Here is a 144,179-nt window from a genome sequence, read left to right on the forward strand (position 1 = left end):
CCCAAAAAAAAATAGAATTAGTATTCTTCACCCCTCAAAAAAGACAAAAACACAAATGAATTTAACAGAGGACAATAACGATGTATGAATTAATTTTAGAGCATTGATAATGCCATCGTGCTATTTTTAATAGGCTTTCCCAGTTTTTAGCTAGAAAATGGACAAGATATAAATTTTACCTCTTCTCTTTCCCGATTCACTAGTTACTTATTCTATTTTAGATATTCTACCCTCCTGCTTTGTCGTTTTGCAGTAAGATCTATTTGTAATTTTCTCTGTAACTATGATGTAATTCTATTGATTAAAACGTTTTATGTCGCAGGGATTCACCTCAATTTTGTGGCTTGTGTTATTCTCCTCCGAACAGTACATTTTATCGTGAAGTACAATAGCTGTTTTCATGGATATATCTGTTTTTTCCGAATCCCTAACGCTACCTTAATAGATGATTACATGGACCGAAAAATATATAACTTTTTACTATGTCTTCTCAGTGCTTTTCTTCCTATTAAACCCAAATCAGGCTCTACCTTTTGATCATATTTCTGAAAAAAATTTAAAAACTTCAAATATTCATTATCACCTCTCACCCTGCGGTATGCTATAAAGTTGAAAGCCCAAGGTGCCCCAGTCTCTGTTCATAAGATAAAGATCTTATTTCACGTACTAATTTTGCAGGTCTCCGTTGGACATTTTCTAAAGCTAATACAAGTATTTATGTTGTTGTTTTTTTTTCAAATAAGGACTCCATACCGCATGGGCGTATTCTAAATGAGGTCTTACTAAAGCTTTAAATAACAGTAGAAAATTATCCTTATTTGTATAAACAAAATGTTCGTCTTTGTTTTGGATCTGTCGGAAAGCGCTGCATCATTGCTCTAAAGAGCCAGGTCGGTTTGCGCAACGCCATGCTGTGTAGGAAGGCATGACGAATCTTAAGGTTATCGCAGTAAGATATCAAAATATCTTTCGTATTGTACCTTCTACTTCAATAAAGCTGACAACAACGGCAATCAGCGTGTTTCTACAGAACCCCAAATTCCGGGTCTATCGGATTGTATCCGATAGAGGGGGCTGTAGAAACACACCAGTAACGGTTTCTTTCCGATGCAGATTCCGATACCGATTCCGCTTAACTTAACCGTCTAATGAGGTAGTTCTTTCCGGGGCAGTTTCCAGTGTCAGCGCTGTAGAAACACGCCAGGTTCAATAATCCGATACTGACCCGGAAGACAATCACCAGTTTGACAGACATGTGTACGGTAAATGTGGCCATGACTTTTATGTGCATGCATGTTGCAGCTATTTTATCTAACGTTGAATAATCCACTTTTACAGTAGTTGGGTGTCTCCAAAACGTCCGAGTATCAGGTTCTAACGTTACTAGTCACAATTTGCCTCAGATTTGACAAACTTGTAAAGAAAATACTCTGAATTTTAACATAAAGAAAAGACACACGAACAGGGGCAGGGGTGTTATTTTTACACAGTTGCGCTGTACCGTAATTTTAAAACCAAGGCAACTAACAGAACACTAGATCTAGTATAGTAACCGTTCTCATATAGTTAGGCCTAATACTTTTTAACGTTAGATTCGAGCTACTAGAACCTATAGTTCTACGAGTACGACTAACTCGTTACATTCTAATTGACAATACTTATACTAACTAGCGCTAACAATACGTGTGAGATGCACATAGAATCTAGTAGGGGTCTAAAACTAGATATTCTCTAGGCCTAATACTTTTTAGTTCGGAAAAGACAAACTCTAAAGTCTAGCATTAGCAAACTAACTGTTAGTGTTAGGGTTTGTTTTACGAACTTTTTGTCGTTATTCTAAAGGTTCGTTACTAGGGTCTAGTTTGTTAATCCGACAAAGAGTCAAATAGAAATATGGATCTTGGTAGGGCCTATAAAAATACGACGTTTCGTTAGTCCGAAAATGAAAGGAAATTCAAACATTCATTTACTGAGTATCGAAACATAATTGAAGCACATTTTGTCAATCCAAAAGTAGAATATGTCTAGACCTAGTTAACGTTAGATTTTAGAGGCAAGATGCCTACCTATTAAACAAACTTTACCGTACGTTAGAATTGACGCTATCTAACGTTAACCGTTAAGTGTTTTGTTAGGCATCCTAACAACAGCTGCTTCTGTTCTAAAATCTAACGTTGACTTGGAATATAACTAACAGTTCTTTAATGTTCCATAAACCCGAGTTTCTACCCGAATTACCCAGTAAATCCTACCTGCCCGAAGAAAGAGGTCTAACGCAGTTAACACAAACAGTCAACGTTAGCCCTCACGTTTAATACTAAAAAGGCCTTTGTTCTAACGTTACTTATAAATCCAATGACACACAGTCGATCCTTTTAGTTGTAACGTTAGGCCGTTTGTGTTTAAGACTCTGACAGTTAGACTAACGTTACTGAACTCTTTAACTTGTTAAGTTAGAGTGGTTCTCTAGGTCTAGCGCCTAATTTAAAGGGGCCCTGAAATTCAAATGCATGTTGATTTGTGTTGATTTAAAATACCCTCAAGTTCTCAATACCACTTTTGTGGTGAAACGGATATATGACACGATTAACGTTAGAAACATTCTATTTATTTTTAACGACTTTTTCTTTTTATTGTCCAGATTAACGTTAGACTCTAGCAGTTACTTGGGAACGCCCACAAAAAAAAAAGAAACCACCTTCCAAACTAACACGTTACAAGTTCTAAAGTTAGATCTAACTACTGTTAGAGTCTACTTTAAGACATTTCTAATCAATATTATTCCTCATCTGTCAGTCATTGGTAAAGACAGTAGATCTATGTAATGCAGTAGTAAAGACTAAAGTACGTCTACTGAAATATTTAACAAAACTATAAAAAAAAACACCTTCCAAACTAGTTCTAGATTGACTTTAATACATTTCTAATCAATATAATCAAAATAGAGCCTATAATATGGAATGTTTCTTAGAACCACCCTTATATTCCCAAAAGTGATGTTTTCAAATAAAATTGGATTTCAGGGCCCCTTTAAGAACGTTAGTAAAAGTAGGCCTAGATAGTAACGTTAGAATCTAACGTTAGGCCTAATGACAAGTAGAAATGTGGAAATCACTAACATGAATAGACGTAGTCTAACATTAGAGCTAACTTGTAGTAGTAGTATAAGTCGTAAGATAGTATCCAGTCGCAGTAGGCCCAACGACTTTTAACGCCTAAAACGTGTAACTGCTAACACTAGGCCCTAATCTAATCATTTTTTATCTTAACTTGTTAGCGTTAGAAATGTGCCTAACGTTGGGCCTAGCCCAACAGTTGAGTAGGAGGTTCTACTTCTACCCTAGAAACTAGTTAGAATTGATGATAGAACTTACAGAACTCAGTCAGATGCGACAGAAGCTGTGTCTCTGTGAACTGCTGTTGTCTCGTCACATGTGATAATCGAGTTATAAAAATCCAACCTTAAGATCCGTGAAAAATTGACGAACCAAAGAATTGGTAGAAAACAAAACTAGTTTCTAATCCATATAAACGTTGGAGCTAACGTTAGAGTAGGAGCCCTAACGTTAAGTTAGATGAAAACAAATTCGTCCAGCAGCCGGTCGTAACTTGTACCCACACTAGGCCGGGCCGGCCGGCCCAGGGCTAGGCTAGCTAGCTAGGCAGGCCCTGTGCTCAGTTTCGTTCAATCGGTGATTGCATCCGCATCATCAGTAGATGCTTGACCTTGACCCAGGCCCACAATGCACCAGCCAACTTTCCAGACATCCGGTCACACCTGCATTCAGGTGGAGAATCGGATTCAATCCGATTATGCGCTTTCTGTAGAAACAACCTGGTTCCGCGTTAGCGCACTGTTTGATTACGCGCTTGCAAATGCTAGGTCTATCGGATTCTCTGTAGAAACACGCTGAATGACATATCCCCACTGCAATATGACTGATATTCAGGGGAAGTCCCAAGGCAAGCAATATTAGAGCGTATAGCTACGCGTAATCAATAATGGGCACTGCGTATGAGCTCTGCTCGCGCCCGCGTGATTGACTTTGGTAACGACATGGCGCCTGTAGGTCACGGGACCAGCTTTTGACCAATCACAGGCTTCAAAACACATTAGCCGAAAACCGAGTTGGCCAGACTCTCTTAATATACGGCACTGTGTCGGTCTCGTGGGCCTTCTTTGCTTAGTGTCGGTCTCGTGAACCTCTTTTGCGTAATGTCGGTCTCGCGAGCCTTGTATGCGTAGCGTCGGTCTCGTGGACCTTTTAAGTGTAGTGTCGGTCTCGTGGGCTTTGTTTGCTTACTGTCGGTCTCATGAGCCTTTTGTGCGTAGTGTCGGTCTCGTGAGCTGTATAACTCCTGGGCTTATTTTACTTGATGTCGAACTCGTGGGCTTTATTTACTCAGTGTCGAACTCGTGGGCTGTATAACTGATGGGCTGTATGACTTGTGAGCTGTATGACTCGTGGGCTGTATGACTAACGTGAGCTGTATAACTAGTGGGCTGTATGACTCGTGGGTGTCGGTCTCGTGACGTGCACCCTTATAGTTGCCCGCCTTATTCTACGTTATATATATTACGTTAAATGCCAATACTTTTCTTTTCCTCGAGGCTGCCATCAAGATCGAGCATTTGTTGTGATGGCGGTCTGCTGCATTTTATGCTTTGTTATTGTTTCAGTTAACTTATTAATCAACTTATTTATTCATAACTTAGCTTCGCTTTATTATGAATAATTATGTCATCCCATTTTGCTTATTATGTACAATGTACTATGTACAAAACTGTATATGATTTGGAAAAAATGCAGAGATCAAATCAAATCAAATCAAAAATTTTATCTGTCATTTAATCCGTAAGAATTGCATATGATTTTAAATCACCCCCCCCCAAAAAAAAAAACCAACAACAAAACAAAACAAAAACAAAACTGGAAGTATTCCATTGAACGCCTAAAGGTGTGTCAGAGTGATAACATAATAAATTTATTATGAATGACCTCAATTCTCCATTGTATTACCGCAAATTTCATTAATACACAATCGGTAATTAAAGATCATTCTGTTTACCAATCAGATGAACCTCTTCAAAGATCTCCATTGTATTCAATAAATCCATGGCGAGGTCTGCAATTCTCGATCTGTGCGCATCGTTTTTCAATTTCTATCGATAAGTTCACAGAATCTTCAGAATCTCCCCGCATGTGAAATTTCTCTTCATTTATTCTTTGATTCAATTATTTCCAATCTATCAATTTTCTAATCTCTCTATTGCTTTCTCATTTCCCCCTCTTCCTATTCATTTTTTTTAGAGTTCTCTCTCAGCTATAGTCAGTACTTGTGGCTCAACGAATTTGCATGCTACTTTAGTCTGTACGTCTACTATCACATTACACCAACCTTTCCCTCCCTCTCCCTAGCTCTCTCGAACTGCGCCAGGATTTTGTTGGAAAATATACAATATATTCTACAATGATACTGTCGTAAGTTAAAACAAGAGACCCGGGGGTCACGCGCTCACCGGAGTATCGCAAGTTCACCTTCCATGCATTCTTGCAGACTCTTACCTGAGAACATTGGAAACTTGTGGTGGGGGTAACTTTGAGAATGGGGGCATGGTGTCCATTTACATATTTCATCACACTGGTAAAAATACTGCCAAGTACACTGTACTTTTTAGAATGTTGGATTATGCAGCTTAGGAATAAAGACTTTTCTTTCCCCCTAGGGATGCTACCTGCCAACTTTGGTGAAAATTCATAATGGCATTTTCAAGAAAAAGATGAAATTGAAAATGTACAATTTGGGCCCCATTAGGACCCCTCCCCACCCCCCTCCCCTGGGTCCCAAGGGGGGGGGGGGCACCCCTGATTCCGCCATGAAAAAATCTGAAACTACAGTCATCAATGTACTAATTCATAGTACGTATCAACTTAGCTCTATCACCTCTGGTTCTAGAGAAGAAGATTTTTAAAGATTCCTTAATTTTGGGAGGTTTGAGGTCCTATCCCCCTAGGGATGCTACCTGCCAAGTTTGGTGAAAATCGGTCAAGGGGTTCTCAAGAAGAAGATGAAAATGTAAAAGTTTACGCACGACGGACGCTGGACGACACACGACGGACGACGCACGACGGACGCCGGACGAAGAGCGATTGCAATACATGTAGCTCACTTGAGCCTTCGGCTCAGGTGAGCTAAAAAACAGTATTAAGGTAAGCCGAAACGTATCCTTTCTAGATTACTTTGTTCAAAAGAATACATATTAGAGGTAAATAAATAATGTTAAAGGACAAGTTCACCTTCATAGACATGTGGGTTGAGTGAATGCAGCAATATTAATAGAACACATCAGTGAGAGTTTGAAGTTTCTGATCAGTCACGGCTGGATGAAAAGACTACTATAGCTTGTGATGTCACATGAGTACAACGATATAAAGAAAGAGTAAAGAAAATTCAACATATTTCCATTTTTCTCGCATAACAAAAGAACGCTCGACTTCTCTCAGAAGGCAGGGGGAATAATCATCCCTTAACATACGTCAGTATAGCAAGTCGAAGAAATGTGCACTTTATTCAAAAAGTAAAGTTTTGTGAAATTCTCCTTTTATTTTCCTTATACAGTTGTACGCATGTGACATCATACACTGTAGTAGTCTTCTCTTCCAGCAGTGACTGCGCATATACTTAAAATATTCGTAATTTTTGAACGGATTGTCCAATTTTCCTCAAACTTTCACTGTGTTCTACTAATATTGCTGCATTCTCTCAATCCTTATGTATATGAAGGTGGACTTGTCCTTTAAGAAAAATCAGTGTCATTCAGTACACTTCAATCGCAGAAAATTGCAGAAAATAACACCTTTTTAAAGGTGCTACTTTTGACTTATTGTTCTTTTCTTATATATAAGAAAGTCCTTTCTTTAAGTGTTGTCTTCTAAATAATCAGGCTTTGACACTAAAACTTGCCCACTTGCCCGCTGGGGCAAGTAAAAATTCATGTTAGGCAAGTGAAAATAACAAAATGAAAACTAGAAATGTCGCTATGGCGACTGGTATGCCTCCGCCATAATGCATGATTTTCCTAACAGGTCTAGATAGTACATGTGGACAATGTGTGATTACATTTTCACAAAACTGGCAAAATATTGAAATGACAAGTTTGTCACAAATGTGTTGAATGTTCACCTTCCTTGACCTTGGTTTAATTGGATGAATAGGAGAGCATGTATTTGGGGATTTAAGGACTTTAACTTGACTTTGACCCATTCATACATTTATGCATTGAGTAATTTTCATGGTACCGGTATGGAGAAAAAGTGCAATTTCAGTACTGAATAGTAAATTGTTACCATGTTCATCTGGCCTTTGACCCTAAAATTCATAAGATACTAGTAATCACTTTCAGGTAGAACATGCATAAATATGCAGCAAGTTTCACGATAAATTGAGCCACTTTTGAGATATGGAGGAAAAGTTAGTTCAGCACTTTCACTTGATCTTTGACCTTTTGACCTTTGAGGCAAAAAAAAAAGAAAAAGAAAAAGAAAAAACTCTCCAGAGAATTTCTATTAGGTTACACATGCATACACCAAGTGTAAAAAAAAAATAATAATCCTGCTGGCATTGCATGAACATGAGGGAAATAGTAAAATTTTGAAGTGTTGCACTTGACCTTTGACCCCTGACCTTTGACCCCATGAACCCTACATTCTCTATATAATCACTGCCAGTCAGTAGATGTATATACTATGTTCCATGAAGATACCTTGAACAATTTTCCAATTTACAGAGAAAAAAAAGAAGTTTTAATACTTTTACTCGACCTTTTGACCTTTAACCTTTGACCTCATGACCCAAACTTTCACCAGAGAATCTAAATTGGGTAATACATGTATACACTAAGTTTCAAGAAAATATCTTCTGGCATTGCATAGATATGGTGGAAATAGTGAAATTTTATGTATTTGACCTTGACCTTTTGACCTTTGACCTTGAGCACGTGCACCCAAAAGTTGATAGGCACAACTTCACCCCCTAATACACATACATGCCAAGTTTCATTAGGATACCTCAACAGGTTTTGATAGTTACCTTGTCCACAAAATTCATTACGGACGGACGGAAGGACGGACGGACGGACGGACGGACGGACGGACGGACAACCCGAAAACATAATGCCTCCGGCACCACTTCGTGGCGGAGGCATAAAAAATGTACTTGCCAAACCGGGCAAGGTAAACTTTTAATAAAGTGGGGAAATCATTTGAAAATCTTTTGGTTTTTTAAATGCCTGATTATTAATAATTTTGCAAGCCATAAAATCAAAATCAACAACATTCCAAATTCAACAATATAAAGGGACTTTTATAATATGTGGTTAGAATTTTCAACAGGAAAAAAAATGTATTTTCTAATGTTTCAAACTTTTCAGGGCAAGTAAAAGATAAGGAAGTGACCAATTTACCCGCCCAAAGAGAAAGTTTTCAAAATGTTAGTGTAAAACCCTCTAAATATTTGTTTTAAGAGAGAATGATTCTTGAAAAATCATACATGTATTTCATTTCGTACTAATAAGTCCTACACTATTATTCATTTCAGGCTACCCAGTCAAACTTTGCTCTATCATGTCTGCAACCGAATTCAAAGCTCCAATAGTCTTGTTTACACTCACTCCACATACCATGTGCTTATATACCATACACAAAAGTCAGGGGACAAGGGGCGACTGCCCCCCCCCCCCCCCCCATGGTTTTTCAAGTAGTGATGAAATAAAGAAAAAGAGATAAAATTTGAAAGAGTGGAAGAAGAGAGAAGAAAGGGCAGTATCAAAAGAGGTGTCTGAGTTGTGTTATACTCGTTAAACCATGTTCTCCATGGCACCTGTACGTGGTCTTGCACCCACAATTAAATAAAATATTTTGGGGCCACTGTTGCACAAAATATCAAATCATCGTGCATTCATCACCATCACAATTCATGACGTTCCTGCAGACCAATATCCTCCGTGTTTATTCCAGTTAAATACACAGACAAATGGGAAGACAATTAATGAAAAATAGAATTCATATAGAAATACATTTATTGTTCGAAAACTTTTGACACTGAAACACCATGATAAAGATGGCAAGATGTTTGTACTGAAATGTAAGGATCATACAAGGTTATTTTGGGTAATATATGAACAGTTGTAATCTTTGGCAAATAAGCATATTATTGTTAATGGCAAGATACCACAATGTTAACATCTCTTGATATTTTCAGACGTACTACACTTGTATTTACATTGCATTTTGGCATCACTTGACCATGGAAGAGGCTTAAAAATTTCTCCAATTTACAGCTGAACTATATCAAAATACATGTATAAATAGTGCCTCATCAAAATGCTAAGAGAGTGTACCTGACCAATTAGAAAACTTTCAATACACAACTGTTGGATATACATCAACAATTTCTGTACAATTTCTTTTTACGCCAAGGCACACATGAAGTTACTACAGTTCATTGCACCAACACTATGCTATCTGTATTGTACATATAATTTGGCTGCCTTTGCGACCTAATAATGACTTAATAATAATGCTGTATGCTCCATTCTAAATGATACTCTTATACCTCCCTGATATTTAAGTTTCAACCATCTTACACAACACATAGAACATACAATGTACATGTAAATGTACCTAACATCGTCAAATATACAGGGAAACCCCGTTATAACGAGGTCGGATAAAGCGAGATACAGTTTTTAACAGAGATTTTACTGCTCCCATTTTCACTAATACACATATTAAAATGGAAAGAAGATGCATATGTTTATAACGAGGTACCGGTTGTAACGAGGAACAATAGGTGGTCCCGCCGACCTTGTTATAACCGGGTTTCCCTGTACTGTACTACGAAACGTGAATTCATGGATACAGAATTTCTGTCATGAATAACAAACGGCTCACATCGCCCTATAACAAATCCACTTGACAGATCTCACATTTATGAATGAATATTTTATGGTACATCGTAGACATCAAAGCATGCACAATATACATCTACATGTATACAAGTACACCTGCTTTGCAGAGATTCAGTTTTGGTTTCCAAAGTTGCTCAATGCAGATGGGGCAGAGCATGATATTTCATACTCATACTTGGTCCTGTCAGCTGCCGCAAACCATACGTTTCACACACTGACAGCGATCTTCAGCCACCAGCATGAAATGATGGCAGCAGACAAGGTCATACACACATTATATGAATATGAGTGAGTGTGTGTGTGTGTGTGTGTGTGTGATTGCGAGTGTTGAGAAAAATGGTGAAAACATGAGGTAGAAAAGAAGGAAATGGGAACAACTCATGGTACATTTGCAGAAAGGGTCTTAGATTGCACTTTTTGAAGTAATTGCCTAAATGTAGTTTTAGCTTATGATAATGCAAAAAGCGCATGTTCTGTGACTGAATAATTTGTAGGATATGATGATGATGATCACAAGGGTGTTCACAAAAGTAAATTGCTCTGCACTTAGTTATTTTTCTCCCTGAGTTGTTAAATTATCCAATACTCTTAAGGCAACATATTCTGAACAATCTGTTTCTTTAAATACACAAAGTTCACAAATCTACACATGCACTACATCAAACATTTATGTGGCAACACAGAACTATATGTACAAAGTTGCGTTCTGTAATAGTGAAATATAAAAGAACTAGAAATGTCGCTATGGCGACTGACTATGCCTCCGCCATAATGCATGATTCTCCTAATAGGTCTAGATAGTACATGTGGACAATGTGTGATTACATTTTCACAAAACTGGCAAAATACTGAAATGACAAGTTTGTCACAAATGTGTTGAATGTTCACCTTCCTTGACCTTGGTTTAATTGGATGAATAGGAGAGCATGTATTTGGGGATTTAAGGACTTTAACTTGACTTTGACCCATTCATACATTTATGCATTGAGTAATTTTCATGGTACCGGTATGGGGAGAAAAAGTGCAATTTCTGTACTGAATAGTAAATTGTTACCATGTTCATCTGGCCTTTGACCCTAAAATTCATAAGATAATCACTTTCAGGTAGAACGTGCATAAATATGCAGTAAGTTTCACGATAAATTGAGCCACTTCCGAGATATGGAGGAAAAAGTTAGTTCAGCACTTTCACTTGATCTTTGACCTTTTGACCTTTGAGGCAAAAAACAAAAGAAAAAAAAAACTTTCCAGAGAATCTCTATTAGGTTATACATGCATACACCTAGTGTAAAAAAAAGATAATAATCCTGCTGGCATTGCATAAACATGAAGGAAATAGTAAAATTTTGAAGTGTTGCCCTTGACCTTTGACCCCTGACCTTTGACCCAATGAACCCTACATTCTCTAGATAATCACTGCCAGTCAGTACATGTATATACTATGTTCCATGAAGATACCTTGAACAATTTTCCAATTTACAGAGAAAAAAAAGAAGTTGTAATACTTTTACTCGACCTTTTGACCTTTGACCTTTGACCTCATGACCCAAGCTTTCACCAGAAATTCTAAATTGGGTAATACATGTATACACTAAATTTCAAGAAAATATCTTCTGGCATTGCATAGATATGGTGGAAATAGTGAAATTTCATGTATTTGACCTTGACCTTTTGACCTTTGACCTTGAGCTAGTGCACCCAAAAGTTGATAGGCACAACTTCACCCCCTAATACACATACATGCCAAGTTTCATCAGGATACCTCAACAGCTTTTGATAGTTACCTTGTCCACAAACTTCATTACGGACGGACGGAAAGACGGACTGACGGAAGGACGGACGGACGGACGGAAGGACGGACGGACGGACGGACGGACAACCCGAAAACATAATGCCTCCGGCACCACTTCGTGGCGGAGGCATAAAAAGTGGTAAGCACTATACCTGTGATTATGTACATGTACCAACATTTACGGTATTCGGTGATAGTCAGACTCAACCAGAACAGACTTCTGATAGAGTGGAAACTCGATATAACGAGATGGTCGGGACCGAGTCATTTTCCTCGTTATAGCCGATATCTCGTTATATCAGTAGGCATAAAAGAAGGCATAAAATAAAGACATTAATTTGCACATGTGGGACTACCCATCATATTTCAATCAATACTGATAACTTGATATTGTGTGTGAGGGAATTACTCACCTTTATGGGTAAGAACATGTTTTTCGCCAAGGAAATCCAATATCAAGAATGTGTTTCTTATTAATAGTAGATGTTTGAATTTGTAAATTTATATAGCTTGCGATTGTATCAAGATCGTCTGTGGATTGGTATGTGGTTATCGTATGGGTGTGTGTTGTGTGGAAAGCTTGAAAATGGTCTGCACAATGCTGTGTGTGTATGTGACACATTCTGCATGTACATTATGACTGCGTGTGTGTGTGTGTGTGTGAAGACGGGGAATTCCCTAAGTAGAAGGCCAATCACAGCATCAGATTGCTTCACACCTGCTAAACGTCATGATGATGTCATGTATACATATGGCCGTCCCACCACATTTTCTGCATGTATCAGTGTGCGTGCACACACACACTTCACACGTACAACATGCAGTGCTAGCTGGAGTGCACTGAAGAAAATGATTATGTGTGTACAAGCCAGTTTTTGGCGCATCAAGCTTTACAATCTCTGAAGATGATAGCACAGGCGAAATAAAGCTTTACCGAAGGCATTTTGCTTTACCTCGCTATAGCAGGTTTGATTTACTATGTTTTTCTTTGTTTGGAAGTCACAAAATTTATCTCGTTATAGCAGTTATTTCGTTATAGCCGATCTCGCTATAAGAGTAGCATTTTTATACATAGACTTGTGTGGAAGGAAATTGGGACCGAGAAAATTTCCTCGTTATAACTGATATCTCGTTATAGCAGTGTTCGTTATACCGAGTTTCCCCTGTACCACCACTCGTCATGACGCTTCTGACCTTCACTAACTGAAAATAACATAGTCTTTAACAAAATTCCTGGCAAAAAAAGAATTGTACTAACATTGAATTTTTGCCTTTAATCTTGATCTTTTTGCAAAATTGAGGATATCTTTTGTTTCATATTAGTTCATTGTCAATAATGTGCGGATGTCAGATAGGTCTTGCTTGATGTTCATTCACTATTGTCTTCAATTAGCCGTAAACTTGGACTTAAATACTTCTATGAAGTTTTGCGACCTCCACTTAGAAGTCTTAGAACACTGTTGCCTGTGCAAAACATGAGAAAATGTAAGCACCTTTTTGTACACAAATTTAGCAGGGAATTAAATTTAGTTCTGTAAAATATACAGCATTAACTTGACTGAGTGCGTTAAGTTTTCCACTGAATGCTACACCAAGAGCTGAAAGGTTGTGTTGCTTAAGCAGTAAGTACTCTACTCCGAAGAGTGCACGTCGAAAACGTAAGTACTCTACTCCGAAGAGTGCACGTCGAAAACGTTCAGTAGCAGTATGTATTTGTTTAAGTACTAGAAGTTTGCAACATACACTGCTAGCCAATTCTATTGCATATGAGTCATGATCTTCAATGGACCAGAGTTATTTTTATTTTTTAAAGATTTGAAAAGAAAAAAATATGATTAAGCATGACATGATTTCATTTTACTATGTCTATACAAGGTGTAGCTTTGTGTTGGTGTTCTGGTTTAAATGTAGGCCTACATTCACCATCCGTGTTATTTGTTGATTAACAATCATTATACCGGTACATATAATATTTTTCATTTATAAATATAACTAAATAACGATCTAAATCTACCTGAATATAAATCAATATAACAAAACATGTACATATGGGTCAGTCCATGCGGTTGGGTCAACTTTTATGACATACCAGAACTAAGAAAATGTGCTTCAGTATTCAGTCAAGTAATCTTTATCAATACAATAATGGCTTAAAACGTACACGTACATAGCCAATTCTGTACGGACTCCTTTGATACGGTATATCAAAATTGCTTGTTGGAAATTGTGATAAATATTAATGCTTTATGAATGTAATGTCCATGTAATGTACAGGTAGGTAAAAATGACGGAAGTGTCAAAGCAAATATGACAAAGTTATTGAAACAAGCATGATTCTAGTAAAACACAAGTCGTACTTTCACTCCATTCAAAATTTTTTAAAAGTCACGTTTGTCATGAATGCGTAACAAGAATCTCATACATACACGTTACTTGGACATTGGTTCATTTTTGGACTCGAGTTAACCCAACCCATGGACAGACCCACGTACTACAAGGCCCAATTCATATTATGCTTCAATTCGTTTTTCATTTTGTGCTGCAAAAGAGGACACTCTGGAGTAAAGTCTAGATGAGTGCTTGAACTGTGCATGCATAACTTAGGAACATACAGGAGAATACAAATCTTTCACTGTTCAGATTAGGGCCCTGTTGAAGTAACATTATTGGTACTGTATGTACATAGGTGTCCTACATGAAGAAAACTAAGGAAACATAATATGCTAAACATCTATTAAAAACACATATTTGTCACGAAAGAGAAGCTAACTAAATAAACAATCACACAGAAACATGCAAATCAGCCAAGCCTTTTTAAACATGCCCCCCCCCCCATAAAAAAAAAAGGAACGAGGGTAAGGATGAGCATGGACCTACTACAAATGGACTAACAACGGAAGACTCTCTTTGATCTATCATAACTGCCGCCCCCTGATTATGTGCCTCTTGATGAGCACTTTCAGTTGCCGTGACAATGTCGATTGCGTAAGCATTTTAAGTCATTAATACAGTATATCCTTACCAAAATGCTTTAATTTGCTGACTTTCCACTTACAGTACGTCTCGGAATATACAAACCGAAAACAGAAGCAGAGTAGCTAAAATCTGACAATTTTAGTGATATGAAATTAATGATGACCGCAGTGGACATTGGTGGACACGAACATGAGCAGTCTAACAGTGAGATATACACTGTATGTATCATCTACCAGCACATTATCTTGTAAATCTGAAATAGCACGGGCATAATTGAAGGGATGTACTTGCTCAAAGTTTTCTAAAAATATCTCACATTTACAGTTACACCTAGTAAAGTGTAAACCGCACTAATTTTGCCTGTAAAAATGATTTATGATAAGATGCCATTGTACCACGAAACTGCACATTCATTTCTGATAATTTGAATAATACAATCTTTTGCGCATGTAGTTTGGTATAATTTCTAACAACTATCTTCAGTATCTTGCTTCTCTCCCACAATTTGGCAGTGGTCATAATAGGATCAAAGCGGAAAAGCATGTAAGCATGAGCAAAATGCTTAAATTGTAATGCTTTTCACCCTGACATGTGCATGAATACATTAACATATTGATGAATGTCCATTTGTAGTAGGTCCATGGGATGAGACATGCTTAAAGGAATATCTAAAGTCCACAGTATCAAGATAAATGTATAGAAATGTACAATATGTGCAAGATCATACATTTCTTGCACATATCTAATATGGCCTAAGGCATGACAAATTGAATCTACGAATTGAATACGATAACATTACTTAGAAAATTTCGCAAGTTAATGGATCAAGCATCAACTTTCCCATGATATGCACAGCGTAAATACACATAAAGGCATATAAGAAGGACCGTACATGTAATCAGGGCTTCCCTCTTGAAATCGTCACAAGTGGGTCTGCACCACTGAGACTAGCACACCTAATGTACGTTGCTTCCCCTAATACCTATCAAAATGTCATGATGCTGATTCCAAGTAGTGTGGGGTCAATGGTAATCAATGGGCAAGCATATTGTGAAAACAATATGAATCTTTTTAAAACTTCTGGTTGTTCTAATGGCTGCTTCATTTTTTTATTAAACTTGATTTTGTTACTAAAATGGCATGCCCTAACAATAAGATACATGTATAATAAAAGGGCAACATTTTATGTCTCTGTGATGACATGGCAACATCTCCGTGACCAATGGAGACTGGAACCATTGGAGACAAAGGTTGGTTACATACAATAATCAACAGTACCGTGATGAAATCGTACGTACAAATTGTACCTGTACTGACATTGATAGTACTAAAAGCCTACTTAATTGCACAGGAATTACGGAATCAATAATTCCTACAGAAACTATTCTAAAGAATATTACCAGGTGTTGTAGATCATTTTAGGAGTACCTTCATATTCAAATCTTGATGTCAGATTGTAATTCTGTATCATAACAAACCAACCAATAGATTTGTTGTTATACAGTATACAAGATCACATACGTTGAATTTTCAATGAATAGTGCATTTAAAATATATATTTATTCTTGGGTTCTCATCACAATTCCAAATAAGTGTTAAATATGAAAGAAACATTAATTTCTGTGAGGTAACTCAGTTGTCCACTTGTGTAGGTCTTACGTAACAGTGTAAACAGTCAAACACACACACTAATTAAAACATGGAAATATTTTCTCTTTGCACCTTTAAACAGATGAACTCCGGAAATGGTTCTGCATACCTTTCTAAAAGACATAGGTCAACTGCTCACATGATAATTAAGAAGTATAATTACAAAGAGAATATATGCTGCACTGTATTTAAAAATACATTTTTATTCAGTATGTACTTCTTGGTGTACTAGAATAGTTATGGTTCTTCCACAATTAGATGGCCAGCAAAATTTGTAACGGAGGGATTGTCAAGAAATGATTTTTACCACTCTCGCTGAGCTTTATGAACTACATGCTGCAAGAGAGATCTTTTACATTGATGAATCTGATGATTCTAAATTCAAATTGCCATGCGATGACTACAATAGACATGTAAGCAGATTAAATGTCTTGTTTAAGAGCTCATTGCATACTGGTGATTTAAGCAGGGTCCCCACACTTGCTGCAAGTATGGGGTCATTTTTCACAGGGCTTGCAGTAATCCAAGGTGAGAACAGATTGCCACGGGTGCCCAACTCAACTACTGCCTTGCAAATTCCCCTAATAATAGCACCTAAAGTGGTTCATAAGGGCTTTTTACACTTGTGTTTCTTAACCCCGGACTTTCTCTGACCCAGGACTATCGTTAGTCCCGTACCAATTTTTTCAGCTTTTTACACTCGCCAATTAGTCCCGTACTATCTCTTGTCCGGGGCTAAGGAGAAAACTGACCTTTTTACACTCGTATGTCTTAGCCCCGGACTTTCCAAACCACATGAATATTCATAATTACGCTGTGTACTGTACACGTACACGCACGCACCGGCAGCACTTGATTGCCTCGTTTCTGATTGGTCAGTGAGGGTCGGACTTCGTCTCCGTCGCTTAGCCCAGGATTATTTTTTCGTTCTGTTTACACTCACTTGCTTGGCACCGCAATTGCGGTGCTAGCACCGCAATTGCGGTGCTAACCCCTGCTATTTTGCAGGGCCAGATAGTACCGTACTATCGGTGGGGCTAGCCCACTTTGGCAAAAACGAGTGTAAACAGAAAGTGGGCTAAGGATAGTCCCGTACCAACGGTGGGGCTAAGGCCCCCCCTTAGCCCCACCGATAGTCCGGGGCTAAGCAAAAATTTACAAGTGTAAAAAGCCCTTAAGGCCACTAAATGGGGGGGGGGGGGGATACATTGCTTTCCTGTGGACTAGCGAGGGCTGACGTGTCATCAGTTCACCAACTTTTGCGTACACTGAACAATGATACATGTACTTCTGCCCACCTCCAACAAGTTTCTCTATTAGTCAACTTTTATCATCTTGAATACTTACAAACAAAAGGTCACGTCTTTAATGCGTATTCTTTAGGGTTTTCTATTATTTCAAGTCATTATAAGTCCACAATAACCATCTCCTTTGTTATGAGTCTCTGTGTATATAAAGTGACATAATACTATCACTACACTACCTCATTTTATTTTAATGTATGTGACAGGTGCCAAAAGTGATATTTTGTCACATTATGACCAAAACAAACATATTTCTAAATATGTTCATTATTTTCATGACCTTCATAACTGTACAAAAGTGTAAATTTTTAGCTTGATATTACATTATTACGTGCCCATTGATTATTCAAACTTGTGTCACACAAAATCAAGGATGAATAGTACATGTACACATTGTATATTAGCTTTAATTTTGTATACATTGTACCACATTCTTGGAGGTACATGTATTTGGGTGAGAATTTTGAACGATGTACAATTGCCAATTTTCGCACCTTATGACATTCTTTCCCTTAGAATACGCCAGCATGATCTAAGAAACCAGATCTTTTTCATGTCATCTCAAAGATTGGTAAATTTCCTTTAAGGAAATGTATGGTTTGGTTGACTTTTGCCTGATATTTTCATTTGACAAGGACTTAAAGCGTAAAAATACGGTAAAAACGCTATTTTCACAATAATTTTTGTTTTTCAAACTCATGATGTGCCATTTTTATGGTACGTGGCATCCAATACCTGACCATGTTCTGGATCTGACATATATTATCATGGGTATGTACCACAAAATTATAAGAACTTTATGAGCACGTATAAAATTACAGAGAACAATTGAAATATCAAAGCCCTAAACAGACGAACGTCCGTGATGCTTTTATTTCTATCGCTGCTGCAAATTCTACTTTGTTGTCCCAACTGTAATGTATGCGAAAATTTGGTGTTCCACCTAATGAACATATCCTGCAAAAATTGTACGTCTGCTGGCTGTACATGGGACGTAACATTCTTTTATGCAAAGTTATACTCAATTTTCGTCACGGACGTGCTTCCGCTATTTTCTAATAAAGATCGTTTAGCCCATTAAACGTTATTGGCAATATTGTTCTGAGTCGTAATCAACTAAGATCTAGCCACACGATAATTATGTTTGTTTTGAGTTTCTGTACATCCTTCGTCAAATAGGAACCAAAATTATATTTTTGGACGAACCTCCGAGAAAAAAAGAACGCCCGTGATGATTAAAACGTATTCGAGTGGGACACCATCTTGCTTTGATGGCGAAGGTACATTTGACCTTTGGCTCTCTAGCCGAGGAGCTGCATGCCATTTTTAGAGTGGACTGAGGCTCGTTCGCAGTTTTTGGACCATGCAATTCACCGAAAACCAAGCAAATAATTATATTTTCTCTGAAAATTCACCTCCTGATCCCCCTCTGAGCAATACATATGTTGTAAGGCTGTCAAATTTCTTATAATTTGCATTGACAATACCTTTTCAAAATTTTCAGAGTTAGGAAGGCTAGGTACTCTCTGCCGATTAGTTATCCGTCCTGGAACATGACCCTAGTAGTAAAACGAACGTCCGTGACAATTCCAGCGAACTCTCTAAAAAAATCGAGTGAAAATATTCACTCTTAAAGGAGTGAATACAAAAAAGAGTGAATTTAGAGTGAATTTCGAGTGAATTCTGAGTGAAAATGTTCATTTTCACTCGTTTTGGAGTGACGTCAGGGATCACTCCAAAATCTTCGAGTGATCCCTGAACATAATAGCACATGTATACCATGTGCAGTTTAATTTGAATAACTGGATATGCATTCCACACTTGCTACGCGACTCAAAAGTGTACTGTAGATGTGCCCTACCGTACTACAGAGATGCATCTCTACAACGTTTACTATGAGTTGCACACAGGATTGCATGAGAAAGGTAGCAGCTAAAATAAGAATGCATCTCATATGAGTAGTAACAATACACTTTTATCTCAGTTTCTTGTAGAAGGGAGAAGATATTTTGTTGTATCTCTTTAATTTCTCCCTATGAAGCATGCTTTCAATACATTCTCTCTCTTGCATTCCACATTGATCAAAAATATTCTTTCTCTGCTGAGGGCAAAACTTTTAACTCTTCACAGTACTTCTTAATCAGTTTACCCTGTTCTTGAAAAGGTACTCTAATATTTTCAAGGCATTCCTTCCTTTTCAAATGGGCATACAACACAGCTGGACTCACTGGGCAGGAAGTTCTGGGGACCTTAAGGCCTACTCTCTGTGTTCTTTTCTTCCTCAACAGAGATGCAACACTCTTTTTTTGACCAAAATGAATAGCATGTAGAGTTGGCTGCTGGCTTGTGTGACCCAGAGAGTCACGGAAATCTGCCTCATATGCCTTTGTAGGTATATATATGAAAGCCACGGTCAAGGCAGTCAAAAATGTACCTGTAGATAGTCAAGAAAAATGCATCTTCTATTATAGGCCTCATAGATTATATCTGGAACCTTTTTTGAGCACTTCATTCCTTCCTTATTTACTAAAAGGTAATAGACCTTTGTTGAGCGCCCCTTAGTCTTTCCAGGTAGCATTTTCCGCACTCGTCCTCCTAGAGAAATAATCTTTTCCCCTAAGCTCTCCTGGGTCCATTTCTTCCCGTGTGTTGGTACAACACCGGAAAGAATGAACGTTTTGCCATAAAATGATGGCAAATTTCAGGTAACTCCCTTAAAGGCATTCTGAAAATACTAGAGTGTGCACGTAAATCTTCCAAAACAGCATCATTCCTGTTGACCTCATCTTCATTTCTTGGCTTTGGACACCAGCCCTTTGGCTTTAACAGTTTTCTTAGTGAATAGTCCCTGAACAAGGCTTGTATTCTACAGGCAGACACGTGCTTCTTTTTATAAAGTGTGAAGTCTTCAACTGCCTGTCATCTTAATGTCGTATGAAAGCTTTCTGTACATTGCCAAGAGGAAGGCTAGCTGGGGGTCAACTCTATATTTACCCCCATGCCTAGTTGTATGCTTGAAATAATAACTACTGTGAATGTAGTTTATGTGTTCACCACCACCTGTTAGAAAACGGTTGAGGGGAAACTGCAAGTGGTTCATGAAATGCCGCGAGTAGTCTATAAACTTCACCATTATGGAGTTAGGTTTCACCAGGTAAATCGCACAAAAAATAATTTGTAATAGCGCTCTGCGAGATCTTTGTACTCTAATTTGGTATGTTCATTATATCCCCAGCTACATGTATAATCTTCTTCTTTGAGAGACCCTTCTGGTTTGCCATCCAGTAAAATTGGTCGAGGTTCCTCCTTCAAAATGTTGTACATAAGGAATATTGTGTTGTATATCTCTGTTGTAAGATCATATTCAGTGATGGCAGTCAGGCCATCATGCTGAAAGTATTCCTTTATTTGTTCTGAGTTTCAAAAGGTAACACTCGTTTTGGTACAACATCGTGCAAGACATGGGGATAATCATTGCTTCCATCATTTTTTATGATTCCGACAATATCAGAGCATGGCTTTTGTTCAGAGAGAAGGGCACTGGATTACCAGATTTATCAAAATGAATTTGGAAATTTCCCTGTCTTACACTTCTTTTATTGATATTTGTTGTCAAGTTTTCAAGAAGAACTTTCTTGGAACTCGCCCCTGATTTCTGTTCATTCTTATTACTTTCGTACAGTATCTTTCCCACTTCAAGGATGAGTAGTTTCTCAACTATTCGAGTAAAGCCATGCATTGGATCAAATATGATATTGCTCAATGGAATACAGGGGAGGAGGGATTCTGGGTGCTTCCTGTCAAGTAGGATTGGTCGATCAGTCCGGAGTCCATTCTCTGCTACTTGTGCTTTGTCTTCTTTTTCACATTCATGGTAGAAATTCCATCCCCTTTGGGATGTTGGACTAAGTACACCTGAACCATCCAAAATCGTGATCAGAAACATTTCATCCCCACTGAGATAAATATCTGAATCATCACAAACCCTCCTCAGTTTTTCACATATACAGTGGAAACTCGATATAACGAGATGGTCGGGACCGAGTCGTTTTCCTCGTTATAGCCGATATCTCGTTATATCAGTAGGCATAAAAGAAAGCATAACATAAAGACATTAATTTGCACATGTGGGACTACCCATCATCTTTCAATCAATACTGATAACTTGGTAATGTGTGTGAGGTAATTACTCACCTTTATGGGTAAGAAGATGTTTTTTCGCCAATGAAATCCGATATCAAGAATGTTTTTCTTATCAATTGTAGATGTTTGAATTTGTAAATCTAAACTGCTTGCGATTGTGTGAAGATCGTCTGTGGATTGGTGTGTGGTTACGGTATGGGTGTGTGTTGTGTGTGGAGAGCTTGAATATGGTCTGCACAATGCTGTGTGTGCAGTGTGTGTGTGTGTGTGTGTGTGACACATTTTGTATGTACATTATGACTGCGTGTGTGTGAAGATGGGGAATTCCCTACGTAGAAAGCCAATCACAGCATCAGATTGCCTTACACTTGCTAAACGTCATGATGATGTCATGTATACGGCCGTCCCACCACATTTTCTGCATGTATCAGTGCGCCCACACACACACATACACGTACAACATGCGGTGCTAGCTGTAGAGCGAACTGAAGAAAATATGTGTGTACAAGACAGTTTTTGGCGCATCGAGCTTTACAATCTCGGAACATGATAGCACAGGCGAAGTAAAGCTTTACCCGAAGACATTTTGCTTTACCTCGCTATATCAGGTTTGATTGGCTATGTTTTTCTTTGTTTGGAAATCACAAAATTTATCTCGTTATAGCAGTTATTTCGTTATAGCCGATCTCGCTATAAGAGTAGCATTTTACATAGACTTGTGTGGAAGGAAATTTGGGACCGGGAAAATTTCCTCGTAATAACCGATATCTCGTTATAGCAGTGTTCGTTATACCGAGTTTCCCCTGTATTGTACTTTGAAAGATTTCCTTCTAAATTTTCCCTTGAATCACTTTCATAAAATATTGAGAAGGGATAAATATGATCAGGGCTTTGGTATGGCACACTATGCAGATACAAATCGTGGTTCACAAGCGATAATGCCAAAGAGGTACTGTGTCTTCCACCTATCTCTCGTCCATCACCCCATAGCCTGATACACAATTTACCTTTGATATATGGGTATTTAAATGTCAAAACCTCAACACCCCATAGCCTGATACACAATTTACCTTTGATATATGGGTATTTAAATGTGAAAACCTCTAGCAAGCAAGATGGGTCTATAATCCATCCTGTTGAAGTGCACTGTGGTGAAAGGATACAAGAAAATTCTTCCTTGTACTTGTATTGCCTTTTTGCTACCATTTCTTCAGCATAACCGGGCAAAATACCAGGGATGGCTTTTCGTAGTTGGTTCATGAGCCTATAGTGCCACTGTAATTGTCTGCTATGTGCACCAGGTCTTCTCCTGACACAGAACGCAGAGATTTGTACATGGCACAAACTGCGGCATGACCTGGAAGTACTTGAACAGCTCCTGTTAATTTGTATGCAGTCCTCTTCACTGACATACTTTCACAAATTACAGGGTTTGGATTTTGCGCATTCCTTGATTTCTTGTCTATTGCTAGTTGAAGCAACAAGTAATTTGGCATTTTGATTTCTGTCTCCACGGCAGCTGCTAGCGAAGAATGACAGATGTCACATCTCATGTCTCTAGAAATGTATGCTATTGCACGATCTATGATGAATTCCAGACCAGAGTGCAGGCTACCCGGATGTGAACTATTCACACCATGGTCATAGTAATGGACTGGGTCAAGTCCAATGCTCACCCTACAAAAGTGTTTGCAAGAGGAACAATAGCTTCTCACACTGTGTTCTACAAGAAACTTGCTGGAGAGATCCTTAAAACAATCAAAGGCCTCCACAGTTTCTGCTGATGATGTTCCTCTAGGACTGAAGCCACGGACATGTAATGCTAAGTAGTTCCACAAATCTTCCCTCACTTCACACGACGGGCCGAAATCCTCCCTCATGCGACATAGATTGATAAGCTTGGCAAACAGTTCATTCTCTCCACTCACATTCCTTTGTCAATCATAGGGGTATACCCCATAGTAATAGAGTTCTGCTAATGTGTCAATACCACAAGTCGCCTTCATAACACCATGAAAGTGCTGACAACGAAGGGCATTTCGAAAGTGATATATATTAGTCTTTATTCAATTACATGTAATAAGCACAAAATACTCACTGTTGGGGAGCAAACAAAGCAAATAACCTAAATACATGATTTTTTAGATTTTTTTTTTTCATCCTATAAATATATATTTTTTTCTCTTTCCCTTTTATCAATACAATATGTAACACTCCCAGTTGCTCATCCTGTGGACATACATGTAGAGAAGACATCAATAAGTTGTTTCACTACTACATGTACATTTTATGTATTTTCATTCAAGTGTTGTGCAACTTTTGAGATAAAATTTGCAACACCCACATACGCAGTTCTAACCTTACAAAGTTATGGAACATTTAGTATGTGCATTGGGCATGTCAGACACCAAACTGCTCAAAAACATGATTTTATGTTCAAATCCAATACTGTATATAGCCAAAATTCATGTTTCACTGTTAACTTGTATCGATTCTAATGAATCAATTTTACATTCCGTATGCCACAATGTCCGTCAATAAATACAATAATAATTGCTATGTTGAAAAACAAAGACAAAACAAGAAATATTCCCAAAATATTTGGAAACATATTTTGATACCAATTTCATTTTTTCTTTTTTGGCATACATTTGATCAGAATAAAAAAGAGAGTCTCTAAACAAACAAGTGGATCAGTAAATTACATGGTGCATAATATAAGGTACATGTATGTCCCCGCCTAATGTGTAGATCTGTTGACTGGCATTGTTTGTAATTTTTGCTAATTTGTTGGAGCTACCCATATGAGAAATTCATTATTTAACTAGATTTGATTTGTGATTTCGACAAATCATAGGTGATATATATATATATAACACAGTGCTTATATAGCGCATATATGCAGAAATTGATATGAATATGACAGTGAAATCTGAAGTCATGAATTCAATATACTGAGATTTGGGTGGAAATGGATAAAAAATGGGTGGAATACATGTGACGTCCCACAAATATAACACGCAATTATGAAAAATTATGCATTGTCGCCTTCAATAAAAAATTTGACCATGATGACATCATCAAATTAAGATGGTTGTCATTGTTTTGAAAAGGAATTTTCTCATATAACACACTGAAATTTGGGAGAAATTGACCAAGGATAAGCGAGATATGCCCAAATGAATACCAAAATTTATGATGTAAAACATCAAAATCCAGATTTTTAAATTAGAACCCCAATATGATGACGTCATAATATCTGATCAGCCATTTTGACGCATAACATCATATTTACAACTTATATGCTTTCCACATGTGATAAACAGTATGGGTCTCCACGCATTCTGAGGAGCTAGGGCTCAATTTCCAGTATCATAATGCTTCACTACACTGTATATGTGCCTACTGTATAGGCACGTGTGCAGATTTTTAACTTTGACGCACGTGTATAACCTTATTATTGGTCGAGAGGGACTGGAAATGAATAGAAATGGGTAGGTATTGCATTGGGAACCCGAATCAAGAGAAAAACTGGCATTTCTAGCTTTTGTGCATGATGCGCGTGCGCGGAAATTTTCAAAAAACTCAAAATGGTCTGAAATGTGTAGTTAACATCAAGGTTTGGCATTTTGAGCCTCTAGGCGCTTGAAGCATTACAAGGAATAAATTCCTACCAGGTACCCATTTACTGCACCTGGGTCGAGAGAGACAAATGTGGACAAAATGCCTTGTCTAGCACTGTAGGGGCATAGGCACTGAGTGGGATTCGAACCCTGAACTTGCTGATTACAAGTCAGGAGTACAAACCACTGCACCAAAGAATGAAAACCCACAGGTGAGCTTACAAAAAAAAAAAACAGGGTAAAAAACCCAAAAAGTTCCAGTGTATGTATATAATATACACATATAAACATATGTAAAAACTGATAGAGAAATTGTTTCACTAAATTGCTTCTACATGCTAACATCTTTACAAATATATACAAGGCAACATCAAAACAATTTTGAAAATGCCTTGCAAAAAGTATGTACATGTATTTTCCCAATGACTTCTAGTTCACTAATCAGAATGCAACAAGAGCTCCATACAATTATTTACTTCCAAAAAGTCTCTTCTACATGTGTCCATGCTATAAGAAAGGTATGCAGAACCAGCACATACAGGTATCTTGATGCCCTCATGGAGCTACAAGTAACTTGTAATAAAATAAATTATCAAGATACACTGCAGGTATCTTGTGACATATAGTACACTGTACCTGTGAAGTACGTTTAACACCTGGGTTGAGAGGGATCAAATACTTTGTCCATTTGTCAAAGATCATTGTATTGATACAATGCCTTCAAGTCAAAAGATATGTGATAATGAGATATACATTACATTTACTACAGATGACTTTCCTACAGATGACAATGGTGCCAATTGGAACCATATTATACTACGTATAGCATTAAAGCATATCTCCAAAATAACAATCAACATTTGGGCATTGATTATTTGATTAATTGTTTTGGAATATGAAAACATTTTTTAGACTATGAAACCATACATTTCTCTACCAGCAAGTAAACACCAGTGTTACACGGTTCAAGGGTAAAAGAGAAATTAGTGTTTTTAAGTGTGTCAATAGCTCATCAAATCGAGATGACACAAACTGCGGCATGTGAAGGGTCTTTGTCAGGTTGTGATTGTGCTTGAGACAACTTGATATTTTGTAGGTTATCCCCAAATAGCTATTTGTTCTTTTCAGAGATATCACACTTTTGAAGATGTAATGTTTTGAGAAAGGTAGCTAACAGTCTATCCCTTTCAGCCCTCAACTCTGTCAGAACTTGTATCTTTCTCTGCTTGTCACCAACTCTGAACTTTTGTAGCAGTATTTCCAGTGCTGGAAAAGTTGTTCGACTTCTTTTCTTAGGATTATCAAATACAGATTGGGAGTCTATGCCATTTGCTTTGAGGCATCCATCAACAAACTTCCACCCTCTCTTCTTAATATGGGGCGTAAACCCAACATACTGAAATATCGCAGACACTTTAAGCCAGACACTTTCAGCTTGAAGATCGCATGGTACTTTCTTACCAAATAAGGAAAAATACTCCATCACATCTGAATCAAAAGTCAGGTCTTGTTCTTCAATTCTTTTTGTGTGTTCTTGGGATTCACTGGCTTTTGCGCATTGAACACTATTGGAGTCCTCCTTGTAATTAAGATCATGAGATTGCTCTTGCTTAGATTCCATATCCATCAATTCATGCAACAGAAGTGCTCTTCTCTTTTTGTTCCTCCTACTTTTACTTTGCCTAAGTACAGTCATCAGTGCATCTTTCAATACCCATGCTCTCTTTCTCCCCTGAAGCAAAAAAGCAGGATGCTCACCACGGTAATATTCAGACAAGATCTCATCAATTAGAGTGTATCCACGTTTGGGTATATTAACATAAATTCTGAAAATATCACAAGATATGTATTGCTCTCCAAATACATGTGCCGTGGCTACCCTATGCCCCAGAAAATCAAGGAATTTCATTTCCACAATTTCGTCAATATTTGTCACAAGGGTACTCTTGCATCTTTGTTGAGTATCTCCTTTTTTCACATTTAGAGGATTTCCTTGTTCAGAATTGCGATCTGCCTTCTTCCCTGGAATCAGCTCCCCCACACAATTTTCGCTCCTCCCACAATTTTCCTCATTTTTTTGCTGTGCAGTCTCCCCTTCTTCTACATGTTGAAGAGTCGCTTCTTCAAAATGGTGATCTGTTTTCTGCCCTTGAACTGATTCATCAACATTGATTTGGCTCTCCTCGAAAGTTTTCTCCAGTTTTACGTGTGGAGAGTCCTCTTCTGCATTTGGAGGATTTTCTTGTTGAGAATCATGACCCGCTTTTTCCTCTGGCATTGGTTGACCCACAATGTTTTGACTCTTTCCTTGTTCAGAATTGTGATCTGCCTTCTTCCCTGGAATCGTCTCTCCCACACAATTTTCGCTCCTCCCACAATTTTCCTCATTTTTTTGCTGTGCAGTCTCCCCTTCTTCTACATGTTGAAGAGTCGCTTCTTCAAAATGGTATTCTGTTTTCTGCCCTTGAACTGATTCATCAACATTGATTTGGCTCTCCTCGAAAGTTATCTCCAGTTTTATGTGTGGAGAGTCCTCTTCTGCATTTGGAGGATTTTCTTGTTGAGAATCATGACCTGCTTTTTCCTCTGGCATTGGTTGACCCACAATGTTTTGACTCTTTCCTTGTTCAGAATTGTGATCTGCCTTCTTCCCTGGAATCGGCTCTCCCACACAATTTTCGCTCCTCCCACAATTTTCCTCATTTTTTTGCTGTGCAGTCTCCCCTTCTTCTACATGTTGAAGAGTCGCTTCTTCAAAATGGTGATCTGTTTTCTGCCCTTGAACTGATTCATCAACATTGATTTGGCTCTCCTCGAAAGTTATCTCCAGTTTTACGTGTGGAGAGTCCTCTTCTGCATTTGGAGGATTTTCTTGATGAGAATCATGACCTGCTTTTTCCTCTGGCATTGGTTGACCCACAATGTTTTGACTCTTTCCTTGTTCAGAATTGTGATCTGCCTTCTTCCCTGGAATCGGCTCTCCCACACAATTTTCGCTCCTCCCACGATTTTCCTCATATTTTTGCTGTGCAGTCTCCCCTTCTTCTACATGTTGAAGATTCGCTTCTTCAAAATGGTGATCTGTTTTCTGCCCTTGAACTGATTCATCAACATTGATTTGGCTCTCCTCGAAAGTTATCTCCAGTTTTACGTGTGGAGAGTCCTCTTCTGCATTTGGAGGATTTTCTTGTTGAGAATCATGACCTGCTTTTTCCTCTGGCATTGGTTGACCCACAATGTTTTGACTCTTTCCTTGTTCAGAATTGTGATCTGCCTTCTTCCCTGGAATCGGCTCTCCCACACAATTTTCGCTCCTCCCACAACTTTCCTCATTTTTTTGCTGTGCAGTCTCCCCTTCTTCTGCATGTTGAAGATTCGCTTCTTCAAAATGGTATTCTGTTTTCTGCCCTTGAACTGATTCATCAACATTGATTGGCTCTCCTCGAAAGTTTTCTCCAGTTTTACGTGCGGAGAGTCCTCTTCTGCATTTGGAGGATTTTCTTGTTGAGAATCATGACCTGCTTTTTCCTCTGGCATTGGTTGACCCACAATGTTTTGACTCTTTCCAGAAGCATTCTTGCTTATTCCGTGTAGAATATCCCCTTCTACATTTGCAGGATTTTTTTCTTCAAAATCATGATCTTCCTCCCCAAGGACTGGTTCACCGACAATGTTTTGGCTCTTCTCCAAATGTTTTTTTCTTCTTTGGTATGGATCGTCCTTTTCTGTGTTTGGAGGATTTTCTTGTTCAGAATCACGTTCTACTTTCACCTCTTGCATTGCTTTACACACATTGTTTTGACACTTCTCAGAAGAAGTTTTTCTTTTGTGTGGAGTAGCCTCTTCTGCGTCATTTGGAGGCCGATTCTCACTGTGCACATTTCCTTGCTCAAAATGATGACTGTCCCTGTCAAATGCGGGAGGCTTGTCTACTTTGTTTTTCATTTTTGATTCTTGCAGGTTCACAACAATCCTTCCATTTCTGTTTGTTGCGACACATTTTTTTGGGTCCACATGATGTCTGCTTTGTACATCTTTTCTTCTTTTGACCTTTGGAGGAGATGGGACATCTGGCTGTCGGAATACAGTTCGTTTGTGTTGTTTGCTGTGCGTCTTGGTTGGTGTTGTATTTTGTTCCAGGCTTGGGAAGTCCTCGTCATACGTACTTGAACTTGGTGGTGAACAGTGTGTGAGGACTGTGTTGCTGTCTTGACTGAGGAAGGGTTGGTGATCGGGGTTCACGAATAATTGATGCATCCTCCCAATCTCTTGCATACAGAAGGATGTGCACACCATCGTGCCTGCTGTTCACATACAGAGAACTACTGTGCAAGTTCTGACGCATGACTGCACCTGCAAAAGAATAAGGTTCAAGGGTAAAAGAGAAATTAGTGTTTTTAAGTGTGTCAATAGCTCATCAAATCGAGATGACACATAACACTATTGTTATAAAAGTTCTTGCAAATGACAGCCATAATACACAGTTACGAAGTATATCAATGGCTTTTATTTTCTGATGCACAGAGTATCAATAATAAGAAACCTGACATGCATGACTTTGTGAGAAAATCATAAAATAAATTTAATTAATAACAAAACTTTACATCGTAAGTTCAGTTTATATCAACTGTGAATGATGCAGACAAAAATCACCTCATTCTTAAAACCATTATGAAAGAGATGGCAAAGATTGCTCATTGCACTGTGTAGAATGTCATGTGTAGTCCGTATCAGGAACATGATATGGATCAATTACATGCTTTTTAAAAATGCCTTTGTCTTGTCAATCACTGGATTAAACCGTTGGAGAATTTCCACAGCTGGTAGAAAATTAGTCATGATACATGTAGTTTAATTATAGTGTAATATCTAAAAGAAAATTTTCATAATGCATATTATTAAGTGATTAATTAAGACTGAAAGTCTGATTCTTTTCTAGACTTTTATAACAATAATTAATTACAAGTCTATACTAAGACTAGTTTGAAAATAAGATACCATGTGAGCAGCTGACCTATGTGAACACAACTCATGCATCCTGAGAGTTACAAGTGACATTTCAGCTCATAATATATTCCTCCAGGGAATACCGGGAAGGTGCGATACCTGGATATTGCGCACACTTCACTTCACATTTAACATATCATTACAATCTACGCGCATTCTAACAGAAGTAACAAACTTTGTAATACCATCACAGGCAACAGTGTCCAGTTTGGGCCCAGCAACTTTAATACAAAGGTGGGTGATATTGTGGTTACGGTAGCTGTAAGTCTTTGATTTATCTGGAAATGGCACCAGATCATTGTCTATTTCTGGAAGAATCAGACCCAAATTTACACTTGTTGCATGCTTCCCCCTCCCTAAAGCACTTTGAGTGACAGAAAGGAGGGCATTCTTCCGCTGTGTCTGGTAGTAGTTGTGCCTGTATGAATGCTCTTTCAGGTTCCTCATTGTAGCCCTAAAGGCCTTCTGTTTGAAATCCGACCCAATTTTTTTCAAGTTACCTTTGGTTTTGATGCTGATGTCCTTAAGCTTTCTGCACGGCAGAGATATGGTGGTGTCAGCTACTAGGGAGTTGTTTTGTAGTGGAACTACAACAGCATGTTCTGTAAAAATGTTTATTTCTTTTAACATCACCTCCATGTTGAGATCAGTTGCCTGTATGAAATAATTGAAAGAAAATAATTATTCAAAGCATGTATATATACAAGACACAAAATACATTCAATGCCCCAATCAAGTGTTACATGAAATCTAAAACTCTAAACATATGTTTTAATTTTAGAATGAAATTTTCTGAGATATAATTTCTGGTCACAAATGAAATGCTTTAGTTCCTATACATATTGATTCTAAACATGTCTGTAAACTTTGAATTTAGTATCGTTCCAAAGGGAAATGTGTAATATAAGAATATCACGTATTTATAGCAAAGAATTCACATAAGGAAAATCATAAATGGTAAAAGTATAAAAGCTCCACATTTCATCCAGTAGAAGCTCAGAAAATTGGCAAAGATTGATAAATTATCTATGTGACATTATAGAATGAGAGATTAATATTCATGAGGATTAATCCATTATACTGAGAGAGGTGTCAACTGCAAATTCATACGCTAATGCCCAGTTTTGATTAAAGTTATGTCACTTAAAATTATTGTGTTATTAAAATCAGTTAAATGCACTTTTAAAGTCACCATGTAACATCGTGGAAGTTCAATTAAAAAGATCAATGTCGGAGCTCTACAATGATGCTAAGATGGATGAATAAATGGCTTAAAATACAAAAGCTTGGAAAACATACCGGGTATTTGTAAAAGTTGTAAGTACAATATTTATGGGCAAATATTACATGATAATTTAAGTTTGTCAGTCATTTATTCTACACGCAGTCTACATGAGAAAGCTACTATGAAAAATCATGCAGCCAGAAGATTTTTCAATCTTTACGGCATAATTTTAAAAAGCAATATTTTTAGGACTTTGATTTTACACGAGAACAGAGACATGAAGAACTATGTATTTAAGATATTTTCAAAGGGACAGTTTGGTTCAGAATTTAATAAATCTCACAAGAAACACAAGAGAAAAATTCTCCAACAAAACAGTGCAGAAATGATGAAAATCAGATAAAAAACAAGGAAGTTACATGACATTTTGAAATTTCACATATTTTCGGAAAACACTTACAAGACCTTTTCCTCTTGTACAGAAATCTGTGGTGCAGGGGTCAATTGAGACATGAGCTAACTGTGAACTGGCTTATTGTAAATATCCAGTCATGTTCATTACCCAACTTACTTAGTACCAGGTATGGTATTTCATAATCAACAGACAGCAAGTCACAAATTTTTGTATCATGAACAAATTTCCATGATGTTCTGGTCTCGCAATCAATCTTTGCTCGAGTAAAAAATAAATTTCTATGCACTACATCAACCACCAGCTGAGATGCCCCAACCCCGTCTTTTATTTTGTCACCGCATTGAAGAATAAGGTGTTGTAACTTCGAAGCCTTGCATATACTGCAGTCTTGATAGTCACATCTCATGAATACTATATAAAGCTTCATGTTTTTCTTTACAATGTAAGTAAAGTTTTTACTGAAAATTCATACTTTTGGATGTGTTTTTCGTATTTTTGAAGCTATCTCTAATTACTTCAAACTGCCAGCAACTTTTAAACACATCGGGGAAATCCTGCCTGTTAGTGGTGTAAACCACATGCATTAAACCTGTCCCGCATTATCCCGGTTCTGCAAAACCCGTTTTTAATCCGCAATGTGTATAAGATGGGACTGAGTGGAAACCTTTAAAAGTAGGGGATACCTTTTACAGACCTCCCAAAATGCAGCAAAACATTAAATATGAACCTCAGGGGACTTGCTTAGGCCACTGCTTAGAAATTTGGAAGTCAACAGTTATCTATGGTAAAATTTGAATAATGCACAAAACTCAACTACTCAGTAGTTCTGTGTGTAAGCCACACTTACAGTATAAGCCTTTTTGTTGCAGTCTTCTGTATGTGGACAATTCCCTGGTATATAGGACACAGGTGCCAAAAATTCAAAATGATATTCGTTTCAAACACAATACATTTTCAGACAATACTTGAGTCTAAGTTTTAAGAATCATTGTTTTTCAATAAAAGCAGCCATTTTGATTTTCAAAATGGCTACCAAAATATGCCTATAACTCAATGGTAAAAAGAGTGTATTGTCACATAACTTACGCTCTGTATATCCATTTTACTAGTACTCTAAACGACAATCTTTTATATGTATGCAGTTACCAGAGAAGTATTTTACCACACGATAGAAAAAAGAGCTGGTTGCTTTAAAGAATTTGACAAAAACTTTTAATCAGTTTGACAATGATGGATGTAACGTCAGTTACCAAAAACAAGGAATTTTTATTCAACTTTATTCATCAAAGAAAGTGAGCTGTATGATGTAACTTGGGATTTCTAATGTATGCCCATATGCCTTCCTTTTAATACCAGAAATAAGGATACTTGGCATACTGGAGAGTCAAAATGAACACTACAAAATGTGTAACGTCAGCTACCAAAACGTCATACACGAGTATGTAACATCAGTTACCATGACAGTAATTATAACTGAGGCAATTTTTTTTACTTTAGGCCATTTTGTATACATCTGGGAAGTCAAAGTTATCAACAAAGAGCAGCAATCCCTTTGATAGGGAATGATGTCATCACCGTGGTACATGTACATGTCCATGGATACATTTTTATTTCATTTTATTTTATTTTATTTTTAATTTATTTATTCATTTATTTATCATGATTGTCATTTTTTTTTTGGGGGGGGGGGGGGCTTGAGCTTTTGATTTTCGATTTAGCACAAGTTTAAGGTTAATTTATCATCTGGAAGTTTAGATTTACCATGACACATGCAGTACTTTGTATATGCACTCAAATTACTATACAGTACAGGTGTACATTCCCAGTCCTACGGATGATAAAGCTACCAAAGTTTGCAGGCCTAATCAGTGATGTGGTTGCATGGTAACCACCTTTTCTATACAAAAACTTGTGCACAGCTGTATACCATCAGTTTTACAATCTTTAATGTTTGCGTTTGCTAGCATTTTTTTTTCTGGAAGCTTCGATAAGTTTCTACCTCAAGGCAAATGCACAAACAGATATTTCTTCGCTTGCTTTAGTTAATGGGGCACATCTTGTATTATGGTACATAAGGCATGCACTCATTACTGTTTGAAACTTCACACTAATGTTGTTCAAAGTGAGAGGTGATTCTAGGGTTTTTAAAAAAATGCTCATATTTGTTGATTATTTTATTTCATTCAAGCAGTGACATTTTGTAATACAGTGCACTCCCGTTACAACGAACACGGTTATAACGAAATTTCGTTATAACGAAGTAAATCTTCTGGTCCCAAAATTATCACCATTAAAGTCTATGGTACAAAATTCGCTTAATATAACGAACACGATTATAGCGAAATTTCCGTTATAACGAAGTCTTTTCCGAGCGCCACAAAGAAAAACAAAAGAAATGTGCTCCGTTAAAAATATAACGAAATGCAAATTGCTTTCGAAAATACGTAACGGAACAAGCATAGCGTCTCTGCATGGGTGAAGGCTTCACACCACTGTGATCGCTCCTTGTGTCACGCACAGTTTCTGAGGGGAACTTGCGTTTATTATTGTAATACAGTTATCCCATCACATTTCACATACATGTAGCTTTCCAGTGTATGATGAGTATTCAGCAAACAGAATATGATATTATACGTGGTTTCCTTGTTTTCGTTACGGTATATATTGTATTTGTTCGGTTATAATGAAATTTCGTTATAACGAAATTTCGTTATAATGAAAGAAAACTGCCGGTCCCCAGCATTTTGTTATAACGGGAGTGCACTGTACATGATGATTATGAACAGGAAGATTTGTTTATATTGATCTTAGAATTCTTTCATTGCAAAGTCCAATTTCTTGGTATCTGGAATGTACTTGCAAGCCTTGATATATCAGTGGAAAGGAAAAGAAAAACAGTTATATTACTTCAAGCAAGGACTATACCAATAATGCTCTTTTTTGACAAAAAAAAAAGAGCATGTTTCTTCTCCACAGAAAAATATCAAAAGTGCGACTCTTTTCATTTAAATAAATTGATGGAGATCATTTTTTTATGGCCCTAAGAATGCCTTGAAGGAGAAGGAGTAAAATAAAGAAAAGAAGAAGAAATATGTATCACAGTAGATTTCATAAATATTCATGCATACATTTGTATATCTTTTTTCCCCATGACCTGAAAGATATTTTTTTCACACGCAAAAATATCCATGTTTTGTGTAGTACTTGCAGGGTATTATGGGTGGGGCACTCTAGATAGAAACTTTCCTGTTCATTAAAAAAAGAAACCCTTAGTTACAATGTATGTCAATGTATTTAAACTTGGAACTGCTTAATCTAAATGGTTCTGTGTAATCATAACTGTTGAATAAGAATACAGTCTTAAGACAAATGTGAAGAAATATCCTCTGGTGCATTTACATTATTTTTGCCCAACTGTGCTATGGCATGGGGGGGGGGGGATGTCCCCCTAAGGCCCCCACCCCATTTGTGTCTTTAGATTTTGTTTTAATTTTTTGCTACGTAATTGCCTGGGATTGTTACTGGTATACTGCAGCAGTATAATAACCTGTTAAATAAATTAGTTTTCTGTAAACCCCATAGCAAAAGGACGTGTAACGTCAGTTACTGACATGTTTACCTTTAAAGATAATAAAAAGTTTTGGTACCTCAAAAGTTTCCCTGAATTTCCTTGTCTTAGTTTGTGTTTGAGGTTAAAGTACCTTTCATATTTAACACTGTGAGACTTACTCGCCCCAAAGTGCTCTCATGTCTTAGTAATCATGCAATTAACTGCGACCAGCAGCCCCATACGCATAGCAACCAGCAGCCCCATACACATAGCGTAATCGGGCTTCGCATTGTAGCATTCAGGATCATGACAGATTTAGTACCGCGGGTAAATGTCAACTTAAAATCCCAAAATTTCTTCAATTTGAAGATTTACCAATTAAGTTGAAGTATTGAAAACAGGCTTTGGACAACGTTTGGTTCTGCCAATAGTCCCTTTCTGTTCGAATTGATGACTGAATGTGACTCAGTCGAGAGGACCTTGGGAGAGCTACATACACTGAATACTACAGCCAGTGCATGCAAACACATCACATGCGCACAAATTTCAAATTCATGAACGGATAAGATGTTTGTGTGCGCATGCGCTGGCCGTAGTATTCAGTGTATGTAGCTCTCCCAAGGTCCTCTCGGCCAAGTCACATTCAGTCATCAATTCGAACAGAAAGGGACTATTGGCAGAACCAAACGTTGTCCAAAGCCTGTTTGCAATACTTCAACTTAATTGGTAAGTCTTCAAATTGAAGAAATTTTTGGATTTTAAGTTGACTTTTACCCGTGATACTAAATCTGTCATGATCCTGAATGCTAAAATGCGAAGCCCCATTACGCTATGCCTATGGGGCTGCTGGTCGCAGTTAGCTATGCGTATGGGGCTGCACGCTGCTGGTCGCAGTCAGTGGTTTCGTACAATACTATACCTCGCCGCGGCACCGCGACGGCTCTGGTACGAAACCATTATTGCATGATTACTAAGACATGAGAGCACTTTGGGGCAAGTGATTCTCACAGACAACGTACTTTAACCTGAAACACAAACCAAGACAAGGAAATTCAGGGAAACTTTTGAGGTACAACCTTGTACCAAAACTTTTTATTATCTTTAAGTTTTCACAGAACACAAAGAAAATGGACTAATGTTTCATTTCATTTGTACACCGGTATTTATAATTGATGAACCAAGGTATGATTCCATATCAAACAAATCATACTGAAAGGTCAGAATTATGAAATATCACAAAACTATTCCAAATCATGGTTTTGCATACACGTGTAAACCCTATGGCAAAAGTAAGCGTAACGTCAGTTACCGTCATGCCTTCACTGAAATTGGCATGGTGCTAAAAGGAAAGAACTATAAAAGTGCACATTATTTTGCACAACTGTTCCTAAGAACCTAGGTGTATTGCCATATTAAACACATATAAACTAGACGTCAGGGACATGAGATATTTCCATTTAAATCTATACCATAATTTCCCATGTCCTTTTTCCGTAACATCAGTTACCGACACATTTTCACTTGCTATGTGATAACAAAAGCAGTTTGAGAGAAAAACTTTCCGCCTATTTCTTCATTCTCATGAACTCATTCATCAATGCTAATTACAAGCCCCAGGTGCTTTCATTCACCAAACTACAACGTAAACAATTTCATGAAAATCCTTGTAAACACGTAACGTCAGTTACCATGGAATTGCCCATTTGTTATCTATAAACACAAATCTAAAAGTACAAGAGCTGATGTAATAACATATAGAGTGTGTGGCAAGAATGTATATGAGGCTTGTGTTGATGAACTTTCTTCACAAAATATACACGATGAGCACACATGCAGTACATGGGTCTGCAAAGCTAGCCTAGTAATGTACTGGAATTTACGGTGAGCCCCGAAAAAAATTCAATTCAAAATCTAACGGTCAAAATAATGTACTAAATGTTACCTTCCACTTTCAATACTTTATGGGAGTTTCTAAAATGCTACTCTCTTCAACATACCACTGTATTTATATAACTCTTCATTTAAGGCATGCAAATGGGGTTCCCTACCTTTAATACCCATCAGAAAGTAACACTCCTAGAATCCACATTTTTTTGTGTAAATATGCAGTTTGCAGTGATGCAACAGACAGATGTTTCACGCAGAGCTGTGCGATGGCAAGGGATTTCACTCAAGATGAAAGCTCGTTTACATGTAACAGTGCGGTCGCGAGCTTTCACCAAGTGCGAAATCCCTGTCATTGTACGGCTGTAAGTGAAATAAAACATTTGTTTTGTTCAACATCTTCACTGTGATTTTTTTTTTTAATTCAATGTATCATCTCAAACAAAAACGATCACATTTTACTTCACGAGCTACCATGCCACATCCAGGTTAGATGTCTCAAGGCTGGAGCGTGCATACTCCAAAATTCCTTCACTCGAAGTATCGATCGATTACGAGCTCTTAGCCAATCAGATTGCGATATTCTTATTAGGCGTTGTACAATAAACTAGAAATGTCGCTATGGCGACTGGTATGCCTCCACCATAATGCATGATTCTCCTAATAGGGCTAGATAGTACAGTAAGGGTACCGGTTTTCGACACTTTAGCACATTTCCTTGCTTACCATCAATACTGCACCGTTTTACCTCGGAATTTCGATACGAAGTTGAGCTACAAAGGCCAATAATAATATGCCTTGAACGAATTCCAATTTGAATGCGCTCGTGTTCAATCTTAGCGATTTCTGTCACGCCGTCGCTGGCATCAGATTTCGACACCCAGCATCATTTTTCGACACAATCACTAGCGCGCATCACGCATAAATCACATGGCGCGTACAGTACGCGTATACTGCATTGTGGACGCAAACCAGCCAAGTACTGGCGCAAGAACTTGTTGTTTCCTCTATAACGTGTCTTACTATGGGAATGTCGAAATCTGGTGCCACATTCTCAAAGCCAACTCTTTCTACAAGTTTGCTCATTTATCACGAATTTAGTTATGAAATTACTAAAGACGATTATGAAATCAAACGTCAGGATTTGGCAAACAAACTGATACTAAAGTAAGATAACCGGCATGGGTGAATTTCATTTTACGGCGATGTTTACAAAATGCGTCATATTGTGTGAACCCCTGAAAATGGCCGATATCAAAATTTCTGCTGACACTGTGTTGCTTTTCTCCTAAATATTCTACCGTCGGATTATGATGACAAGTGACAAACGGTGTTTATATAAGACTAGAAATGTGATTGATAACTTCGTTGATTGTTGAAGTCAGACGTTTGTACCGAGTATAAAATTTAATAAGAATTATCAGCTAGGTGTCGAAATCTGGGTCCTGTCGAAAACTGGTGCACTAACGGTACATGTGGACAATGTGTGATTACATTTTCACAAAACTGGCAAAATATTGAAATGACAAGTTTGTTAGAAATGTGTTGAATGTTCACCTTCCTTGAACTTGGTTTAATTGGATGAATAGGAGAGCATGTATTTGGGGATTTAAGGACTTTAACTTGACTTTGACCCATTCATACATTTATGCATTGAGTAATTTTCATGGTACCGGTATGGAGAAAAAGTGCAATTTCTGTACTGAATAGTAAATTGTTACCATGTTCATCTGGCCTTAGACCCTAAAATTCATAAGATAATCACTTTCAGGTAGAACATGCATAGATATGCAGTAAGTTTCACGATACATCGAGCCACTTCCGAGATATGGAGGAAAAAGTTAGTTCAGCACTTTCACTTGATCTTTGACCTTTTGACCTTTGAGGCAATAAAAAAAGAAAAAGAAAAAAAAAACTCTCCAGAGAGTTTCTATTAGGTTACACATGCATACACCAAGTGTAAAAAAAAACTAGAAATGTCGCTATGGCGACTGGTATGCCTCCGCCATAATGCATGATTTTCCTTATAGGTCTAGATAGTACATGTGGACAATGTGTGATTACATTTTCACAAAACTGGCAAAATATTGAAATGACAAGCTTGTCACAAATGTGTTGAATGTTCACCTTCCTCGACCTTGGTTTAATTGGAAGAATAGGAGAGCATGTATTTGGGGATTTAAGGACTTTAACTTGACTTTGACCCATTCATACATTTATGCATTGAGTAATTTTCATGGTACCGGTATGGAGAAAAAGTGCAATTTCTGTACTGAATAGTAAATTGTTACCATGTTCATCTGGCCTTTGACCCTAAAATTCATAAGATAGTAATAACTTTCAGGTAGAACATGCATAAATATGCAGTCAAGTTTCACGATAAATTGAGCCACTTCTGAGATATGGAGGAAGAGTTAGTTCAGCACTTTCACTTGATCTTTGACCTTTTGACCTTTGAGGCAAAAAAAAAGAAAAAGAAAAAAAACTAGAAATGTCGCTATGGCGACTGGTATGCCTCCGCCATAATGCATGATTCTCCTAATAGGTCTAGATAGTACATGTGGACAATGTGTGATTACATTTTCACAAAACTGGCAAAATATTGAAATGACAAGTTTGTCAGAAATGTGTTGAATGTTCACCTTCCTTGAACTTGGTTTAATTGGATGAATAGGAGAGCATGTATTTGGGGATTTAAGGACTTTAACTTGACTTTGACCCATTCATACATTTATGCATTGAGTAATTTTCATGGTACCGGTATGGAGAAAAAGTGCAATTTCTGTACTGAATAGTAAATTGTTACCATGTTCATCTGGCCTTAGACCCTAAAATTCATAAGATAATCACTTTCAGGTAGAACATGCATAGATATGCAATAAGTTTCACGATAAATTGAGCCACTTCCGAGATATGGAGGAAAAAGTTAGTTCAGCACTTTCACTTGATCTTTGACCTTTTGACCTTTGAGGCAATAAAAAAAGAAAAAGAAAAAAAACTCTCCAGAGAATTTCTATTAGGTTACACATGCATACACCAAGTGTAAAAAAAAAAAATACTAATCCTGCTGGCATTGCATGAACATGAGGGAAATAGTAAAATTTTGAAGTGTTGCACTTGACCTTTGACCTTTGACCCCATGAACCCTACATTCTCTAGATAATCACTGCCAGTCAGTACATGTATATATACTATGTTCCATGAAGATACCTTGAACAATTTTCCAATTTACAGAGAAAAAAAAAAGAAGTTTTAATACTTTTACTCCACCTTTTGACCTTTGACCTTTGACCTCATGACCCAAACTTTCACCAGAGAATCTAAATTGGGTAATACATGTATACACTAAGTTTCAAGAAAATATCTTCAGGCATTGCATAGATATGGTGGAAATAGTGAAATTTTATGTATTTGACCTTGACCTTTTGACCTTTGACCTTGAGCACGTGCACCCAAAAGTTGATAGGCACAACTTCACCCCCTAATACACATACATGCCAAGTTTCATTAGGATACCTCAACAGCTTTTGATAGTTACCTTGTCCACAAAATTCATTACGGACGGACGGAAAGACGGACGGACGGACGGAAGGACGGACGGACGGACGGAAGGACGGACGGACGGACGGATGGACGGACGGACAACCCGAAAACATAATGCCTCCGGCACCACTTCGTGGCGGAGGCATAAAAAACTCTCCAGAGAATTTCTATTAGGTTACACATGCATACACCAAGTGTAAAAAAAAAATAATAATCCTGCTGGCATTGCATGAACATGAGGGAAATAGTAAACTTTTGAAGTGTTGCACTTGACCTTTGACCCCTGACCTTTGACCCCATGAACCCTATATTTGCTAGATAATCACTGCCAGTCAGTACATGTATACTATGTTCCATGAAGATACCTTGAACAATTTTCCAATTTACAGAGAAAAAAAAAGAAGTTGTAATACTTTTACTCGACCTTTTGACCTTTGACCTTTGACCTCATCACCCAAACTTTCACCAGAGAATTGAAATTGGGTAATACATGTATACACTAAGTTTCAAGAAAATATCTTCTGGCATTGCATAGATATGGTGGAAATAGTGAAATTTTTTGTATTTGACCTTGACCTTTTGACCTTTGACCTTGAGCATGTGCACCCAAAAGTTGATAGGCACAACTTCACCCCCTAATACACATACATTATGCCAAGTTTCATTACGATACCTCAACAGGTTTTGATAGTTACCTTGTCCACAAAATTCATTACGGACGGACGGAAAGACGGACGGACGGACGGAAGGACGGACGGACGGAAGGACGGACGGACGGACGGAAGGACGGACGGAAGGACGGACGGACGGACGGACGGACAACCCGAAAACATAATGCCTCCGCCACCACTTCGTGGCGGAGGCATAAAAATACTAATCCTGCTGGCATTGCATGAACATGAGGGAAATAGTAAAATTTTGAAGTGTTGCACTTGACCTTTGACCCCTGACCTTTGACGCCATGAACCTTACATTCTCTAGATAATCACTGCCGGTCAGTACATGTATATATACTATGTTCCAGGAAGATACCTTGAACAATTTTCCAATTTACAGAAAAAAAAAGAAGTTTTAATACTTTTACTCGACCTTTTGACCTTTGACCTTTGACCTCACGACCCAAACTTTCACCAGAGAATCTAAATTGGGTAATACATGTATACACTAAGTTTCAAGAAAATATCTTCAGGCATTGCATAGATATGGTGGAAATAGTGAAATTTTATGTATTTGACCTTGACCTTTTGACCTTTGACCTTGAGCACATGCACCCAAAAGTTGATAGGCACAACTTCACCCCCTAATACACATACATGCCAAGTTTCATTAGGATACCTCAACAGCTTTTGATAGTTACCTTGTCCACAAAATTCATTACGGACGGACGGAAAGACGGACGGACGGAAGGACGGACGGACGGACGGACGGACGGACGAAAACATAATGCCTCCGGCACCACTTCGTGGCGGAGGCATAAAAATGGCAGTCTCCATGCCATCAGACAGGCATTACGGTGAAGTTCAAAATTCAAAGGAAATTTTTCACTCACTTCACCATTAACATGTATGGACAATTGTCTAAAGAAAGTAATAGTTTAGAGTGAGGTTAAAGTTAAATTAATTGAATAGAAAAAATGTTCAACATCGGAAAGCACACTGCAGGTTTGGCATTGCAAATACCGAAGGCAGTAAGTTAATGTGACAGCCCGCTCACGCAGGAGTGTCCAGGGGCTACATGTAGGTCGAGACGTGGGGTGCTTAGGAGTTCATGGAATGCAGAGCAAAAAGTTTTGACAAAGTTTTACCACACGTTTCTTACAAACTTGTCTGAGGTTTAGTGCAAATGAGACTACGAGAGTGATTATTTTCTTTAATATGACGTTTTGATATCTTTAGAGATTTTTCAATCATCTTTTGATGCCAGATGGTAATGTGGGTTGGGAAGGAAGCCCGTCGCGGCTCACACCCATTCATGGCAGCATACTGGCAGGTTAATCCATACCATTACAAGTTCAGGTTACACCACTACTATCAGTGTTACATGTTAAAAGTTGTGGAAAACCATGTTTACAACGCATAATTTGCAATATTTTGACTCAAATTAATAACATCAATGAATTCTTACACAACACTTACCATGTAGATCTCTCCGCAAATATAAGGGCTCGATCGATACACAAGGTGCTCATCTTTTCCTCCCACCTCAGGTTGGTTTTCTGCATGTAGAACCTGTCATTTCAAAAATATACAGTATGTAAATGTCATGTAGAAATTACAAAAATTTACATGAACATGTATACATGTACATTGTAAGTGTACACATGTACAATTGCATGCAGAATTATTCAAACCCCTCTTGCTTTTTGTACACTCTGGCAAATTGAATAACATTACAACTGCAGATTATTACTGAATCATACAAGTGGTGAACAGATTTAGTACAATGCATTTATACCAGATCAATAGTCTTTGATTTGCATACACATTGTAGTTAGAAACTTTGATCATTCATGCATGAAGAGATATGGTCCAGTGAGCACAGTATGGTCAGTTTCAAGGACATTGAAGACATACAGTATCTTTTCAATAATTTTCAGTTGTCATACATTGTTGTATGTTTATTATGTACACTACATGTATTTATAACAGTTCAATCTGTTGTAAGCACTTTGGGCCTTATGGGAAACACGCATTATAAATGTTAGTAACAAAAATAATAATAATAATAATAATAATAATAATAATAATGTAGAACAGGGCCATGGCAGGTTGACCGTTAATGCACACAAAGATTTGTACATTGTACACAATGCATGTACATGTACAGCTGTATGCAAATGAGTTATTAAAACAAAATGTCAAGTACATGTACAGTATGCATTGTTTATTATGACAATTACTTTAAAAATGCAGCAGAGACTTTGAGTGAAAATTTGAAAAGTTCTGAGTTAATTTGGGATATTTCAGCATACATGCACATGTATGTACCTACTGTATGTGAACATCACAGCAGAACTTTTGGATCATACGTCATTACCAAAGTTTGCTAACATACATGTGGAATCATGTGGGACGAAGTGGTAATGTCTGGACACTATAATTGAATTTCCCATACAAATGAGATACAATACGGTACATGTACGTACATGTTCCATGTACATGTACATCAATTACCTTCAACCTTGAACACAAAAGTAAATATTGATCACCCCTTTAACCTGACTATCAACATGTGGTTATTAGTTATCATGTATTAAGTCAATGTACCATCAAGTACAGAAAAAATAAAGTGTACAAATGAGACCCTCAGAGCCATCCCCCCCCCCCCTATAACCATTTTGAAAATGTGCCGAGAGGGAGGCTTTAATATACAGTGTACGTACAGGTATGTACATGGAGTTTTCTACATGTATTGTGATGTTACCCCATTATCAACATGACGCAAATCTCTCGTTCGAAGAGGCTACACACCCGTAAATAATGCCAGTGTATATCTTGGCAATCAATGACTTCAAAACCAAAGATATAAAACACCTGTTTCTTGACCCTGGCCTAATCTAAGCGTCAGTCATCGCCACAGCGCCAGGGGGGGGGGGGGGGGGGGGGGGCACCGCGAGAGGAGGACATTGTTTTGGCTTTGGCATGGGCTATGTACAGTAGCTCCATGGTCCGTGTGTGTGTGTGTGTGTGTGTGTACGTGTGTGTGTGTGAGTGTAGACATTCAGCGTATGCAGACTGGTGGTCGATGTATCTGTGTACGTGTACGCATGCATTACACCAAGGAGGTATCATACCTCCTTGATTACACTTTGTCAGCACCGGCAAACTGGCAATGCTCTCCTTCTTATTCCTGTATTTTCGTTATTTACGGGTCAATTTTTTTCGTTCGAAATGTAAAATGGATGACCATAGAATTTCTCAATAGAATATAAAATTGAAAACTTTAGAAAGGATAGAGAAAATTGAGTTCACTTTGAATGGTCTACCACAGGCAGATATCCTTATCATGCTCTTACGTAATACGACAGCTGCTGCAGTCATTAAACCCTGGCTTGGCCTCCAGGTTTGTCATGCCTGAGCAGAAAGTTAATTTGCAATGGACAAGTATACAAAGTCCAGGCTAGAAGGGACCTAGTCTGGTTTCCAGACCCTTTGTCAACTGGACTCCGCGGCGACGAAGTCGCCGCCCCGCGACGAAGTCGCCGCCTTTGCCAAAGGCAAAGGGTCTGGGCACATTCGCTTCAAGTGGGAGGAGCCTAAATTTACCCCCAGTGAGCGAGGGCGATCATTCTGTCATTACGTAATAAGGAAGAGGTCACGTTAGTGACCCCTGCATCCTCACCCAGAGGTCCCAAGGACACTCTCCATATACATTACATGCATGCATCCACTGTCCGTGGAGTATTTCCATGCACTGTTTACTGCATGGAAAGGTTATCTGGTGCGATAATCCTGTTTCTGATAGGGCCTATTTAGTCACTATATCCACACTATGCACGGAGCTACTGTCAATACACCATGCCCAAGACACATGGCATCCAAAGAGCGAAAAATGAAATCGAAAAAAGAAAGTGCAGCGGAGTATTGTGCAAAATTTTTTGTAAAAACTTTGTATGTGGAGATGAGTTGTGGGTGGCCGGCCCATGTGATATATAATGTATTATTCTATGTACATGTACTTTTTATGTTCGTGTTTGCTGATGAATACGTTCAGTTGAGACCCTTCTTTCAGCTAGTGAATAAAAAAGAAACAGATGATTAGCAACGTGCTCTTCCGATCAGTTCTTGTCTTCATAATATCGTGTCCCTCTCGTGGAAACATTGCGGCAACTGACTAAACTTAAAAATATTCTACGATATTGTTTATTTCTTCATCTCACACATATGATAATCACCAAGATAATAACATCGGGATATGTATGAACCCACACAAGAAAAATGAAGTACACTTGCATGTATAGGTGAGCTGGGGTATTGTGGCCCCTCAATATAAGATGTCTTCATACACCATCTTCTATCCCTTGAAATAGCCCGCTTGATAGCCGTACAAGGTCACTTCTTACCACTATATGCTCCAACATCCATTCATTTAGCAATTATAGCATCTATAGGGGGACCAGTTTTTAAAAGAACGCGCGATAAGAGCCACATCTATTCATTTCCAATTTATTTTTCATAAAGTCACTTGATGATAAAAACCTTGTCTGAAGCGCTTGGTTATGTATAATGAAACAAATAATCAAAAAACTATTTCTTTGACAGAAGGCCATTGTTTGAAGCATGATGCGCTTCGGGGCAATTATGCCCCCCCCCCCCCCCCCCCTTAAAAAGCCTTGTTTTGCTAAGAACATCCATGGGTATATATGCAAGAAAGAATACTAATTATTTAGTTTAAGTCGCAATTAACATGGTTCATTGCTGGCATATATCAAGTGGACGTATACAGTGCAATCATAATGAATTATCATTGCAGCTTGGTTTTGGATATTTTCAGCTGAAAGACTTCATTTCCCAAGGTCATCATGCAAAAAAAAATTAACGGCCAAACGTTACAAACAATAATAGACTCTGACTTACAGTTTTTGTATTCACATAATTAAGATATGACAAGCTCTAGCATTTGATATAGATTTGTCCATGTAACTCATATATTTTTTCAGCTTATTGCAGATTTATCACTTGTATATCCATATATAAGGAAGTATCAGTTTTGTGGAATATTTTGCCTCAATTCAAATTCTCAAAAGATGCTCATGTACTTTTTTTCATTGTTTTTCATATGCTCAGAGACCCGTCCATATTAGTTAATCATAATAAACTTTCTATAAAAGAAACAGGAGCCAAGTTTATGACAAATGATATGTTTAGAGACAATTATCACCCCATCATAAGACTATTAATTGGTTTTTTTTTATTTCTATATATAAGAAGCAACGCAAGTTGGCTGCTTTTATTACCTCATTCAATGCAAAATGAAAATTGAGTGTAGATAAGTAGAGAACAGAAATAAGTTCGGTACTATATGGCACACCACAACCAATTATTAATTTTGGTCTCCATCCTGTCACAATTTTTGCTTTTTAATCCCTCGACGACAAACTTCTCCATTTCACCATATGCATGTCTTTAGTTGATATTAATATGCTCCTTGGACCTTATAGGATGTAAGCATGTAGGCCATATAGGTGGTATAACCAGGGAGGTGGGAAAACCGAGCACTTGTGTGACCTTTTGTAAATATTGATGGTGTTACATTCCTGATTCCGATAATTGAATGGTGAATGTGGCAAAGAATGGTTCATCCCGATGACGATGTTGGCTATAGAGTATATGGGAAAGGTGGAATACGGAGGAAGAAGAGGAAATATTCGTTTTCTATCAATAATGCAGTCCAAAATTCCAATTGTATTCCAGCGCTCTTCCCTTAAATTTCATTGCGTAATATTCTATATAGTATCTTAACAATAACAACACCGCATTTCGCTGAAAAATAAAACATATTTTATTTTCGGAATTACGAATCCTATTTCATCACCAGATTGACGCGCCTTTGGAATAACGACCCTTCATTCATTTTGGGATGAACGAAACTTTGGAATAAAGAACCCAATTAAGTTTTTCGGAATAAGGAACATTATTCAATATCATCTGATGATATTGAATAATGTTCGTCATTCCGAAAAACATGATCTGATCAACAAACCTTCTGAAGAATTACGACTCTGCATTCATTTTGGGATTAATCATAAATTTTTGATTCACGAAACTTATTACATTTTAGCACTGACAAACTTTCGGAATAATGAACTTAATCATTCGCATTAGCGAACTTTGTTCGGAACGTAACGAATTATAACAATGAGAATTATACGTATGAAAGCATTGACAAAAATTTAAAGAATATAATATGTCCAACTCAGATACTTTTAGCTTGAATAAAATTTTTTTATATTTTTCCCGTGCACAGGTCATATTGAATCATAGCTTTTCTCAGAATATTAGCCTGCCTTATGCAATAATAATAGCTTGTCATCAACATATTTTACAGAGCATGTGGAAGCACTATGCTTTTCAGATGGAGAAATTGTGTGTTTTTGTAATGTATCTCATCGTTCTGACTCTTAAGTATGAGTTTAACGTTATACGAACAAATACAGCGGAAGGCGTTGTGCATCAATCAATATCGCCACAATCAAGTCTATTATACTTGCAGGGTTTTGTTGTTGTTGTTGTTGTTGTTGTTTTGTTTTTTTAGAGGGCCTAGTCAATTTTTTCATCCACAAAGATGCCTGATTTTGAAACTCACAATTCCGGATACCTGATTTGGGAAACCTCTTTAGAGTTTTCATTATTCGTCGAAAATGATCATTGATATCATGAGAACAGTAATTATATCTCTCTAAGATTTATAATGCTTGCTTTTTGTTAAGTGCTGTCTGGGGCAAATTATTTGTAGGCCCTATAGGGCCCCATTTTCTCTTTCTCTTCTTTCGTTCTTTAAAACAACAACAACAACAACAATAATGTATACATGAATTGTTAACTTGTTTCTCTCTGAAGAAACCCAATACATCCCCCCTTCCCCCCCCCCCCCCAAAAAAAAAAGCAACAAATTAAAATACTTCACTGTTGATGCTGTTTATTTGGATATTTGAGCACCAATTCGCACTTTGATGAATGTCGGAAAGATTTGGGACCTCAGATAATGTTCATTTACATTGAGCTGATGATTGCATTCCACGTCTATAGCACCTATAAAGGGACTGTACAGTACTGGTTGAGGTGGGCATTCATCTTTTGAACATTCCTAAGCGAGATAATGAAAAGCCTCTTATGAAATATGAAAGAGCATGTCATTTTAAGAAGGATTCAATGTTTATTTGATGAAAATTGGTTTTCAAATGGCTGAGATATCAAAAAAAGTGCTAATAATAAAAGGCGACATGCCACAACTTTATTAGGATCTCTTTGTTTCACCTTGTTTTTGGTTATCTCGGCCATTTCAAAACCGATTTTCATCGAATAAACTTTTGATACCCCTTATAGAACTTAGAAGGTTTCTGAATATCTCGCAAAACGTTAAAAGCTATATCCTCACCACGACCTGAACTGTACACACCCTTTAAGATTAAATCATTGAAGTGAACTCAATATCACATATAGAAAAAAAATGTGTATCTGAAATTGCCAGTTTCTATCAAAATATGCATCCATTTTGTATTTTTTCATTGGTCAAAGATCCGTGAATTTTGCTTTATTTGAAGGATTCAGTATACTAGTAGTCAAATTAGACCGGTTTTTACATTCATACTCATAAAGGCCTACTAAAAAAAAAAAAAGGTAAAAAAAAATGTTGCTGGTTTTCCCCAAGTCGAGCCTACAAAAGAAATCCATTAGACAACATAGTGGAAACGAGAAAACGACCCAGATGGTTATGCATTAAAATACTGTGATTGAGATACTTTGTAAAGGAAGGAAGGGAAATGTGGTTCGCATTTACTGATTGTATTGCACTATAGGCCCTACATTAGTTGAAAAAAACCCCCAGCACAAATGAAGAAACAAAAAAAAAAAATCTTCCTTGGACACCTATTCCTCATTGAGCTTATAACATAAGTAACAAGGATATGTGATTTTTGATTTCGTCGATAGACACAATGACACAAAATGGTCTGCTTTAATTTTATTGGAAACATAGTTCACTTGACCATTGTGCGAATCTGTAGTAGTAAACAGGAAAAAACGTGAGTAACAATCAAAAACATCGAAAACTTTTAGGAATACACATCATGGAGTACACACTGTCTACGATTGCCGATTCTTCCATCCGACCTTACTTTAGATCTTAGAAAAGTCCGAATGTTCGTGTGCAGAGAGGTATACGCCTCCCTGAATGTACCTGTATACCATCACCCTCATCCTGCATACTACAGTATACACCATCCACACCATTGGTACACACACGCCGCAATGCCAACACACAGGTAGTAGGGAGAGTCCTCCCACCACCCGGCTCTGATAACACGCTGAGCAGGATAATTCGAATTTCGCGCTTCAGAGGACGGGAGCGCTGACAGATTTATGGATTCCGCCCAAAATCGGGCGGAATCCATTAACTCCAAGACGAATGCTTCCAGACCCTCTGCGCGAGAAAATCAACTTAAACTATACTAGTTTTCGACGTTGAGGGCGTCAATATCATGGATAGCGAAATAGTATGGGCAGAGGGTCTGGAAGCCAGACTAGAAGGGACCCAACCTTGTTTTTTGATATATACAATGTTTTTTGATGGTTTCTTGTCAATTCGAGGGTGCTGATTCCAAATCCGATTGATGCCACTCGCGTAACCTTGAGCATTTTCGGCAAAATGCAAAAATCCAAAATGGCCGCCAGATATGCTAATTCGGCCGTGATAATAAACACAATAATGTGCATTATATGACCAATTATTCCACCAAACTTTGTACACAAACTCTGTTCCTAGAGTTACTCCATCTGCATTTCCAAGCGAATTTTCATCTCATGTAGGTTCATTTAGCATTCAAAGCTCATTTTTTGTTCAAAATGGCCACCATTCCTATGCTTATCTACTATATGAATGGCAAAACATATGCATTGAAATATAGAACAAATTTCCTGTATTTCCAGTCCCGTACCTACGCTATCATAAAGTGTTGCATGTGCAATATGTTGGGTGTCACTTACAATATATAGGGGGCCTACATATTCATAAACCTTACGATGTTGAACACAATTTCTTATATATTTCATTTTGTCTCAACAAAAGTCTCAACAATGTAAGTTCACTAAACGTCTCGCAAGGAATCAATATACCATCATATTCTACATGTAGGTTGAATATAAAAATGTAATACTAACACAATATATTAAGGAGCATAGATACATGGTATTTATCAAAATGTTGAAAATGGAGGGGAAGCTAGAAAGCAAAGCTTCTAATATGCATTCCCCTAAAACCATATTAACAAAGTACAGAAAAATCCTATACAGTAAGTGCAGAGATACATGGTTGCAGACAAAAACACATCGGACATTAATGACACAACTAAAAACCCTTTGCATTGTAGATTTTTTTTTTTCCAGCAAGGAGTGGGGGGGGGGGGGGGGAGGGAGCAGTCCGAGGCGAGTTCGAAATGGATCATATACCTCCATCACTTTTGATATGATATAATTTTGGAGTGCCACCTTGATATCATCGAGCAAACCTGATTTTCTTCTTGAATTAAAACAACAACAAAAACTGTTGAAGGCATAAACGAAACTGTCCAAACGCAATACCGTACAAATTGTTTATTAAACATCAACCAAGGAGCAATGCATGTGAGATACAGTCATTTTCGGATACCTCGACGTCGGATAAACCGAATATCACTTACCTCGGGGGCAAAATGAAAGTCCCGATTGTTCCTATGGAGTTTCCGTGTATTAAAATTCGCGTAGCTCAAAGAAAATAACTTGAAGTTCGGTTACCTCGAAGTAAAATCTACTGTCCCGATCTTAATTAACTTATTGTTTTTCCCAGCATGTAGCTCGAATCGAAATTGCAAACATCACTCAGCATCTCCGATTAAGCGCGCGTGGACAGCGAAGAAGACCTGTCACAAATCTTTTCACACTCGACTGTAAATATTCCCGGCCAGAACAATCGCACGCCCAAAGAATACCCAGTACACAGCTGACAAGAAAAATCCCCAACACCTACCTACATACGTACACGGTATGCACATACATTGTAGCACCCTTGCCAATGGAGTGCTTACGATAGCACTACGCTCTGCCCCATCATCTTCTTTTCTTTAACCACTGTGTTTTAATTCTTGATCATGATAGTCATACCGTGCGCGTAGATTTCCTAACTGTCGTGGCGCACCTGCGTGGGTGTTGACAGTTATATCTTTGGCATTAATCACGGTCCACTGTCCAAACATCAATCTCCTGCGTAGTGCCTTTTTTTAAAACTTTTTTTTTGCCTTTCATGAAGTATGTTTCATTTATTCCCCGAAAACGCAAGCACTGATTTTTTTTTTTCAGCAATGCGATTATGAAAATATTGTGGAATATGATGTGGAAGTATAGGCCGAGGATAATAAAGAATAGAATAGACAGGGCCCCACACTAACTTTTATCGGGCCACCAGTATCACTGATTATTATTTTTTGGTGGTCGAATTTACTCGAAATTAAAATCTGGCGACACACAAAAAAAAAATGGAGAAAAACATTAGAAATGAAATTAAATGAAAAACGTGGGAGCATTTGCCGACATTTGTTAGCATCCGACATTTGTCTTAGCATTGTAAAGAGCCGAAAGTTACCGTTATTCATTTCTTATTGTAAAAGCAATCATCCAACATTATTAGTTTGTTAGCACCTTGCGGAGCCGAATATTACCGTTAATCATCTTGAAATGTAAAAGCAAACAACCGACATTCATTTTAGCATCTTACGGAGCTGAATGCTATCCTTATCCATTTCAAAACGTGAAAGCAAACATCCGCTATTTGTTTCAGCATCTATATCTGAGCGGATTAATACCTTTAATAATTTCCAAATGTAAAAGCAACAATCTGTCATTTATTTTTGAATCGTACGAAGCAAAATATTACCGTTATTCATTTCACACATACAACATTTATTTTATCATTGTGCGGAGCCGAATGTTACTGCTGTCCACTTCCGAAAGTGAAATGAATCATTCTGACAATTTTTTTTATCATCGTACGGAGCCGAATGTTACTGTTTTTCATTTTTGAACGTCGAAGCTGACATCAGTCGTTTATTTTACCATCAAACGTAGCTGAATGTTACTGTTATTTATTTCGAAATGTTATAGCAAATATCCAATATTTTTTTAGCATCATATGGGGCAGAATGTTACTGCTATTCACTTCCAAACATGCCAAACGTAAAATCAATCATTCGAGATGTATTTTAGCATCTTCCGGAGCTGAATGTTATTGCCATTTACTTTCAAACGTAAAAGCAAACACCCAGCATTTATTTTATCATCATAAGGAGTTGAATGTTATTGTTATTCATTTCCGAACGTCAAAGCAAACATCAAACATTAATTTTACCATTGAATGCAGCTGAATGTTACTGTTATTCATTTCGAAATTTAAAAGCAAACATCAGACGGTTATTTTAGCATCGTGTATGGAGCAGAATATTACTGCAACTTCCGAACATAAAAGCGATCATCGGACATTTATTTTAGCATCTTCCGGAGCCAAATGTTATTGCTATTTCCTTTCGAAAATATAAGGAAACATCCGACACTTATCTAACCATCGTACGGAGCTGAATATTGTTTTTCATTTCCGTACGTCAAAGCAAATATTCGACATATATTGCAGCGTCTTCTGGAGCCGAATGTTATCCTTATTCATTTCCGAATGCAAAATCAAATATCTAACATTAGTTTTAGCACCATACGGAGCTGAGTCTTATCGTTTTTCATTTCCAAAAGTATGAGCAAACATCCGACATTTATTTTAGTATCTTACGGAGCCGATTGTTACCGCTGTTCATTTTCAAAAGTAAAGGCAAACATCCAACTTTTTTTGGTGGCACGATAGGGCCACCAAAATCTTCATTTCTGATATTTTGATTTCAATTCTGATTTTCATTCAATTCATTCATATAAAAGTCGATTCAATTCCAATTGACAAGCATGCAAACAATCGGTAGGCACTATAACAGATATGCCATGTTGAACATCGATAAACGTCGCAAAAGTCGAAGAAAATTCGACATCGTACCTCGAATTTCGCGTACCTCGAACTATTTTCTTCAGTCCCGACGAATGCGAGGTATCCGAAGTTGACTGTACCTCTTTCAGTTCTCTCACAGTTCCCAGGTGTTGATAACATACACTTTGACATCATGATCTCATTCAGTCTTGTCTTCAAATTAAAATTGTCATTTTTATTGTCTTTAAAGAACCCTTTAATTGTATGTTTAGCAGCAGGCTACATCAGCCCCAAATTTGCAGAATTCTCAGGCTAAAGATGCATATTACATGACGCAAATCTCTTGTTTGAAGAGGCTTCACCCCCGTAAATAATGCCAGTGTATATCTTGGTAATCAATGACTTCAAAATCAAAGATATAAAACACCTGTTTCTTGACCCTGGCCTAATCTAAGCATCAGTCATCGCCACAGCGCCACAGGGGGGGGGGGGGGGGGGCACCGTGAGAGGAGGAGATTGTTTTGGTTTTGGCATGGGCTATGTAGCTCCATGGTGCATGTGTGTGTACGTGTGTGTACGTGTGCATTACACATTGTCAGCACCGGCAAACTGGCAATGCTCTCCTTCTTATTCCTGTATTTTCGTTATTTACGGGTCAATTTTTTTCGTTCGAAATTTAAAATGGATGACCATAGAATTTCTCAATAGAATATAAAATTGAAAACTTTAGAAATGATAGAGAAAATTGAGTTCACTTTGAATGGTCTGCCACAGGCAGATATCCTTATCATGCTCTTTATACGACAGCTGCTGGAGTCATTAAACCCTGGCTTGGCCTCCAGGTTTGTCACGCCTAAGCAGAAAGTTAATTTGCAATGGACAAATACTTCGACTCCCAACTCCCAAACGAAAAATCTTTAGCGAGGTATAGCACCCCATCAGCTTCGTGGAAGTGGGGTCTCGCCTCAAACGAGGGATTGACGGCATGAGTCCTGCAATTGTTTTAATTGCAACCACATCTGGTGATGTTCAGCGCTTCCTCAGGTGTCAGAGGGCGATTATTTGCCATAGAAACAGGATGAAGACATGAAGACTTGCTTAATCACCACTCGTTGAAGCCCTATGGCTTTGTTGCCAGGCCAGAGACAGTGTTGTAGGTAACTTGGGTGGCATCCTGCAGAGATGACATCAGACCAGCATCTGCACCAACCTGTTTTGGGGTCAAAGCTTTCAAGTTACGGGAGGAAAATTTAGGCTTGTGGGATTTCAGGCGCATCAATGGCAGGTTGTTCAAGGGGGCATTTCATGAAGTGGTTTGTCAAATCTTTTTTTTTTTGGACAAACTGTTATAAGCTATTAAATTCCTTGCATCTGATTGGCTGAGAAAAAATTTGTCAAATTTGTCAGACAAAACGCTTCATGAAATGCCCCCCCCCCCCCCATGCTATCGTGTTTGGAAGGTCAGGGTATGCGTTGACGGCACTGGTAACACTTGCCATCCTTTCCTTGCAGTGGGAATCAGTGGGAATGCTGGAGGATGATTGTTGCCATCCTTTTGGGATTCATTTAAGAGTATGTTATATATCTATTGTCGAGTGAAAATTCTTTGCTTCAGAATGGTCTCATATTCAAGTAATGTGCAGTTTAATGTTTCCAGGTTAGCGTCCCTGGTCAGTGACGGGGCATATGTACACACCCACACATACTTTCACGCGCACACATTTAGAAAAGATACATGTACACACAGGGAAAACACACACACACACACACACACACACACACACACAAGAAGCATGTCACGCCCACAAGACCACACCCAACACACGCCCATACAATGTACATGTACCTGTGCTAAGTGCACATTTAAATGCAGGCCCACCTATTGTACATTATGTGAATGTCTAGCAACCATCCCAAAAACTAGGGAGATGCAATGTATCGCCTCATTACAGGGCTCTGTAAACAAAAATCTGCACTCTTTACAGCCGGGTATACCCACCGCAGCCCTATGATACAATAAAATTACTTTGAGTGCAGTGTGGCAAGGGTGGGGTTTCCTAGCATGCACATAATACATAAAAATTTCCTAATCAAATGTGTCATTTGTCTTCCCTACCCACGATCCTGCAAACTCCTATAAATATAACTATAAAGATAAATTTACCAACACATTAGACAGTACTGAGAATAAAAAACTCTACTAAGAATCACTACAATAATAATTATTCAGTATATCAATAAAATATGGTATTGCACTTTTCTAAACCGATCAGTTTTACAATACAATTGGGAATATTTTGTAACATTTCTTAAATTGATTTTAACATCTCTTTGATCCGGTAACCACAATGAATGATTGGGGTGCTTTTCTAATTGCAGAGCAAAATCTAAGCACAATTTCCTTCTCCTTTCTTTTAAAGATAATAAATTGCACACTTGTAAGGCCACATCATATGTACACGTAACATGATTACAACTTAATATGATTTTCAATACACGGTTTTGAATCTGTGTATGTGTTTTTTGTGAGACTCAAATGAAAAAGTGGGGCACAATATTCTAAAATTGGTCTGATTATCCTGTATACACTGTAATGAGATCAACTATTGATAAATTAAAATGTTTCAATTTGCATAACATAAACAATCTCCTATTGCATCTTTTCACCATTTCGGAAACATGTGCATCCCATTTGAGGTTCTGCTGAAAATACACACCTAAAATTCGTTGACACACAAACTTTGCTGAATTGATTGCTTCATGAAAGCAATTGTCATAAAAACACATTTCTGAGGATTAAGTTTCATGTTATTCAACAATGACCAACTTGCCAGTGCATTAATTTCTCTTTGTATCTGAGATGGCTGATTCCTCTGTATCCCTAGCCTCTACAATAGTCAAATCATCAACATCTACATAAAATGAAAAAGGGCAATCTTTGCAAGCATCATTTATCATAATCAAAAACAAAACCGGTCCAAGTTTTGTTCCCTGCGGAACCCCTGCATTGCATTCTCTAACATCAGAGATACTGCCAAGTGTGATTTAACAACCTGTTGTCTGCAATATAAAAAATCCATAACTAATGAAATAACAAATGGACGCACATTCATAAGCAGGCCTCGAAATAGGATTTTGGAGGGGCAAGGCCATACAGAAAAGGGCACTTTTCCAAGAGGCCAGGGCACTTAGGTCAGTCAGAGGGGCACCAAGGCCACATTCGAAAGGGCATGTTGGGTGTTTATACGCGATGTGAATGCCCCACAGAGCAGAGCTACCAAGTCTCACGCATTCTGCGTGAGACTCAAGCATTTAGGGTCCATCTCACGATCTCATGCATGGCACCCATTTTTCTCACGCATTGGGTGAAATCTGCAACTTGGACCTATTAACAATGAGCATAGCTCAAAGGATTAAAGTGATAGTTGCAACTGAAGGTGTATTTCCCTTTTGTCTTTCAAAATAAGTAAAAAATAGTCACTTAAGTTGCTCCTGATCGCACCATTAAGAGCTAAAAATTTAAAAAGCTCCGTACTAACCCCTCCCACACCCTTGCTCGCGAGCACATGTGCGCGCCGAGACGTTGAGTCGTGAAAATCTCACTCATAAAAAAAAAATAGAGCTGTATGCTATCGACCGTGCTGCTACACTCCAGCAGCGCACGCACGCATAAGATCTCTCCGCAGCAGACGTTAGGCAGTAGGCCATACGCAATACGATGTAGGTTCTGTAATACCGTACGTTCTCAACGCACACGCCGCGCTCGCTTTGGAGCACTTCAGGCGCCATTTTGCTTTGAGCATGCGGCGCGGGTTGGGCGCCCGGCGGGCATGAATGCAGAGCGAGATAGATGGCAATGCTCGCAGCCATCCGACAGGCCTGGCATTTTTTAGCATGGCTTGCGACCACTTGCTCCGGTTCGCCGCCGCTACCTAGCTAGTAACTCTATGGCCGCTGCGCTGCGGAGGCAGTCGGGACGGTAAAAGCCGGTCGGGTGTAGACACATGTACGTACACATCGTCTCGTATCTCGGAAAGATGCTTTGAGTTTGAATCAGATATATTGGGACGCGAGTGAACTGAAGGTACGATATTTGAGTAGACTTTGAGAAAGGGCATATTATACGTCATACATAATAACTTTCATTCTAAAAGGGCACCACTGCCACAAGAAAAAGGGCCCCCTTTTTTTGGCCGTAACTTTGATCAAGGAAAGAAAGGCATTGCGGCCAACAAGAGGGGCACCGACGGCCATGGCCGTCGGTGGCCGTCGGTTAATTCGAGGCCTGCATAAGTACCAATTTATGAATCAGAATTTTGTGATCCATTCAGTCAAATGCTTTCGAAAAATCTGTTAAAACCATAGTTGATACATTCCTTTGCTTATCAGCATTTTTATACAGGTTATGAAGCATTGCAATCAAATAATGACAAGTTGAAAGGCCAGGACTGTAACACCAAACTGATTTGTATAATTAATGATTTATGCAGACTGTGTAGAAGTTAGGAAGCGCTCACCTATCTTCATCAGACAGAGCAATTTCAATCAAAATCATGCTAGAAATGACAGAGAAGAAGCACATTTAATCATTTTCGAGCACACACGGACATACACACAGACACACATGCGCACACACACACGCACACACACACACACACACACACGCACACACACACACACGTACGGAACCCGTTTCATAGTCCCCTCCCCGAACTCGTTCGGCGAGGACAATAACTGTACAAATCTGAGATACATTTTTGCAAAAGCCAGTGATCTCTAAGACCTTTGACCATGTGACCCCAAAATCTCACTTAATAGGTATTGTCCCTTCAGGATATACCTTCCTACCAAGTTTGATGTCAAACCATCACATGTTTCTGGAGATACGGACAGAAACAAAACGGGATGGACGTAGGTACAAGCAAACGGACGTACGTAGGGATTTTCACAAAATGACCTGTGACCTTTGACCTTTGACCCCGTGACCCCAAAATCAGACCAAAGTATTATCCCCCCAGGATATACCCTCATCCCAAGTTTGATATCAAATCATCTCACGGTTCTTGAGATATTGACAAAAACAAAATGGGACGGACGGACGACCCAAGAACATAATGCCTCCGGCCACTTCGTGGCGGAGGCATAAAAACAAAAATGAATGTCTCATCCCTAATAAAACTACTCTCACTACACAATTCTGCTTGGATTTGCAAAATTAAAACATCATTGCCCTTAAGTTTGGAGACATTGGACACAAATTTTACATTGGAGAAATGGTGAGTTCATACCTCTTGGTGAAGGTGCACTTCTGAAGCAGTGGAGGTGGATGGGTCATCTATTCCTTGAACTGGTGCCTTTTTCCTTCTGGCATGCTGTTGTCGGAGGACTTTTGAAGCCATGGAAGTGGATTGGTCATCAATTTCTTGTACTGATGTCTTTTTTCTTTTGGCATGCTGTCTTTGATGGTAGACTTCTGAAGCCACGTCGGTGGATGGGTCTTCTATTCCTTGAAAAGATCGCTTTTTCCTTTTGCCAAGCTTCCAAGGAGGCTCATCATCTTAAAAACAAAACAAAAAAACAATAAATATAATTTTTCAAGTGCAAAAGTGGTTAAAACTAGTAACTTTGGACTCAGAAAGATCTACACCATACTATTAACACAATAACACAAAAATAGGTATAAGGAAATGTTCAATACATTCCTGCATAATGCATTTTCTAACATGAATATCTAGACACATACCACACAGTCATTTATTCTTTATACTGTACTTACAGAGCAAAGAAGACATACTAAACGAAAGATAATGATCAACTACATGTACGGTCACATAAATGTACTTGAATAGCCACTCATCTTTTTACACCTGTACATGTACAAAAATACACCTGTACACATTTTGCTCAGAGTCAGAGACATTGGCAAACATTGATCAACATCATTTTTGTTGTTGTTGTTGAGCTGTAAGGTTCAAATTGGAAATGTTTAACTGTGTCTTGTTATACATGCATATGACTAGCATTTATAAAGATCTTTAAAATAATGCAGCTGAAAATCATTATCTAAAGATAATATAAAGTTTTGGTACCTCAAAAGTTTCCCTGAATTTCCTTGTCGTAGTTTGTGTTTCAGGATAAAGTACCTTTCATATAACTAACACTGTGAGACTTACTCGCCCCAAAGTACTCTCATGTCTTACTTTACTTTACTTTTCCGGAACGATGGTGTAGGACAGAGCCTGTTCATCGATCAGGTAGAGTTCTCTTGATGCTCTCTTTCCAATCAAGCAATTGTCCAGCGCTGTTACCCTTCTAAAACAATTAACAGCTAAACTTCTATTGCGTATTTGTGTTATTACCAAAAATGGCCTATGGCAGGAGTTGACAGCTACTGGAGACCAAGAGCATGTATTATGTACCAATACACATACATGTAATGACTATAATCAGTCATAATCAAACACAACATCTTTCCAGTGCTTGTCTAGCCTATTCTTAAAGGCATTTATGGAACAAGCAGAGACCACTTCTTCTGGGAGAGAGTTCCACATACCAACAACTCTGTTAGCAAAGAAATACTTTCTGACATCTAACCTTGCAAACCGTTTTCGCTTCCCAGTTTCATGGAATGACCATGTGTTCGTCCATTACTATTATGAGAGAACATGTCAATCTTTGTGTGAATAGTGTCCATGTAGATACTTGTACACATCAATCATGTCCCCTCTTTTTCGACTGTAACTGAGAGATGGCAGTGAAAGTAATAATAATGTCTTAGTAATCATGCAATAATGATTTTGTACCAGAGCCGTTAGTTTGACTCGCCACCGTATGGCGAGGTAGTACTGTACACGTAAATGCGACCAGAAGCCCCATACACATACAAATTTTGTAGCTCTATAAAAGGCCAAAAAAAAAAAAAAAAAAATGGTTTGTTTTTTGCTCTTTCAAGTTAATTTTTTTTCCACAAATTTCATCTTGAGCAAATTTGTGAACGATTTTAAACCCAAAATTATCCATTTTAAGCTAAAGAAAGAATGAAAAAAAAGTCAAAAATGTTTTTTCATACAATACAAAGAAAATATAAAGGAAATTCAACAAAAATTCACATTTTTAGAATTATGAAAGAGCAATGGACCAACCTCTTTCAGAAAGCAGGGGGAATAATTGCTACCCTTAACATATGTCAATATCAAGCTGATGGAATTTGTAATTTTCATGAAAAATTGATTTTTGAAGAATTTTCTTTATATTTTCTTGGTATTGTTGTCCACTCATACGTCATAACCTCTAGTAGTCTCCTCGTCCAGCGGTTCCAACACCAAAACTTTAAAAATTCATAACTTTTGCATCGATTGTCCGATTTTCTTCAAACTTTCACTGATGTGTTCTACTAATGTTGCTGTTTTCACTCAATCCACATTGCTCTTGGGGTTTATCTTCCCTTTAAGGACAAGGTGTCCTAGCTGCACTAGATAGACAAAATTCTTTTATGAACTGTCTCTTTTTATCAGATACAAGTATTGAATGTCTTGATTTTCTGGGATGAGACAGATTGTCTCATGGGACGAATTGTCTCAAGATATTGTCTTGTCAGAAGTTATACATATAGGGGCAAAGTGTCCTAGTTGTGCTAAATTATTCTGGTTGCAGTATAATATGATACTTATTGTTTTATATTGTCTTTGTTGTACATGAACTCTGTCATGATCCATTTATTCTTATGTCTTGATATGGAATATTTTTGGGACATACAATGCATAACTCTTTATCAGTCACAAGATTTGAGTCATATAATTTCAGACTTAATATACTCATGTCATAGTACTGTAAACAGAGTTTATTGAGACGAATTCTGATGCACATCTTTTCATATCTTATTATTGACAGTTTGCACAATGATAACATTGCGCGAGGCAGTGACATAGTGTGGGCACGTCACTGTACACTGTACAGTACCTCGTAGTTTATTACCGTACTAAAGTTCCATTTATTATATAAGCTTCCATTTATTATAATAAGCTTGTATATTTGTGATTTATTATTTAGCTTGCACAGCAATGTAAATAGTAATGTAAGAGCAAGCATTTGTACCATGTAAATAGCTAATTCCAATCATTAGTGTATATAGAACAATCCAATCAGTAGCTAACTAAATCTATTTTCTACCATTTCGATCTACGATATCACAATGTGTAGTATTTACGACACAAGTTTCTTACCTCTGCTATGTACAATTTGCATACGAAATTTGTATCCAATGAGTTATTCGGATATGGCTGTAATATTTGTAATGAATGCTAAATGGTAAAATTGATAGATAACCGATAAGGTTAAGAGTTGTATTTTTGATAGCTAAACGGTCTAGGAGTTTAAATGTCTTTAACAGTCTATTACCTATACATACAGGTAACAATGTTGTTTGGACTTCGTGACCGTTTGAGTTCATTCTTCAAGGATTATATTTTTGGTATAGGCATTCGGGCAATGTTCAGGAGCTTTAAGTAGTTCGAGACTGCATTGTTAATTGGTTTATTTTATTAATATTGGCGATGCATACTGAGCCGACAAATTAAGTGAGCTAGTGTTGTATTCGGGGAAAGGTTAGGTGCCGTTGAAAATCCCGGCGAGGTGACTGGGGAGCTGATACATTTTGTATACAAGTAAACTTGGTGGAGCTCAGGGCTGGTTGCGTTGTGCTGAGGGCAGTGTCTCTGGGTTGACCTGATATTATCCAAGATTTAGGAGCGTTTTATATGCCGTTCTAGGCTTGATGGGAATACAAGCATCATTTACCTTTAATACAACCTAACCCAATCTGTAGAGATTAAACTAAAATAACGTAATTAGTGTTATATATTCTAGATGTGAACTAATCTTATTGTCGTAAGAAAAAAGGTGTCATCATAAGTTATTACAAATACAATGTACAGTTGGGACAGGCAGTGAACAATATTTGTTGTCACAACACTATGCCATACGTTGTGCACGACGTTGATTTGTCTCATGGACAAATGTCCATGATAAAAAAATGTCAATTCTATCATTTATATCGGAACAGAGCAGAGCCTATAATGAAATTATTGCCTGGATCACGAGAATGTGTCTTTGAATGTGAGATTGATATCTCGTTTGAAATGACATTGAGTGTGGAGTAGGACAAACTGTTCCAGTACAACAGTTGTCAGAGTTAACTTCCCGAGACTTCGTGAGCTATGTAGTTACTAACGGCAAACAAACGAAGCCTAGCCATTGCGCCTTACATACTCGGCAGGGGATTTTTATTTACAGTACACGTGTGTGTAGAAGTGTGCATGTCCTGATCAAACCAGCCAAGAGCTTCAAACACAGTCATGCCGGAATATAGTAGATTATAGAAGCACAAGAGCTAGAATGTGATTGCAGTGAGCTTTCAACTCACCTGTGTAATCCATGATGATTGCTGGTGCTGGTGCTGGTGTTAATCTGCTACAGATGGAGAATTGAGGTGTGCTGAAATGAGATTCGATGAAGATCTATAACGGGGTCCCAGTTCTCCGTATGGTGGTGGCAGCATTATTCGTCAGTGATCGAGACACGCAAGACACAGGAAGTTAGTCTAAACAGGGAGGTGAGACAAAAAGGAGTGGGCACTCTGCCCTGAGGGTTTTCCCTATCACTAGACTCAACACAGGATTACAAGGGATCAGTGCCCCAATGAACAAGTAAACGACCTCTTACGTAACGAGGTCAGTCTGATCGTTATCACTGCTGTTTGATGTTCGATCCTCGCGGGGCCGCGGTGATTTGGCCCTCTATCGTTAGGAGTATGGACAGGCCAGTTGACTTGTGTGTGTTCACAAGGACGTGTATGAGGGTTTTACATTCTTTATGCAGGCTCACATGGCATAATACTCTTGGGACCTGCTAGTCTAAGAATTCAGCTCTCGATAGATACAAAAATTTTGAAAATCGGCCAAGAAGAAGTTGAGTTTTGACAATGTAACTGTTTAACAATAGCCACTGTTTTGTTCTAGTCTTAATCAAATTACGACGCAATGTCAAGTGTAAATCCTGACTAGTGCACGCTGACGAAATTCACCTGTAGATCAGATGTTGGGGGTTTTTCTTTAGTCTGATGTAGCACTTCATTGTTCGCTCTTGTTGGTTCTCTTGTCATATTTTTTGGGAAACTTGCGTACATCCGCCAAGACATGTTTTTTTCTGGTCCCACTAACATATTTTTGTGAGCAATTTTAGTTCTCCAGGGGATGAAAACACTATTTGAATGTTTTTTGTTGTATGCTGGGGATAGATTGAGGCAGGAGGGCTCGAATCTACAAGAGAGTGGTCATGATGGAGACTACTATATAGGACCTAATCTTGGAGAAATAACTTTGTGCCTTGCCTGCCTGGTGTATGGTGAAAACTAGTCTGGCTTCCAGACCCTCTGCCCATACTATTTCGCTATCCATGATATTGACGCCCTCAACGTCGAAAACTAGTATAGTTTAAGTTGATTTTCTCGCGCAGAGGGTCTGGAAGCATTCGTCTTGGAGTTAATGGATTCCGCCCGATTTTGGGCGGAATCCATAAATCTGTCAGCGCTCCCGTCCTCTGAAGCGCGAAATTCGAATTATCCTGCTCAGCGTGTTATCAGAGCCGGGTGGTGGGAGGACTCTCCCTACTACCTGTGTGTTGGCATTGCGGCGTGTGTGTACCAATGGATGCTGTATACTGTATAGTATGCAGGATGAGGGTGATGGTATACAGGTACATTCAGGGAGGCGTATATTCTACCTCTCTGCACACGAACATTCGGACTTTTCTAAGATCTAAAGTAAGGTCGGATGGAAGAATCGGCAATCGTAGACAGTGTGTACTCCATGATGTGTATTCCTAAAAGTTTTCGATGTTTTTGATTGTTACGTTTTTTCCTGTTTACTACTATAGATGCGCACAATGGTAAAGTGAACTATGTTTCCAATAAAATTAAAGCAGACCATTTTGTGTCATTGTGTCTATCGACGAAATCAAAAATCACATATCCTTGTTACTTATGTTATAAGCTCAGTGAGGAATAGGTGTCCAAGGAAGATTTTTTTGTTGTTTCTTCATTTGTGCTGGTTTTTTTTTCAACTAATGTAGGGCCTATAGTGCAATACAATCAGTAAATGCGAACCACATTTCCCTTCCTTCCTTTACAAAGTATCTCAATCACAGTATTTTAATGCATAACCATCTGGGTCGTTTTCTCCTTTCCACTATGTTGTCTAATGGATTTCTTTTGTAGGCTCGACTTGAGGAAAACCAGCAACATTTTTTTTTTTACCTTTTTTTTTTTTTAGTAGGCCTTATGAGTATGAATGTAAAAACCGGTCTAATTTGACTACTCTGAATCCTACAAATAAAACAAAATTCACGGATCTTTGACCAATGAAAAAATACAAAATGGATGCATATTTTGATAAAAACTGGCAATTTCAGATACACATTTTTTTTCTATATGTGATAATGAGTTCACTTCAATGATTTAATCTTAAAGGGTGTGTACAGTTCAGGTCGTGGTGAGGATATAGCTTTTAACGTTTTGCGAGATATTCAGAAACCTTCTAAGTTCTATAAGGGGTATCAAAAGTTTATTCGATGAAAATCGGTTTTGAAATGGCCGAGATAACCCAAAACAAGGTGAAACAAAGAGATCCTAATAAAGTTGTGGCACGTCGCCTTTTATTATTAGCACTTTTTTTTGATATCTCAGCCATTTGAAAACCAATTTTCATCAAATAAACATTGAATCCTTCTTAAAATTACATGCTCTTTCATTTTCATAAGAGGCTTTTCATTATCTCACTTAGGAATGTTCAAAAGATGAATGCCCACCTCAACCATACTGTACAGTCCCTTTATAGGTGCTATAGACGTGGAATGCAATCATCAGCTCAATGTAAATGAACATTATCTGAGGTCCCAAATCTTTCCGACATTCATCAAAGTGCGAATTGGTGCTCAAATATCCAAATGAACAGCATCAACAGTGAAGTATTTTAATTTGTTGCTTTTTTTGGGGGGGGGGAGGGGGATGGTTTGGGTTTTTTCAGAGAGAAACAAGTTAACAATTCATGTAGACATTATTGTTGTTGTTGTTGTTGTTTTAAAGAACGAAAGAAGAGAGAGAGAAAATGGGGCCCTATACAAATAATTTGCCCCAGACAGCACTTAACAAAAAGCAAACATTATAAATCTTAGAGAGATATAATTATTGTTCTCATGATATCAATGATCATTTTCGACGAATAATGAAAACTCTACAGAGGTTTCCCAAATCAGGTATCCGGAATTGTGAGTTTCAAAATCAGGCATCTTTGTGGATGAAAAAATTGACTAGGCCCTCTAAAAAAGCAAAACAACAACAACAACAACAACAACAACAAAACCCTGCAAGTATAATAGACTTGATTGTGGCGATATTGATTGATGCACAACGCCTTCCGCTGTATTTGTTCGTATAACGTTAAACTCATACTTAAGAGTCAGAACGATGAGATACATTACAAAAACACACACAATTTCTCCATCTGAAAAGCATAGTGCTTCCACATGCTCTGTAAAATATGTTGATGACAAGCTATTATTATTGCATAAGGCAGGCTAATATTCGGAGAAGAGCTATGATTCAATATGACCTGTGCACGGGAAAAATATAAAAAAATTTTATTCAAGCTAAAAGTATCTGAATTGGACATATTATATTCTTTAAATTTTTGTCAATGCTTTCATACGTATCAATTCGTTACGTTCCGAACAAAGTTCGCTAATGCGAATGATTAAGTTCATTATTCTGAAAGTTTGTCAGTGCTAAAATGTAATAAGTTTCGTGAATCAAAAATTTATGATTAATCCCAAAATGAATGCAGAGTCGTAATTCTTCAGAAGGTTTGTTGATCAGATCATGTTTTTCGGAATGACGAACATTATTCAATATCATCAGATGATATTGAATAATGTTCCTTATTCCGAAAAACTTAATTGGGTTCTTTATTCCAAAGTTTCGTTTATCCCAAAATGAATGAAGGGTCGTTATTCCAAAGGCGCGTCAATCTGGTGATGAAATAGGATTCGTAATTCCGAAAATAAAATATGTTTTATTTTTCAGCGAAATGCGGTGTTGTTATTGTTAAGATACTATATAGAATATTACGCGATGAAATTTAAGGGAAGAGCGCTGGAATACAGTTGGAATTTTGGATTGCATTATTGATAGAAAACAAATATTTCCTCTTCTTCCTCCGTATCCCACCTTTCCCATATACTCTATAGCCAACATCGTCATCGGGATGAACCATTCTTTGCCACATTTACCATTCAATTATCGGAATCAGGAATGTAACAACATCAATATTTACAAAAGGTCACACAAGTGCTCGGTTTTCCCACCTCCCTGGTTATACCACCTATATGGCCTACATGCTTACATCCTATAAGGTCCAAGGAACATATCAACTAAAGACATGCATATGGTGAAATGGAGAAGTTTGTCGTCGAGGGATTAAAAAGCAAAAATTACAGGATGGAGACCAAAATTAATAATTGGTTGTGGTGTGCCATATAGTACCGAACTTATTTCTGTTCTCTACTTATCTACACTCAATTTTCATTTTGCATTGAATGAGGTAATAAAAGCAGCCAACTTGCGTTGCTTCTTATATATAGAAATAAAAAAAACAATTAATAGTCTTACGACGGGGTGATAATTGTCTCTAAACATATCATTTGTCATAAACTTGGCTCCTGTTTCTTTTATAGAAAGCTTATTATGATTAACTAATATGGACGGGTCTCTGAGCATATGAAAAACAATGAAAAAAAAGTACATGAGCATCTTTTGAGAATTTGAATTGAGGCAAAATATTCCACAAAACTGATACTTTCCTATATACAAGTGACAGATCTAGTGCAATAAGCTGAAAAAATATATGAGTTACATGGACAAATCTATATCAAATGCTAGAGCTTGTCATATCAGATTATGTGAATACAAAAACTGTAAGTCAGAGTCTATTATTGTTTGTAACGTTTGGCCGTTAATTTTTTTTTTTTTGCATGATGACCTTGGGAAATGAAGTCTTTCAGCTGAAAATATCTAAAACCAAGCTGCAATGATAATTCATTATGATTGCACTGTATACGTCCACTTGATATATGCCAGCAATGAACCATGTTAATTGCGACTTAAACTAAATAATTAGTATTCTTTCTTGCATATATACCCATGGATGTTCTTAGCAAAACAAGGCTTTTTAAGGGGGGGGGGGGGCATAATTGCCCCGAAGCGCATCATGCTTCAAATAATGGCCTTCTGTCAAAGAAATAGTTTTTTTAATTAATTAATTATTTGTTTCATTATACATAACCACTTCAGACAAGGTTTTTATCATCAAGTGACTTTATGAAAAATAAATTGGAAATGAATAGATATGGCTCTTATCGCGCATTCTTTTTAAAACTGGTCCCCCTATAGATGCTATAATTGCTAAATGAATGGATGTTGGAGCATATAGTGGTAAGAAGTGACCTTGTACGGCTATCAAGCGGGCTATTTCAAGGGATAGAAGATGTTGTATGAAGACATCTTGAGGGGCCACAATACCCCAGCTCACCTATACATGCAAGTGTACTTCATTTTTCTTGTGTGGGTTCATACATATCCCGATGTTATTATCTTGATGATTATCATATGTGTGAGATGAAGAAATAAACAATATCGTAGAATATTTTTAAGTTTAGTCAGTTGCCGCAATGTTTCCACGAGAGGGACACGATATTATGAAGACAAGAACTGATCGGAAGAGCACGTTGCTAATCATCTGTTTCTTTTTTATTCACTGGCTGCTATTAAGTTATAGAAAGAAGGGTCTCAACTGAACGTATTCATCAGCAAACACGAACATAAAAAGTACATGTACATAGAATAATACATTATATATCACATGGGCCGCCCACCCACAACTCATCTCTACATACAAAGTTTTTACAAAAAAATTTGCACAATACTCCGCTGCACTTTCTTTTTTCGACTTCATTTTTCGCTCTTTGGATGCCATGTGTCTTGGGCATGGTGTATAGCTCCGTGCATAGTGTAGATATAGTGACTAAATAGGCCCTATCAGAAACAGGATTATCGCACCAGAAAACCTTTCCATGCAGTAAACAGTGCATGGAAATACTCCACGGACAGTGGATGCATGCATGTAATGTATATGGAGAGTGTCCTTGGGACCTCTGGGTGAGGATGCAGGGGTCACTAACGTGACCTCTTCCTTATTACGTAATGACAGAATGATCGCCCTCGCTCACTGGGGGTAAATTTAGGCTCCTCCCACTTGAAGCGAATGTGCCCAGACCCTTTGCCTTCGGCAAAGGCGGCGACTTCGTCGCGGGGCGGCGACTTCGTCGCCGCGGAGTCCAGTTGGCAAAGGGTCTGGAAACCAGACTAGGTGAAAACATGTGAGAGTTCAGTGAGAGCTGAACTATCTCACACAGTTGATCTCACATGTCCTGTACCAGTGTATGCATGATAAGATATTCACCATGGCGCTTTTTTTGTCTGTCTCTCTGTTTTTGTTTTATTCTTATTTGAAAGCTGAATGGGTATTTTTATGATGGTTGTTGCTGTTGTGGTTGGTATTTTCTGTGCTAGCTTGGTATTAAAATTATTATTATCATCAGACATTATTAGGGCCTGTGTTCCACTACTCAGCTGTTCATGTTTCCTTCATATTCTTACAATCAGTATATTATTATTGGTGCTGCTAATCATTATTATTAAATGTTTTAAAGTCTGTGTTAATAATTTGTTTCCATTTCATGTAAAAGTTATATTTCACCATAATAGCATGCAAAGTACATTATTTGTTCCCAAGAAATCTTATAGTACATGGACATGTAAATGCACATAAATTATAATACCTTGAATAATAGCTGCAAAATTCAAAATGTGACCATGCAACCAGTTCACTGCACATCACAATGCACCAGTGTTGTTTGCAGGCACAGCAATGGGTAGTGCTTGCAGCCTACCCGTCCACCAGTACCACCCACCAGTACCACGTGGAGTAATCCAGGTTCTGGCCAGGGAGGGGTGAGACCCACCAGCCGCGCCTGTTGACAAGGATTGCGCATGTGCACTGTGCGGCCAAGCGGCAGTAATCTAGTTAGTGGAGTGGTCTCTTGGGGAGTGCGGCTCCGAGGATGGTTCAAAAGACACTAATCCAGTGCCCACTCCTTTTCCTCTCACCTCCCTGGTCTAAAGTACCAGACTTTCCAATTCTGTAAGTGTGTTCTCTGATAGATTGCATATACTCGAGGCACGCGCAGCACACAGAGAGCTAGTCTAAAGTAAAAGACTTCCCAACTCTGGTTGTGTGGTCTCTCTCGTAGATCAGATCATATTTATATTTTTAATCCCCCTCTTTTAAGGGACTTTCCCGCTACAGTATGCATGCATTACACATTGTCAGCACCGGCAAACTTCTACAATGCTCTCCTTATTCCTGTATTTTCGTTATTCATGGGTCAAAATTTTTCGGTCGAAATGTAAAACGGATGACCATAGAATTTCTCAATAGAATATAAAACTGAAAACTTTAGAAAGAATAGAGAAAATTGAGTGCACTTTGAATGGTCTGCCACAGGCAGATATCCTTATCATGCTCTTACATAATATGACAGCTGTTGTAGTCATTAAACCCTGGCTGGGCCTCCAGGTTGGCCACGCCTGAGAAGAAAGTTATTTTGCAGTGGGCAAATACATCTACTCCCACTTCTCAAACGAGGAATCGTTAGGGGGGTATAGCACCCCATCAGCTTCGTTTGGCGATGGGCCCGGTCTCGCCTCAAACGGGGGTTTGACGGAATGGAGAACAACGTGCTTTGCTAAAGGGCCCTTATACCGCCGGGATGGGATTTCCAACGTCATATATAGGTACGTGCACGTACTCCGCGGTCCTTGTCTTGACCGCTCAGCCAAGATGCCTCAAATTCATACAGTGCAGCAACTAAGAACAATGTAGAAGAAGAATAACAAGAAATCAACGCTCTTTTTTTTTTCTCAAACGTCTTACAAAGAGTATCATACAAAGCAACTGATTCACTTGGGTCCTGTCTTCATAACTGCAACATAATTTTTAATATTTGGTTGTTTGTATGAAAAAGATACAATGTCAAAGATGAAGAGCAGACGATTTAAATAACTTTCATTGACAATAAATATACTAGTATACTTGTTATTTACTGCGCTTGCAGTATTTGCATCTTTCATTTGTTGACCTATACATGTATTGTATATATTTGTTTATTTTGAAGAGAACAATTAACGGGCTTTCATCACTACACAACCTTGCAAAATCCCGGAAGATAATGCATCATGAATGGATTCTAATTAAATGGCTGGCCGAGAACTATATAAACAGTCTTTTATTTTGCTTAAAAGCCTAACCGACGTGTATTATACCTACTGTAATGTGCCTAACTTTACTTTTCGGTTGTCAGTTTGCTAGTGACCGGTACCATGTACACCTAGAACGACAACTCGTCTGCGCTCAGCTTGCTAGCATGTGTATTACAAATGTATTGCTCCCGTTTCTGTGTGGTTCAGTTGATAACTTGGAGCTAGCACTGGCCTGGGAATCTTGCGAAAATGGTCGCTGTGGAATTTAAATTGTGTCACCGTTTTATTAAAAAAAAAAATGGTGCACATTTTTTTTTTTTATAACGTTCACATGTAAACATTTACTACGGCTCTATAAATTTTCATATCACTCTTGCGTATAAGGCCACACAATTAAACCTGCACAAGATATAAATGTCGCATAAATATATAGCATTTTTGCAGAATCACGACCTTGCATGAATGATAAGAGAATAATGAGCACTTAAGCTAACAAACCACCTTGGTACCCGAAATGAAACACAAAACATTATATAGAAAACTGCTAGCAGTTGATTTTGCTTGAATAAGTCAAGTGGTTTGTTTTCACTTTGGAGATGCTACATGAAAACTTTGCCAACTTGAAAATCTTTGCCAACATATCCCATAAAATCATTGATTACACCAAGCCAAATGAGTCATTAAGATAATCATTTTGCTCCCTAAAAGAAATAAAAAAAGAAATTAAGCCCTGAACCAAAAACAACGAAACTGCATGCGTACTATCAAATAACATCTAAACATAACATATCTTCATCATGATCTCTAACCATCACTTTGGGCTCTTTCAAAATTCAAGAGGTACCTACCATGTAGGTACGTGTACCTACTCTGCACTTAGTTCATGCATGTACTGACGTTGATGAAATACTCTCAATTTCATATTTATCATATGTAATGGCAACGCGATAACATGCATCAGACAGAATTATAAAACACAAGAAAAGAGACGACAACAACAAAGTGAAATTAGATGCCCACTGGGCACACATGGGTAAAAATAAGCATACCATAAAAGTCAAACTAGGAACAAACCATAAAGATAATCAATTTTAATACAGAGAAATGACTATATAAACAATGCTACAATGGACTACAATCAGACACCATCCATTTTTTTTTTTTTTGGGGGGGGGGGGGGGGGGAGGGGATACATCTCCTTGGTAGACTGTTCCAAACATAGGAATTATGTTTCTGAACTGTAGTACAAAAGCAAAAATCAATCCCTGCCATCGTAACCATATATCATTATATTGATATATATATATTTTTTTTCTTTGCACCAGTCATATACATGTATTATATTTTATTCTTACATACAATTAAATTACACATGTACTCATTATTTGGTAACTCGTGTTCTCTAAATTGGATCTAAAAAGAGATTGCCTTACAGATAACCAATATAGACATGACTCCTGAATTCTTAGATTCCATAAAAGTTTGGGGAGGTAATTGTAGAACAATCAACAGTGTCCACACATGTCAGTTCTGCCAACATTCCCATATCTAAATCAGAGAAATTCCATGCAGCAAACAGGGAGATATCTGTGTGTTACTAGTACATGCATTTCAATGGGCCAAAATAATTCCTAAATCAGGGAGATTTCAATATTCTCTTATTCAGACATGAACAGATTTGACATTTTCAGGGAGATTCCTGCAGAATCAGGGATACTTGGCAGCTCCGATATGTACCGGTATATCCATCTCATTTCACCTCTGAAAGGAGTTAGAGTGCACACACACAGGATCATTGTGTAATCTAATGAGACAGCACACAGAAATGTTTTATGGGAGCCTCTCTTAAAGGTAGGGAATCCCATTTGCATGCCTTAAATGAATGAGTTGTATAAATACAGTGGTATGTTAAAGAGAGTATCATTTTAGAAACTCCCATAAAGTATTGAAAGTGGAAGGTAACATTTAGTACATTTTTATTGACCATTAGATTTTGAATTGAATTTTTTCGGGGCTCACCATAAATTCCAGTACATCACTAGGCTACCTTTGCAGACCCATGCACTGCATGTGTGTCCATCATGTATATTTTGTGACGAAATTTCATCAAAACTTACAAACATTTCTGTATACATTCTTGGCACACACTCTATATGTTATTACATCAGCTCTTGTACTTTTAGATTTGTGTTTATAGATAAAAAAGTACAGAAGACTGCAACAAAATGGTTTAAGTGTGGCTAACACACAGAACTACTGAGTAGTTGAGTTTTGTGCATTATTCAAATTGTAGAGAACTGTTGACTTCCAAATTTCTCAGCAGTGGCCTAAACAAGTCCCCTGAGGTTCATATTTAATGTTTTGCTGCATTTTGGGAGGTCTGTAAAAGGTATCCCCTACCTTTAAATCTTTTCGCACATGCACATACCCCCCCCCCCCATTATGTGTAGCTTACTTTTCCTTCATCTAACGGAAATACATATACCTGTACGTCATGTATTTATCTGCAGCAAATGGAACATATATTTCTAACTTCATCTCCATCTAAATTCAACGACCGACAGTACAGAGCATACTCACAAAACTGTTTTGTGCATTTGCTCTAGCAGCATGCGTATATAGACAATTCACACATGGTCTTTTATGCTATTCGAATCCATGATATACATCAATATGTCACAACTAAATGCACCACCTTTTTAAGGTACAGAAAAAATGTGAAAATACATGTATACAAACATGACTGACAACTGAGAACAATAGAGTATCCAGTTGCTGATTTGTGCACATGAAAAGTGATGCCAAATACAATGTATATTAGAATTTTAACACTCTTTCTAACCAGTATGAGCAATACCCTCTCATTATACAGAAGGTGACATTTAACTCTTTTTCAAGAAAAGAGACTTAGTATTTCAGACATTTAGAACAGGATTAAATAATGCTTATGAACAGAAAGTCACGTTTTATATTTAACTCCATTTTTCTTTTTTCTTTTTTTTTTTGGGGGGGGGGGGGGTAGGGAATTATGGAAAATGCATCGGAAAGTGATTACTACTGGGACAGCTAATCAGTCCTAAAAACCTCTTTGTTGTTGACATGGTCGTTCCTATCACTCTAAATTCTTTGTACAGTTGGTCTTGTTTTTATCCACAAAACAAGCTAACAAAACATTCATCTCTGCCAAATGCTGTGGCACAAGTTTACTTGTACTATCAAAATACAAATTCTACTCGCGTCACAAAAATCGGGCGTGATTTGTGGTCCGTTAGTGTCTCTCATCGCGTACCACAAGGAGGGATATATCCATCCTCTATTATCTGATTCTTGATGTTGCACCCATTACCTATCCACCTGTCTTTGCACCCAATGGGTACCCATTAGTTTTTTACCAACACCTTTGAGAGATCACGTAAAAAGAAGACAAACCAGGCAACTATAAAATGCAAAATTTCGTTGTAATGATTATGCAAATAATTTGTACACTTTGTCCATAAAAATATTTCAGCATGCCACCAGTGAGACAAATTGTCCAAGATTCTTACACATAATGATATATTCTTTATAGGTGACAGAGATAAGGATCTGTCATCCACTAAATGATATACATCTTTATAACAATTGGCATTTCAAAGCACCAGTACAGGGTAATGCACTTTACATGTAACTGTTTTTAGAAATATGTTCTTAATATCCGGCAACAGTATTTTTGACACTCTAGACAGTATGGATCAAATAGATTAAAACAACAACAAATGAACTCCGAAATAACTGCATAAGCCCATAACCAAAAAACAAACAAACAAACAAACAAACAAATAATAATAAAATACTGCAATTTTCTTTGATTTTTCTCCTCTTTCTCTCTTTTAGACACTAAAGGGATATTCATATCTGCAGCAAGAAGTCAAAATATGTTTTGGTAACCCTTGGTAACCCTCAGTAACAGGTTTTTGTACATCCCCTCACCAAAACAGGATAATAAAACAACAATGAAACAAATACAAAATCATACATCACTAAAGATACATTTATAATGGTATTTCAACAATTTTTTAAATGGCATTTTGGAGTAAAAATGCTTTGATAAAGGTGTTAAAGCTATGCATCTTCATTAGGTATGGCATAATATTATTGGTTGAGATGGGGATTCAGCTTTAATTTTTTGCAAGATAGTTACAAAACCACTAGTGGAATATGAAAGAGCATACAATTCTAAAGAGGAACTGAAAGTTTATTTGTTAAAAACCGGTTTTGAAATGGCTGAAATATCCAAAAACAAAGTTAAACACAGTGATCCAAAGTGATTTCTTTATTGTGGATATCTCAGCCATTCTAAAACCAGTTTTCCTCAAAAAACAAAACAAAACTTTGAGTTCCTGTTAGAATTGTATGCTTTTTCATATTTCATAAGAGGTTTCTCAGTATCTCACAAAAACAGTTGGAAACCTGAAGTCGCCCACCTCAACCGACAGTGTACCATCCCTTTAAGCAGGTCACTGTGTAAGTTCATCATCACAAACGACCTCATTGTAATTGGTACTAGCACTGAAAACTTACGATTACAGGATGTTTTCAGGCCAGTTTAGCTTTCCCTATTAAACATGGGCAACACGAGGCAGTTTGGCCTAATATTTCACACAGCCTAACTGGGCGAAGGCAGTAGCAATACATGCACAGGAAGTGTAAATACTGTATACTACTGCTAATTTCATTCAATGGCCACTACAGAGACTCCAACCCAAAGCACCTTCTGATCTGGAGATTCTCCCGCCTGAAACCCCTAGCAAACGGGAGACTCTATTAAAGTTGATGTGTGCGAAGCGCGAAGTTCCTAGGTTTCTAGATGCTCTCTGCTGCTATCTAAGGCTTATTTTTTCAACATACAATAGCAATAAGTAAGAAATTCTTTCCAACGGGAGACACAGAGCCAGGGCAGGAGAAATTAAATCTCAAGCGGGAGAACGGGAGATTTTGCAAAAATGGGTTTTCGGCAGCAGATCTACCGTCGAAAACGGGAGAGTTGGAGTCTCTGCCACTAGCATAATCAAAGAAGCACATAAGCTCCCGACTGCAGAAGATTAAACCCATAGTAATGCAACGTAGTAAAACTCATAATTCACAGGCCAAAATCATACTTCAACTGAAAAAATGGGAGAGTTGCACATATCAAGCATGCTAAACCAAATTCCGACAAAAAAGAATGAAATCATTTCAAATACATAAAATCGAACATCCTTATTTTGGAAGAAGAAAAGACATCCTACATATTGAAGAAAAAAAAACAAGAACAACAAAATAAGTTTGGAGCTGGATCAGCATGCCAATAAGGTAACGGGGAAAAAATATGAATTCTATGTAGCCTGGAAGACTGTTCATTTTTTTCTAGTACTAATCAGCATATTCAGATGCAATTCCAGGAAAATTGACAATGACTGCCACACAGGGATCATCAGAAAATAGGAAAACAAACAAATACATAAAAAAACTAATTCTACATGGACTGGTAAAATTCAATATCTCATACGAAAATGTGCGGAATTTTTGTAAAATCTACAATTTTCTTTGTGCAACATGATTCAGGGAATGAGCTGATATTCAGTACAAACTACAAGTAACATGTATTTCTCCAAATTGACTTTACACACTGATCCTCTCGAGAGAGAAGTAAAATAGGTTTTAAGATTGCAGTACTAAATATAAGCACTGAGCACCAATTGTGCTCAAACATCATATCAATCCATCAGTCCTCCTTCGACTTTTCATGCTTTAAAAACAAGACTTCATGGTTTCAATTTCTTTCACCACTTTGACTTGACAATCTTGTTTAGATATAAGATTTTTCAACATTTAAAATAAAATCCCAAAATAAACACACAAAAAGAAAAAAACAAGAAGAAGAATATTTCAGGTCACTAGAGTTTTTACACATATCAAAAAATAACATGAACATCTTAAGTGACTTAGCTCTCAAATGAATTCAAGTGGTATATATTATTTCATATGAGTTGCAAAGAATAACATCTTAATCTTAAACAAGGAAAAGTAGAAATTACGCGGTGCGTAACATATGTCCCCGCCGGAAGTAGCATTTTGTAACAAAATGTGCAATATAGGTAAAAAAATCAAGGTCAAAGGTCAAAGAAGTCAAAGGTCAAAATTCTGTGTAGAAGTTTTGAAGCCCTCACCTAGTGCCATCACATAAAGCAAATGGAATCGAAATTGGGTTAGAAATGGCGAAGGAGTATTATTTTGTAGCCAATGTACAATATAGGTCAAAAATCAAGGTCAAAGGTCAAAGAAGACAAAGGTCAAAATTCTGTGTAGAAGTTTTGAAGCCCTCACCTAGTGCTATCACATAAAGCAAACGGAATCGAAATCGGGTTAGAAATGGCGCAGGAGTAGCATTCTGTAGCAAAATGCACAATATAGGTCAAAAATCAAGGTCAAAGGTCAAAGAAGTCAAAGGTCAAAATTCTGTGTAGAAGTTTTGAAGCCCTCAACTAGTGCCATCATATAAAGCAAACGGAATCGAAATCGGGTTAAAAATGGCGAAGGAGTAGCATTTCGTAGCAAAATGTACAATATAGGTCAAAAATCAAGGTCAAAGGTCAAAGAAGTCAAAGGTCAAAATTCTGTGTAGAAGTTTTGAAGCCCTCACCTAGTGCCATCACATAAAGCAAACGGAATCGAAATCGGGTTAGAAATGGCGAAGGAGTAGCATTTTGTAGCAAAATGTACAATATAGGTCAAAAAATCAAGGTCAAAGGTCAAAGAAGTCAAAGGTCAAAATTCTGTGTAGAAGTTTTGAAGCCCTCACCTAGTGCCATCACATAAAGCAAACGGAATCGAAATCGGGTTAGAAATGGCGAAGGAGTAGCATTTTGTAGCAAAATGTACAATATAGGTCAAAGGTCAAGGTCAAAGGTCACAACTGAAATTCTGTGTAGAAGTTTCAAAGCTCCCATGTAGTGCTATCATATAAAGCAAACAGAATCAAAATTGGCTCATAAATGACAGAGAAGTAGCAAATTGAAGATTTTGATCACACACGGACGCACACACGGACACACGGACACACGGACACACGGACGGACGGACGGACAGACGGACGGACACACGGACACACACACGTACGGAGCCCGTTTCATAGTCCCCTGCTCGAACTCGTTCGGCGGGGACAATAATGCCTATATCTATGATTATGTTACAAGCAGTAATTACAATATGGCATGTTACCAATGACATTACACTCTAAGAGATTCTAGTAAAAGTATCTAATATACATGCAAACTGTGTTCACGGTATATATTTCACAAATTTTGTGCACCATTACCAACTGATATTTGTGAAAGGAACAACTTGCAAAAAAAAAAAAAAAAAAAAAAAAAATTGCCTCTTGCACTGTAAATTATCTCCAAGTTGAGAAATCACCAACTTTTCCCCTGAAAATGAATGTTCTCCTTTCTCATTCAATCATTTTGGTTCTCAACTACGATATTTGACTCCTGAAGACATTGTTCCACCTGCCCCAAATCGTGAAATATTACACTCTTGAAACATATGGCTATATGTCTCAAAGGTTCTGCCAACCTTTCTGAATGTAACCTCAAGTCATAATGATGTTTATCTTGACAATACAATGTATCGTGACCACATTGGGTATGTACTCTGTGTGTGTGTGTGTGTGTGTGTGTGTGTGTCTGTTGTGTGTCCAAGATTTCTCACATTGTGTAAAAAGTCTTTGAAATCTCGCTTGTGAGGATAGTAGGTGGCGATTAACCTTCTGGTGAGTAATTATTCTACGATGGGGCTACTGTCAAACCAGAAATTTTCATGTACATGAAATTTTCAAGGATTTCACAAGGACCCAAGATTTGCGAAAGTAAAATTGCGCATGAAAGTTCTTGTCCATACAATGCGCTGAATGCCACTGGAAATCTGCAAAAGTTTCATGCCGCAAAAAAAAACAACAACAACAATAACATCAACAACAAACCATAGGCTCCAATTCATGAAAATTTCATACGGCAAATGTTTTTGGTTTTACGATTTGCTCGGCTGGGTATAAAGAGTGAGAATGGTTCAAGGGTGGCACTGTCCGACGAGGATCATTTCTCCTGGACACCAGTTTTGGGTATGGAATGTAAAGACTACAAGGAAATCCCTGTAAAAATACTTGTGGAGATGTGAAAGACTCCAAAGCCATGGGATATGTTGTGCAAGCTGAAATGTAACTTGACCTCTTACAATCCAATAAAGTTGACAAAAAGTGTGCATAGCAGGAAGTATCCCGCGTGCCAAATTCTACTAGTATACAGTCAGTCATCACTAAATATAGACCACCCTTTTTCTTCTCTTTTCTCATTTTTCCAGCTGTTTATGTCTCATACAAACTGACTGTTTAACCTGTTACTCGAACTTTCAATGTATTGATACAAATTCATTGAGATTAATTTGCACACAAATCAATAAAAAAGGGCCAAATTTACATTCCATCATGAGCTCATTTTAACTTTTAGTTGTCTTTTGTGCGTGGACATTTACATTGCACATGATTATAAAATTTATCAGAAAGTAAACTATATCAACCAAGAAGAACTTTAAAAAAAGATAAAAAGAGTCAAAATCAGCCTGTAGTCATATTCTCGCAATGAATGTAGTAGTAAATGACGAGGGTAATTTATTCTAATTAATCAGGCTCCACCCACTGATCAGATATGCAGAATTTAGTACAAAGTCATGCCATTATGCTCCTGTCTGTGTGCTAACAACCATCCATTCATACAATGTCTATTCAACAATTTGAATCATGATTAGAATGTACACTATTTATCGGTGTGAACAGCCCCCTGAATGAATAATCAATACTTATGGCTCCAGCAGCATCTTGATTCTTTGTTTTACTCTATTGACACATGTGAACCCACTCGGGCAAGAACATCCCCCAGGTTGCGCTGCATCTGTCACCTCTTGAACCGGTATTCCCACATCTGAACGGGGGTACCATTGCAGATCTCTAGCTTGGAGGTGTAAACGCTGCCCGCCTGCTGAACGCTGAGACACAGTCCCGACACAGGCTGGTAGATTTGCTGTGGGGGGTGTGAGATAGTAAATCTTTAATACAATATCGACAAACTTCCTCAGTGGACTTTACGAAGACAGTAAGAACAGTGACACAAGTGGGTTTTATATCTCGTTAACTCTGTTACATTAAATAAAAACGATCATAGTGGATGCAAGGCTAAAAAAAAAAATTATAACATTAAAATCAGGAAGAGTCTACAGAGCAGTTGGGGAGATGCTTGTGCACTTCATGCATTATCACAGTGTAGGTAAACATACTTCACATATTGTATAAAGCTGTTATTTTCGTGAGGGTTTAATTTTTCGCGAATTTTGTGAATCACAGTCGGATCGCGAATTTAACAACACAGAAAAATGTCACCATGCACTGTGGTAATAGCGCATTTACAATAGCATCTGTGCCAATTCGCGAAAACAAAATGTCTATGACCTCCTCATTCGCAAAAATATCTTTACTCGAAAATAACAGCTTACACAGAATCAGGGAAATTTTTCATATTCTCTTATTTACAGGACACGTTAACCTTCATACACATGTGGATTGAGTGAATGCAGCAATATCAATAGAACACATCAGCAAGAGTTTGAGGAAAATCGGACAATCCGTTTAAAAGTTATGAATTTGTGAAGTTTCCGCTTATTCACTGCTGGATGAAAAGACTACTACAGCTTGTGATGTCACATGTGTACAACGGTGTACAACGATATAAAGAAAATATTTATAAATTTTTTATATTTTCTCGCATAATAAAAGAGCACTTGACTTCCCTCTTTCAGAAGGCAGGGGGAATAATATTACCCTTGACATACATAAGTGACGTGTCGAGGAAATGTGCACTTTTTTCAAAAAGTAAAATTTTGTAAAATTCTCTTTATATTTTCCTTATATCATTGTACGCATGTGACATTTATCCACTGTAGTAGTCTTCTCATCCAGCAGTGGCTGCGCAGATACTTTAAAAATTCATAACTTTTGAACGGATTGTCCGATTCTCCCCAAACTAGTATGTGTTCTACTAATATTGCTGCATTCACTCAATCCACATGTATATGAAGGTGAACTTGTCCTGCAAACACGAAGAGTCATTGGGGTTTCGGAAACCTCAAATAAAAATCAGGGAAATATGCCAGCTCTAATAGATATATCTCTCCACAGCTGTCATGGTTACATACAAATAATAACAGTGGGAGTTCAGTGGGTGTTTATATTTGTTTACACTAACATGCCATGCTGTCTGGTGTTAAAAGGAAATGAAAAATTCTTCACACAGCATAAACAGAAAAAAAAAGAAAAAGTTCTTGATTTTTAAGCATATAATACATTAAATATCTATGTGTTTTTAGTGCTGTCTTATAAGACTCAACTGACGAGATATTACGAATAATGTAATAGAAGCTTGTTCCAGAGAGGAAACAGTGAGAACAAACATTCATGGACGTAACTGTTCATTAAACACTCAACCCTTATCCACAACGTGTATTACCATCCCAGTGTGAATGTGTCAGCTCTTGAACCTACCCCCTTGGTAAACAGCCATCGCTGGGAGCCTCCCATGCCGTCACATTTCCTGAGATGAGGCACCGAGGCACTGTTGCTCTCTGCCATGTCCATACACAAGGTGTCGGCCAGCTTGAACTCATCGATGGACGACTGGTACCACATCTGCGCGAAGATAGACGCCCCAAAATTAATTACTGCATGTTACACTTTGATTGGTTTTCGTTTCACAACCAGTACCTTTCACTTCCTTTACTGTGTTATAAATTTATAGTGTAAAGTTTCGGGACTCTGCGGACTGACTAAGGCACTAAGGCACTAAGGGGAGGAATAAAGTTCAGTTGCTGTTACTCCAAGAAAGTCTGGTATGGTGCTGATCTCTTTGGTGTCACCAAGGATATGTGTGACGTGTAGTTGAGTTGCCACCATCTTTTCCTCTCCCCCATAATAACTGTAATATCCTTTTCCATCTCATTCCATTTCGTTCATTGATTTAGTTACTCATTGTTATCATGAAAAGTATCTGACATTTTTTTGCAACTGATTGACAAATTGCCCTACATTGACGTAAATAAGCACTGAATTGATCTGTGTTTTACCTCGATGTAGGGCAATTTGTCAATCAGTTGCAATGAAAACATCTCGACGGAAGAATTTCATGAATTTTAATATCTGACATTTGTTGTATCCCCAATGGAGAATCAGTCACTTAGCTGCCATCTTTCTGCGAATAATAGCGAAATGCTAAAATGCTAAAATGCTTATCCACAGCTTTCAAACTTGTCATGTGCCTCAGTTAGTTATATGGAACATTAATAAATATATCAGGCACATTCAAAACATATCAACAGATAAAGCACTTGGTTTGAATTAAAGCAGAAAATGGTCATGAAAATTCAATGCTAATTGTCTTTTTCCTTTTGGGGGGAGAGAGGGTCCTCAACAAACTATCTGAAGGTCATTTTAAGCAACTGATTGTGCAATAAATGTGCATGCTCATTTTTTCTTTATAATATTTTGCACAATATATTCATATTTAATTGTGATTCCTGATGTGGATGTTATGTACGACAGTTCAATGTATTGTATTTAATTTGGAGGTGTTTATATGTCATTGCAATGTATTTTAGCCTTCCGGCTATGAGTTTACAAGTTTTTTTTTTTTAACCAAATATACCATTCTACTTCAATATTGTACTTAGCCTTTCAAAAAAGCAACTGAACTCACCACCATCTTGGAGTCTTCATTGAAGCAATCTCCTAGGATCAACTCTGAACCTTTTGTGATGATCTTAGTCTTGGATACCAGACACAGTCCTGTTGATATGTGTCTCAGCTGTCACAAAACAGAAATGAGATGATCATGGCATCATTTGGTAACTCTTATATACACAGATACCAAGTTTTCATGGGACTTTAAAGACATAGAACATTTCTTCTTTGGTCCCACCTGCTAAAAGAAAAAAACAAAAAACAAAATGGCTTCTTATGTCACATTTTACGAGTTAGAAAGGAAAAAAAATTTTGCCATCTTGTACCTTGGTGATCGCACTGTTGCAACCGTGTGGTTCCACATGTAACACTGTGAATACTCCACATATTTTGCTCCATTTGGGGCTGTTATAGAACATTATTCTAAAATGGAATAACCTCTCCAGTTGGTCCTTCAGTCTGTCACGTGCCTATTGTGAACAGCATTGATTTCTGACACTCATGAACGATTTAATAAGAAATCAAATTTCAGTCAGAACCCAGACCCAGCTATTTGATTTGCTATCAAATTGAATCCGCAAGTACGATAATCAAAATTACTGAATTAGTTGAGCCCTTTCATGCCCCACAAAACTTATTCTGAGTTTAGTATTTGTACTACTTCACGGTAACTTATCATTTACAAATGGTCTTATCAGTTTCGACCACTTTAAAGGCATAATATGCCATTTGCAGATGAAACAAAAACCCAGCATAAGTGCTTCAAAATAGTCCTGAAATGTGACTTAGGGATAGAAACAACCAATGTAAAAATTTGAACCAGTATTATCGATGTTAAGTATTGTTAAATATACAAAATGTGAACAATAGTTATAAAAAAAAAAAAAAAAATGTTTCTAGACTAAACTGTCTACAGTTACAGTTTAATGAGAAAAATAGTGATATCTCCTTAAAATGTTTAGGCTTTATAGCAAAATTTTTATATGGTAGGATGTTTTGTGATACAACAGGCCTACACAATGCATCAAATGTGATCTCCTGAATGTCTTTTAAAGCACTGCTCCCAAAGGTAAACTGGACCTTTAACTTGGAACCACAAGGACCCCAACACAACCAGTTTAAAGCAAGAAGAGCCCTGGGTCTTCTTAGTACAGAAGAAACTGTGACATCATGTGCAGGACATGAAATTATTAGAATTACATGCAAGTCAATCACATCAGAAGTCCATAATAGGTGCAATATTTTGATAATATTTTTACCACAGCACCATATTGGTTCAACACATGGTATGGAATATCTCCAAAATGCCTTTGTTCTGATACCTTTCCTTTCCGCACAGACTTGGGTGGAACCCTCCTCTGCATGCCCTCCACAGCTTTATTAACCTGTCCCTTCCCTCCGTCCGGTGTTCTCATCTCTGGGTAGACCGTGTCTAAGTACCACTTGAAGGATTCACACTGCAGCTTCTTTCGCAGCTCCAGTCGGGAAGAGACGTCCCCGTAGTCCATGGTCCGCGCCTTGGGTTGCACTTTGAAGAAGTGCTCCTTTGAAAAATAAAGAGAAGGTAATGCATCAATAGACATCGAATATTGACTTTGAAATTTTTAGCATAAATGATAATTGATTTGCTCAAAGTCCACTTTGTTCTGACACAGACAAAAAACAAACAACAACCAGAGTTTAGATGTGAAACACTCTCCCCTATGTTGATTTAATGCAAGGAACATATCAATATCTCACAATAAAAGTGATAATGTGAACACTTTTATACCATTTTCTTTTCTTGCTCGGCTTCTTTGATACCCACAAGAGAGATAGTACTCTTGGTTTTCTCTTTCCAACATAACAAGGGGATAGAAAATCATGAATTACATCATATTTGTTTAGGGATCATTTTCAATAAGCCTATTCTTGTGCTTCTCATGATTCCACCACTATCATATTTCATAACATGTATTCTTGTTTGTTTGTTTGTTTTTTCAATGCAAATTTTGTAAACCAATCATGAAAATGGAAATAAAATGAAAAAAAAAAATGAAATGAAATGAAAAAGAAAAGGGTGCCACCTAGGGATTGATGATAGGTGGCATATGACCACCATGTTGAAATATGAAACCTGTATGTGAACATTGCACAAAGATATTCTCGTACGTAGTACCTTGTATTCATCCATCCACACGTGAGCTACTCTGGCAGCATTCCTAGTTGTTGTGTCTGTGTTGCCGGGAGACCCGTACGGCCGTCGTTTCCTGAAGACGTGACCGACTCGGGAACATGGCATAATCTCTAACTTGCCCCCACACTGCCATATCTGCATCGACATGCAAGTAGAAGGACTCCAAATTATGAACATAAGACCTATGCTATCCATTTGTTAAGACATAGGTTCATCTTTTGGGGCATTGATATACATTTACAAGCATTTATATGTAACAAATAGTTTCCCCACATAAATTATTTCAGTATCATGCACAAGCACGGCAAATTTGCAAATCACTCACATAATGTTTTGGTTTTTTTTGACGTTTGAATACATAATTATGCTGTGAAATTTGTGTGACTTTAAAGTGTAAAGCAATTAAAGCAAATACAATACATACCGAAAAGTCTGAGAAAAAACCAACAACAAAAGCAATTTGGTAACAATAGCTCACCAGTCACTGATGACTTTCAGTACTCAGCGACAGCCACAGAAAAAATAATTCTATTAACACATTGACAGAACACAAATAACATAGTCTGCTATTTGTCATGAAACTTCTTCAGTATATTATCGTCGTGAATTGAATTAAATCTGAAAGATTAAACTAGAGCTTCTAGACTGCCATAAACCATACCCTGTTGACTGAGATGCCTGCCCTTTTCTTGAAGTCACTATATCTGCCTCACATACAAAGCAGACAATTTCACCAAAGCCATCATTTGAAATCTACCAAATACTTTTAAAATCAACAATTTCTATATGAGAAATTTGACTACAGCATACAAGCATATTGTGCATATATAAGTGCTATTTGATAACTGCAGATAACAACAGAGGATATGTTTCAGTAAGATAGTGGGACACACCTACCTGCTATAAAATCATTTCATGAGTAACTAGAAAAGCACTCTGACAGCACAGACCTCCGCCAAGCAGCTACTCCATGGATGATCTTGCTCTTCCATAGAGATCAGTGATTTCCACCCATATATGCATGCTGAAAAATTGTCCGATTTCCCAATATACAAGTCTATAATTGTTATGTCACAAACTCTCAGCTGCGCGGCGCGCCTCGCCCTAGCAGAAACTAGAGCACGCACGTAAGTGCTCGTATGAAACCTCGAAATGCGCAGCCTGAACTCTAAAGTTCATTGACCCTAGCTGCCAAAATATCAAAAATTCTTCATAAAATCCATAAAAATTTCGGGATCTCTACCAAAATTCAATCATCTGTTCCTTGTGTCATTTTCAACCTTTCCTGCAAGTTTCATTCAAATCCGTACACAACTTTTTGAGTTATTTTGCACACGGACAAAGAAACGGTCACGACGACATAACCTCCTCCCTTTGCAGAGGTAATAACTTCAATTGAGACTTGCATGAGGCCAAGGACTACAGGAAAACATCAGTACTTCAAATATTTGTCAGAGCAGCACCAGTACTCAATTATTTTGTTTTCGTTGCCATGGCATCATAAGAGAAGTACTCACCCTGAATGATATTTCCAGATTTTCTCCGCCCCATACGTCCATGCCGTCGTCGTATTCACCAAGGTAGTGGAAATATTCTCTTTTCATGGCAAAAAGACCACCAGCCATGGTGGGGGATCTGGAGGAAAATACATAGAAAAAAAATGTCAAAAGCTAGGAATTTCAATTGTTAATGTATTGAACAAACTCAATTTTTAAAGATAATAGCATCAACACTTCATCACACCACCCTACTTAACAATAACAACAACAAAATTACACAGAACTCTTAATATCATAAAGGGGAAGGTTTGTTGTCTTTGTATCACAATTTTGCTCTGTTTTGTGCTTGAACTTTTATAAGATTGATAAAGACAGATGATGAACAAGCTTCCTCCATGCAGGGGTGGAAATGGGTGAAATTGTGACTTGATAATGCCGCAAGAAAAAAAAAGGGGGGAATCATTTTGCCTCAACCCCTCCAGTTTGACCGCATGCAAGCGTATCCTTCGGATAAGAGATAACATCCACCCAGAGAATTACATCCTCCCTTACTGGATTGGCTTGATGAAGTCTTCCTTGCCCGCAAACTGGCTGGACGGGATAGGGTCCCACTTGAAATGCATCCCCCAGTTGAAACCGCCCCTGACGAGGGGCGAGGCAGTGTAGACGAACGAGTCCGCGTTGATGATGTCGATGATGGGGCAAACCACCGTGTGAGAGTCTGCCTGGATGCGCTCCAAAAGTGGTTCCAGCCATTGCTCGTTGACCTGCCAGCGAAACATTGTAGACATAAGGTATTGAACAGCTTGTCATATCTCACAAAGGGTTATTCATATCATGGTGTTAACTCAAAAAAAAGATGAGCTCTTCCATATCTCATCAGAATAGCAAGTTCCTGTCTGAGTTCACTCTGATACTGTATACGCCATATATTTAGCGAGTCTAAATTTTCACGCATCAAGAGTTCCCAGTGATTTCGCGAGTGGTTAACTTCACGATCGTAGAGTACGGTCCTGAATGGAGAAATGTATACGTGCACGTCACATTCGTGTTGGGATCAGAGGCAATATTTTCGTGTGTCATTAATTTCGCGAACAGCACCAGACTCGCAAAATTCGCAAAAAATACAAACCTCGCGAAATATTTGGCGTATACAGTACATTACTCTTATCAATCAAATCAGGTGGCATTGTAGAATATCTGGTCCTGAACACATGCCATCAAACCAATATCAAACCAATCAGGAGTGTAGATTATAATTTTAGTAAAGTTCTATTACACATGGCATTGCAGAAACACTCTCCTTAAGCACTCTATGTCACATCAAAACCCTAACAAAAAAGTTTTGCTTGTTTGTTTATTTAATTCTTTTAACTGGAAGAAGGAATTACATACCATACATGACTTGTATTGCAAGCCTACATCAGTTGATAACAAGCTCATTGCAGAATGACACATTTTCATTTGTGCAAGAACACAAATTTTGGTAACATCAACTAATGCAAAGAAATGAAGAAAAAAAAATACAGAAACTTTTCAAAGATTGGAGACAATATGTCTTCACAATAACATGCAATAGTGGAAGAGAAGTAAAAGGAATACAGAAAGAACCCCAGTTTTCACAAAAACAAAGAAAACATAAGAGAAAAGTACTCATTTCCTTTAATGCTCTTCCTACCTCGCAGTGGCTGTCCAGAAACATCAGTACCTCCCCCGTTGCATTCCTTGCCCCGATCATTCTGGCTCGTATCAGCCCTTCCCTCCTGGTATTGTGAATGACCCTCACCAGCCCTCCAAAGTTCTCTCTCACAAAGTCATCCAGGTTGTCATGGAGATGACCTTTGTCATGAAGACGGAAAGTACAAGAGGAACTGTGCTGAAATGCTGTTGTTCTTTCTAAATAGAATTTTAATTTGCTTCAATACTGGCCACATAAAAAAAAAATTTAAAACTAGAAATGTCGCTATGGCGACTGATGCCTCCGCCATAATGCATGATTCTCCCAATAGGTGTATAGTACAATGTCTTCACAATGTGTGATGACAGTTTCACATAACTGGCAAAATACTGAAATGACAGGTTTGTCAGAAATATCTTGAATATGTTCACTTTCCTTGAACTGGGTTTGCTATAATTGTCTTAGAGTGCAGGTACACATATTTAGGGAATTGAGAATTTTTACTTGATTTCTGACGGACCCTTTTATAAGTTTAATGCATTGAGTAATTTCCAAGGTATGAAGAAAGAGTGTAATTACAGTACGAAATAGATTTTTTTTTTTTTTTTTTTTTTGGGGGGGGGGGGGGGGCATTGAAACCTGGCCTTTGACCTTCTGGCTGGAAATTTTCCGGAGAATCTCCATTAGGTAATGTATGTATATGTTAAGTTTTTAAACTAATAATGCAAGCATTGCATATACTAGTATATGAGGGAAATAGTAAAATTTTGAGGATTTGACCTTGACCTTTGACCCCCTCACTATAGACCCATGACCCCTAAATTCCCTAGATAATCCCTGCCAGTCAGTACATGCATATGTACCAAGTTCCATGAAGATACATTGAACCATTTGCGAGAAAAGTGATATTGCAACATTTTCACTTAACCTCTGACCTTTTGACCTCTGACCTTATGACATGAAACTCTCTCTGGAGAATCTTAACGCAGTAGTACATGTCTACACTAAGTTTCAAGAAAATACCTTTGGGCATTGCATAGATATGGGGGAAATAGCAACATTTTTAGCATTTGACCTCGATATTTGACCTTTGACCTCTGTCCGATTTCACTCAAAAACTAATCAAGTAATTGCCCCATCACACATCATCCTCCAACAAAGTTTGGTGAAATTTGCTTGATCCGGTCTTGAGTTATCGCGTAAACGGATACAATTTCATGATTTGACCTTGACCTTTGACCTTTGGCCTATTTCACCCAAAATCTAATCAAATAATTGCCCCATCATACTTTATACTTTGACCAAGTTTGGTAAAATTCCAGTCAATATTACTCAAGTTATCGCGTAAACGAAAGCGGACGGACGGACAACCCGAAAACATAATGCCTCCGGCACCACTTCGTGGCGGAGGCATAACAAAATCCCTACTCAAATTCAAAATTCAAGGGGACTTACAGATGACATTCCTTGCCTTATGTTTTAATTGCTCCAATATTGGTTATGTGACTTAAAAGAAAAAAGAATCCACATTCTACCACTACCAGCGCTATATTTCTGATTATACAACACCTTAGAATGATGTCAACTATGATTGGCCAAGAACATGTCACATGACATTCAATAGAAAATACCTATCAAACTCATTGAGAGTGACAGCCGTGCAATAGGCCCCTGGCATGGGCCTATTGCACAGCTCGAAGGTACTATAGCACGGCTTCGCGGGGGGCTACTAATGCACGGCCGCTCACACTAGCAAAGCGCCAGCAAACTACGTGCTGGCCGGCTGTGCTGCCGGTAAATCTCACAGGCCAGGCGCGGCGGAGTACTGCAACGTTAACATGTACGCGCAGCTACTTTACCTAGCTAGTTGCATGTATTGCGGCCTTACCTATGGCTGTGTTTTTACTTTTGACTCTGATCTGCTAAGTGGACCACAGTGATCCCAAAATCAAGACTTCATTTCAAGTTGAGAAACTGTAATTTGATTATTTTTCTGTGTTTTTATACAAAATAATTTTCAGAAATAGACAAAGTCTAGACCTACTATTAGATCTACCGACATCTCAGATCAGCCTAACACTTACAGTCAGGCCAAACTCAATCTAACGTTAGTGTAGAATGGGTATAGACCCTGCAGAGTTTGTGATTCCTGTGACGGTGTGGTCGAATCATGACGAGTGTTTGAAAGCAATACACAGGGTGGTTTACAATTCTCGGCCTAATTGTCACATTCATTTTTGGGCCTTCCTGAGTTGGCGGTCACTAATTTAGTACTGTGATTGTGGACAAGGTGTTGTATAAAACGAAGAATTTATGATTTTGTTCGTGCATTGGGGCACGTAATATCGCACTCGGCGTGAGATTCGTGCCCTAAAGCACTCACAACTCATAAATTATTCGCATAATACTAAACAACTTGAATGGGGGACTTGAAGCACTAACGTTTGCCTGTAACATAGTTCACCGTGGGTAGGTAATACATTCCCATTGTTTTTCCCCCCTGTATTCTAGTATTGTTTGTTCAAGTCCTCACTCAAGTGAACATGTAGCTCTCAGATGCTGTTCTCACAGCGTCCGGTCAGGCTAGACAACACATACTTCCCATGGGCGGATCCAGGAATTCCGTAAAGAGGGGGCGCGTTTCCAAAATTAAAGGGGAGGCGCACGCACCCCTCCCCCATTTTTTTCTTTTTATTTCTTTTGTTTCAACAAAAAATAAAGGGGGGGGGGGGGCGTGCGCCGGTTGCGGTCCTCCCTGGATCCGCCCCTGCTTCCTGACGCGTCCCACTATGGCCTAAATCCAACTTTTGTTAACGGCTTATTACATGCTGTCACATTTTGTTGCACACGCCCCTTTTTAATTTGGCCTACCAGATTTCTCATCGGCACCTTTACTTCACACTGCCACGACAAACTTTCTGACAATCTTAAAATCAGGCATGCCATCCATGGCAATCACAGCCTGTCACGTATGCCCACTGTGGCCTGAAACATGACTGCCATGGCCGCTGGGAACATGGTGTAAACATAGCATCAATTTGATGACTGTTTGAAATAGGTAAGTTGAATGCAAGTTTGAATTTGAATGGGGAGGTGAAGATCCAAAAGTCATCAGGATTACTGTGCTGCTATGAAAGACTCACTGAGCTCGCTGGAGTCATCGACTAGAATGATTTCATGGAGGAGTCTCCTTGGTGTCCGGTCTAGGACACTGTACACTGTCCTAAGCAGAGTCGTCCAAGCCTCATTGAAGAAGCAAATCACAATGCTAGTCGACGGCAGATCATCGGAGTACACCTGGTACTTACATCTGGAAAAATGTAACAGATAAGAAAACAATATTAGGACTACTTCGTCTGGTTTATTAAGATGTTCAGGTTTGATGCATGCATCCCATACAATAAAGCCTATTTCTGGCAACTAGGAAACTTAACACATGCTTTCCCCGACATAGTAACAAGTAATGCTGCAACCTAATTCCAAGTATTGACATGTATTTAGCTAAAATAGTTTAATTGAACAGCTTTTGCTCATTATTGATGATCCTCTGCAAAAACATACTATAAATGCAACAGTACAAAGCTGGCTTGTTACAGTATATGTGGGTCATCAACATGAAAAGTCTACAAATTATACAGGCAGACAGCAGTACTTGTGATCTGGAAAAACAAAACAAAACTAGCAAGACAAAATAGGCACTATTAGCCAAGTGAAGATACATGCAAGTTGGTTAAGGGCATTTCTAAATAAAATGTTAGGTTTAAAGCATTCTTTTACAACAAGGGCAAAGATAACATTTATTTTGCAAATACTGTACATGAAAGGGTTGCCTGGATCAACCTGTCTATAAAGACCACTCGTCTGTAAAGACTGCCTTTGGCATTTCCCTTGAGTGGTCTTTCTAGACAGGCTTGACTGTATTGCAATTTTCACTGTTATTATCATCAGTTTGTTATTGAGGTCTGGCAACATTCCAATGCCAGCACTGCAAGTTCATGTCTCAAACTAATGAGAGGATCACTGCATATTCTAGGTAAATTTCTGTAAAATTTTATGGAATAAGGACCACGCAGAAGCTCATTGAGATCCATTGCACATTGCACATTTCAACAAGAATAACGTGGCTAGGACATTTTATCAGTGCCTGACTTACAATGGGTTTCTGGGATCAGTCAGGTTTCTGTGGAAACCGATCCTGTTGCTAATCAACTCGTTGAATGCATGCTGCCTGTAGCCGTTGTCCCGAGTCTTCCTGTCCAAGTCATTCCGGACCAGGCCAATCTCATCGCCCTTCAGGTCAAGATCCACTCTGGCCACAGCACCAGCAGCTAGTGGATAAAACATGACATCAGGACAAGCACATCATGATCTCATGAAAAAGAAAAAAGAACATGTGCTGTATTTTGCCAACACTCTTTTTTTCCCCCATAGTTTGGAGGCCATATGGAGAGATATCTCCATAAAATGGGGGCAATGTGGCATAGTGGATAAGACTCCCGCCTCCCAATCAGAGGATCCATCCAAGTTCAATTCCCGCCCAGTGCTTTTGTCCTTTGACAAAATGTTACCCTCAATGTCCCTCTCGATCCAGGTGTGTAAATGGTTAGGGACCTCTGGTAGAGCAGTGGCAACACTTACGAGGCTACCCTAAATAAATAACACATTCTTCTTCTTCTTCTTCTTCTTCTTCTTCTTCTTCTCATTATTATTACCTCTGCCAAGGGAGGAGGTTATGTTTTCGTTACTGCCGGTTTGTGTGTTTGTTTGTTAGTTAGTTAGTTAGTTTGTCCGTGTGCTCAACTCATAAACAACTCAAAAAGTAGTTAACGGATTCGGATGAAACTTGCAGGAAAGTTGGTAGCGATCTGAGAATTTTGGGGAAATTTATGAAGGATTTTTTATATTTTGACAGGTAGGGTCAATGAACTTGGGAGTTCAGGCTGCGCGTATTTGAGGTTTGCATGCGCGCACTAAAGTGCATGCTCTAGTTTCTGCTAGGGCGAGGTGCGCCGTGCAGCAGAGAGTTTATGACGTAACAAAGGCTTCCATATTGGAAAATCGGGCGACTTTCAGCACACAATGCTGTAAGTACGTATGGGTGGAAATTACTGATATCTCTATGGAAGAACAAGATCAGTGGTGGAAATGAGCTGCATGCTTGGTGGAGGTCTGCACTCTCAGAGTGCTTCACTAGTTTACTTGGTGTCAGAACCAATCATTCTATGCATGAAGCAAGACTTTTGTGCGATGTATAAGTTAGTTTTAGCTTGTATAGTTGGAGGCAAAAAGGTGTAAGAACTGAAGGGCAGTGGCTCCGTATATACCGCAGATGTATGACATTGTTATTCTGCCATTTGATTCTCTGAAAGTCAGCCATGCCGCTTTGCTGAAATAAATTGGAACTCACTTTCGACAGGAGCGGTTAATTCACGATGTTTCCTTGACAGTACTTTTGTTGATTCATGATTGTTTTTAGTGACTGGTTTCAATTTGTGGGGCTCTGTCTTAACGGTTGGTCTCGTCTGCACCTTCTATACCTCACTGGTAAGTATGTGGGCAGCTAGGGTTTTAGTACGGGACCTATAGATGAATAATTTTAGCTGCCTCAGCAATGACTAGTAAGCTTTCGGGATTTCGTTCAAATGAAACTTTAGTGCTTATAAATTACTATTACTATCATTATTATTATTATTATTATTACCTCCGCCAAGGGAGGAGGTTACAGGAAAGGTTGAGAATGACACAAGTAACAAATGATTAAATTTTGGTAGTGATCCGAGAATTTTGGGGGAATTTATGGAGAATTTTTGATATTTTGACAGGTAGGGTCAATGGACATGAGAGTTCAAGATGCGCGTATTTGAGGTTTTCAAATGCGCACTAAAGTGCGTGCTCTAGTTTCTGCTAGGGCGAGGCGCGCCATGCAGCAGAGGGTTTATGACGTAACAAAGGCTTCTAAATAGGAAATCGGGTGACTTTCAGCACACAATGCTATAAGTACATATGACATATGGGAGGAAATCATTGATGTCTCTATGGAAGTGCAAGATCAGTGGTGGAAATGAGCTGCATGCTTGGCAGAGGTCTGCGCTCTCAGAGCGCTTCTCTAGTTATTATTGTTTTTATTATCATTATACAAACTTGAGAGCTTATTATCATTATCATTATCATTATTATTATTATTATAGAAACTTGAGAGCTTATTATTACTATTACAGAAATTTTTGGTTTGAGAGCTCATTATTATTATTATCATTATTATTATAATTATTATCATTATTATTATTATTATTATCATTATTATCATTATTATTATCATTATTATTATTATTATTACTATTATTATCATTATCATTATCATTATTATTATCATTATTATTATCATTATTATTATTACCATTATTGCTTATTTCTTTATCTAATTATTACCTCCACCAAGGGAGGAGGTTATATCACTCGATGGACCAGTGTCATATATGTAATATCTTGCATAAATATATTTACATTGAATGGGTTAAATTAATATTATACTCAGTGCATGCCACTTTAGCGGGCCCATAGAACCATAGTGCTGTCCACAAGAAGAAATTTCTAGAAGTTTTAATGAAAAGCAAAAGATATACAACTGCTCTTTAAGGCCTCAACAAGATAATAGTTTGAGTGCACATCAGAAAACACATCTATCGAGTGTTTTCAGCATTTGAGATTGATAACGCAACCCTGCTTTTGGTTAACCCCTTACCAGTTTTGAACGAATATTATCACAGGTTTTCTTTTCTTTATCTTCTTCTTCTTCTTTCTTTCATGTGACACTCCAATCAATAATCATTGGTTATCCCAGATTTGGCTATCCCTGTAAACGAAAGTGATTATTTATGTCATTAAAATGTTCAGTATCGTTTAGTGACCCAATTTATTAATATGATTTTGGTGTGATAAATATTCGGAGTAAAGCCTCAACTACAATCATTGAAACCTCATCCATGATTTGTTTTGTATAAGGCTCTGTAATTCCATATTAGATTATGGCTAGCCACAGTATAATTACCCACAATATTTTATACTCATTAATGTAATGTTTGTTCTGAGTTATACTCATGCATGGGTTGCATGGGTATGTTTTCACCTTATAACGCACAAAACAGAAAGAATACTGAAAAAAACCCGATTGGTAGACATTATTCTGATTTATGCATTACCCCTCTCCTGAAGTTTTTTCTTTTCTTTTCCTCTCCATTTCTTTTCATGACAACTGGCATAGGACATTACCTGGGCCTTGCCGGATGTGACACCAACTACATTGTATATGCATGCTGAATTCCGTTTCTCATTTTGAATAATAGTCTGTGTCAAATGTGTTCTTAAAGGATTTTGAGGGGTGACTGGCCACAGGTTTGGCATGTTGTTTATGAGCAGCATGCTCTCTCATTTACACCTGCACGGATATGAACTGTTGTCCCAATTTTTTAGTATCTAAGAATCTGAGTCTGTAAAGTCAAATCAATGATTTTGTTTTTGTTTTTTCATTGTGAAAGACACTGTATTCCCTCACGCTAATACTTTGAAATTGTTGTTGAGCAGGTGTAGTGTACTGCATGGTTCCCGGCAGTCTTATTATGCTGGTTGCTGTAACATTCTTTTACATTGAATGGGTCAAATGAATTATACTCAGTATATACATGCCACTTTAGTGGGCCCATAGAACCATAGAACTATATAGTGCAGTCCACAAGAAGAAAAATCTAGAAGTTTTAACGAAAAGCAAAATACATGCAACTGCAGGCTTTAAAGCAGGATAATGTAAAAAAAAAGTAGGAATAAAGTAGGAACAAAATCTCTAAAAAAGTAGGAAAAAGTAGGACATGAGAGGGAAAAAGTAGGGCATTAAAGAAAAAAAGTAGGAATAAATCAGGACATGTACAGGCTTTTTGGAGTAGTTTTCGTCGATACTCACCAGAACTCTTGATGTTACATGTAAATCTAATTTTGTACTCACAACCCTGCTGTCTCAGCCTCACTTTTGCTCCTGGGAGAGCCTGAAAAATACAACAAAGGCAGACGTTCGTTAGAACAATGTCAGGTAACAAGCACAAATGCATGTTCAACCGTACAGTCAATATGAATCTTGATCACTTATTACAATACTTACATAGAAAAGACATAATTTTGTGATTGACATGAACACCTACCATACATGTGATCCCGCATCGCAACACCAACAAAAAGTTGCCAAACATGGATTTTTAATTAAGAGCAGATTCTGAAAGAGCAAACTTAAAGATGAAAAATGATGTATAACTTGCTTCAAATGGACTCTCCTAACCTATCCTCATATTGGAATGAAAGCACACACTCCGAAAAATGTGAACTGCGAAAAGGGGCTCCTGAAGTATAGCGTTTATTCAAGCGCTCAATCTTTATCAAGCTGTGCTAGCTGTGCAATGAATGGAACAAATAACAGAATGTTAACCACTGGAGCTACAACAATGTAGAGATTATCAGATTAAGCTACGCATGCTTTATTAACACATTCTGTAGGTGATCAATGCCAACTTTCAAAGCAGAAGCATCGTCCTTTCTAAAGTTATTGGAGTTGAAAGTTAAAAGAATGGACAGGGTTTTTAAGAAATGAAAAGACGACTCTATGAGAAACACCTAATCACACTATTCTACCAAAAAGTGTTCCAGAAAAAAACTGCTGAAAAACACAATTTCCTTTTCGTTTTATGATCCCAAACTTTAGTATAATATAGAAGAAGACTTGCTCTTTCAGAAAATATGAAAAACTCAAGATTGGCTGGATTGGCCCATATCATCTATTTTCAGTCCTAATACAAAATCAGTGCATGCGACTTTTTGTTGGTTTTGTGATGGACGGTCACATAGATATCATCCCACAAAATATGACATAAACATTCCATGATGTGTAAGTTATACACCTATGCCAAAGGTATGTTTTAATAGACACTTCCATAATTAAAAGATGGCATCTTTTATCTACATTCATTTGAATGTTTTGAAGTTGTGAAGATATGTGTTTCATTCCAAAATGTAAAAAAGATTGGAAATAAGGATATTTGACAAAAGCAATTTTAAAAAAGATGACACTTTTATCTACATTCATTTGAAGTTGTGGAGATATGTTTCATTTAAAAGTGTGAGGAAGACTGGATATAAGGATGTTTGACAAAGGTATTCAAGTGATGTTCACAACAACTTAGTATGCTTTCAAGTTCCAGCTGAATGACCATGAGATAAGCAATATACTTACTTTCCAAGAGACGTTCAATTTCAAACACATGTAAGCACTTAACATGTGTTCAAACATTTCAAAATAACAGGATGATTTAAACTACTTATATGTAGTGCTCAGTATTAGTCTCTGAGAGCATGTGTTATCATATTACATTTCTAGCAAGACAAGCATGAAGAATGGGTTGTCTCATGACAGTGAGGCCTTACGAAGTGAAATTATATCTTTCCGAGAGACTTTCAATTTCAAATACATGTAAGCACTTAACATGTGTTCAAACATTTCAAAATAACAGGATAATTTAAACTACTTATATGTAGCGCTCAGTATTAGTCTCTGAGAGCATGTGTTATCATATTACATTTCTAGCAAGACAAGCATGAAGAATGGGTTGTCTCATGACAGTGAGGCCTTACGAAGTGAAATTATATCTACCAATGCATTGACATCTTTATTTTGCAAATCCTGGTCCACTACAAATCTACACACTCAAATACTGTGAGTTTATGGCATAGTGTCCACAACTGAATTTCTAGTGATCATATGATCAATCACAATGTAGATGGAAACACAAGGCAATTTGAAACACTTAAACCAATAGAACACAAAACATCCAAAGAGAGAGAGAGAGAAAAAAGTAAATACTTTACATTTCAGCATCAGGGAAATGTAGTATTCTTGCATGTAGAGTAACATAAGACTGTAATATAACCAAATGACTCCACTTTACAAGATGTGAGGAGCATACATGTACATTTGCTTTTTGTTTCTCACTGTCTGTAGTCTTACTGACTTTATAGGTAGCATAAAATGACTTTATTTTTTGATAATTTTCTGTAGATAACAAATAAAAAAGTTTTCATTTCTTTGGTGTTCTGTTGATGCTAGATTTCATCAATTCTTGAATCAACTTACATTTTTGTTAATTCAGAAAGAGTTGTAGAAAATAATCATTCTGTACTTTCCAATGACTTACTACTGTTTGCAATATTTGTCACATTTACTGGGGATAGTTAATAGTTCTTTACATTCAACTTTTTTCAGCTCATCATGACCCTTTTTGTTGAATACACATACAGCTATTTGACCTTTTCAAGAAGATTCTCCATTTTGCAATTATTCCAGGCACTTTTAAGTTCATTCAATAATCTTGAAATTAAACTTCTTCATATATTTTTAGAATATTACATCCTTCTGCCTTTGAAATTGTACATGGTTGAGATTCTGCTTTTCATTCTCCAGATATTTTGCTGGCTCAGTATTTCAGCACGTTAATCTTATAAACTACTCTTTGCAAGATCTGGAGAGTAAATAAACAGTGACTGTCATTATCATTTTAGTCCTTGCTAGCTTCTCTGATTTCTCTGGTTGTTTGAGAGCAAATACACTCTAGAAGATCTGTATATTTACCATGCAGTTCCCATTCCCCCCCCCCCCCTTAAATACAGTGTATTTGTGCCCTTTCAATTTTGATACTCTCCATTGTTCTGTTGGTTTTCACCTTCAACTTACAGTTTTGTATGTTGACACAATTGGCATACACATCCATCCATTCACTTTTTACTTCTTTAAGAAGTTTCCCTGTCTCACATTTTACCAAGACTCTTTCAGATGGTTCAATATTTTGGATTTATGTCACTTCAAATGACTCATGACACTTTGACCACTTTCATTACGAGATTTCTGTTCTACCATTTTCTCACATCTTGTTCAAACTAGCTGGGTAATAAAAAGATGTTCAGCCTTAACTAAAACTTGCAAGATCTGTGGAATGAAAAGACATCATGGCTTCTAATTTTTCTGCAAGTTGTTTCCTCCAAACCTAACAAACTGCTCTTGGCGGTTCAACTTAAAACATCCACACACTTGCTCTTATTTGTGGAATATGCATTCATTATCTTTCTTGAATGTTAGGGTTTTTTCTCAGGTAATGCTTTAGATGGCTTTTCTCTCTACATATTCCTAAAAGTTTGTAAATGTCGTCAGGAAGTGAACTTCAACGTCTCATGGTTTAAACTTCAATCAATCTTTAAATGTTACTGAAATATTATTTTTGTGTTTGTTTTCTGTGAAGTTCCTCCATTTCCTACTTTCTTTTAAGTTCTTCGAGGTAATGTACTGTATGTCTTACCTATGATGCAATTCAACCTCTTAAACAATACTTGTAAGACGTATACAAGCTATCAACTTTTAAGATTGTCCATGAAGAGGTTGCTGCTCTATTAGTCTTTATCTTTCATGATGGCTAATTACTGTTGTTCTCACTCCTTGTTAACAATTTGTGGGATCTGTTAATTTAACATTTCTTCTTGTTCATCTGATTTTTCAGCAACTAACTTTCTTCAGCTGTTTACCTTCAGATGAATTAAGGTTTCTAGTAGTCATATCTACCACCTGACCATGATTCAAATAGATATCACAAGTCATATGTCTCATGTTAAAGGTCAAGTTTACCTTTGGGAGCAGTGCTTTTGATTTAGCCTCAGTAATATGCAAGTTTCATGCAAATGGGTCCCTACCAATCCATGCCTTCTTGGGAATAACTCATCCTCACGTCAACCAGATCTAGTTTCTGTGGTGAAAAACTTACTTTTATATTAAGTTTTTCATATTGCAATCATTGTTAATTATTATCAAAACATACATTATTGAAGGATTTCAGGCAATGGGGATCTGAAGGTGTCATTTCTTGTTCTGACATGACCTTTACGATTTACGTAGTAAACCATATCTTAGCAAAGGAAATTTCTGGTTTCTGAGGATTTGCATTCCAGCACATGCATTAGACATGATATGCTTGAACTCTACATCCATTAAAACTGGCTGTAGGCAGCATTTTTCCCTCAGTTGTATTCTTTGGAAGTCACATGTCAAATTCTACTTTTAAGTATATGGCAAGCTTACCTGGTAATTTTGAGCGATGATGAGAGCTGGTTGAGCACTGCTCCAAGTCCTAGGCTGCACTATCAGTGGGATCAATCACATCTGCACAGGAGCAAAAGCTGAGGCTGGCAGCAGTCTTGTGGTTGATTGGTCTGTGCTATCCCTCTTTCATGCTGAAGAGGCTCTCCCCACCAGTAAGAATCTGCAACTAGAGTCTACTCATCATTTCTGAATATAAACTATTCAAGTACCGGGTAGCCTTGCACATTTTGTTTTCGGGATTTTTCACCAAAAAAGTAGGAAAAAGTAGGATTTTGAACAAAAAAAGTACGAAAAGTAGGGACAGCAGTAAAAAAGTAGGAAAAGTAGGGCCACTTGAAAGCCTGCAACTGTTATTTAAGGCCTCAACAAGACATCTATCAAAACACATCTATCCAGTGTTTCTGAAAGTTCAAACATTTGAGAATGAAATGCAACCCTGTTTTTGGTTAATTTTTTACTGGTTTTGTACGAACATTACCAGAGGGCTTTTTTCTTCTTTCTTTCACGTTACACTCAAGCCCATAATCGCTGGTTATCCCACATTTGACAATCCCAGCAAATGATAGTGATCATTCATGTCACTAAAACATTCAGTATCGTTTTGTGACCCAATCTATTAATATGATTTTGGTGTGATAAATATTTGGAGTAGCATTTCAAGTAGATTATTGGAACCTCATCTATGATTCGTTTTGTATACGGCTCTGTAATTCCATAATAAATTCTGGCGAGCCTCAGTATAATTACCCACAATATTTCATCTTTGTTAATGTAATGCCTGTCCTGGGATATAATCGTTCATGGGTTGGATGGGTACGTTTTACCAGGGCCTTGCCCGATATGACATCAACTATATGCATGCTGAATTCCGTCTCTCAATCTGAATAATAGTCTGTGTCAAATGCGTCTATAAAAGATTTTGAGGGGTGACTGGTCATAGGTTTGGCATGTTATTTACGAGCAGCATGCTCTCTCATTTACACCTGCACTGATATGAACTGTTGTCCCAATTTTTTAGTATCTAAGAATCTGAATCTGTAAGTCAAATTAATGTTTTTTTGTTTTTGTTTTTTGGTGAAAGACTCTGTATCCCCTCACGCTTATACTTTGAAATACTTTGCTAAGCAGGTGTGATGTACTGCATGGTTCCCGGCAGTCTGATAATGCTGGTTGCTGTAACATTCTTTTCATGTACAATTCAATTCAAGAACATATCGAACAAACTTAATGCTTCGGCACAAGAATTTGAATATAATTTTTGATCCCCAAGATCCTGTGCAAAGTTCATCATACATGTGTTTATCTGACTGTAAACCAGTATAAACAATATGTTATGAATAGTGATGATGATAATCTTTTGTTAGCTCATTCGAATATACGAAGCATAAGTAGAAATTTTGATAAGTTGCCATTATTTTTAGAAAACTCTGGTAATAACTGTTCCGTTACAGGTCTGACCGAAACATGGTTGACTCCCATATAAGTCATTTATTTCTATATCCGGCTTTGATTTCGTGTACAGAAATAGAAAAGAAAGAATGGGTGGTGGTGTGGGTTTATACATCCCCAACAAATTTGAATATTCTATCCACGAAGAACTGAATGTCATGACTGATGTAGTTGAATCTCTTTTTGTTGAAATGGTAAACCCGAATGGGAAAAACATATTGATTGGAGTTGTTTACAGACCCCCTGGATCGAATCCGAATGATTTTTTTGTTGTATATATACAAAATTTAATGCAGAACTCTATTTTTACAAATAAACATGTAGATTTAATGGGTGATTTTAACATTGATCTTATGAAATGTAACTCCCAACGTATTTTGCAAGAATTGTAGAAACCTTAATGTCTGTTTCTTTATTACCGTTAATTTCTAAGCCGACCCGTGTTACTGACCGATCTGCCACTTTGATTGATAATATTTTTTGTAATATTCTCCCAATTCCTGAGTCTGGTATTGTTTTATCTGACATCTCTGATCATTATCCTATATTTACACAAGTGCCAATTAAGCTATCTCCTAGGCAAAATAATTATCAGAGACGTCATAAGATTACGACCAATAATCTTATTAATTTGCAAAATAGTTTAAAAGATATTGATTGGTTTTTTGTATACAACAATACCAATCTTGATTTGTGTTATGATTATTTTATGAAAACTATCACTTCTAAAATTGATGAACATATTCCGTTTTGTATAAGGAAAAGTAGTTACAAAAGAACTCCAAGACTCCCATGGATAACCCAATCACTTTTAAGATCGATTAATAGAAAAAATAATTTGTTTTATAAATACAGGAGTAATCCTACGGATAAAAATAGACGAAAATATGTGATTTATAAAAACACCCTTACTAATTTATTGCATTTACAAAAGAGAAAATTTTATGTCAACCAGATAATGAAATATAAAAATCTCTGACAGATTTCAATATGTACATGTGAACAGTTTTGATTCTTCTATGAAGAAAATAGAATGTGGTGTTCCGCAAGGAAGTTTGTTAGGCCCTCTGTTATTTATAGTTTACATTAATGATTTTTATAGATCTTCAGATAAACTCTCTTTCATATTATTCACGGATGATTCCAATCTTTTTTATTCCCACCCTGACCCTAATACTTTAATTACTACAGTGAATTATGAATTGAAGAATGTCTCACAATGGATATATGCAAATAAATTGTCACTGAATATTGAGAGGACAAAGTATATGTTTTTCAGTAATTCTTTAGATAGATTACCAGGTAATGTTATATTTGACACTACTCTCCTAGAAGAGGTTTCGTCTATTAAATTCTTAGGTGTTTGTGTTGATAATAAGTTATCATGGAAGTTTCATATAAACAATATTTGTAATGTAATTGCACGTAACATAGGCATAATGAATAGACTGAAATATTATCTTCCTTCTTCGGCTTTGATTACGCTTTATTCAAGTTTGGTATTGCCGTACTTGAATTACGGAATTCTTGCTTGGGGGAACACATATTCGACATTGCTAGCTAGATAAACTTTTTCTTCTGCAAAAGATGGCGCTCAGAATTGTTTTTAACCTTCATATCTTCATACTGACAAGCTGTTCCTTGAACACAAAATTCTGAAAATAAAAGAGTTGTATTTGTTTCAACTGTATCAATTTATGTTTCATTACAACTGCAGCCATCTACCCAAAATATTTTATTCTTTATTTCATTGTAACAGCCACACACATAATTATCCCACGAGACAATCTAAAGAATTTCATCTTCCCTTCGTAAGAACTGTACACACTCAAAATACATTCGTTTATACCGAACCCAGATTTTGGAATAGCTTAGATAATGATCTAAAAGAATCTGTGAAGTTAATTACATTTAAGTATTTATAAACTCAAAAAATATTTGTTTTCAAAATATACCAGTTAATTCTGTTCAATGAAAAAACCTGTCATGTTTCACTTTTCCTTGAGATTTTGTAGTGTGTCCACAGACCTTTTCCATCCCTCTCCTTTTCCCTCTCCTTTTCCTTCTCTATTCTTCCCTGCTCCTTTTTCCTCATTCTTCTTTGTCCAGTATCTGTCTGAGTGCATTTCCTCAAGTTCTGTTACTTCTGTGTTTTGTGTTATTGTTGTTGTTGTCGTCGTTATGTTTTTTGTGGCCGATTGCATACATGTATTTTCCTTTCCGTTCAATTTTCCTGGCACACCTGGCCCCATAGTGTCTGTGCCACAAATGTGATATGTTACATAGTTTATACGTTTGCATTCTAAAATCCTAGTAAGTATTGTTCATAGTATCAGCATCATATATCAATGAGTAAAATGTACAATACAGTGCACTCCCGTTATAACGAAATGCTCGGGACCGTCAGTTTTCTTTCGTTATAACGAAATTTCGTTATAAACGAACAAATACAATATACATGTACAACGAAAACAAGGAAGCCACGCATATATGATATTCTGTTTGTTGAATACTCGTCATACACTGGAAAGCTATGTGAACAATAAAACAAATAGTCAATCAATTTCAGATTATTGTATTACAATAACGCAAGTCCCCCTCGGAAACTGCGTGACACACCAAGCGAACACACAGTGATGTGACGCGTTCGCCGATGCAGAGACGCTGTAAATACCTTGTTCCTCTAAGGTATTTTCGAAAGCGATCCGCATTTCGTTATAATGGAGCACATTTCTTTTGTTTTTCTTTGTCAGTGGTGCTCGGAAAAGACTTCGTTGTAACAAAAATTTCTCTATAACCGTGTTCGTTATAAGCGAATTTTGTACCATAGACTTTAATGGCGATAATTTTGGGACCAGAAGTTTTACTTCGTTATAACGAAATTTCGATACAACCGTGTTCGTTGTAACGGGAGTGCACTGTAGTATATAGAAGAATTTAAAATGAATATGTTTTATTGGTATAACAAATTGGTGCTGCTGTTGTTTTGTTCCAGTGTTCCATGTCTTACAAGCTTGGCTTTTTTAGTGGAACACTGTTTTCCATCATTGTGATTATTTACTATTTTTGTTGCCATGGCAAAGTGCATTGTTTCTTTTTTACGACATCATTCGTGTATATACTTTATACTGTATTGAAAAAATCCTTTATCAGACGAGTGTAAGAGAAATGACAAAAAAATTGTATCACTTTGGATTATGTCAACTTTTTCTTTTCTTTTCTTTTTGATGATGGAAATAAATAAACTACTGAATTGAATTGAATATGTTTTCGTTACCGTTGGTTTGTTTGTTAGTTTGTCTGTGTGCACAATAACTCAAAAAGTAGTTGACGAATTTGGATGAAACTTGCAAGAAAGGTTTAGAATGATACATGTAACAGATGATTAAATTTTGGGGGAATTTATGAAGGATTTTTTATATTTCGGCAGGTAGGGTCAATGAACTTGGGAGTTCAGGCTGCGCATATTTGAAGTTTGCATGCGCGCACTAAAGTGCGTGCTCTAGTTTTTGCTAGGGCGAGGCGCACCATGCAGCAGAGGGTTTATGACATAACAAAGGCTTCTATATTGGGAAATCGGGCGACTTTCAGCACACAATGCTATACATTGTAAGTACGGATGGGTGGAAATCACTGATATCTCTATGGAAGAACAAGATCAGGGTTTCTATATTGGGAAATCGGGCGACTTTCAGCACACAATGCTATACATTGTAAGTACGGATGGGTGGAAATCACTGATATCTCTATGGAAGAACAAGATCAGGGGCCCGTTGCATAAAGATTACTGTACTATTATGGTAACTTTGCCATCCAATGGTTGAAAAGTTAAGGTTATATGGGTTTGACCACACCAGCCTGTCGTGGTTTACGGATTATCTAAACGGAAGAATGCAAAGAACAGAAGTGAATGGTGCCATGTCTAACCCTGCTCCTGTTGTGTATGGGGTGCCACAAGGCTCGATACTGGGGCCGGTATTATTTTTACTTTTTATAAACGATATTACTCACACGGTCAAACATTGTGATTTATCTCTTTATGCAGATGATACATGTATGTATTTTTCCTCCAATAATCCTGTTGAAATGACAAGATGTATAAATCAAGATTTGAAAGAGATTTCTACGTGGTTGACGGCGAATAACCTGGTTTTGAATGCTGATAAATCAGAATATATGATTTTGGGTTCCAGGAAGAAGTTGAAGCATTTTCATGAATTTGGTATTATTCTTCAAATAAATGGTATAAGGTTGAAAGAAGTATATAAATGTAAAATTTTAGGAGTTGTATTTGATCCAAACCTTACATGGAAACTCCACGTGGATTATATAAGAGGGAAAATTTTGAGAAATTTGTTCCTACTGAGGAAAATCCGGTTTTGTGTGAATTTCAAAGTTGCAAAAATGTCGTATTTTTCTATTATTCAATCTCATCTGGATTATTGCTCACCAGTATGGAGTAATGCCGCAAAGTCCACTTTGAATAGGCTCTTCGTTTTAAAGAAAAGGGCTTTACGTATTGTTTTAAAGGTAGATAATTTAGAAAGAACCTCGATACTGTTTAGTAAATCAGGTATATATTCAATATATGTTCGTTGGAAAAGAGTAAATGTGATTTTGTTGCATAAATGTTTGTACGGCTTTGCTCCACAACATCTTTCGTCAAGAATACATTTAAAAGAACACAGTTATAAACTCCGTAATTCTCAGGTTCAAATTTGGTTACCCAAACCTAACACAAATTTTATGAAAAGAAGTTTTTTATATGCAAGTTCAGGTTTATTCAATTCATTGTCATTGGTCACCCGAAGCACAAAATATACACATTGTTTTTGTAAGAAGATGAAAAATGAGATCCAGGCTTCTTAAGTTGTAATTTGATATATTTGTATTCATATTTTTAATATCTGTTTTTATATGAAGTATTGTTTTATTTATCATTTGGTCACCGGTTCCAAGTTTCCGGTTTTAGATATCCCCTTTTTCATAATATATACACACACACACTTAAATACGTTTTTGTTGTTGTTGATTAGTATTTTGATTAGGTATTTAGTTGTGTTAAGTTTAGTTCTCTGAGCATATTTCTATCGTTTTTGTCCGGCTATTTCTATTACTGCCATTATTTCAATATATGATATTAACATGTCGACTGTGAGTCATTGTGTGTATATCTTTTTCTACTTGCCACTGAAATAATTTTGATGAATTTATCAATTAGTCGACTGTAAGTCACATTTTTAAATTTTTTACAATGATTTCATACCCACGTTGTACAAGTTAAAATGTGTATTCATCGCTGTTGTTGTTTTTTATATGAATTTCATATGTACATGTATGTCAAGTGGACCCCTTTGAAAATCAGCTGTGCTGAAAGGGCTATCCACCCTATTGCTGGAAATAACTAAATAAATAAATAAATAAATAAACTACCATGGCAACAATACTCATCAGCCAATCAAAATCATGAATTCCATGGAAGTTACCATTGGATGGCAAAGTTAATACCTAGTAACTTTTATGCAAGGGGCCCCTGTGGTGGAAATGAGCTGCATGCTTGGCGGAGGTTTGCACTCTCAAAGTGCCTCTCTAGTAATTATTATGCCACAACTTACAGGAGAGAAAATTCTTCAAACAACTTGGGTGCTGACTTTCACGAAATTACAATCTTTATAGAAACATATCCATTTCTGCGACACCCTGCATGGTCAATCCTTCTGTTACACATTGGGTCAGATTTTGAAGTATCAAAACTCTACAACTGCCTACGTACATTTTATACAAGTGCAGCTATGATCTTATATTCATCAGGCGATCTGTATGACCTTGCAAAATAATATTTTAGAATCTCACACTGTAAAATTACATTTTATACATGTGTAGATTCATACTTGGTATTGGTTAATCTGTATTCATGACCTTTTCTCATGATAAAAGCTTGAACATATGAAGCTGCAAATATACACTACGTACCTCCATAGCTTCATAGCCATCAATTAATCTATCACATTTTTGTTTTTTCTTAACATGGTATCAGCCAGGACATAACAAAAATTATTTTATAATACACTGTATGCAAGACTGAGGTACTGCAAAAATTGTCCAAACACACGCAGGCATACAAAGCACACACTGCATGTCTGCATGTGTTTGTCAAGGAAGAGTGCTCCCTAGAAACGTCTTCATGCTTGTATTTGCTAGTTTAAGTGTCCATTCCAGCAAGCATCATTCCTGTCACATTGTAGCCTGTGCTTGCATTGATTACTGTTACTGTGAGCTCTGGACTGGCACCTTTCTCACATTTTCTCTTTAAAAGGTTCGTATTGGTTTGTGTGTGTGTGTGTGTCTGTCTGTCTGTCTTTTAGTCCCGTAAAATGGGCTGGTGTTAATGATGTGAGAGAATGGGAATAAAGAATAATATTGTGCATCACACGAATGATTTATTGCATTATTGTGTAACATCTGATGAGGTAATTGTTTCCTCTCACTTGAGTCCAGTCAAGAATATGAAAAGCTCTACTAGCAACAACCTGGTCTATCCTACTTTCGCTTTCGTCGGAACAGGTTCATCAAACACCACTCTAACTTCCCATTCAATCCTCCTTCCTTTGAAAAAAAAAAGAAGAAGAAAAAAAAAAAAGAAGACGCATGTAAAACATGATACAGGATCCTCAGGACTTTGATCTCTTATAGGCTACAGAATATCCAGGAAGCAAGCGCATACAAAGTGGATTTGCAGGCCCAGCTGGAGAGCTTTGTGTATCAACGCGAGTGTGTTTGCATGAAAACAAGGTAGAATAAGCAGTATAGAGTTACAGGTATTCAGAGAAAGAGAAGTAGAAGTCAAGATATATACTGGCAGTGCATGCAGATCTGATATAAAGCTCAGGGCTTCCCTCATAGCATCCAATTAGCTAAACCTAAGAGTTGGAATGTGCTTACACAGGGTAGTCCACAAGGGGTTTGAGCATGTCGCTGCAACATGTTCTAATACTTGTGCAACATCCTCAAACGCCAGCACCATGCTATGCAACATCTTTGAGAATAGAGAGAATAGGCGACAATTGACATGCTTGAAATAAAATGTAATCAAACATGTGAAAAACATGTGCAAAACTTGAGAAACATCAACTACTGTTGGTACGCAGAAAATTTGTATGCAAAATACCTGACAGAATATCAACCTAAGCAGCACATTGGGAAATGAGTTGCAAAATATGTGCTTGTGATGTGCACTCAGTGCACTTAATTTCCACTATATTTTCACATTCAGAGCTTGCAACATGCTTATATTTCAAGTTGTGGACCACCCTACATGTATATGATTACAATGAAAGTAATGAGAAGGTTGTTTGGAAAAGCACATACAATGGAGTAGAGAGATTGACATGGTCACCTGGTTTTGAACACTAAAGACAACATACTGATTTCAGCTAAAGAAGCAGCAGAGGACAGGAGGTAACAAAATTATAATAGAGATGATCTATCAAATGTATGCATTTTCCCCAATATCACCGGCAGTACATGCATCTCTGTGTTCAACATAAAGTAAATTCTAATATGGCTCCGTCTGAAATGTATCTACATAGTACCTCCAATGGTGATACAGGGCACTCCCATTACAATGAACATGATTATAACAAAATTTTGCTACAAAGTAGTAAAAATTCAGGTCCCATTTAATCATCATTATTATATACCTTCAGATACACATTTTTTAATTTAGCTGCAACAAAATTTAGATATAGACGTAACACAAAGAAAACTGCCGGTCCCAAGGATTTTGTATCTTAATGGGAGTAGCCTGTACCATGATTGATAATACATACAATGTCAAGACTAGAGGTTGGCATATAGCTATTCGACTCTGTGACATAAAATTAGAGATTGCGAACATCAAAGTACCTGGTGCATTGCCTTGCTGCCTTGCATCGTGGTCACTTTTGTCCGCTGCATCAGGCAAGGGCTTGGGAATTCGAGGAACCAGCCTCACTCTGTTGGCATCGACCGCGTCCTTATCCTGAATGACAAGATTATTTTGCCTCCACTCGTCACCCTCAGCATTCTTGAGGACCCCACCCACATGGAATGACCGCACCCCCGGGTGGGGATTCGCAATCATCTTGACCGGACGCAGCCTGCGACTGGACGCAAGCCTCCCATTCGGGAGGCCATCCAAATTGTCCTTCCCCACCTCAGTGAGGAACAGATAGATGAGAAGCAGCCAGATAACAGATGAGAGAGAGATTCCATAGCAAAAGCAGCGAACCAGGCGGATGTTAGACATATCTGACTTAAAGTCTGCACCACCTTGCTAGGTCAGTCATATCGGCTTGGCCATACTGCTATCAAGATGAAGCTCATAAACGAACAGGAGACCCTGGCCCCTTTGTGTAATCTGAAAAAAAAAAATAGGACATAACAATGCCACATGAAATTTAAAAGTTGGGGTGGTATTTTGAAATCCTTCCTAGGAATTTCTTCCTAAGTCAGGATTTTTTCCTAAGAGGTATTCTGAAATAGTAAGTTTCTTCCTCAGGAGTCTTCCTAACTTATTTCCTAAACTTATGATGAAACCTAGGAAGGTAAGCAAATGAGGATGAGATACTGTAAAACGAGGAATTTTCGCGTGCATTTTAATTTCGCGAATTTCGCGAGCGCCGAAATTCGCGAAATTAAAATGCACGCGAAAGTTTTTGTCTACACTACATGCATTGAACGCCAGTGGCAATTCGCGAAAATTTCATGCCACGAAAAAGGCTGTCGGCTCCAATTCGCGAAAATTTCATGCCGCGAATATATCATGTTTTACAGTATGCAAATTTCTGACTTTAGAAGAAGTTGGTATTCTAGAATGCACTTAGGAAAGAATTTTAGGAAGATATTTAGGACAGCCCGTGTCCTAATAAGTACGTTGTTAACCCACTGAGGACGGACCGATTTTGCTACAACATGCATTTCCCATAGATTCATGCCCGAGTACACTCGAGACCTGTCCTCAACAGGTTTTTTAAGATATCACAAGCTGCAAAACATTGTGATAGGCGCTTGCTGTTCACCGTGCCCAACATGTACTTTGATGCGCAAAATGGGCATGAGAAAGGGGACATGCTGCGCACACATGTATTTAACCCTACGTCATAATACCATCGGTTGTTTCCTTATGATACAGCATTTTATAAAGGCATAAGAAAGGATGTGGGTGGCGATAAGGATGGCCTATTAAATTTGTATTTGGAAGTTCCTTGAAAGAAATTTTAGATTACCAATTCTGTCTTTCCTAGGTACTTCATAACTTTCTGACATAGGAAGGTACTTATGTGCAATAGCTCAATCAATAACGGTAATATTCAATGCATGAAGCACATGCATGCTTTATACACCCATGTACAGATTTAAGAGATGCATACAATGAATAAATGATGATACTGTACATGTATGCAATACATACTAAATGTTGGACAACCTGTCTTTAATGGCCATCCGTCTATAATGGCCACTCTTTTCCCTTGGGTGGTCGCTAAAGACAGGTTGACTGCAACTACACTACATTACAAATCTCTAGACAAGTTGTTTTAATCAATGTCTGGCATTACTCTGTCTTTGGCATATTTCTTGTATAGAAAAATCTGCACCAGGCTACAAACTCCCATGCCAAAATTTGACATATATGTAAAAGCATAATACGTAGCCGGCGGTCAAATTTTGGATGCCGTTATCATGGTTAAATTAAGGGCAGCTTGCTTTAGTAGGAGAGTGGATCATATCATCAGACACTTTTTTGTGTGTGTGGCTCTGAATTACGTATTCAGAGAACGAAATTTCGGCCAAAATAACACTAGTTATATCACAGAGTCCTAAAAATTCTGAATACAAATTTCACAAAATGATGTAAATTATTCACTCCGATTTTTGGAAAAAAAAAAATTAAGTTAACCCCTCTATGTGTTTGTGTAAATGTTTGTGTAAATGTTAACGAGAGAAATGTAAAAAAAAAAACAAGATTATGGTTGAATATCATGATTTGGTATAGATGTTGACATTGAGACAATAAAATACAGTAGTCCAAGGAGGGCTAAAAAGTTTGGAGAAAAAAAAAGTTAACCCCTCTGCAAAAAGATAGACTTTTAGCATGGTCTAACTACAGACACGATTTTCATAATGGAATAATCAATGTCTTTCACATCTTGTACATGTACCAGAATCACAATTCATATCCACGATTCACCATACACATTGTGCCAAGCAGACAACAAAGAGAAAATAGACAAATTTTGTACTGTACGGTAAAAAGTCTAACATGAACATTTCAAACAATTTACATGATAAAGTCTTGTGATAAATTGACATCTTCTTCTATTAGATCTAAATACAGTATGAGGTGAAATGTGGATTTCTTAGGGTTTCTACATTTTTGTGTCACATTTTTGGTGATTTCGGCCCATACAACACTCTGTATGGTGAGCGAGCTGAGGTTAGTCTATGAAGTACCACACATATTGAATGTCATTACGATGTGCGTATCTGGAATTTCGTGTCTGGAAGTTTTAAAGTGTCTGGAATTGGGCCTAGTTGAAGCATCTACATACTGTCTGGTAATACCACATCTGTATAGAATATACTTTAGTAGAACCCTATCTTTCAATCATATTAAATTCAAACATTGAATATATAGACTCTATCTAGATCGTCAATGATACATGACAAGATTTCTAGAAGTAGATTATAGACCTCTGAAGACTCTAGTTTTTACTAGCCTAGACTCTAGAGAGATCTAATGTTAGGTAGATTCTAAATCAATTACCATGTAATTTTATTGAGATGTAAATATTGTTACTTTGTTCTACCATACCACGACCTGAATCTAGCATACAGTCTAGTGATTAGTGAAAAAGCATTATGTTAGATCTTTATATGAAGTAGGCCTAATGAAAAAAAAAACAAAAAACAGAATATGAAGTCAAGACATCAATACCAATACCATTAAAGTTTACAGTACACTTACAGTTTTTTAAAGATCTCCAGAGCAGAGCGCATAACCCATATTCAACGTTCGATCTAGACCCTAGACTAAAATTTTAGACCGTTGAGCATCGGGTATGGCATTTATAATCTAGTGATTTAGTAAATCAAATCAAATTTAAATTTTACATGTTCCGCGGTCGCGGAGCTCACGAAGGCAGCAGGAGTGCCAGGAGGCTAACAAATAAATAGAGGTACTAGAATCTAGATCTAACGTTACGTCGTTTGACGTTAGTCTAAAAATAAAGTTTACCTCCTAAAAACATGAAAGGAGGAGAGCCGTAACGTTAAATAAATGTAAAAAAAAATGATGTTAAAAAATCCTCTGGACCCACGGATTAGCCTTTTTCTGTCTAACGTTGTCGTTAGTATGGCATCGCCATCGCATCGGCTTTATCTCTCCGAACGCGAAGGCGAAGAAGATGAAGCGAAGTTTCTAACCACCGCTACATTTTACTTGCCAGCGCCAACGGCCCCGTCATATAAAGACTTCAAATCAATCACAACTCCCCAAATCAATCGCAACTTGCATTGCAGCTCACAAGAAACTTGTGATTGATTTCTATCACAAGTCTTTATAAGACAGGCCTCAGGCCCGGCCCAGCTCGCTAAAAAAATCACGACCGGCGACCGACGACACAGATATGGATATGTGGGACAACGTAAATAAAAGGAACTTGTTGCAATGTTGTGTCAGTTTATTTACCGTACGTACCCGGCCGGTATATCGTTCATAGCACCATGACAAGCTCCGGCGGTGCATATCACCTCAAGTTTTCCATAATAACCTATTTCACGAGTATGCTCATAATAATTTGTAGACAATTCTTTTTCACAAAACCGAAATTTTACCTGACTTAGAAATATAGGTTTCTGGGTTGCTGGTTGTGGCCTTCACTGCACGGCTGTACAACGGTGTTTTCGCGTGCATGAAAATTACGTTGAGGAGCTAAGATTGGCAAATTCGAAATGCACGCGAAAATTCTTGTCCCCACTGTATACTGGATATTTAACGCCGCGGTCGCTCCAATTCGCGAAATTTCATGCCGCAAATATTTCTACTTCGGTTGTTGTCACTTCGTCATTCCGTATACTAGTACGTGTTTCTGTTGACGATCATCTCTGGTTAGAGTACCCGGTATACTTGTGGAGTTCAGTTATGCCATCCATTTATGCATATATGTATTTTATAGTGGGGCGTAGGCCTACATATTAGAGCAGATAAATCAATTGATAATAAGGAAAAATAGATTTTTATTTGTGTTAAGGGGAATGGGAATTCAGTTGGGGATTTTTATGCAAGAGATAAAGTTCATTCATTCATTCATTCATTCATTCATTCATTCATTCATTCATTTTTTTTCCCATTTCCAACAAAACATATAGATATTTTACAAAAATTGAACACATAAATTTCATCATAATACATAAAAAAGGATAAGTTTACAAAATATTGTAAGTATACTGAAATGCTGGAAATGGGGAGGACTGCTAAAAAGCAGTTCATGTAATATCCTGTATGCTTTGTATACAGTATTGAAAATTGGTAGGTTCTACATGAATTTTGATTGTTTTGATACTTGAATGAACATACAAGTTGAATGATTCAAATGTAGGCCTATATACTCCTTGGCAGGAAATAGTGTAAGTTTTGTAAATTTACTTTGTTTATGTAAAGAAACATTGATTCAAATGCACGTGTAGCAATGAATGAAATCGAAATAAAACAAAAATTGAGGGATAGATATAGAAAAAAAAAATCTAGGCCTACATTTCTATCAGTGATGTCCCTTTCACAAATCCCTGCTGCAACCCAGTGCACCTTCATGGCCCGCAAGTCGCCCAGCTCATGTAGGCCTACATTTAATGCACTTGACTCTTGATATTTAAAAGATAAACATGGGGGGGGGGGGTTAAGTACAATACCTAATGCAGGGCTCGACACTAACGGTGGCCCGGTGGCCCGGGGCCACCAAAAATGAAAGTCGGGCCACCAAATTTCAAAAAAGGGCAAATTTGGTGGCCCGCCTCGGGCCACCAAATTTTTTTGAAAAGTATGTCAATAAATTCGTAACTTTTTGCGCCGGAAATTAGCAGTTAAATTTGTTTAAAGGATGGATGAAAAGGACTGAATGAGTGCCTGAGAGTGAGTGTTGCAAGTTTGTTGAAGTTTATTCATGAGTAGATATATCCAACTTCTAATTCTTACTATCATAACTTCAATATTTGACTCATTTTTTTTAAAAAAAGGACTTTTAATGTTTGTTATTTTTTTTTAGGGGACACCAAATTTTTCCCTCGGGCCACCAAAAATTTGAAATTTAGGATTTTGGTGGCCCCATCGGGCCACCAAACAAAAAATTTAGTGTCGAGCCATGCCTAATGGCAGGGCTCCACTCTAACTTTTTTTTTTTTTTTTTTTTTGGTGGCCCTTCAAATTTTTGGTGGCCGGAGAGAAAAATTTGGTGGCGCGAAAAAAGCAACAATAAAAAACTTTTAATAGTCCTTTTTTTTTTTAGTCAAATATTTAAGTTTTAGCACAGTAAGAATGGGAAGCTGGACATTGATTATCTACTCATAAATAGCCTAAACTTCAACAAACTCGCAACACTCACTCTCAGGCACTCATTCAGTCCTTTTCATCCATCCTTTGCAACTGCTGAATGGTGAAGACTAAGTAAAAAAGTGTATTGGCAGGTACATGGGTTGCAACATCTAAACATAAATAAATGACATCAGATTACATGCAAATGATTAAGAAGATAGAACATCATATTTCTATTTCTCAAAACACAAAAGACACTTTAGTTAAAGTTACTTTTATGTCCTTTTGAAGGTTTCAAAACTGACAATATGAACATCTGATAGCCACTTGAGGTATTTCAGGAAGGCAGTGTACTTCCTAAAGTCAAACTAAAGTTTAAACTGTAAGTCAAACGACCAAGTAGCCTAAGCCTAAGGCTAAGGAAGATATGTCATAGTATAGACAATGAATACTATTAATTTATGCATGCATTTATGCATTTCTGGTGCAAAAAGTTACGAATTCATTGACATACTTTAAAAAAAAAATGGTGGCCCGCCTCGGGCCACCAAATTTGCCCCTTTTTGAAATTTGGTGGCACGACTTTCATTTTTGGTGGCCCTGGGCCACCGGGCCACCGGGTCACCGTTAGTGTCGAGCCCTGCCAATGGGGGTACCATCGTCCCTTTTCTCTTGATCCCAACAGCCCCTATACCTAAAACACGCACCGAGGCATGATAGACATCAGGTAGTACAGGGGTGCCGAGGAACGTCCATAGCAGTTACCCCTTCTCCCGTGAAGAAGAAAAAACTGTGTGTGTGTGTGTGTGTGTGTGTGTGTGTGTGTGTGTGTGTGTGTGTGTGTGTTTGGGGGGAGGGGTTCAGCAACTAAGGCCCCTCCCGAAAAGGAGGTATATAGGCCCTACCTTAAAATTCTATCGGCACAACTGTGAAAATTTGACGTCTCGGAGACCAAGAAGGCGTTTGAGTCTTTGGCCAATGCATGATGGCACCATTCCTGCTTCTTCTCCTCTTTTTTTTTTTTAAATTAGTTTCATTGCAATGGACAAAATGTAACATTTTTTCGAACTTCAACAAATCGAGTATTTACACCCCCACTCCTCACTCAGCTAGTTTTCTCTGGGTGAATTGTCATGATGAGTATAATTGTTTGAATACCGGTTTGAAGTCTGCATCGTAAAACCAAGTTAGTCTCCATCAGCTGCTACTCACTGACTTCCAGTTTATATCTCCAATAAGTGAACTAAAAGAATATCATGATCTATTAAATGTTGTAAAACACAGAAGATGACGGCTTCAGCGATGTTGCCGTCGATGTTTAAATTTTGGTGGAACCCTGCCTATAGCGGCAAATTTGCTCCGGAAAAAACCCAAACAAACTTACATTGTTTAGTAGTTTTAGATTTAAAACCACTTACAAAGTTATCAAATTGGCGAAATTACTTTTCGCCATCCCTACATCAAAGATGAGCTGAAGATACAAAGATTTAAAAAAATAAGATAAAGGCACCGGTATGCGTGAATAAAAAATTGCGCAAGTGTTGCTAAACTAAGAATCAAGATTACTCGACTGTGACATGTCTGTACACTGATCTGACCAAGGACAATGAAGGAGGTTTAAAGGGGACCTCCGGACGATTTTCAGACTTTTACATTTGAACAACTATAAATTAGTTAAACTGAGTACAGAGTTTCAGAATTTATAGTGATTGGGATGAGGAATGAGAATGTTTTCAAAATCTATAACGAATTGAAATGAACAAGGATGATGACATGGCAGCCTCACCATAAAAATGCATGAGTTGGGGCTCAAGGAAGCAGAACAAAAGAAGAAGGCATGCATAGATTCTTCACAGGTGAACTTGTTGAGCAAGCGTGATTGTAATGAAATTCCACTGCTACATTTCTGAAATATGTGAGGCTCTGATGTCATCAACACTGTTCAGTGTAATTTGTTTAAGATTTTCAGTTAATTTGTTTCTCTGCTCAAGAACCACCATAAATTCCACGAATCTATACACGGAGCTGTCGATTTATGTACTACATAATGTGAAATTATGAAAATCGTCTGGAATGCCCCTTTAAGAGATGGAGTTCTAAATGGCTGTAATTGATCAATCAGCCGTCAGGGATGTATGATTGATGCACGAAATAGCATTTTTGTGCCTTCGATGATAGCGGTTCGACGCCGCCGTCTTTCTGATCAATCTGAAGATTCATTTTGAACAAGAACACATAATGTCGGATATATTTTGGTCGTTAATAATGAAATGAAAATTCACTTAATCATATGAAACTAAGTCCCGTCCATAAATACTTCGTGTGCAAAATTGAATATCCGAGTTGTATTTTGTGAAAATATTTGAAATGTATCCTCACTGCAATGAAAAGCCGATTTTATAATTGTATCCAACAGTTCCAATAAATGAAACTGATATTCATTAGTTCTTTATCAGATTAGTGATTAGACACAGAGTCGAGTGACTCTAGTTTTATTTCAGCAATCTTTGCGCAAGTTGTATCCGCGCATCCCCGTGTCTATACCAGTGCATCCAGAGCTAATCTTTGGAAAAAGGGACGGTGAAAAGTAATTATCATCATAAAGATGACTGGTCATTATGCAGTGACATGATATAATCCACAAAATATCTTCCAATCTGTAGGAGCAGCAATTAGAGTTAAGCACGTTGCATACTTCAAAATGCTTTTGAGTGGCGGCATCAAACATGGGATGAAAGGGAATAAGACTGTTGTTACTCCATTTTCTTGGACCTCCTTGATCTCACATATCACTTTACAAACGGAACTAATACTTGAAGAATTTACCATATCAGTTTCATTTGTCTGAATTGATTGGAATTGATCGGCTTTCAAGGAGGCTACAATTTCAAACACCAGGCCCGAATTCACGAAGGTGGTACAAATGAAACCATGGTTTAAACCATGGAAAAAAAAAACATGGAGCGCCAAGTGTCGCAAGGAATATTTCGTTACGAAATTTGTCATTTCGTGGACGAAATGTTCAATTAGTTAAAAAAGTGTTGTCATTTCGTTACAAAATAATCATTTCATCGACGAAATGACTGATTTAGTAAGGAAATATTCCATGCGACACTTGGCTCTCCATGGTTTTGGTCCATGGTTTAAACCATGCCCTTCGTGAATTCAGGCCTAAGACTGCGTAAACTCAGCTTTACACTTTTGCACACGTTTCTGGACGGGATCGGTTATTATTTCATAATTTTTTTAAGCGAAGTTTCGTTTCATTTAATACAATCATAACAATTCACAATCAGGCAAAACATAGCCGATATATAAGGGTTAAAATGAATTTTCAGATTGCTCGGAAATACTAAACTCATACCCCGTGCAGCTACATAAACTAAAGGTGCTGGTAAAATTCGAATATAGGTGAAATCCGAGAAGCTCAAACCTGTTAACGTCAGAAGGTCAATGAATTTACATTGAAAAATACTATACTTACAAATTGAGATGTGCAGGCGAGACATCGCTTGGCGTTTGCCTTTTTATGTATGTAGGCAAAATATTCGGGTGCACGTCACGAGTTCGAGACCCACTAATCATACAGCCCATGACTTCGATACTAATCAAATAAGGCCCATGAGTCCGACACTATAGGCAAAAACGGCCCACGAGTTCGACATTACACCACGGGGCTTAATGTATACGGTCTTGTGGGCCTTATGTTTGCCTACTGTCGAATTCATGGGCCATTTTTGTTTAGTGTCGAACTCGTGGGTCTTGTTTGCCTATGGGTCGAAGTCATGAACTGTATAACTCGTGGGCTGTATGACTCATTTTGTGTTTATGTCGAACTCGTGGGCCGTATGACTGGTGGGTGTCGGTCTCTTGGGCTGACCCCAAATATTCATATAACTACATTATCTCACACGTCCCTTATTAACCCCTTGTACCTGAACATTCACTTAATTTCATTTTTGATATGAAATACAAAGAAGATCGGTTATTTATCACGAATTCTCACCAAATATGCTGACTTTTATTGGGAAAGGGTAGGGTTGTATAACAGTTGCTATATTAATGCTAGAACACAGTTTATGTACAGGCCGACAGACCAGTGGAAGGATTTGAAATAAGGTACAGTACTATATAAGAAGTGCTCTCGCTTCAGGCCCGGACCTGAAACGGGCTAATTCTCAGTATACCAGTAAAAGGTCAACAGATATTACGATAGAAAAACGTCAGTCAATGACACTGTCTGAACCTGATCAATCATTGATTACTATAAATAGAGCAATTGATTAACGTGAATACCAACGACCACAACCACCTCTCCTGAAGAGCTCAGCTCGATGAAATAGAGTCAAAAGTATATAAAGATTATAACAAATCTATGGACATCCCCCCTTCCCCCCGCTAATTGCGACATAAATGCTTGACTTTGAAGACGCGCATGGATATCCATCGGCTATCTATACAATATAGCATTGCTATCTTGGTAATGATGGTGATTGTATCAATCCTTAATATAAAATTATAATGTTAATCCTTATCAAAACAGTAATTATAACCATTGTTGTGACAGTGCTAATAATAATCATAGTAATGAAAGCAAGCTGAGATTATCAATTAAAGGAGAGGGGTGAAAATGAATGACAGACTTTAATCAGTAAGATTAGAATTTGTAAGATCGCATCTGCATGCTGATCTATCATTACAGAGGGAGACTAACTACTTAAAATCTTTCATAATAGCACAGTAATAATGATAATGATAATAAAATTCCAGAAATGATCCAAAGAAAATACGTGGTATGGTATATATTCAATGCATGTCTAAACTGACAATGTCATCCAAAGCAGCATTTTAGGCGTCTGGATATCTTCATTGTAGACATGGTATACATTTTAACGATCGGAAGATGTGCATGATCGTCGATGTCGCTGTGTCGAGAGACGGCTGCGTAGTCGAGTAGGCAAAAGGAACAGATAGAAAAGTATCAGGACCTGGCCAGAGAACTTCTCCGCCAGTGGAATATGAGAACTATGATGGTCCATGCTGTAGTCGGAGCACTCGGAACAAGTTACTTGGACGATTTGGGTGTGGAAGACCGAGTGCAAACATTCTATATCAAAAGCAGCATTGCTCGGGACCGCGAGAATCCTCAGAAAAATAATAAGATGCCAATCAGTTTCAGGATGGAACTTGATGTGGTGTTAATCTCCAATAAAGAGACATCACTTGTGATAATAGAGATAATGGTGAATGAAAATGTACATACAGACCAGTAGTTTTTGGTATTGTCATTCATTGTCATACGACCTTTTCTTCAACACGTATACAGGCTCTGATGACAAACCCAAAGCTTTGCCAACCTATATCAAGATTCCATTTTGGCATGTTTTGTTAATCAGTTCGATTCGTATGTTACTTTGGTAAATCATACACAGACAGTAAAATTTTGTTTGTAGATAACACGCAGACATGAGCAAACATGTGGAATTTTGTACAAACATTACCGTAGACAATCTAAAGCAAACACATTGAATAATAGTAATAGAGAAAAGAGAGGAAAAACGTATTTGTATTCAGGGTCTTAATGACATGAAGTAGTCATCAGCAAACACATTATAACAAAATCAATGATAAAAATGTGCATGCAAACACGAAGGATTTAAAATAGAGTTTGCGCATGTTCCCCTTTTAATTATGTCGAGACAATGTTAGTCTCGATAGAAGTGGACTGCAAACAGAACAATATCAAGTGAATAAACAGCAGCAATAAAAGGAAAGACAGGTGGAAAAAAGTAAACACGTTCTGGGCAAAAAAAAACAAACAAACACCAAAACAAAACAAAAAACAAAAACAAAAACAAAATGAAACCGCGACATCATGCGATTCAAGCTGTGAACGATCTCGGGAAATGTTGTGTCTGCAGGAACTCGAGATCTGGTCAGGTCTAGGAAAACAACTTAAAAAAAATGGAATAACACTTGTGCAACGGAGCTTGTGGAAAATTACTATTAAATCTAAAACTGATACATATTAATGCAATAGATTTTTATTGTAAATGAAGCTTTGGAGCTTTTTTTAATGGTGGTGTGAACAACGTGAGGAGAGGTTTGCCGTTCACCAAGTCAATCAACGTGGAGTGGATAATCGTTTTTCACCAGGCATTCAATTGCTAACTATCTTGGAATGAGTCTGCGCCTTTGAATGTTTCTACAACAGATATGGCGCTATACAAATGTTGTGGATCATCATCATCGTCATCATCATCATCATCATCATCATCATCATCATACATTATAATCTCCAATCCTTACCAGGACTATCAACATGGTGAACCGCAAATCTCTCGATCCTCCTGTTGCTTTTGATTGAAATAATAATTATAGTTACCCGTGTATCTTGTGCAGGGTTTTAGCAGGTTGTACTTTGCTGTGATACGGACACACAATCATGTCGACTTTGACAAAACAGGGGCGGATCCAGGAATTCCGTAAAAAAAAAAAAAGGGGGGGGGGGTATTTCTGGTGCCACTGCCAGATTTTATCGGTTGACAAGCAAAGGCTTCAATTTTCTGGTGCCACTAGAATATAAAGGGCAAGCGCCCCTTTCATTTTTCTTTTTTTATGGTTGTACGCATATGTCATCATACACTGTACTAGTCTTCTCATCCAGCAGTGACTACGCAGATACTGAGTACTTTACAAATTCCTAACTTTTGAACGGATTGTCCGATTTTCCCCAAACTTTCACTGATGTGTTCTACTATATTGCTGCATTCACTCAATCCACATGTATATAAAGGTAGACTTGTCCTTTAATGTAGGCAAACTTCTTCACGGGGAGTTTTAACTTCATGAAATTCTACTTGAATAAACTTAGTAAAGGTAAACAAAAAAATTGTACGTGTATCAGCTTTATCAAATAGAACAAAGAATGGCATTGATAATATTAATGGAATAGTAAGATTGATTTTTGTAAGAAGATTTCACAATGTTGACACAAAACAAAACAGTGGTATTAGTATTGTGTCACAACTATACGTACGCGAATTCATAAGATGATGACGTCATCAATCACGAGTCTCCCAGTACAGTAACCTGCCCTTAAAATCTCTCGGTCCTTTTTGTTTTTATGAAAATAAAAAAGAGAAAGTTTAATTTTTCACAAGTCCTTGTGCTATAATATCCTAGCAGTAACACATATCACCGATCACTTCTGAGGAAAATGGCTGTACATGTATTGTTGCTAAGTTTTTTTGACAAAAAATATGAAATGAAATATTTGTGCGTATGTACAAATAAATGAGAGTGTTGTGACGTAATATATACATAACAATAATCATCATATAACATATTATGATCATTATATCGCCCGTGACACCTAAAGTTTGCATAAAATGTGGTTTTAACTAGTAACGCTGATCGGTGAAACAATGTTTTTAGGATATTTATAAACCTTGTGAGTTTACTCTATTTTGCAGTGGGGGATCCAGCGGGGGGCAAACGGGATGCGAGCCACCCCCTATTTTTTCTTAATATAAAAGAAAATCCGAATAAAAAGAGAATTTCACAAAACTTTACTTTTTGAATAAAGTGCACATTTTTTTCGACTTGTTACTGACATAATATGTTAAGGGTAATATTATTCCCCTTGCCTTCTGAAAGAGAGAAGTCAAGTGTTCTTTTGTTATGCGAGAAAAGTGAAAATATGTTGGATTTTCTTTATTCTTCCTTTATATCGTTGTACTCATGTGACATCACAAGCTATAGTAGTCTTCTCATCCAGCCTTGAGTGAGCAGAAACTTCAAAAAATCATAACTTTTGAACGGATTATCCGATTTTCCTCAAACTCTCAATGATGTGCTCTACTAATTATTGCTGCATCCACTCAACCCACATGTCTTAAGGTGAACTTGTCCTTTAAATTCATTGCAGTACAATGATCGAGTGTATATAGGCCAAACTATAACCTTTGTCAAGAGAGCGACATCACATTATTTCGACGCTACATTACGACTCACGCATGTTGTTCGAAAGGAAATATCGATGAATTTAATATTATGAATACATATAGATTAGGATATTATTAACCAATAATTACAACTGTGTGTTGGTCGTGCCAATGCGCCATTTTCCTGAAAATCATGTCTTAACATGTGATACCCATCTGACAGTGTCAGTTTCAATTTATAATGACCTTGTTATACGCCAGAGAGCAGACCGGTGCTTATAGTAGTGAAAAACAAAAACAAAAACATCATGATCTTGCTTTCGATGGTTTTCCCCATCCAACGAAAAATGACTGTCGCGCATGCGTTTGATACATAAACGGAAGACATTAAAGATATAAAGATAGAATAAGAAAGAAAGGGATATTGCGAAACCTATCCTTGGCAAGAAGACCTCTCCACTTTCATTTCATATTTTAAATCCACTTTGATTATTAAACCAGAATGCGCAGATTATTATATCCTGTCAGAGTTAATCGAACGATGTTCCCCATATATTTGGCACCAATCAATAATTTACCAAAACAGAAAATGAACAATATCACAACAACACGCACAAGTGACATTGCATGACTTGAAAAAAAATGATGTTATTTTGGCACTTGTAATAAGACTAAATAGTTTCCATCTCCATTGACACAATCAAATATGAAAAGAAGAAGAAGAAATTATAATCGACCATTTAGTGCAATCTTTCAGGATGTAATGTATGTTGTAACAAGACTCGACACTAACAAGTTGTTTGGTGGCCCGAAAATGAAATTTCTATAAGTATTGATGGCTTTTATAATTTTCAGTTTTGTTTACAACCTAAAGTGATATTAAATAAACTGTATAGCTATATTATTATTCTTAAGTGACTGATTCCTTTTGTATAGGCCTGTTTTAACTTGAATTTATTTGTATATGAAGTGTATATTTCTTTTGTGTATGCAATACTGTATCATTTGACGTTGTTTGTAATTATTTGATCCTGAGTGCATGCGCTGCGTGGTTGGGGAGGGAGGCCTCGAGCCTCGGTGAATACGTGCGTTTTTCTTCCCCGGCAACCCCCGTTAGTACCTATAGAGTCACGACATTCATGTGATATGAGTTTCTGCTTGTATTTTATGTTGAAATGCCAAATAAATAGATGAATAAATGATAATGATAACAATGATGAGAATGATGATAATGATAGAAATGAAATTAACAATAGAAAATAATAACATATGCATGCAATTTAAGGTTCTACTTTAGGGGGGACCGGGGACATTATAGAAATAGATCTCGGACCATCACTTCAATTTTTCAATTCAATTCAAGTTCAATTTATTTGCTCAATTCCACCAAGAAAAACAAATTACAAAAACTGTAATGTTGGGCGAAGACAAAAAAAAAATCAATGATTTGACAATCATAACAGATAGCTGATAAGAGACATACATGAAGTGGAACAGATAGGAGACCTGCTGAGAAGCAATGCTTGTAAATTGCAGAAACTCCTATTTACAAATACAAAACAAATAGCCACCAGGTACACAAGACTGAAAATTTCAGCCTAAAAACTATATGTACAATATATTATATACATGCAGTATGCGGAGATGAAATGATAATTGTGGGGGGGGGGGATGCAGCACACCAACGGATGTTTAAAAAAAAATGTATTTAAACAGAATAATGGATTGAATAATGGGGAAAATTGAACTTGGACTTGGACACACAGTTACAGGGACAAGAGTAAAGAGGGTGAAATAAAGGCAAGTACCTTCGTTATAGAAGTTATGTTTTGGTCGCCCGATCGGCCACCAATGATTTGTGAGTGTGTATATCACTTTTATGTATTTTTTTTTTCTCATCAAGGGGAGGGGATAATAATTTTCCACTTAGCCCTTGATAACTACATGTTATTTGTCATCTACTCTACTTTTGTTTCTACCAGGGTTGCAAGATAGCCGCTATAAGTCTTAACGGCCGAAGTCAGAATATATAACGGCTTAATTTCATTTCCAAATCCCATCTTCAGTTGAATCAGTTATCAAACAGAAGTAGGTTTATCCCTATGTTCAATTAAAACATTTCATAAATATATAGTCTGATAGTGTCATGAAATTCCATATGCATCAATTCAACACTGAATATATCATATGAATAAAGAACGTCGTACGGTACCAATGTGGCGTTTGAAGCCCTTTATTCTATTACCTGACAATTTTCCCATAATTATCAAAGTTTATCATCGTTTTAATATTTTACTGAACTATTTCATTTCTAATTTCAAATGATGCTATTTTATGGTTTCCTTCTGACCACGAAAAAAAATTTTGAACATTAATAAATGATCACTTGAATAAATTGATAAGTAAATAAATAAACAAGTAATCAATAAATGAGTACTTCAATTATACAGTATAAAAAAAAACGCAACAAGATTTCATTTCAAATTTGTGAAGATTGTGTTAACTTTGCATCAAAGTGAGTAGCAACATCTTAAAGCCACATATCTCCTCTTTCCAATTATTATCTTATTCATTCTTACATGGTCAGGTCATGGATGGCTGAGTAATCATTCTTTTTGGACAATGGGCCAAATTGGACTCGGGACCAAGTTTCAGTTTCTGCATTTAACTATGACGTCGATTTTCGTGGAGAAAAGCTGAATGTCTGGGCTGGACTTTGTGGAAACGGTTTGCTCCGAGGGCCCTTCTTCTTTGAAAACAACATGAATGGAAACGGATACTTACAAATTTTAAATTAACATGTGATTCCTGAATTAATGGAAAATTTCCCAGTGCAACAAAGGGGTGTGTTCAGACGCCTATGATGGGCACAGGATGGTGCACCAGCCCATCGACTACAGGTGTAGTTGCAGTAAGAAACAGAAAACAGGCTGAGGCAATTGGAAATCGGGTGATTGCCATGTATCATGATGTGGAGTGGCCACCACGATCTCCGGATCCGACTTGAAACTTTTCTTTGGGGTTATCTCAGGAGCAAAGTGTTCATTACCCCTCCACCTGACATTGCAACTCCGAGACAAAGAATCACTGGTGAGTTTGAAGCTCTACGCCACCAGGCCCCAATGATTCGCATGGCCGTGCGTGAGATGGAGAAAAGAACTACTAAATCTCTGTGTGGAAAGGAATGGTGACCATGTTGAGGGGCATGGGATGTACATTGTTAAACAGAGATATCCGAAAGAAGACAATGGTATAAAGCTGCGATTATTAATTTCCTCATTCCTTTTGTTAAGTTAATTTCTAGTAACGTGCATTGATTCTTGCAGTGTCTAAACTTGGTCCCATGTCCAATTCGACCCATTGTCCAAAAAGAATGATTACTCAGCCATCCGTGACCGTGTATGAATAAATAAGATATCATTGGAAAGAGGAGATAATCATGTGGTTTTAAGATGTTGCTACTTACTTTGGTGTAAAGTTAGCACAATCTTCACAAATTTGAAATTAAATCTTGTTGCGTTTTTTTATACGCATCCACTGTATAAGTGTGTGTGTGTGTGTGTGAGTGATTTGTGTGGCGGGGTGTGTAAAATCGAAGCAAACTATATTCGCACCAAAATGCCTTCAAAGTCCTGTAGAAGGCGGACTCCCCACTTTTCTGCATTGTTTTTCATGCCGCTTCTAACAATTCAGATTCTGGTCGAGCTATTCAGTTTCGCGTGATTGATGGTCACTGCTATAAATAATCTTCCGCGTGATCTTGTTTCTTTCTGTTTAGTCTCGATGAAATTTCTTTACTCAAATGTGTTATTGGCCAACGATCGAGGTACGTGGTTTAGCTTTGACCAATTCATGCAAAGATTTTCAAGGGTAAATATATAGACGAGACGCCTGAAGTGTTGTCTTTCACAACTCACCCATGGTTAGGAATTATTCGCACAATGATCTTCTCAGTGTGGCTTTCTTTGGCCTGCAGTAAACAGGATTTTACCATTATATAAATCGATCACGGACCGAACCAACCCCTCAAAAGAAAAACAAAGCAAATAAAAAAAACACACAAAACAAAACAAAACAGAACAAAACAAAACAAAACAAAACCCTTTTGGTCTTCTCCCTCTCTCTGTCAATTCCACCCCCCCCCCCCCTATGAATAAAAGATACCAAAAAATAAACTTCATGCTTTTTGATTTCCACCTCGGCATTCTTTCCATTGAAGAAGGGACTGAGGGGAATTTAATTGAACCATGATCTCACAAAGCATGAACACTAAGACTAATCTCTACGTGTAAGTGTATGGATTCAGCGAATGTAATACTATAAGAACAAGAAGTGTACACTACGGACTTTGAGGAAAAAAAATCATTCAAAATTTTGAAACCTTTTGTTGATTTGATAAAGACGACAACAATTCACGTGAGATGATGCTAGTGACAATTTTCATTTCATTTCATTTCATTTCAATTCATTTTCATATTTCTCACATATATCACAATAAAGTGTATAGATACGAAAATTATACAAAGCGTAATTTAGATGAGACTTCATCGGAACTACAGAAATTTGATTTGGTATAAACACAAGGTCTGTGTACATGCGAATTAAACTGTGGTCATGATGCGAAAAAATATGATGGGGCGTGCATTTAAAGCATTAGCTTGTACAGCCGCAGGTCCCGTGATAAATCAGAGTAGGAGAAGTTTAAAATGCGGATTTTTTTAAAGGCCAACTATAACTGGGGAAACTGATTAAAACAAACGAAACAAAAAATCCAATCAAATAAGTGCGCTAATTAAAATATAAAGCGAATAAACAAAACACATTTTCATTTTTTATTTTTCCATTTTTATGGCATTGTGAAAGAGCATTTAACTTAACTCATTCAAAAGACAAGATAAACAGATACCGTGCGGTCTGCATAACATTAACAAATAGAATGTTAATAGCACACGTATACTTGTCATGTTATAATAACATTTAAAAAAATGAAAATGTTGAGGAATTCTCCTTTTCTTTGTATTGCTGTCCTAGTTGCATTCTTCTTTTAATATCCAGCGATAACGGCATCAAAATTCCCTAAAATTATACGTTTTGAATCACTGTATTGTCCCATTTATTTTCCTCGAACTCCACTGAGACAGCATTCACTAAACCCACACGCCTCATACACATTTCCTTATTGAATGCAAGCTGCTGATAGGTTTGTTTTCTTTGTCCATTCCGAGGGCCTCGGAGCGAGTACAAGTACGCAGGAGAGGAATAGAATGGGGAAGTTTGGTCCCTAAACACTCCCACCACACGGAGTGCTGAGTGAGTCATGTGATCAAGAAACCAGATCACGAGACCTCGTCGCTGGAGTATGCGATGTACATCGTATGAAAGTCGTACGTGCACCATTCACACACTTTGGCGTGTGGTAAGGAGGTCGTATCCTCAACGCTCAAAAAGGTGGAGTGTGAAGCCGGTACACCAACAAACTGGACTGCCGCCCGCCCTGGCTTGGCCATTTGTCGCCTGAGTGAGGTTCCTCGTCTCCAGAAGTTCACTGAATCGAGCTATAACCGTTGAAGAACCTGGCGAAGTGGTGGACAGCAACCACCAGTGCAGGTGAATATGACACATGTATTAACTATTAAGAAGCTACTTCTTAATTCTTGATACTATTCACATTGATTAAATACTAACTCACCTTCCTGGACTCACGTGTGGTACTACATGTACGCTACGGTCCTACTGCTACTGGTAGCATAATGGGTAGATTTACAAAGTAATACAATACATCAAACGATAGACGATACCTATCGAAAGTGAGTGTTCCTCCGACGCTCCCTCTTTGTCTGCAGTCATCTCATCTATCTATTCCCGACACATGTGAGAAATTCTTTGTTGATGGATGGAGTAGGCCTACATTTACTTTAGAAGTAACTTTAATTCTGAGTTTAGTTGATTCTATACTGACGCAACTGATACGGAACAGAAGCAGAAACAGAAACATTTTCAGTTCAGGCATAAGATGTTGCATGTTTCGTTCATTTGTTTGATTTAGAAATAGAATATCCATATTGTATTGGTGTTAATTTAAAGCTAAAATGTGAAGATTGGGCTATCTGTAATAAGGACAAGTTAGCCTCAATAAACGTGTGGATTGAGAGAATGCTTCAGCATGGTCAGATGACAGTAGAAACCCTACTCAGTAGAACACATCATTGAAAGTTTTTGATTTGATTTAATAATATAATGGTTTATTAGAACAAACATGCAAAGTAGTAGCCCGAAGGCTAAATTGTAATGGATCACATTAAGAAATATATAGATTACATCAAGCAACATACATTATATGAACATTTTAACAGTAACAAATACCAATTACATTAACATAAAAAAATCACAGCATCATATAAAACTTAAATTTCCCTGTAATTAATTCGATACTTCCACATGAAATTCAATAAATATGTTATGCATATCTTCTGTAAAAAAATTCATTAACCATTTACACTTTTGAGGAAAATCAGACAGTCTATTCATATTGTATTTTAATAGTTTAACATATTTTTAAAGTTTTATTGCCACCATTGCTGGATGAGAAGACTGCTCTACTGCTTGTGATGTTACATTTATAGGTAGAATTATATGAACAGGTAAAAAGAAAATTCAACATAACATTGAATTATACAAAGTTCTGTATTTTCATTTTTCTTGCTTTTAAATAATATCGTATATGGACATAGGACTAATGTTATCGTTCAATTTGCCTCTCGAAGGCAGGAGGAATAACATTGCCTTTACATAAGTCAGTTTGGGACCCATCTACCAAGAACCTAATCCACCAAGTGGAAATGGTCCAGAGAAGAGCTGCGCGATTCACTTTAAATCGCTACCATAACACCTCGAGTGTCACCAAAATGCTACAAGAACTTAATTGGACCACTCTGGAACAGCGCAGAGAAAATGACAGGCTAATTATGATGTACAAAATACACAATAATCTCACTCCTCTTTCAGCACAGGACTATATCATCAAACAGGCTACTCAGTTAACGAGAGCCTCGCAACCACACTCCTATCAGGTACCATATTCGAGAACTGAATCGCATCGCCATTCGTTCTTCCCAAGAACTGTAAGGAACTGGAATTCCCTGTCGTCAGAAATTGTTTCAGCGCCATCTGTGGGATCATTTCGAAACCGTCTAACGGTTGATCACAGTGGCTAGTATTTTCGTCAAATTTTCTATGTGCTTGTAAATATCTGTAAATAAATTGTATTATAATGTAAATAGTACCAGTCTGCAAGAATCTTCAGTCTATTGAAGGAGGCAGACTTAATCAGAAGAAGAAGAAGAAGTCGGAGGAATGCATACTCTTAACAAAAATGAAATTTTTTTGAAGTCTACTATCTTTTTATGTCTTCCATTTTCTTTTTACACATGTGACATCACAAATTGTAGTCTTATCATCCAACAGTGACTGCACAAAAACTTAAAAATTTATATCATAACCAGACAACTTTTGAACAGAATGTCCTACAAAAATTTTGCTTATGTGTTCTGATGATATTTGCTGCATTCAGTCAATCCACATATTTAAGGTAAACTTGTCCTTTAATACTACACTACCACAACCAGCTCCTTCACTCACAGTACAACTGTACAGTCAACCCAGAAGTACATCAAAAAAAAGTGGCACACACACAAAAAAAGAAATAGAGATCTTGAAGTGTGCGCGCAGTAAGGTAATGTTTTTTGCTTGTCAGCTAAAGAAAAGTGGAAGGAGAGAGATGAGCTGAGGACCTTTTCTTTTTCTTTTTTGCTTGTTAGCTCATGAAACCCAGAAGTGCCCCCCCCCCACACACACACACACACACTTTTGAAAACCCTCTGTCGGCCCTGATGTCGAGCATTGCTGTACATGTTCCTGATAGTGATGGAGCTGTGAATGTTGGCAGTGAGGAAAGAGGAAGATGTTATAGATTTATAGGATTACGGGTAACTGTCGGAAAATGAAATTGAAAGAAGAAGTACATGTGTATATATGCTGTCAATACATCAGCTTTGTGAGAGAAGGAAATCAGGTCATACGCTAACGGTTAGGCATAGTTTCCAAAGGCCAACAGAAACTGTTGATTTTTGCTGTGAAATGGACACATCAATGCATAGAAAATGTCTGAAATAATGCTGTGATAACACAATTTCAGTTAGGTGACAACTGAAATCTGAAATATTAGCCAAAAAGATATGCTTATAGCATTATGATCCTAATTGCAAGCAAATTCAAAATGGGGGAAGATGAATTTTGAACCCTTCTGAGAACTACATTGTACAACTACACTGTATGTTTCACCTTAAAGTTACTGTAAGCAGTGTTCAAGTTAGTACCGTATCATGGATTAAGCAAACATTTTTGGTAACGGTAGAAAATTGTAATGAAAGCAGAGAAGTGAAGACTTGCAAATAGAATGTTTTCCTCTAATTCTTAGTTTCTGATTTGTATAAAAAAATGTCACTTCTGCAGTCATCTGGTGGAACATCTAGACATGGTATCAAATTGATAGATCAGTTTAAAATATGAGGATACTTCCACTGTTTGGACTAATATTTCATGTTAATATGATAAGTGGTATTTACAGTAGTGTATGATGGATTGGAACTTCACATATGGATCCCCAGAAGATAAGGATATGGTACCAATTATGTGTTTAGGAAAAGGGTGATGTTTGGTGGTGTTCCATCAAGAAAAATGGATACATGTATTCTGCAACCAACTACAAAGTTTATATCATTAATAAGATTGAGTTGAACAGAATTACTTCAATTCACAGGTGTTAAAGAAAATAAGTTGATGAAGAGGGAAAAAAAGTTAGGAAAATATGTACAATGCATGATGGCTAGAAACACACTGCTAAATTTTAAGTGAGTAGGGGAATTTCAAATTCTTTATGTCGCAATACTTTTTACTATTTTGGCGAAATTTGATTTCATAGAGGGTAGTCTTTGCTAGTATTCTAATGTAAAGAAGAGATAGAAACACTTTCGCAGCTGCCATGTGTTACTGTAAAAATGGAAATTTTTGCGGTGTTCAAATTTTCGCGCATTACGCACCACCAATAATTAGCCCGAAAATAAAAGCGCGCTAATTGTTTTGCATGCCATTTGTTTGTGTAGTTGATGTTTTGATTCCGCGGAATGATTCAAAGCGTGCGAAATTCATCTTTCATACCCAGCTGAGCGCGAAAAATTACTCTAGGAAATATCCACTTTTACAGAAAACTGCAAACCATTTTGGCAGCACACCTTTCAGGAATTAAGAAGAGAGGAACTGCAAGGAATGAACAAATGTACATTTGCTGCAGTTTCTCACTGTATGACAAGGGTACGTGCCAAATCTCTCTTGTCAAGACTGTGCTATGTATTTGCTTTTAAATTAACATTAAAGGCAGACTGTATTGTTCAAGCTGATTACTAAACCAAGATGGGGGGGGGGGGGATTATGAGATATGACCTAGCATCTAAGAATATGTGATAGCTTATCAGCAGGCACGTCGGGACAGTCTGCTCTTAGAGATAAAACCCTTCTTTGCTAAAAGTGAAAGACATCTCCAGTGTAAATTAGCTCTCTGCTATAGTTCCATTTTATAATTTAATTTGCTAAACATTCCGATGATGAACATGTCACCTCACCATGATGTTCATGTAGAGTTAAAACTGTCACTTTGTTTCTTGGAAATCAACAACGATATATAGGCTACAACCTCAAGATGCCCAAATCTTAGAAAGACTTGAGAAATCAAAAACTAAATAAATAATCTTTTCTGAAAACATGTCCATGGTTGCATTAACATGGACTGAAAAATCGACTGTCAATCTAATTCCATCTGTGAGAATGCTATACATGTACATTAGAAGATAAAGGCCAGCTAAAAATCGGTTACCACATTAAGAACCCATAAAGCAATCCTACGCCCCCCACATGGTAGACAGTTGTGTCACGTGGGTCATTGGATTATTGCAGTTGACAGTGGGACAAAGTTTACAAGTGTAAACAGTCGAGTTTGATTAACACAGTTGAGCAAACGTCACACATGCGTCACTCTATGCACTTGAGAGATGACTTGATTGGCCTCAGAACATGTGACCACATGTTTGCAGTCCTCTACTACTTCTTCTTTTTGTCATGTTTTACAGAGAGCATGTGATAAACAGGTTTATTTCATATAGTTGACCCTTGTAGGCACACAATTTTTTTGAGTTTATCCGTGCAGTCAACAGTGGACGAAGGTTGACCTTAAAACGAAAAAGAGAAAAGAATGGTGACCAGAGTGAGACTGCCAACTGACTTTGCCTCCTCCTTTCTAAAAAAAAAAAAAAAAAATTAAAAAAAAAAAGAAAAGTACATATATTTTTTTCTTTGCATGTGGCGAGTATTGTATTTGAAGGGAAAGTTTGTGGCTTGATAGAAGTACTAAATAGCTCTTTGTGTATTATGTGTGTGTGTGTGTGTGTGTGTGTGCGCAAATGTTCATATATATGTACTAGGCTTAAACCTGTTCAATTGGGCTCTGTTCAATCAATATCTACCACGGTATTTCAAAATCTATTTTAAAATGCGAAATAATAACCAAAGGGTTCGCTGGAGTTGCAGTCTCAGAACTTACCCAATCGGGGTCAGAATAAACTCGGACTCGCGGACAATTTTGGCCTCGCTTTGATGGCGGGACGAGTTGTCCCTCTGGGTTGTACAGCGTTGTACTATGGGAGCGGCCTGTAGCGCTTCGCGTTCTGGCTGGTCACAGTTATGGTCCGAGTTGATACCAAAGAGTTTTCAAGTTTTCACTTTGATTTACATACTAACATAGCAATGCACATAACTCAACTCACCAGACTCAATGCAAAATCCATTGAATTAACATTTCTTCTTGTTTTGGAAAACCCTCAGGCTTCAGTTATAGAATTGACATAACTCTCAGTGTTTTAAATCTGAATCTAGGTCTATGAATATACATCATACAGTGTAGACAGCGCTGCACACTGGCACTGGTGCGACCGTCCAGACTGGTAAAAATAACTGTCGGACCAGTAACTTTTTCAGGAGGCCTAATGGACAAGTAAAACTGGAAAAACTGGGTACCTTCTGGGGGTGCTGTTTGTTATTCCGAAGGTTCGTTATTCCGAAGTTTCGTTATTCGGAAACACACAAATTCTTTATACCTAGAGGTTCGTTAATCCGAAAATGAAAAAGGGTTCGTTAATCTGAACATTTGTGGCATTATTCAGAAGGTTCGTTAATCCGAAAATGAAATACAAAACTTTAATGGATATCAAAACCTATTTCTAACTCACAGGCTCATAAGCTGCATGTATTGGTATCCAAGTACTTTGATCTTCTGTCTATGTATGCCTTTGTTCAGATTCAAAATTTCAAAGCCTCTGTTCTCTCAGCAAACACTTTACCAGAGTGTGTATTTTCTTCTCATTATTTTGATAGGTCGGGAAAGTCCATTGCCATTGAGTTTATAAATAAATCATGTAAAAGCTTAGAGTCTGCTCATTTCAAAATTTGCCCTTCACAAAAAAAAAATCCATGTCTTGTGACTTTGTGTTGGTTTTGCAATGCATAGTCACATTGGAGATGATGAATAACTGGGGGGGGGGGGGGCACCACCAACGCAGCATAATTCATAAACTAATTCCAAAAGGACCTTGACACATTGAATGGCAAATAATACCAAGACGAAGTGTTTAACTTTGTGTGAAGTAGCTTCCTGGTTGTGCATTGCCTCAGCATTCTATTTGCTCATACAACCAGACACTGACTTTACCCTGTGAGAGAAGAGAGAGGAGAGGGGGGAAAAAAAGGGAGGGGGGGGGGGGTGGGGGAAGAAGTGAGATTGTTATATTGATTGTAGCTCTGAAAGCACTCAGATGTCCACCATTTTTTTCCCTCTCTCTCTCTCTCTGTAATGTTTTAAATGAGATAGCTTTTTGGACCCACTCACTTCGAAGTAACAAAAAGCGCAGGCCATGCCATGCTCCAACTACACGTACACACATTGAGCATTTCACATTTGTGCCTATCTCAGCACTCCGTCTACACACATCCTTGAGATAAACAGATATGTTAACAGCGCATAGAGACTTCAGTGTAACATGCGCTATATAAGCAGAATGTATTATTATTATTATTATGTCAGCATGTGATCTATATTTTTCGAAGGAGCCTCAAATCAGTTTGTGTCAGTAGCTGTCCATTTAGGTCCATGACACTGCTGCCATCAGCGGATACTTGTGCCACTTCCTCTCCAACATTTCCAGGTTGCATGGCTCGACAGGTTGGTTCCATCTGAAAGAATTATCCCTCATTCTTTATATAGATACACAGATCTCCTGTTCCACTGAGGGACACTCATTCATTTGAAAGTTGCAATACAGTCATCCTTAATGGGTTGTCAAAGTTGTGATGACAACATTTTGGTAATTGTAATGTTGGTGTTCGAATTGAAGCAAAACATTTTTCATGCAACTACGTGTAAAATCACATACACAGGGCAATGTAATGTATTTGTGACTCGAATTGCACATCCAAAAGTGAGTGGGTCCACAAGATGATCCAAAGTTGGAAACATGTGGGTACTTTAAACTAGAGTTAATGGCCTCACTCTGTTTACAAGATAGGGCAAAAAGCATGTTCACAGATAAAATAACTTTGCTTCAAAGTTGATATTTTAACAAGTTCCGATCTTATTCTTGTGCTACAATGTAATTCTGGAAAAAATGCATGTAAATTAATATTTACCAGTTGACAAATCACCTATATGGAAAGGATTAATGTTCTCAACTGAAGGAATCCTGTGGATGTTAATTGTATTGTTATTAAAATCAACAGATATGTTGTTTTACAGTTAATAATAAAAACAAAAGGCAGGAATGCATAAATACCCAGCAGTGCTTTGCAATGTTGATTTATGCCTGTTAAGCAAACATAGGTACACTTTAAATATTTGTGATCATGTTCAGTGCATATGTGTGTGTGTTTGTCATATGCATAATGAAATGTCAGTTTCTCATGCTTGGCTTATATGTATTACCAAGTTCCTGACTGGACACAACAGTTCAATAGATTTTCCTGTGGTCTTGTGTATGTAAACTTACATGAGGTTGACAATAACAAAGTGAATGAAAATGTGTCAAATGAGCTGTCCCTTGCACCTTTGAAGTTAGACCAAGAAGCTGCGAGCTTGCCCACAATCAAGTCATAACAACAAATTTGTGAAATACATTTCCCTATAGATTTAAAAAAAAAAACTGTAGCAAGCGAACAAATGCTGTACAGAAATTTATCTGCTTTCATGCAACAAGAAATTAGCTTGAAAATTGAAGCATGTGAATTTGTTAAAACCATTGAGAAATATGAAACACTATTCAATGTTTTGTTTTTGTGGATTTAAAATCACGTAAATTTCATCTTACATGGTTGAGTGCAAAAATCGCTTGCATGAAAATGTTCACCTTTATAGTATTAAAGCACAAGTTGTAGTTTGTCAGAAATCTTACTTTCTGGCCCAATACAAGCAATTTATGTAATTCTTAGCAATTTTTGAAATTGCGTACCCAAGCAGGAATCCAATTTACAGTACCCCAGTAATGAAGGAAGTAGGTCCTACTTACCGTATTTTCCATCATGTAAGCCGCACCTTATTTTTAGGTCCTCAGTGGGAGGAAAAAAAAAAACACCTCAGGTCAGAGATAGTCACCTTTATGAAAGTCCATGCAAATTTCTGACCCCTTCAGATTCATTCTTTGTCAAAGGCTTACCATATTTGCAGGTGAGTAATTGCTGGTATGAATTATGGTATTCGCTTTCGTTCTTTCTACTTTTGTACTTGAGCACATGCTTTAGTAATACCAGGCTGCAGTGCCATCAAAGCAGAGGCTGTGATAGAGATATCACTGGCACATATCTGCTTGAAAATGCTGAATTTTTTATGAGCAAATTACACTGAAATGATGATATTGAAATAGTTTGCTTGTTTAAACATATAACTGCAAGAATTGTGAATGGAGGTATTGCCATATGAATATTGGATAATTACATGGAATGCTCAGGTTTTAGACTGATTTTTCCAATACCTGTGTTTAAGCCACACCCCCTTTTTCTGCATTAACACAATTAAAAAAAAAGAAAGTGCTGCTTACTTGTCTGCAAATATGGTATGCAGAAACTAAACTGAGAAATTTAAGTCTATCTGTGTTGTTTTCTTTTCCCAGTAATGTTAACCTAAGACAATGCTGCACACTGACACTGGTTTGACGGTCCCTGACCAGTTAAAATCACTCTTGGACCAGTAACTTTTTCAGGAATGGACCAGTAAAAAAAAAGAAAAACTGGATACCTACTGGTCCAGCAGACAAGTCAGACCAGTAGAAAAAAATGGGTTAATGTGTAGCCCTGCCTATTAAAGAGACATGTGACTGTCACACTATGCCAAGTTCAAAAAAATTTTATGAGTGAGATTTTCATGACTCAGCATCTCGGCGCGCACGCATGTGCATAAGCGAGGGAGCGAAGCGACTGAACGAGGGGAGGTGATGAGGGGGGGGGGGGGGTGTCCGCCCTCCCACGGTATAGGGAGCTTGTTCAATCTTTATGGTGCAAGCTGGTGCATACTTAAGTGACTATTTTTTACTTATTTTGAAAGACAAAAGGGAAATATGCCTTCAATTGCAACTCTCACTTTAATCCTTTAAGCTATGCTCCCAAAGCGTGAGAAAAATGGATGTCATGCGTGAGATCGTGAGACAGACCCTAAATGCTTGAGTCTCACCCACAATGCGTGAGACTTGGTAGCTCTGCACAATGTGAGTCTCATAAAAGGTTGTACAGGTATTGTGATCAAGATTCCACCATTGATAATAACTAGTCATTTGGGTGTTGGTTCAATACCTACCAAGAACTCATTGAGCAAAATCTTTATAGGCTTCAGTTGATTTGATTCTTGTTTAAATGTTTGTCTCAATTGTGCACTTTCTCTTTAATCCTCAATATCATTAAAACAAAATTTAGCAAAGAAACAACATAATAGAATTCTCAGTTTTCACTCTAGATGAGGTTACAATTATTAATTACGGTAGGTATTCGCAGTAAGCAGTTTATACTATAGGCTTTGTCATTTTGGGGATTTAAAAGAATGGAGTATTGTGCCTACACCTGTACCAAGAACTCATTGAGCAAAATCTTTATAGGCTTTAGTTGATTTGACTCTTGTTTAAATGTTTTTCTCAATTGTGCACTTTCTCTTTAATCTTATCATTAAAACAAAATTTAGCAAAGAAACAACATAATAGAATTCTCAATTTTCACTCTAGATGAGGTTGCAGTTATAAATTAGGTATTCACAGTAAGCAGTTTATACCAGAGGCTTTGTCATTTTTTAGATTTACAAGAATGGAGTATTGTGATAGGCACACAATTGTTAATGCAACACTTAACTCTTAGTTGTCACTTATATTGAGGTATAAAAACTTTATTACTCTGCAACTACACAGAAACCAAAACCACACTTGCATTTCATCCTACTAACTGAAATTTTGCCAAGGGCATTTGCATCTTTGTGTTGATGCCCTTGATTTGTCTCACGTGAGAAGTCTGTAAAAGCTTGAAGTTAGAATTTTTATGTATTAATCAGTGACTCAACAAACTATTAAAATCTAAAAACATCACATTCATGTCTGCTTAGATATACAACGTGAAGATTAGATCTCAAGAAAAATAGGAATGAAGCAATTAATGTGCAATTTCCGTAACGTACAAGTTGGAGAGAAGCAGACAAGCAATGGTACACATTTCATCAAAATTGGACAAAAAGTAGGAAGTAAAAGAATTTTAAGGTGTCTCATTTGTATGCCAAGTACATGCAATCAGAAACCATCACTTCATAACTCTCCCATTAGTTTGCCCACAAAATGTGATTAAAGGAAACCAAAACCCAAAGAGCAATATGGATTGAGTGAAAGCAGTAACATTAGTAGAACACATTGATGAAAGTTTGAGGAAAGTCGGACAATCAATGCAAAAGTTATTAATTATTAGAGTTTTGGTGTTGTAATCACTGGATAAGAAGACTGCGAGAGTCCATGACATCATGTGTGGAAAACAATATAAAGAAAATATAAAGAGAATTCCACAAAAAATTCATTTTTTTGCAAAAATAACACATTCCATCAACTTGATAGACATATGTTAAGGGTAGTCATTATTCCCCCCTGCTTTCTGAAAGCGGTTAGTCAAGTGCTCTTTCAAGAAAACTGAAAGCATGTTGAATTTTCTCTATATTTTCTTTATATTGTTATCCATACATGATGTCATATACTGAAGTAGTCTCCTTATCCAGTCATTGCAACACCAAAAACTGTAAAAATTCATAACTTTTGCATTGATTGTTCGATTTTCCTCAAACTTTCACTGATGTGTTCTTCTAATGTTGCTGCTTTCAGTCAATCCACATTTCTCATTGGGTTTTGGTTTCCTTTAAGACAATAATTTTTAATATTTTATTTTACACCTGCAAGGGAATTTTCTGTCCTCCTGAATTAACTTTTGCTATTGCTAGATATAAGGTATGTACAAATTTGCCAGATAATTAGAAGACCACAATAATTTCCTTGATAATCACAAGACCACAATAATTTGCTTCATAGTTATATATTAATAAAAGACCACAATAATTTGATATGAAGTATACTTCTTTTACACATTGACTTAATGTCAAACTGTAGCACAGGTTTGCTTAACGTGCAATGGGAGACTTGTGAGAGAATGACATCATCACTGGGAGCTGCCAATTTCAGTATGCGCTCATAACATACATATCTGATTTGTAAAACATGGGAACTTTTAATTTCATGACTTCATTTCATGTCCAATTTTGATGAAATCTCTACCATACCATATGACTTTAAATATGCTTTACATTTTCACTGTAAGGTGCATTACGAGACATGCAACTCTGAAGAATAGTATTTTTACAGTGTGCCTCAAAAATCAAATGTAATGTGAAACTGATTTGTTTATTGATAATCTCATGAAAGCTCACTTCCTTGGTTATAAAACACACTTTTTAATTAGTCAGATATCGTCACTGTTTGCCAAGTTTCAGTTCTAGTTCATTTGAATTTTTGTTAAATTTGCTGTTTAAGTAAATTTTTGTTAAAGTTAGAAGCAAAATTCTGAAGGTTTTCGTGGAGAATGCTGTGGCCTGACTTATTGGGAATAATTTGACATTTTATATACACATTATTTTGTGTGCTCATTATGATTATGATTATGATTAAAGTTCAAGTGAATCCTTCCCCTGACTTCTGAGAGAAAACAAGTGCAAAGCATGTCAAACCCTTATAACAAGTGGAAACATCTCTCTTTCTTTCCATCTTCAGGTATGAAGTTCATGCTACTCCTGGCAGTTTTGCTGCCAGCAACATTTGGTGTGCCCTATGGACCAAATGAAGACGTAAGTTATTCTTGAAACTATTCACATTTAGCATCTTTAAAGTTGGGTTAGTGTTGCAGTGTTTTTAAAAGAAGAATTGACCCTGGTGGGAAAGTGATTTTTTTTTTTTTCAGGAAGCTACGTAACTAATGCAAGTTTGCAACTGAGCAAATTGAATTTCATTTTATAGGCACCAGGACGTTCATGTAAGAGCTTTCAAAGTCTCAATACTGTCCTGATTTTATATAACTGTGGAAATATTTACTCCAAGTTTCTTACCCAGGGCATGTTAAGGATGTAAAGTTGTTGGGTGTGAGATGATTCATGCAGAAAGCATTCAGACTTGGATTTGTGGGTTAACAAGTCATGCCATCAAAACTACCAAAGCTAGAGAAAGACATGTTCTTTGTTTAAAGACCCAAGTGATTTCAGTGTTTGTTATCTTCATGGTACAACAGCATTGAGTAGTACTGTGCAATCGATATCATATTTCTGGGAGCAAAATGTGGCTATCTTTAGCTGGTCACATGTCGTGTATTAAAGATTTATCAACATTCTAATAATCAAAACTTATTAGTCCAAAATATTTACACTGTCATTTTCTGGTTTTGAACCTTTGCCCAGGAAGGTGCAAGAGGCGTGATGCTCGCTGTTTCTGTGTTTTTTGTATTTTTCCTTTTGAGGAACAATCTTTTCAGGGTCAAATTCACTTTGATTGCCATTCAATCTATTAAATGTAATGACTCCAGTGAAATTAATGATGATGATAAAAGTTTCATTAAAGCCAGACCAAAACTATTCAAAAGTTGCAGTAAAGTAAAGTTTCACCTGGAGACTCAGTGATATCGGTTGCAACCACATCATGCAAATCAGATTCCTAGAGCAGTGATGACATCGCCTCAAACCTGTCCCATTTGTTTTTACTGCAAAAAAAAAAATGTGTTTTTGTTGTATAATGTCAACAGCAGTCGTCTCCATTTAAGTAATTGTTTCTTTTATCTAGTGTTGACAAAGGAACTATCTAGTGTTGACAAAGGAAATTTAGTAGATATTTCATGGAGATGTCTGAGGTGATCTTATCACTTTATCTTATTTTCATCAGTTGTAACTAGTGCCAATATGACTGTTTTCCAGAAATATCTAAAACTTTACTTTTCCTCACATTTGTACTTTGTGTGTATGTGTGTGTGTGTGTGTGTGTGTGTGTGTGTGCTTGTGTGGTTTCAAACTTTGCCATGATGGTAGAGTATGGCAGTGAAATACAGGGGAAACTCGGTATAACGAACACTGTTATAACGAGATATCGGTTATAACGAGGAAATTTTCCCGGTCCCAAATTTCCTTCCACACAAGCCTATGTAAAATGCTACTCTTATAGCGAGATCGGCTATAACGAAATAACTGCTATAACGAGATAAATTTTGTTACTTCCAAACAAAGAAAAACATAGTCAATCAAACCTGCTATAGCGAGGTAAAGCAAAATGCCTTCGGTAAAGCTTTATTTCGCCTGTGCTATCATCTTCCGATATTGTAAAGCTTGATGCGCCAAAAACTGTCCTGTACACACATAATCATTTTCTTCAGTGCACCCCAGCTAGCACTGCATGTTTTACGTGTAAGTGTGTGTGTGCGCGCACACTGATACTGTACATGCAGAAAATGTGGTGGGACGGCCATATGTATACATGACATCATCATGACGTTTAGCAGGTGTGAGGCAATCTGATGCTGTGATTGGCCTTCTACGTAGGGAATTCCCCATCTTCACACACACGCAGTCATAATGTACATACAGAATGTGTCACTTACACACATAGCATTGTGCAGACCATATTCAAGCTTTCCACACAACACACACCCATACGATAACCACATACCAATCCACAGACGATCTTGATACAATCGCAAGCTACAGTGTATATAAATTTATAGATTCAAACATCTACAATCAATAAGAAACACATTCTTGATATTGGATTTCCTTGGCGAAAAACATCTTCTTACCCATTAAGGTGAGTAAATACCTCACACATTAATATCAAGTTATCAGTATTGATTGAAATATGATGGGTAGTCCCACATGTGCAAATTAATGTCTTTATGTTATGCCTTCTTTTATGCCTACTGATATAACGAGATATCGGCTATAACGAGGAAAATGACTCGGTCCCGACCATCTCGTTATATCGAGTTTCCACTGTAAATGGAGGGTACTTTGAATTCAGCAGCATTGCACTAGTGCTTCATCTTCCTGTATGCATTTTACTGGTAACATTATCAGATTATATACCGTTCATGAGTTTTGTTCAAATTTCATTCATTCTTAATATGTATTTTAGGGATGATTTGAATCAAGGTCAGTAGACATAGCATGAAAATCGCTCTATTCTTAGAAAAATATCCTAATTTGTTTGATTTCAAACTTTGTTCCCTTTGCATTGCAGGTGCACGTGCTGAAACATGCAGGCATCAGTGAAGCAGAACTGTCTCCACAACATGTTGAGAGTGTGATTTGTCCTGATGGAAGTTCTGAATGTCCAGATGGCAACACTTGCTGCAAACTTTCTACCGGGCAGTGGGGATGTTGTCCTTTGCCAAACGCTGTGTGTTGCAGTGATGGTCTTCACTGCTGCCCCAGTGGCTACACATGTGACACATCAGCTGGAACCTGTACAAGAGGAAATGATGTCATGACTTGGTATGAAAAGACTCCTTCAAGAGAAGTTGGAGTAGAGGTTGTATGTCCTGGTGGAACAGCACAATGTCCAACTGGCAACACTTGCTGCAGGCTTTCCACTGGGCAATGGGGATGCTGTCCATTGCCAAATGCAGTCTGCTGTAGCGATGGACTCCACTGCTGTCCAAGTGGATATACTTGTGTAGTTTCCACAGGAACTTGCACAAGAGGCAATGAAGTCATCTCTTGGATTGAGAAATCTGTTGCAAATCCAATAAAGGTTGAGAGTGTGATTTGTCCTGATGGAAGTTCTGAATGTCCAGACGGCAACACTTGCTGCAAACTTTCTACTGGGCAGTGGGGATGTTGTCCTTTGCCAAACGCTGTGTGTTGTAGTGATGATCTTCACTGCTGCCCCAGTGGTTACACATGTGACACATCAGCTGGAACATGTACCAGAGGAAATGATGTCTTGACTTGGTATGAAAAGACTCCTTCAAGAGAAGTTGG

The 144,179-nt window shown here is 37.5% G+C and overlaps 3 protein-coding genes across 3 annotated transcripts in view; 1 reads left to right on the forward strand and 2 right to left on the reverse strand.

Annotated features, from left to right (window-relative positions):
* Positions 1–29,614: 29,614 nt before the first annotated feature.
* LOC139727645 (uncharacterized) lies at positions 29,615–63,300 on the reverse strand. The gene is made up of 5 exons (XM_071638625.1): positions 63,215–63,300; positions 59,082–59,350; positions 43,218–43,310; positions 30,966–31,119; positions 29,615–29,811 (listed from the first exon to the last, which is right to left on the reverse strand). The coding sequence occupies exons 1-5, from the start codon at positions 63,225–63,227 to the stop codon at positions 29,615–29,617; spliced, it is 726 nt and encodes a 241-aa protein (XP_071494726.1). The 5' UTR covers positions 63,228–63,300.
* Positions 63,301–80,050: 16,750 nt separating this feature from the next.
* Positions 80,051–110,384, reverse strand: LOC139727648 (polypeptide N-acetylgalactosaminyltransferase 11-like). The gene is made up of 11 exons (XM_071638628.1): positions 109,904–110,384; positions 92,525–92,699; positions 91,515–91,681; positions 88,372–88,532; positions 87,246–87,460; positions 86,712–86,829; positions 85,177–85,329; positions 84,341–84,562; positions 83,035–83,142; positions 81,828–81,971; positions 80,051–80,313 (listed from the first exon to the last, which is right to left on the reverse strand). The coding sequence occupies exons 1-11, from the start codon at positions 110,283–110,285 to the stop codon at positions 80,188–80,190; spliced, it is 1,971 nt and encodes a 656-aa protein (XP_071494729.1). The 5' UTR covers positions 110,286–110,384; the 3' UTR covers positions 80,051–80,187.
* An 18,522-nt stretch (positions 110,385–128,906) lies between these two features.
* LOC139727649 (uncharacterized) overlaps positions 128,907–144,179 on the forward strand; it is an 18,317-nt gene continuing 3,044 nt past the window's right edge. Inside the window, exons 1-3 of the mRNA XM_071638629.1 lie at positions 128,907–129,118; positions 140,938–141,011; positions 143,437–144,179. The exon at positions 143,437–144,179 is cut by the window's right edge and continues 3,044 nt beyond it. Coding sequence (XP_071494730.1) covers positions 140,940–141,011; positions 143,437–144,179 — 815 coding nt within the window. The 5' untranslated portion in view covers positions 128,907–129,118; positions 140,938–140,939. The remainder of the gene's footprint in view (positions 129,119–140,937; positions 141,012–143,436) is intronic.

Source organism: Diadema antillarum, unplaced genomic scaffold, assembly GCF_040938485.1.
Source record: "Diadema antillarum isolate AM-2024a unplaced genomic scaffold, OU_Dant_1.0 seq00000138_RagTag, whole genome shotgun sequence".
Taxonomy (NCBI): domain Eukaryota; kingdom Metazoa; phylum Echinodermata; class Echinoidea; order Diadematoida; family Diadematidae; genus Diadema; species Diadema antillarum.

What these genes read in the sequence shown, in the direction of transcription:
- LOC139727645 (XM_071638625.1), bottom strand. An exon ending in AAGTGCACCTTCACCAAGAG is followed by an intron (nt 43,311 to 59,081) that starts GTATGAACTCAC and finishes TTGAAATGACAG; the next exon opens with GTTCTACATGCAGAAAACCA. An exon ending in CATCAGCATCAAAACCAAAG is followed by an intron (nt 29,812 to 30,965) that starts GTAACTTGAAAA and finishes ATTCTTTTGCAG; the next exon opens with GTGCAGTCATGCGTCAGAAC.
- LOC139727648 (XM_071638628.1), bottom strand. Translation starts at nt 110,285, where the DNA reads ATGTCTAACATCCGCCTGGTTCGCTGCTTTTGCTATGGAATCTCTCTC. An exon ending in ATCTGGAAATATCATTCAGG is followed by an intron (nt 85,330 to 86,711) that starts GTGAGTACTTCT and finishes ATGTCGATGCAG; the next exon opens with ATATGGCAGTGTGGGGGCAA. An exon ending in TGTGGATGGATGAATACAAG is followed by an intron (nt 84,563 to 85,176) that starts GTACTACGTACG and finishes TATTTTTCAAAG; the next exon opens with GAGCACTTCTTCAAAGTGCA.